The sequence below is a fragment of the Lynx canadensis genome, chromosome A3, assembly GCF_007474595.2.
Source record: "Lynx canadensis isolate LIC74 chromosome A3, mLynCan4.pri.v2, whole genome shotgun sequence".
NCBI classification, from domain to species: Eukaryota; Metazoa; Chordata; class Mammalia; order Carnivora; family Felidae; genus Lynx; species Lynx canadensis.
Window position 1 is genome coordinate 81,638,767 of NC_044305.1, and position 144,179 is coordinate 81,782,945.

Consider the following 144,179-nt stretch of genomic DNA (forward strand, 5'->3'; position numbering starts at 1 on the left):
AGAGACTTCATTATCTTTCTATCCTAGAGGGCCGAATGAATCTCCCCCTCCACTCTGAAGGAATTTTCTGAAAGAAATTACTCTCTGAAAAAAATCTCGAGCTCTGGGATACCGCTCCCACCCTCCAGTCTTCCCTTGACCTCTGTCTCCGTCGTTCCACCTGCCCCAGGACGTGACAGAAGGAAGGAGGTTGGCTGGAAGGGAGGGGCGAAAGTGTCACAAGCACCTGTCACCTGGCTGGCCCTGGTCCCCACCTCCCCAGCCCCCAGAACCTCCGCCCTCCCTCCCGCACGCCCCGACTGCGACTAGCCCGTCCCTCCCGCCCCAGCCTCCCGCCACCTTCCAATGGCCAAGGGGCAGGGCAAGCTGAACAAGCCGCGGCAGCCCAGCTGGGTCCCCGCCCTGTTCCCGGTTCCCGAGCCGGGCCCCTGCGACCTTTAAATGCCGCCCAGGGCCAGCGCGACGCGGCCTTCGCCACCCTTCTTCCTCGGGCGGCGACAGCAGCACCCCGAGGAAGAAAGCAGCCCCGACCGCGCAGCGGCAGTCCGGCAGCAGCGGCCACCTCCGACCTCCCGGCCCGAGCCGCCCCCCGCTCCCCTCCCCCTCCCCCTCCTCCCCGGCCCAGCCTGCCTGGTCGGCGCCTGGCCCCAGGCGTGCGCGCACGCGTGCCCGCCTGTGTGCGCGCGCCCGAGCCAGCCTCGGACCCGCGCCCCCGCCCGGCGCAGGACCGCCCCGGGATCCCCGCCCGCGCGCCGCGTCCCACGTTCCCCGCCGCCGCCGCCGCCGGGCCGCCAGCCCTGCACCCCGGCGCGCAGTGCAAGAAGATGGCGGGATCCGTGGCCGACAGCGATGCCGCGGTGGTGAGTGCGGAGGGGTGCACGCGAGGCGCCCCCTTCCCGCGGCCCCGCACGCCGCCGCCTGCTCAGCCTGGCTGCGGCGGAGAGGTGGCTGAGGCCCAGCCCGGCGCCCCCCGCGTGGGAAGGCGCCGGGTACCTGTTAGCGAGCGCCGGCTGTGAGAGGCAGGCCTGGGGGGCAGGCGGGGCGCCCCGGGTGCAGCCGAGGGAGCGTGCGTGGGGGCGGACGGCGGCATGGGGGTGACCGACAGCCCCCTCGATGCCGTGCAGCCGGCGGCCAGGTGTGTGCACGTTGCACGTGTGAGTGTGCGCGTGTGTGTGTCTGGGGTGCGCGCCCCGCCGCCGCCTCCGATGTCCCGGGGATTCCCCCTTGGAAATGGGTCTGGCCCGGGGGCTCCCGAGAGAAGTTGAGCGCGGCCCTGCACTCCAGCCACGTCCTTCGGGACAGGCCTGGGCGACAGCGGGTCCAGAGGCGTTTGCATTTAAAGAGGGGCCTGTCCTCCACCGACGCGGGGCTCTGGCTCCCCGGTGTGCCTCGACCTGGATTTTGATCCAGATCTGAAGGTCTGGGGATCTTCAGAAGCTTAGCTACCAGGTGGAAAGGACGGGTTTTGTTCCGGGGCTTTCTGCGGCTATTCAATGGGCTGTGAGGTGGCAGCATCTGCAGACGCTGCCTGTGTCCTGCCAAGGCTGCTGGATTCAGCCAGATCCCTGTAGGTTCTTCCCCACCCCTTCCCCTTCCCCTCTCCCGCCCCCACCCCCAAAACTAGAGCCTTTGGAAAGCCAATCTGTGTGCTTCTATTTTTAGAAACTAGATGATGGGCATTTAAACAACTCTTTGGGCTCTCCAGTTCAAGCCGACGTGTACTTCCCACGACTGGTAAGTGATTTAGTTCTGTGCTCTGTGTCTCCGCCTGTACCCATTTTCTTTCTAACTGCATTTTCTAATGAGTCAGGTCCCCAGGATCTGAGGGCTTGGCTCTTCCCCTACAGGCTGTAAACTTCCTGCTTCTCCTGTCATCCTTTGCAGATAGTTCCATTTTGTGGGCACATTAAAGGTGGCATGAGACCAGGCAAGAAGGTGTTGGTGATGGGCATCGTAGACCTCAACCCAGAGAGGTAAGACAGAGAGTCCTTGTCACGGGAAGGCTTATCAGGGAGTTACAAGGCAGCGCCCACTCTTGTTGTGGTTTATTGCCCCTCCTCCTCTCCCTGTGGCCACTGTTGCTAGTTAGAAGTGCCAAGAAAGTACCATGTTCCCATGAAAAGAATGTGTATGAATCCTAGCCATCATTTGTCCAGACAGCTATTTATATCAGAGATTATAAATATAGGCCCACATCATTTTCTCTTTGACCCTTAGGGAGGCCAAAGGATTTTTTTCTAAGGGTTTTTAAACATGGTGCTTAGAGCAAGATCTGTCAATGTAAATGGCAAGCAGACTTTACAAGATATTATTCCCCTGGTCAATTTCTGGGGCTGCTTCTGAGAATTCTGAAATGGATTAAGGTACAGATGTGTGGGTGGTTTGAAGTATCTGACATCCCTAATATCAGTCCTTTTGCAAAGCCTCCTTTAGGTATCAAAACGCCTGGCTTGATTGTAATCCTCCTTCTCCATACGTAGCCCAATTCCCTGTGTAAAAAGTGGCCCATTAAAAGCAAACACACCCTGAGAAGAAGGAGCAAGTACGGGGGCCTGGGTCATTGACAAGTGTTGTCATGGCCAACCCTGATTAATGAGGTAATTTTCTGTTCAGCTTTGCCATCAGCTTGACCTGTGGTGACTCTGAAGACCCTCCCGCCGATGTGGCAATTGAACTCAAAGCTGTGTTCACAGACCGGCAGCTACTCAGAAATTCTTGTATATCTGGGGAAAGAGGTGAAGAACAGTCAGCAATCCCTTACTTTCCATTCATCCCAGACCAGCCATTCAGGGTGAGTACCTCGAGTGCCTCAATTCTAACTGCTGGCAGGGTGATGATGCTGTTCTCCTGCAGTGTATGCCAAGAAGGCTTTAAGCAGCCAGAATTTTTGCATGTCCAGGAAATTTGTCACCTGACGGCGAAAAAAAGAAAAAAAGATCAAAAGAGCTCTGTTTGCTGATAGGAATTAATACCATACTAGCTTTTGGCTCTATTTAGCTGGTACATTTAGTAAATAAACCCATGTCTGGATTGCTAAGAATAAATACTTTTCTATGTAGTACTCAACCTAGTACTGGGAACGTAATCTATACTGGCCCCGAAACACCTGATTAATAAATAATAATAAGTGCTAGAATTTTCCTCAACCTGTAAGGAGCAGTAAGCCTTATTGGTTGTGACCTTTTAAAGAATATAGTGATGATCTTTTCATTGTTTCTTGTTGCTTTTGCCTGTACGGCCTGGTCCTGTTTCTGCCTCTGAGTTAAGTAGCCTCAGTGTGTTTTATTGCCACAGGCTGTGTGGCTGACAGACTCCTTCTCTTGGGCCTACATGAGTATAAATTGGCTCTCCACTATCTCGTGGGCAGGAAGCACAGCCCAAACTTCCCATCCAACCAAGCAATATGAGTAGCACCTTCCTCTATGAAGGCCAATGCCAAGAGATACAAGTAGTGTGGGTAATGTGTTAGGAAAGGATTTACTGAACTATCAGTCCTGGTGATGAAGTTGTCTGCATTATACCTTGTTAACATACATCACAATAATGACAACTCAGTTAAAAGCTCCCTGTTGCGTATAAGCCTACTAAAAGCACAGCTATCCTTAACCTGTTGCTCTTCATCTAGAAATTTACAAGGGCCTTATAAAGAAGTAATGGGAGGAATAAGAATCCACGACGTCTACATCAGTGATAGAATCGAGATTGTTGTTCTCATCGTAGCCTGGGGAAGGCAACCCTGTCCATGTCCCGTGCCCTCCCCCTTCTCTAGAATGGTAATGACCCCTTAGACTCCTCTTGACTGTGACAGGTTTTTTTTCTTCCTTTTTTTTGTTTTTTTTTGACTGTGACACTTTCTCAATGATGAATCTTAATGCGTAGCTCATGAGTATGAGTAACCAGAGCTTCTGACGGCCAAGAATATAATGCTCCCCAACAACCAAATTGAAATGAAATCAGCCCTTCTTGGTGATACAATTTTAGTAATAATATGTATTAAATGTGACTAATATCACATATAAAGTCTCTTCTTGCATGGGAGCCACCAGTGCTTTTAATGAATACATAGTACAGAACCAATGATTAAAATGTATGGTGAATTACTTGAGGAAAAGAGGAAGAAAAAGCTTTTGCCATATGGAATCAGCATTTCTGTTTAGCTTAACAAAGCCTTGTTAATTACACATGGTCCAGGGTTAATTACCTCCTCTCTGCTGTAGTGTTTACCATGTTTGAGTGTCTAGACTGTTATTACATGCTACTAAGGGGGTTCCGGCTCTACTTTGTTAGGGTCTTCTCTGAGGGTAGGACAGAATTGTGCAGGGGATGGAGGCACCTAGGTGGCTTCATCAGTTAAGCATCCGACTTCAGCTCAGGTCATGATCGCACAGTTCATGAGTTTGAGCCCCTCATTGAGCTCTCTGCTGTCAACAAAGAGCCTGCTTCAGATCCTCTGTCTCCCTCTCTCTCTGCCCCTCCCTCTCTTGCTCACGCTGTCTCAAAAATAAATATTTTTTTTTAAAAAGAAAAAAATTGTTCAGGGGATGACAGTGGAGACATTATGTGTCATATAAAGAAATATATGCTACTTTATGTCCCTTTCTGGAGTACGAGGAGAAGGGAGAAATTAAAGCATGAATAAATCTTTAAAGGATATTGAATAGTATAGAGCAATGGTTCACAAAGTGTGTTCCTCATTCCAGCCATGCCCGCATCGTGTTGGAACTTGATGGAAATGCAGATTCTTAGATCTTACCCTCGACCTACTAAATGGATAATTTGGGGGGTGGAGCCCAGCAATCTGTGTCGTAACAAGCCTTCTGTATGAGTCTAGTACACCCTGATGCTTGAGAACCACTGAAGATGGTGCCTTTCTCTAAAATGAAGTATTATTTATTTGTTTTCCCCAGCAGGGTTCAGTGAAATTGTGAATTGAGATAGATGATGATTTAAAAAAAAAGAGAGAGATAGATGATGATTTTGTTTCTTCCAGGTGGAAATTCTTTGTGAGCACCCACGTTTCAGAGTGTTTGTGGACGGACACCAACTTTTTGATTTTTACCACCGCATTCAAACGTTATCTGCAATCGACACCATAAAGATAAACGGGGACCTCCAGATCACTAAGCTTGGCTGACACTGTTGAAACCACCTCCGTTTCAAATAGGATCAGGTGCCACGACTATCTGACTGTTGGTCTGGAAGAAGTGTCCTAGCAAGATCTGGAGACTTAAAAAGAAAACAAAAACAAAAAAGCAAGCTTCCCTGTCTCTTCTTTCTGTGCAGTTTAGACCCAAAATGACAACTTCAGACTGTGGTTTGCCCTTAGGAAGCCGTCAGAACAAAGACACCGAGCCATTATTTCCAGAACCAAGTAATACATTTATGCTGGATTTTATTCAGACTAAACGGACATGGATTTGTGATAATTTGTGATTTGGTAGCAAGTTATTCATCTTTTCAAAACAAGGTGATACTTAGAAACAAAAGTGCTAAAGACCTAAAACAACACCACCACCAACAAAGACGGTACACCGAAATCAACTCATTTCTGCACTGAAGTGGGATCGTGTAGCACAACCAACATTTTAGTCAGGGTATTTACATAGAATGTAGGTTGTTCGAGGTTTGGTTGGTTTTGTTTTTTTGGTTTTTTCTTCTTTTTTTTTTTTTGTTTGTTTTTGCACAACATAATTGTTAATTCAGATTTTGAAAGCTTTCTCGGAGTTATTTATTTATACTCAGTGTATGTATTAGGGAATGATTAATGTCTCAAAAACAAGTTATGAACTTTTGAATGTACAAATATCTTAGGTCCAAAGGGGAAAATTACATATTACAATCATGAAAGAATTGTATCTTCCATACCCCTAAACTTAGGATCTCTTGATATAAATTGCTGTAAGTGCTTTTGGGAAAACTTGGCAACATTTCGATGAAACTGCTTTTCAAGTAATCGACGATTACATGAATTCTATTTACATGACTTTTTCTCCTTACTGTGAATTAGCACAGTATTGGCTTCCTTAAGACTAATTAACTACTTTTTCCTAGATCTTTATAACAGCTCATTAAGTTGTTATTAAACTGATTGAAAACATATAACAGATGATTGCATAGACAATTTTTAAAATAACTGTTATATAAACTTTTAAAAGTATACTATGAAAATGATTCTGGAATGCAATGTAAAGCAGAAGCAAGTGGCCCCAAATAACTTACTTGGAAGTAATTTATATCAACTTAAGCTGTTAGCTCATTGTATTACTTTTATCATGTGACCCTCGCCAATGTCCCTAAGCAATGCCTTTGGAGCTTCAGAGGAGAGGATGCTTCCCGCTGTGTTGGCTGTGCTGAGACATTAGGATAAGAGGGGATCCGGATTAGGAAATGATCCAGTTAGTTTATCTGGAAGGTTAACTCCCAGAACTCCAGGTCTCTTGAGCCCAGCCAATAGTATGAATGCTTCCACTTAAGCTGGAAGAGTTTCCGTGCACTTGTGGAACTGATCCATCCGACAGCAGAGCGTCATCAGGAGGAGCCTGCAGTACTGTAAATGTCACCACGCGGCAAGGGATGGTCGGAGTCCTGGGCACTGGACGTCACAAAGTGCATTGGCCCTGGAGAGAAGGACCCCTGGCATTGCTTTGGTCAGGTAGTGGGGAGGACTGAGGGATGCTGGGGTGGGGGTGTATTTATATATAATTTAGGTTTTGTTTGTACAGCATACTGCATCATGTTATGACACGTCCTTGCCCTGCTTTGCTTTGGAGTTTTTTTTACACAACATGCAGAGACACGGAAGTGGCCACGTCATTTTCACGTGTCGAGAATGTAGACAGTGTTTCAGTACCAAAGTCTTAAGAAAAAGCAACCTAAAATTGTGAATTTTTTATAGGTGATGTATTTGGGTTCTTCTCAACTTTGAAACTGTTTAGCACAGTTCCACTGTGTTATAGAAGAAGATACTTTATCCAATGAGACTGGCTGAGCATTGAAAAGCTTTATGTACCAGCTGACTTAATCAGCCATATTCAGCCAAGAGGGCTGTTCTGTGGCTCCAGGTATTTTCAAGCCTGTGATTAACTTCTCGTGGCTTCTCAAGCCACTAGATTTTGAGGAGTGTTTGTACAGGCATTTAGAGGGCACCCTGAACTGTATTTGTAGGGGTTTTGGTGGAAGACCCCCACAGGAGGTTTCCTTTGAGTGGCTGTCCATCCCCACGCACTGCATAATTCAGCAGAAACCAGAGGAGCTGGGTGTGTTGATTGGAAATGACACTGTTCTCTCTACCTATCGGCTAACTGCTTATCGGCCAAGCCCTTACGCGGCTTAGTGTGAAGATGCACTGTTAACCCTTCCTTTCTCTGGGAGGCCAGTGGGAACCTCTTGGTTAAGCCTGTTGGAATTAATCTAAATGATGTGATGGTTTGATTCAGGTATAACGAAATTAGCAGGGGGGCTGTGTTCATCATTAGCTGGAAACTGGAAACAGTGTTCTTGCCTCTCATTGGCATGTGAGGTATAAGGTGGGAATTCAGGGTGGAAAGTGCAATTTAAAGCTTCACAGGAGAGCATTTGGGTGTGTAAGGAGTTATTTCTGACCAGAGCCTAATTTTGCAATATGACCAAAACCAAGGAATATAAATAACAGTCAGGCTCTGGGGGAACGAAAGGCAGGCTTTAGACAATCTGTCCATTTCTGCATCAAAATTGAATTGAATGTGTATATCTACTTAAAAATTAATAGAAGTGACTTCTCCTTTTTGGGCTGTCCCAGAATTGTCTGAAAAATACTATTTTTTTAAAATTTGAAACCCCATTTCGAATCTTGCCAACCTCAGTTCAAAACCCCTAAGAGATCACTCTTGGAATTGATGGTGACTTGTTAAAATGGCAAATCCTTTCATTTGTACTAAAAAATATATATATCCAAAAAGAGGGAGGGAGCCCTGTGGCCTTGAGAGAAACAGCCTTGGCATTTTCCGGCATTAATGTAGAAATAATGTTCTTATGATCACATATTTTCAAGGAAACACTTTCTTATTTACTGCGTGGTGTAAAATGTTGCTAAATGTGTTCTTACATTATTATGTCACTGCTGAAAGTTATTTGCACTATAATAAAGGAATTTTCTACAAAGCGGTTTCTGGTTTGTAACATGCTAAATTTGGCACCAGATATGATGTACTTAGTATAAACCAAACGGTATTAACAGTGTTCCCTCACTTTAATATATGCTCCAAGACCACTTGTTCACATGTTTCCCACTTTGATAAACTGATCAAGGGAAGGAAAGTGCCTCGGAGACCTAATGAGTTTATGTTGTGTGTACAATGGGTTTTCTTTTTAAGTATAATTTATATACAGTAAATTCACTTTGATGTACAATTCCACGGGTTCTAACGCATGCATAGATTCCTGTTAACCACCACCTCAACCAGGATACAGAATTGTTCCATCACCCCCCAAAATTCCCTTGTGCTATCCTTTTATAGTTAAATTTGTCCCTCACTCCTAACCCCTAATCAGGCAACCACTGTTCCATGTCCCCTCTCTATAGTTTTGCCTTTTCCTGAGTGTCCTAGAAAGAAAATCATGCAGTACGTAATCTTTTGAGGTCGGTTTTTTCCCATTTGCGTAATGCATCTGAGATTCATGTGGTGTGTGTATCAATAGTTTTTATCGCTCAGTAGTGTTCTGTTGTATAGATGTACCAATTTCTTTATCCATCTACCTGTTAAGGATGCAGTGGGTTCTTAATAAATCATTACATATAATCTTAGCACAGTATATATACAAAAGCAAGACTGAATATCCAGGTCTTCTCTTTCCTGTGGTTTGAATGATTAGGAAGGAAACTTGATTCCTTGGCTATTCTGCCTACAAATAAAACTATAGCTTATAGAAGTTTGCCGAGCTTCAGTTCGGGAGGTGAGCAGACATATTTACTCACATGCTGGTTCTAGGGTCCTACTTACGCCTTAAATGTTTTTATTAATCCCTTTTTTCCATTTTTATTTTTCAAAGATGCAAAGTTATGAGGCATGATTCTGTCACAGCTTTTGCAGTTAAGTATAGGCAGGGAGGCACCTATATGCGCACCTGTTAAGGTGGGGACAGTTTGCTGACACTATTGGACAGAGATGGGGGAACTTCCGTGCCCCACAGCCTTGCTAGAAAGATCCCTTTTGAAATATGACATTATACTTGCTTTGTGACAGCATTGTGGATTAGATGGTGTGGAAGACAGCTATAATTGGAGCCTCCAAGTGCCTCAAACACTGAAGGTCTTCACTCATGCAACAGGTATTTATTGAGCTGTGCCAGTTGCTGTTCTAGGCACTCAGACAATACATCAGTGAGTAAAACTGACGAAGGTCTCTGGTGGGTTTAAACTTTAGTGTGCTTAAGAATCACCCAGAAAGCCCGCTTAAAGGCGCAAGCCCAGCCTCATTCCGGGAGATTGTTTCAAAAGATGTGGAGTTGGTCCCAAGAGTTTGTATTTTTGGGAAACATCCTGGATCCCAAATTAAGGAGCTCTGCCTTGGTGAATTCCATACACATTCACCTAATCAAACTGTTGGATTCTATGGGGCTGTGATACTCTGATCTGTGCATATCTTCCTGTGAAAATTGTATTTCCACGCAGGGACGTCCTTCCACTCCCCCCAAAAATCATGCAACTGTCATTACAGCTCTACAGCTGTGTGCCAACATCCCTGATTTAACCTCCTCCTCTCCTCACTCTATCCCTACCTCAAATATAAGACACTGAAGTAATAGAAAGTGCCTTTCAACCAAGTTTTATAGAAATCTTCCTTATTTGGATTGACTTTGGACCTCAGGAGGACCTGACACCTGTTTTAAACAGTGGATGCTCTGAGAAAGATTAAGGTTCTGGGGGAAGCCTGCCTTCCTCATTGGTAACTATTTCAATCAGTTACTCGTTGGAGAATTGTCAGGGTGGGACCCAATCGTTACTCTGAGACAAATAACACAGAGTGACGTATAACTTGTAAAGAGGTCAGAGGCAAGTAGTAATGGCCCAAATGAGCTGTTCCTGGCATTTTGGAAATGAATTTAGAGTCTTCCTTTCACAAGAAAACGCAGCAACACTGCGTGCATGCCTTGCTTACTAACTACCATGTTAATTTCACAATGATTCTTCCCTAAAAAAAAAAAGTCTGCACAAGGCCAAGAACCGCCTTGCAAGACAAACACTAAATAATTAATTAAAATGGGTGTATACAGATGCCAAAACAATACTCAACCAAGACAGAAGGGGAAGAAATAGCCACTGACGCTTTCTCTTGCTTTGATGCACCTTCCATCTCCCAGGGAAAGATGGTGACCAGGTGAGCAAAGTCTTACAGAAGTAAGGAGACATCGTTCTTTGAAAGGGCAACAGACTGTCCCTAAATAATAGGCCCTGGGAAGCAGCAAGCCAGCCATGAGCCTTGGGGACGATGTGAGGTTTGGGGGGCCTTCCAAGGTTTCATGAGTAAGGATGATAGCAAATGTTTGCTAATGACCCCAGCAACTCCCTCTCTGTCAGTATTCTGTCATTAATTCTAAAACGATAGATGAAAATAATCAAAGCTCACCTAAACAGCTGGTCTGGGAACAGGAGGGAGAAGCAGTGAGTCTGTGGTGAGAGGTGAGAATGGGGCACCCCTGCCTCAGGGATTCCTTGTGTAAGCTTAGGTAGGCACTTTATTTATTTACTTTTTTTGAAAGAGGGGGAAAAATGTTTTAATTGTTGAAATACATTAGTAAATTGAGTAATCTGCATTGCAGCACTAAGTGCTAGACGCAGTTACCATCACATTAAGAACTTTCCAAATATCACACTAACCATCAGTCACCAGTTCAAGTGGGCACTTTACACTTCCTGCTTCACTTTGCCTCCTGTGAGAAACGGAAATCATGACACTGTATCATCATTGTATCATCATGTTTGGAGAGCCAGAGGTAATAGCAGTTGGGGCAGGAGTAAAACATTTGTCACGATTGATAAAGCCAGAGTGAAAATAATCATGATACCAACTCCTGTAGCAGTTCTCCACAACGTTGTAAAACAGTAAGAAAACCTCCAGTGTTTGAGGCTGTGTCTAATCCCTTGGAATATGCTTTTAATATTGTCTCATTGAAGTCTATTTTATTTAAAATCTAGCCAAAGTTAGCAGTGTGTTAGGCAATATTTAAAACGATGTTTGTAAAATACAATTAGAGATTTTTTTATGCTGAATTATTACATTTGTTCCAATATGAGAAGCATGGGTTTCTCCTAATGCAGTAAAAATAATCTTTAGTTCAACATAAAATGATTTTTCATGTTACATTAAAAAGTGAATAAGGTAGGGGCGCCTGGGTGGCGCAGTCGGTTAAGCGTCCGACTTCAGCCAGGTCACGATCTCGCGGTCCGTGAGTTCGAGCCCCGCATCAGGCTCTGGGCTGATGGCTCAGAGCCTGGAGCCTGTTTCCGATTCTGTGTCTCCCTCTCTCTCTGCCCCTCCCCCATTCATGCTCTGTCTCTCTCTGTCCCAAAAATAAATAAACGTTGAAAAAAAAAAAAAAGTGAATAAGGAAGACATGCACAAAAAAGGTAAGGAACTACTGAAAACAGTTCTTTTAATGAGAATCTTCATGGAGTAGTGTGGTCTGTTACTCTAAGATGCTAATTCACCATTCATTTATCCTACATTTTTAAAAAAATTTTCTTATGTTTATTTATTTTTGAGAGGGAGAGACAGAGCGTGAGCAGAGGAGGGGCAGAGAGAGAGGGAGACACAGAATCTGAAGCAGGCTCCAGGCTCTGAGCTGTCAGCACACAGCCCGATGCGGGGCTTGAACCCACAAACCACGAGATCATGACCTGAGCCGCAGTCAGGCACTCAACCGACTGAGCCACCCAGGTGCCCCATCCTACATTTTTTTTTAACTTTAGAGAGAGAGAGAACATGCATACAAGTGGGGAGGAGGGGCAGAGGGGGAGAAAGAGAGAGAGAGAGAGAGAGAGAGACTGAGAGAGAGAGAGAGAGAGAGAGAATCCCAAGCAGGCTCCATGCTCAGCTTGGAGCCCCATGACCCTGGAATCATGACCTGAGCTGAAATCAAGAGTTGGATGCTCAGCCAACTGAGCCACCCTGGCACCCTTATCCTACATTTTTTTAAATCTTTAAATAAACAAAAAACCCACACATTATGGAGAAGTCCAGTGTCTTTATCTGAGGAGGTTGGAAAGAGACCTGTTCTCATAAGACTCTGATTAAAATCCAATATTGGGGTTACCTCACAGTTTGGGGTAGAAGGCAACTAACCTTCATTCTCTTTGCTTTTGTAAGCAGTGTAAATTCCTGACTTGGGATTCCCCCTGGCAATCCTCAATAACTTTGAAATTACGTAAATGCTTTTTAAAAATTCAGCTTGCTCAATTGAAAGGGCAAATACCTTTATACAGTTCACGCTCTTAAAGCACGTCTGTATAGTTACTCATGCCCATAGTTCTTCTCTCTCGTAAGGGAATCACTCATAACTGGATGCTAATGTAGTGAAGCTGGGATTAAATGGAGCACTTTTATATGAAGGCTCCGTGTTGGACACCGTGGGTTATAAAAAGAGATAAAGGACATATGTCGTCTACCTGGAAGAGTTTATGATCTAACTGGAAAGACAGGTCATGGACATATAAAATACACATAAAGATGCACGTCAACAAATAGAGCCAGTCTGAGTGGGCAGAACATTACATGCTCTGGGAGTTCCAGGGGACAGGGCTTGCTAGGGTGACCCAGGGGTGGCGTCTGGGTCCGGAAGACTTCAGCTGGGCTTCCAAGGGCCCGAATGCCCTTTGCACCTCCGTGCAAACCCCCCCCCCATACATAATAACTTTGGGTTTGAGCTGAGGGGCCAGTGTTATGTCTCCCAAAGTTCAGTGATGTAGTTGAAATTCTGGCCTCCCAAAGCAAGTTCAAGGAGGAATTTGCTATTTTTAAATTACAAAACACATGGGTCTCTGGTAGAGAGAAGACCTTCCTTTCAGAAGCCTCCAGCAAAGAAAGGGCTCCTTCCTAGAATATCTATGGAGAAATCATATCATAGATGCATTTCAAGTACTCAACTTCAGCCCCACCATTTGGCACCAAAATACAAAACAAAGCAAAAAGAAAAAACCACCTTGTATAGAAAAGAACCATTAAATATTCCACCTGTCATCCCACTGGAAGAGCAAAGGGCCTGAGAGTGGGGATGTGACTCAGATGTGCCTTCCGTGATTGAGCTTCCTGGAACTCACAGCTGAGCCCTCAAAGGTCCTCTAAGATCCCTGGGCCCATGTCTAAAGATACCATTGATCTTTCCTGTGCCTCGCTCCTAACCACCAACCAGATTCTCCTTCTGGTGCTCCACCAGAGGAACAAAGACCTTGTCCATCACTGAACGAAGAACTGCATTGTTGAATTTACTGAGAACTAGCCTCCAAAGTGACCCCTTCTTAAAGGATTTTTTTCAAGGGAAATTTTGTCCCTGAGCTTTCCATGCTGACTTTTGTACCTAACGACATGTGACAGATTTCCACCGTTTAGCCCAAGTAAACAGTTTTCTTGTTTATACATGATAGCCAGCTTCTTGATAGCAGAATCCATTTTCTGAGCTCTGGTTCTAGACAGGGATGTCCAGTAAACTTTCTGGGGCATTGGAGAGATTCTGCAATCTGCATTGTCCAATACAGTAGCCACCAGCCACACATGGCTGTTCAGCACTTAAAATGTGGCTAGTGCCTACCATACTGGATAGCGCACCTCTAGAACATCAGACTGTGCTGAGCTTTTGCTCGGTCTAGACCCTCAGGGAATTTTGTAGGCGGCAGAACTTCCTGTTTGAATCTAAGCCGCACTCACCCTCAGATTCAGGAAAGTCTAGGCACTTTCTGAAGGCATATTCATATGACAGACCAAGGTGCCTCTGGGGAAGAACACACCGCAGAGAAAGAGTCCACAAGGCAGTTTGTTCCAGGAAGGCAGGCAAGCTTCCAGAGAAAGTGATAACTTTGCAGTCACTTCTGTGTTGTCCCTCATGCTGTCCCAGGCCCAAGTCAGTGGAGCTATACTTGAATCCTAGAACAAGGGGCTGCAATAAACACCCTGCTTCCGTGTGAACCCCACCCCTCAGAGAGCTGAAGAGTGAGGTAGCGGCAGCACCGACGACATGCAGTCGTGTACCCACCGACATTTCCCACAACACCTCGTGCGTTCCAGGCATGGTGCTAGATGCTGGCAGCCATGTGGGCTGCCATGGCACCTGCCTGGGCCTGAGTCTTCAGCAGCCTCTGCACAGCTCTCAGCAGTACGACAGATGCCACCGAACAGCGACAGGAGCATAGCCATCCATCTCAGAATCGCAGTGGTGGTCAGAAGCCTTTATTTATTTTTATGCCTCACGCCATTGTGTTTAGGTGTTTGTCTAACCCATAAGTGGTTGGCCTCCTGTGAACAGTCTTGGGTTGACCTAAAGCCACGATTGGAGGGGGACCCAACATTTTTTCATATCCTCAAAAAGCCAACCTACTCCAGAAAGCGTTTGGGAACAAGAAATTTTATGGGTCATTTTGTGGGAAGGCGAGTCTTTTATCACACACCACTCAAAAAACAAGGGAATAGGGGCGCCTGGGTGGCTCAGTTGGTTAAACGTCCGACTTCGGCTCAGGTCATGATCTCACGGTCTGTGGGTTCGAGCCCCGCGTCGGGCTCTGGGCTGACAGCTCAGAGCCTGGAGCCTGTTTCAGATTCTGTGTCTCCCTCTCTCTGACCCTCCCCCATTCATACTCTGTCTCTCTCTGTCTCAAAAATAAATAAACATTAAAAAAAAAAAAACTAAAAAAAAAAAAAACAAGGGAATAAAAACCCTTAGTAGACATTTTTTTCTCCCCAAGTCCCTCTTTAACTTCTAGCCCTCTCCAACACTCTCCGAGGCAGTTTCTGTATCTCCCCAATTGCCTGCCTTATGCAGAGAGCTATTTGGCCTGTACCAGTTCTCCAAAGGGGCTTTTAAAAGGCAATTTTCTCCACAGGGGAGATTCAGGCCCCATGAAAACTGAGAATTCTCTATCATGTCATTTGCTAGTTTCTTTAACACTTTGCCTCATTTCCAAAACAACTCAAGGAAGCGAAGAGTGAGGACATCAAAACAGGTGGGGAGGAAAATGCCAGAACCTCCTGGTTCTTTCTGTCCTCAAGACTCAGGCTTAATGTCTCCTCTTCAACTTCCCTAATAATTGTAAAGAAGTTGCCTCTTGAGGCACCTGGGTGGCTCAGTTGGTTAAGCGACAGACTTCGGCTCAGGTCATGATCTCATGGTTCATGGGTTCCAGGCCCGCGTCGGGTTCTGTGCTGACAGCACAGAGCCTGGAGCCTGCTTCGGATTCTGTGTCTCCCTCCCTCTGCCCCTCCCCCATTTGCACTCTGTCTCTCTCTCTCTCTCTCTCTCTCTCTCAAAAATAAACAAACATTAAAAAAAAAGTTAAAAATGGAACTACCCTATGATCCAATAATCACACTGCTGGGTATTTACCCACAAAATACAAAAACACTAGGGGCACCTGGATGGCTCAGGCAGTTAAGCGTCTGACTTCAGCTCAGGTCATGATCTCAAAGTTTGTGAGTTCGAGCCCTGCGTCGGGCTCTGTGCTGATAGCTTGGAGCCTGGAGCCTGCTTCAGATTCTCTGTCTCCCTCTTTCTCTGCTCCCCCACTCACACTCTGTCTCTGTCTCAAAAATAAATAAGCATTAAAAAAAATTTTTTTAATACAAAAACACTAATTCAAAAGGATACATGCATTCCTATGTTTATTGCAGCATTATTTACAATAAGTCAAACTATGGATGCAGCCTAAGTGTCCATCAGCACACACACACACACACACACACACACACACGCATACACACACATAATGGAATCGTACTCAGCCATTAGAAAAAATGAAATCCTGCCATTTGCAACAACATGGATGGAGCGAGAGAGTATAATGCTGAGTGAAATAAGCCAGTCAGAGAAAGACAAATACCATATGATTTCACTCCTGTGTAGAATTTAAGAAACAAAACAAATGAGCAAAGGAATGAGAGAAACAGAGAGAGACCAAGAAACAGACTGGTGGTTACCAGAGGGGAGCTGGGCGGGGGGATGGGTGAAATAGGTAAAGGGGATTAAGAGTACATTTATGATGAGCACTGAAAAATGTATAGAATTGTTGAATCACTATGTTGTACATTTGAAACTATTATAACACCGTATGTTAACTATACGGGAATTTTTTTTAAGTTAATAAAAAAAAAGAGGGGCACCTGGTGGCTCAGTCAGTTGAGTGCCCGACCCTTGGTTTTGACTCAAGTCATGATCTCACTGTTCGTGAGTTCAAGCCCCACATCAAGCTCTGCGCTGACAGTGGGAAGCCTGCTTCAGATTCTCTGTCTCCCTCTCTCTCTGCCCCTCCCCTGTTCGTGCTCTCTAAATAAATAAACAAACAAACTTTAAAAAAGAAATACTGTGCAAAGGAAAAGAGCATTAGGACAGACAGATTGGGGTTCAAATCTTGCTGCTTGCCAGCTCTGTGATCTCCCTGTATAAGTTTTGACAAATCTGAGCCTCAGTTTTTTCTTCTGTAATATGGGACTGCAAAAATCTTTGCAAGATTATTATAAGGATTAAGCAAACGACTATCCCTGTGGCACTTAGCATAGTGCCTGGAATGTAACGAGAGCTCAACAAACAGTTTCTGTGAGAACTATGTCAGATGGGCGCCTGGGTGGCTCAATTGGTTAAGTGTCTGGCTTCGGCTCAGGTCATGATCTCACGGTCCATGAGTTCAAGCCCCACGTCCTGTGCTGACAACTCAGAGCCTGGACCCTGCTTCGGATTCTGTGTCTGCCTCTCTCTGCCCCTCCTCCACTCATTCTCTGTCTCTCTCAAAAATAAGCAACATTAAAAAAAAAAAAAAAAAAAAAAAAAGAACCACACGAGAAATCAGACTCTCTCATCTGATACTTTATATTCTGGACCGACCTCAACTTAGCAGTTCTGAGGCTACTGAGGCTACCTGAATAGCAGGGCTTGCTAGGTTCTCATATGGCAGAGGACAGAAACAAGTCCAGAGAGCTTAAGTGACTTGTCCGTGGTGTGACTTTGCGCCTCACTGCTTTTTGGGATCCTGGGCAGGGCTTTCTGTGGAGACACAGTGAAAACCAGCTGAGGAAGGGTGATGAGTGACCTGAGATAGAATGGCTCCCTGGGGCCATTCTGGGGTGAGCTGGGGCCCCGGTTGCTGTCTTGGTCGATTCTTCAGGGGAGGCTTATGTGCCTGACCCACCTCCCGGCGACAGTTTGAAGGGATTAATTAGCATCTGGTAAAACAGCAGTGACAGGGCATCCTTATTCTGGTAAGCCACCCGAGTGCATCCAGCAGCTATAGCCAGATGGAAAACAACCACTTAGGCCTTAACGAGCTTGCTCGGCTGTAATTCTGGGGAGTCCTAAGAGCCTTACTAATTATCCCATCTTTTTGTTGTTGTTTGGGGTTTTTTGGCCTTGTTTTGTTTTTTTGTTATAGGGGTTTTTTTTGTTTGTTTCTTGTTTAAAGTTTCCTCACTGGGAAGGCTCCTGCGTGGATTAGTCATCCACGCTTTCTGGGCAAATTTTTAGTCATTTGCAAATGTGAGGTCATGACACTGGGTTTGTATTTGCCTGGTCTCAAGCTCTCTTCAAGTCACCCAGATGGCTTCCATCTTCACCCCCAAAGGGCACATACTTCTTTTTTTAATCCATTCTAGAAAGCTGCCACAACTACCCAGGGCTCTAGAGGAGAAAAGGATAATATTTTCTCATTTCCACAAGAAGTAACTCCCTGGTGAAGCAATGAACAAAGCACCCAGCCCTTTTTAGGTCAGGAGGGTAGGATGTCATGCCCTGCACGGGCTTTTATGGAAAAAAAAACAAAAACAAAAAAAAACCACTCTGTCTGTGAGCATCACCATGAAAGTGAACCATGAAGTCAATCTGTGTTCACACTACAATAGTTAAAAGGAACACCCTCCCCCACCCACAGCCTATGAGAGAGAAAACTCCTACTTATGCCCAAAGTTTGGTGCAAATGAAGTGTCTGGGCGCAATCCAGAGTACCACTTAGACAACCAAGTTCTGCATGGCTGATTGTTTGCAACGGGTGGTAGAAACCACAAAATCATGTTCCAGAATTCCACTCACCCACCTGATGCAGGCTGTGGTGTTCCCACCAGCAGAGTCACACTCCACAGATGAGGCCCTGCCTCTAGAAGGCACCTGGGAAGAATTCAAAGAAAATACCTGGAAGCACAGATGTTGTCCTGCAGGACTGAGACTTGGAAGGCTAGGTCTAAAGTGAGAGAGGGGGACATCTGGGTGGCTCAGTTGGTTAAGCATCTGACTTCAGCTCAGATCACCATCTCATGGTTTGTGAGTTTGAGCCCCATGTCAGGCTCTCTGCTGTCAACGCAGAGCCCGGTTGGGATCCTCTGTCCCCATCTCTCTCTGCTCCTCCCCTGCTCATGCATGCACTCTCTCTTTCTCTCTCTCTCTCTCTCTCTCTCTCTCTCTCAAAAATAAACATTAAATAAATAAAGTGAGAGTGGGAATTGACAGAAGGCATAGAACTCATTCTTGAGGTGATCCAATATTGCCAGTTTCCAGATGAGAAAACGGAGGCTTAGGGAGATGAAGTCAACTGCTTAAAATTACAGTTTGCCAAAGGTAAATGTGGAGGGGAGTCTGGATGGCTCAGTCAGTTAAGCGTCTGACTTCGGCTCAGGTTAAATCTCATGGGTGTGGGTTCAAGCCCAATGTCGGGCTCTGTGCTCACAGTTCAGAGCCTGAAGCCTACTCTGGATTCTGCATCACCCCTCTCTCTCTGCCCCTCCCCTACTCGCACTGTCTTTCTCTCTGTCTCTCAAAAATGAATAAACGTTAAAAAAAAATTCAAAGGTAGATGTGGAGATGAAATACAGGTATCCTTCTGCCTAGGAGTCTTTGCAGGAGCAAAGTCAGGGGCAGGAGGAGGCAGTGTGTAAAGTAGAGGTGAGATGGGAGACCCAGGGCTGCCGGAGAGGCACTGGAAAGCAAGGAGTTGTGTACTCCAAATACTTCACGTGCTTTCCAAGGATTATCCCGGCTTAGGGAGTAATGAAGGTGGCCCTCCAAGAAAATGAATTTGGCTTCAAGGGTAAGGAAAGCAGATACAGAAAGAGAGAAGGGCCTAGTCAGTTTAGTGAGATGCCCTACCAAAGAGAAGGGCTGAGATGAAGCACTGCCCGGTGAACTTGGGAAGCTGTATGAAAGTACAGTAGTCTCCTGGAGGCATTGTAGATGGTTCAGCTCTATAGAGATACTTCTAGCACAAAGTCCGTTGAAAGAGAACACAGATACATTTATCATCTGTGGTACCTAAGAATGAAATAGTTATCCAAAGACGGGTGCCAAGGGCCACCTTTGCCAGGCATGCCCACTGCCCACACTCTGAACAGGCACTGGTTTGTAGAGATGGCTCACTCATGGGTCCTGGGATTCTCCACCTTGGGGAGGACTATTCATCCCTATGAAATGAGGGAGAGCAAGCGTTCCTGGGAGGATTTTCAACTGGGTCAGAAAATGGGGCTATGAATGCCAAAAGGACATAAGGTTGGGACAATGAGAAGGATGGCTAGACCTTAATAAGGGTATTGAAGCCCCACTCATACCCTGAAAGAGTCCGGAGTAGTCTATGTGCCTGAGGAGCAGTGCATGGCCCCCTGGTGGACAGGAGGCTGAATTGCAGTGCCCACTGCACCTGCATGTGTCGCTGAGGCTGAGAACAGAGAGGGCACTGAATTCTGCAGTTCCACACACCTTCCACTGGGCTATCTGTGGTTCTGGGAGGTAGACGTTTGTCCTCACAGCCAGACCCTCCAGGTTCTGGGCTTCTCTTCTCTACCCACGCTCCCCAAAAGATGAGCTTTTCACTTCTCCTTCCAATAACTGACCCATAACTTCATGCAGGAATTGCAGGTGGCAGTGACCAAGTGTAAGGTGGGTCTTGAGGGAGAAGGTGTTAAGAATGGCCAGCTCTGTTGCTGGGTAACTTTCTCTCCCTCATGCTCCACCAGCCTCCCTTTCTCCCTTCCCTTTAAGTAGTATGCTGCAGTCATAAACAGTCCTGGAATTTTAGTGACTGAAAACAACAAAGGTTTATTTCTTGCCTGATGCTATGTATCTAACTCAGGTCCGTGGATGGCATTGGCATCCACATCATCCTCGCTCAAAGATCCAGGCTGACGGAGCCTCCAGTCACCCAGGCAGGAAGCACTTAATAAACGGGCCCCGTGTTTTCACTCTAGAGTCTGTTTCCCCACCCCCCCCACCCCACCTCCCACCCCCACCGCTGGCCTCAGGATGGCTCTGTTGAAAATGATATAACCCGGGATGCACAGGATAAGAATATTCACCACAGGAGAGTGGAAAGGCCAAACCGTACAGGTTCAGGAAACTTGTTCTCAATTTTAAAACTGCCGGTTATTAGCTGTGTGACCTAGAGCAATTCATATGTGTTATGAACGGTTTCTGTGGCCTTGATTTTGGTCACCGAGATGATTAAATTATCCTCATGCGAATATGCTTTAAGATGTAGGTTTTACCGTCGTGGATAATACATTTCGGTTCTCAAGTCACTGATGGTCCTCAGGTCATTGACAACGAGCCTCATCATCTAGGGCTTTGGCGCAAGCAGGACTCAGACCCATCTCCACTCCCAGATGTGAAGGAACCAGGAGAGGCCTTGTGTGGTCCTCGGACTCACCCGGCACTTAGTAAATGTCGCCTCCCGGCAGCCAGACTTTCCTATGGCTCCTAGTCTCAAAAGGGCTCAGTTTCTGGTGAAAGCATTGTAAAAAGAAGTCTCTCTCCTCGTCTTTCAACACTTTATGAGCTTCAGAGTGTGTGAACACTGAGGCTCTTTTTTCTGCTCCTTTTTTGAACTGCAAAGAGCACCTTATGGGCCAAGAGGCTGCTCCAGGTCAAATCCCCGCTGCTGATGGCAGCCCAGGTACATGCCTGCACACCACCTCCTGAAGATGCCCAAGCCAATTTTTCCTGTCAGGAGCCTCACCTGGACATGAAGAACCAATAGGCTTTCTCAAAAAAATTTTTTTAATCTTTTTTATTTTTGAGAGAGGGAGAGCAAACGGGAGAGGAACAGACAGAGAGAGACACACAGAATCCGAAGCAGGCTCTAGGCTCTGAGCTGTCAGCACAGAGCCCCATGCAGGGCTCGAAGTCACAAACCATGAGATCGTGACATGAGCCGAAGTCGGACGTTTGACCGACCGAGCCACCCAGGCGCACCTCCAACAGGCTTTCTAAAAACATTTGATAAAGCAAAAGAGAACATTTTGTAAAGATCAGACCTTTGAAAATAGGCATTTTCAAACACACCCTGGAGCAGACTTGTTGGCAGGCCATTTAGCAAAAAGCATCCAAGGTGCATCTGCCCTTTGAGCCAGAAATACCACGTCTGGGAACTTACCCCAAGGAAACAGTCTAAGATATGCCTGAAGACTGAGACGCCAGGGGATTCGTTATAGCCTGTTTCGTGTAGGGAAATATCTGGAAACAACCTAAAGAGTGTCTTCAGTAAATAAATGTGATCATAGGATGAAATCCTACACGGCCGCTACAATGTCCGAAAATACCATAATGTGACAGGAAGAGAAACAAAAGGAAGGGAGGGAGGGAGGAAGAAGATAACACGGTATGTAGAATAAAATCCTATTTTTATAAAAATGCATGAAGGACACATTTCAAGAGGTAGTAGTGGGATTACGTGAAAATCTCATTTCTTCCTTATGCTGCTCAGTACTTCCCAGTTTTTCTGCAAGAAACAAGTTCGTTCGGTCTTTCAACAAATGTTTATTGAGTAACTCAGTATCAAGGGCAGTGCTAAGTTGAAACTCACAGGTAAGATCCCTGTCCGCCAGAATTTTTTGGTGTAATGCTACTTGTGCAATTAAAAAAATTATTATTATTGTTATCATTATCATTATTTTAGAGAGAGAGAGAGCCCAAGCAGGGAGAGAGGGAGAGAGAGAATCTTAAGCAGGCTCTACACTCAGAATGGAGCCCGACACAGGGCTTGATCCCACGATCCTGGGTACGTGACCTGAGCCAAAATCAAGAGAAAGATGCTCAACCAACTGAGCCACCCAGGTGCCCCTTAAATTATTTTTTAATCAGACTATTCAGAACTACAGTACTAATGGTAGTAATCATACTATTTAGTTATTTTTCAGGCTAGAGTCCAGGAGGTAAGTTATATCAAAGGCTGTCAAATAGTTCCAGTCTTCAAACCAGCTTAGGAGCGCTAAAAACCCATGGTTCTCCCGGCTCTTCCTTTCACACCCCACTCCTGCTTGCCATGGCAAAATCAGGCAAAATCTTTAGAAGGGTGGTAGGGAAAACCAGATCTGCTTTTAAGGAAGGCTATCCTTTTGCTAAATATCCAAAGACAGCTACTGATTTATGTGGGAAGCAGCCAGATACCTGTGGCAAGGAACAGAGCAGCTGCAGGGGAGCAAGGCTGGCTGTGGCAGAAGTCCTGCTCAAGGGTCTGGTTGGCTTTCAGAAATTCATTAACGTCTCCGTGCCACACTTTGTGGGGACAGTGGGCACAAGAACGTCTGCACCGCCTGTGTCACTCCCTGCATGAAATGAGGAGGAAAACATCTATGGGGGAGTCAGCTCAGCTCACACTGACCCTCTGAACAAACCGGTTTCTTGCAGAAAAACTGGGAAGTACTGAGCAGCATAAGAAATGAGATTCTCAGGTAATCCCACTACTACCTCTTGAAATGTGTCCTTCATGCATTTTTATAAAAATAGGATTTTATTCTACATACCGTGTTATCTGGCCAGGATGGGCCTCAGCAGCACGTCTGTACCCTGTGGCCACTGCTAACTGGACCAGGAGTGGAAACCAGCCTCACGCAGTATCAATCAGACTTCCCTTCCTGGGATCTTAGAATGGGTACCAAGAACCCCAGGTTCAGTCTGGGCTGGTTTTTTGAGAGGGAGAAATAAAAACCTCAGCTTCTGAGTTTGGCCATCTTTGACAGAGGAAGCTGGGTTACAGAACAACACGCAGCTTGCTGAGAGGCAGAGTGGAGAGACGGTCCTGATGGATTTCCAGTTCCAGAACCCTGACCTGACCTGACCTGAGGCTGGCCTGAGGCCTATCTTCAAATCTGTGGAAATGCCCCTACAGTTTGGTCATAAATTCCCCCAATTTTGATGAAACTAGCTTAAATGGTCTCTGTTTCTGGAAACTGACGGGTTCTAACCAATAACCTTGCTCACAAAGCTTCTGTGAGAATCAAATAGACTCATTTTATATGAAAGATTTGAAAACTCCTTTAGAGGGGCGCCTGGGTGGTTCAGTCAGTTAAGCATCATCAGACTTCAGCTCAGTTTGTAGGTTCACGAACCACCTTGGGCTCTATATGCTGACAGCTCATAGCCTGGAGCCTGCTTCGGATTCTGTGTCTCCTTCTCTCTCTGCCCCTCCCCCTGCTAACACTGTGTGTGTGTGTGTGTGTCTCTCTCGCTCTCAAAAATAAATAAACATAAAAAATTTTTTAAAAAATGAAAACTCCTTTAGAAAGGCCATCCCCTGACTTTGCAAAGTTAAGGTGGGATCTCAGCCTCTGACTGGTTTTTTAATCTGAAAATTCAAACAATTATACTGATTCCGACCCCACCCCCACCCCACATTCAAAAGTATATGTTGTATCCAATTCCTGGGCTTTCTGGGGGTCTGTGGCACAGAGTAACATGAGTCTTAGAATCTGTATTGGTTACAATAAGTAACCTGGCTGCTGTAACAGACAAACCCCCCAGTTCTCAGCCAGCTAGCAAAATAAAAAGTTAATGGCTACTTCATGTCAAAGTCTGATGGTGTTGGCAGGGAAGCTGTGCTCCACGCCGCCATCTGGGAACCCAAGTTCCGTTAACCCCGGGCCTGCAATTTCTGGGGCCTCAGGGTCCTCTACCTGCTCCTGCTGTACCAGCCAGCAGGTAGAGGAAGAGCCAGTGAGAACACCAGAAACACCAGGCCAGAAAGGGGCATAACTTATCTCTGCCTATATTTTGCTATTCAGCGTTCGGTCCCACAGTCCCACCTGACTCTGAGGGAGGCCGGAAAAACACAAGCTAACACATGTCTGTACAAAACTGGGGCTCGGTGAATGCATACCCGTCCTTGACTCCATTTTCCAGCCCTATTTCCCCCACTTTTGTTTCTAGCTGTCTCTGGCCTGTCGTCATGTAACCATCATTGTTGGCAAACAATGAATGGCCTGTGGACCATATCCAATCCATGGCTGTTTTTGTAAATAAAGTGTTGTTGGAACACGGCCATACCTGTTTGTTTACTTACTGTCTCTGGCCACTTTCATGCTCTAATGGCAGAGTTGTATCGTTTTGACACAGAACCAGGTAGCTCACAAAGCCTAAACTATTTGCAATCTGGACCTTTACAGAAAAAATTTGACAACATGTGCAAAAATGCATCGGCTTTCCAAATTCCAAGAGTGTGTTGATCTCTCTCAACTGCACCGTTTCTTCTATTTCTTTCCCCTTGGGGATCAGCACGGTACACTGGGCAAACCACAGAATGGGACCACCTCTAGGGAAGAGCTCCAATGTGCTGGAGAAGGACTGGGATGCTTGTTCGCTTTCAGGGCTCATTGGGGTGTTGTGGTTGTCTTGTAACATGGGTGAAGTTTTTCGTGTTAGACTTAAGGAAATTCTTCCTGAATTTAATTCCTTTCTCGTATGCACCCTCCAAAAGAAGTTCTCCTGTCACCTGGAAGTTTTGTATATATTTTCAACTAATCGAACAAAAGGTAAACAATCTGAGTGCAATCAACTCAAGGACAAAAAATGGGTTATAGGAAGGGGCGCCTGGGTGGCTCAGTCAGTTGAACATCTGACTTTGGCTCAGGTCATGGTCTCATGGCCCGTGAATTGGAGCCCCGTACCCGGCTCTGTGCTGACAGCTCAGTGCGTGGAGCCTGCTTCAGATTCTGTGTCTCCCTCTCTCTCTCTGCCCCTCCCCAACTTGTGCTCTCTCTCTCAAAAATAAACACTTTTTAAAAATTAAAAAATAAAATAAAATGGGTTACAGGAAGGGCAAAAAGTGGGTAGAGATCACAGACTGCAGCACCAATCTTCTAATTGTTGTTCGAAAAAGACCAACTGTAGAATACGATGCGCTGTCTTTGTAAACTCAGAGATTATATGTCACTGCAATCATTTTTAGTTAACAATGACTATATGTTGCTTCGTTGTCTTATATATATATATATATATATATATATATATATAATGTTATTAAACTGTGCTGTATGATCAAGGCTTCCTGGATCCTTTATTTAATAACGATTTGGAGACTTCAAAAGAAGTTGCATCCTGCTCAAATGGATGGCCTCTTCTCGCCCGGGGTTCCTGTGACTCACAGCAGCACCATCCCACTCCCAGGGGCTCTGCCAAGCCCTTCTGCGGTGTTTCTAAGGACATAGGTTTGATTTCAAAAAGCACCGACACCTCCCTGCCTCTCCCAGCACTCAGAAAATAAGTTTCCAACCTCCTGGCTTGCTGGCTTTGGCCAGAGCCCAAGCCCCGTTCCCTTGTTTGCAGGAGTGCCGGAAGGGAGGCTGGGCCCTCTGGCGGAGGCACTGTCCTCTCATCCTCTGGAGTTGCTGGTGGGGAGGTGGTGTGGACCCTGCCCTCCCAAGCTGGGTGGGGTTGGGGCTGGAAGATTTAAAGATTTAAAGGCCCCACCTGAAAGAGCTGCTATAGTCTGCAAAGTATCTAAGGACCTTTGGCTTTCTGCTTTCTAGGGCTTTTTCACTAATCTCCCCTTTTGTGGATCATCCGGCCATCTCAATAGCCTGAAATCTGCCCCACCTCCTGCTGACATCTCCCCTTCCTTCGCCCCCTAAAAGGTCCTGCTAGAATGGAAGCTCCATGAACACAGGGCCCTTCATGGATGGATCCTAGAACAGCCCGGTACACATTAGGTGCTCAATAAATATTTGTTGAATGAATGGCTCTTAGATAGATATTTACTCATAGGACACTTGGGATGACTCTGTGTCTACTTCCTAGTGTGTCTTTAGATCTATGCCTTTTTTATTTTTTTAGACAGAAAAAGATTTTATTTAGGCCAACTTTACACACAGCGAAATGTCAGGTCTTTGGTGCACAATTTGGTGAGGTTTGAAAAATATATTCCCTATGCAACCAAAACTCCAATCGAGAATTGTAACATTTCCATCACCCCCGAAAAGAAATAATGCTCTTTATTAGCCAACAATTAGTCCTCACTTTACATATTCCCGGTTAGAGTTCTTATTTCACTCTACCCTTTATATAGGGACTCCTGTCTGCCTTTACCTACTGAAGTATAAGCTCAGTGAGGCTGGGGACACCATGACTTGTCGTGCCCTCTCCAGAGCCCAGCAAACAAATGAATGTGTTGAAGTGCACTCCTGGATAATCAGGAGATAAAACTCACATCAACAATGCACTGAAGTGCGTACGACCTATTTCTGGGTGCAATGCTGGGTAGAGAGGCACAGAGCGCAGATCCTGGCAGAGGAGGAGGAGAAGCTTCCTAAAGGTGAAGAAAGAACAGAACAGGGTGCAAGAAGTGTCACCCAACGGGACACGGAAACCTCACAATTTTGCCTAAAGTTAGACCTGCTATTCTTTTTTTTTTTTTTTTTTAATTTTTTTTTTTCAACGTTTATTTATTTTTGGGACAGAGAGAGACAGAGCATGAACGGGCGAGGGGCAGAGAGAGAGGGAGACACAGAATCGGAAACAGGCTCCAGGCTCTGAGCCATCAGCCCAGAGCCCGACGCGGGGCTCGAACTCGTGGACCGCGAGATCGTGACCTGGCTGAAGTCGGACGCTTAACCGACTGCGCCACCCAGGCGCCCCTAGACCTGCTATTCTTACAAGCAAAAGGATTCTCTTCTCAATCATTCAGTGAAAGATGAGCGTGGTTCATCTCCACACCAAAAGTTACACCGAAGGTTTGCGACTTAGTAGTGCTTTGCACCCGATACATGATTTTTGAACAGAATTTATTGAATACCTGTCTTACTCTCATGATACAGCCGCACCTAGCCTGCCAATAACGAGGACCCTGCAGGAAATGGGCTAAGATCTGGAACGAGCCAATAATGGCATCATGGTGAAGAACACAAACTCTGGAGCCAAGGTCATGGAATTCAAATTCCAGGACCACTACTAGGTTTGTAATTCTGTGCATGTTATTCAGCCTCTCTGTCCATCAGCGTCCTCATTTGTAGAGCAGGTGACAAGGAGAGCAAGCTTCTTATGAGGATTAATGAGAACAAACACATAAAGAGCTTAGCACAAGCCTGGCATATACAGAGTGCTCAGGAAGGGTGCTCATTATTAACAATTCTCAGAGATCGTTTGAGCCTTCCAGAACAACCTCAGCTGCAGGAAGTAGGCAAAAAAGTAGCTAATCCATTCCAGGGCCAGCTACAGCATGGAGAGGGTGTGAACTCAGCAGATCAGAGTCCCAACAGAGAGGGAGCCTTGGAGAATCTGATAGGAGGGAGCAGAACAGCCCAAGGAGCAGGGAAACAAAGCTTGAATTCAGGGGCCATGGGGATTGAGGACTAGGCACAGAGAAATCCTTAACAGGGAGGCTAGAAATTGAAAATGAGTGGCTTGTCCCAGGCAGAAATGGGAAGTCAGTTCAGCCTTCAAACCTCATATGTCCAATTCCTTCCTCCACTTTTTTTTTTTTTTTAATTTGGCTACGAGTACACACCGGGTATGTGCTTAATATTGGCATGTGCACAAATACACCACACGTTCATCGTGAAGAAACAGTTACAGCAATTAACACAGAATATTGAAAATACAAATGGAGGAAAAGGAATTCTCGGTGCATTTGTGCAGTAGCAGCCTCTGCTGAACAGTAATTCCCGGCTCTATGAACTGGATGTGCAACACAATTGCAAGTCTGTTAGTGAGAGCCACAGTCTGGAAACCCCAGCCGAGAGAGAGCTTCGCTGCATCTCTAGGTCAGAGCAATGCAGGGAGGTGGGAGGAGCTGGTTCCAAGTAATTTTTTCCTTTTCCCGGTCACTCTCCCAACATCACAATTATTAATTATCCGTCTCTATAGTCCCTATTAGGAGCACCCCCTCCAGGGAAAAAGCAGTTGACTTTTCAAAAATGTAGTCCTTGAAAGGTTTAGACCTATGACTGTCCCCCTCTGTGGTGTTCTAAAAATGCTTCCCTTGGCAGTTCAGCCATGACTCATACAGCATAGAAAAGCATTTCAGAGGAATTATTTTTCTCTGCCTCTGAAACCAGGCTTATGGTCTAGTTGCTGTTGTGGGTTTCTCTTGCTCGGCTGCTGGGGCTTCCTGGTGCCGTCTCAGTGATGGAATCAGAGTTATGTCTGCAGACAGGACCGCTCGACTCTATCACCTGTCTCCATTTGGTGTGGAAGGAGAAGCCAAGGCTGAGGTTTCCCACTTCGTGGTGTGGAGACCTGGGACATCCTCTCCGGGCCCTGAAATTCCTGGTTCACCTTTCCTGCCAGGGTGGGCCTGTGTCCCCAGTAAACAAGGGCTGTCAGAGGCCCCTGTGGGAGCAGGTGGCACTGTGCCCTCCCTGGCATGCTCAGGCTTTGATTTAACACAGAAACAATTTGACTTGGAGAGGGAAGATGGGATTCCCTCCCAGGGGAATGTGTTCACCTGGCAGCAAGGCTGATTAGAAATTCACCTGTTGGCACAGAAAGAAAAGGACAGAGTAATTCTGTGAAAGCTGTCCAATTAAACTGGTCAGCCCTCTTGGAGCGAAGGCCGGATGTTGGAGTCAGCCCCGAGCCCCATCAGCAGGAACAAGTGGACCTGTCACTGGATAAAAACAATTCCATGCAGGGGCGCCTGGGTGGCTCAGTCGGTTAAGCGTCCGACTTCGGCTCAGGTCATGATCTCACTGTTTGTGAGTTCGAGACCCTCATTGGGCTCTGTGCTGACAGCTCAGAGCCTGGAGCCTGCTTCAGCTTCTGTGCCTCCCTCTCTCTCTGCCCCTTCCCTGCTCATTCTCTGTCTCTGTCTCAAAAATAAATAAACATTAAAAAAAAAATTCCATGCATGCCAGGAGGCAGCATGCTGCCTGGGGTGAACATGCTTTGCTCGTGTCCTAGCACTGCCGCTTACCCGCATAAGTGATCTGGAGTAAGTCCTGTTGGGTCTCCAGTCTTCAATTCCCTCATCTGTAGAAGAGAACCAACAATAACAGGGTTTGGGGGGGATGACTAAATCAGATCAATCATGGAAAAGGCCTGAAAAGTGCTTGACACATAGTAGGCCCTCATTATTGCTAGTTTCTTAACATATTTATCTTCCCTGTTCCTCTCTCTTTCCTGCTGGCTCTTATAAAAGCGTGGAGAATGGGAAAATAAGAAGAGGCCTGAAGAAAAAAAGGATACTCCAGGCAGGGAGGAAGACAGAACTGGAAGGGAAAGTCTCAGAAGGAAAGCTTAGGGCATTCAGAAACTGGAACAATGATGGTATTTCGTAGGTTCATTTCCCTGCTCACATATTTATCACTCCTGGCAGATGATATCTTAGCTATCTTTGGGTTCCTGAAGCCTAGATCGATGCCAAACACACAGTAGGAGCTCAACAAATCCAAATGGAGTGATAGACACAATGAGCCTCTCAAGAAGAGGGACAAACAGGCTGATTGGTTCATGGCCACACCTTCTGGTTTCACCGCCTCATTGGGCATGAAGGGTTTTTGTCAGGCGAAACTCTGATGCGTGTTTGTAAAAGTGCTTCTCAAATGAAACCACCAATTGCTTAAGTTAAAAGTCACAATTCCCTACAACTAAGAGGCCAGCCCATCGGTAACCAGTGTGGAGCCCAGCGTTAACGGGTGCGGTGCTGCTGGTTTGGAAGTGGACCAAAGAGACAGTGAGGAAACACGACGGTTGCCCGGATGCATAAACACAGAACCAGCGTCCCATCGCCTCATCCCTGAGACACTCCAGTCACAGCATCGGTGACACCCACAAGTGGTTACTTGTCAGCTCTTGTCAAGCGCAGCAACAAAGGCTAACTACCCCCAAAATGCAGATATTAAGGACAAAAACACAGAAATAGTTTTTATCAAAAAGCTAAATACTGTGTGTGTGTGTGATATTTTTCTAAGGTGAGTATAAGACAAGGGTCTGTGTTAAAAAAGCAAACATTTGTCTATTTTTTTTTAGTTTATTTTGAGAGAGAGCATACATGTGCTCTTGTGCACATGGGGGAGGAGCAGGTAGAGAGAGCAACAGAGAATCCCAAGCAGGCTCTGCACTGACAGTGTGCAGATCCTGCTGGGCTCGATCCCACAAACCCATGAGATCACGCCCTGAGCTGAAATCAAGAGTCAGGCACTCAACTGACTGAGCCACCCAGGTGTCCCCATTTCCCTACTTGTGAGACCATATTCTTTTCTCCAACTAGAGGCTGGAGAGGGCTAGGAGGGAAATTTTGTTCGAAGTACCCACCCAACTGCATACAGAAAGGCCCTCTGGATGACAGTCTGCTTATGCTACGTGGGTTTGACCAGGTGACACCTTATTTCTCACTAGTGCAAATCTTAGAAGTAGTAAAAAGTGCTTTTGGAATCTAAGGAGAGTAGGGGAGGAAATGAGAAGCATGTCTGGCTGGGGTGCCATAAATAATGGAGTAAAAGATATTTATTACAATTTTTATTCCCCTTCATTAATGGGAACTTAACTTTAGGACACGGTAGGGCTTACAGGATTGCAGTGGGTAGTCTCCTGTCCCACAACAGGAGTACAGTAAAAGTCTCTTACCCCCAATTCCTCTTCCCCATCTGTTTCTATTCATTCACTCATTCATTTGTTCATGCCCTGCCTGGTTCCTGAAAGCTATGCCACCTCATCCTCTGTAGGCACTGGGGAGCAAACAATGGTCTTTAAACAAGGGAACTCCATCATCAAATATGGCTTTTAGATCATCTGGAATCCATGTCGAGAATGGAATTAGAGAAGACAAACGCTAGTAGCCATCCACATGAGTCCTTACTGGTGGCTGTGGAGGGGAGAGGATAGAGATTATTTAAGAGGTAGAATAATCAGGATTTCTTTGCTGGATCAATGTGTGTGGGTAGCAGAGAGAGAGAACTAGACAGTTTCTTGTTTAGATGACTTTGTGAATGACGACAGCACTAAAGCAGTTTGACCACACAGGTGGAGGACCAGCTTTGGAGAAGGGGTGATGAAAAGCTCAAGGAACTGCTTTAGTGAAAAGTGCCACAAAATGACGTCTCCCTTACTGGTATAGGAGACAGATAATGTTGTTAATGAGGGTCAGGCATTGTTCCAGTGGTCTGTTGTGGGTTGATCTCCAGCTGCCTCACTGGAGCTACTCTGTCCTACATCTGCAGGCTTGTCTTACATACTGACTGTGTCCCACGGAGTGATCACTATGGTCACCAGAGGAACTTTGAGGGAGTGTGGGAATGGAATGGTAGTACAAGCCTAGGGCTGCCCTCACAGACCCAGCCAGAAATCCTCTCCTACTGAGTGGGCCCCACGTGGTACCACAGGTAAGTGTTTGGAGACTGGACAGAAATCTGCCTGTAGTGCAAGAACGAGTACAGGAGGGTAGATAATGTGACTGTTGTGATTTTTCTCAAGCCCTCCCTTGAGTCTCCACCCAAATATGACCTCCTAGCCTGAGGGATGGACAGGAGAGAGGAGTCTTTTCAAATTAGTCTAGTTTTCTCTCTTTTGCCCCAAACACCTTCTTTCCACCTCAGAACCTTGATTGCTCCTTCCATGTCCCCAGAATGCCTTCTGTTTCCACACTGGGCAAGTCTACTGGTCAGCAGCTTCCTGAGTGGGATTGTTATCTGTGTGAGCAGCCTACCTCTGGATTTGATAGGCTATTTGTTTGCAGTATGAACAGAATACTGTCGTTCAGCTTGGGAATTCTTTGTGGATTGCTTATTTATTCTCACCTGGTTTTAAATAAAGGTTTGAGGCATCTTGCAATAGATTTTTTTTTTTTTCCCAAATAAGAACAGAAGGACTGGGGGGATACCTTGCATGGGGCTAAGAGCTTAGGGAGCAAATATAGAGGTTCCCCCTGCTGGCTAGTTTTGCTCCTGCAGCCCTCTGCCTGAACGCGTTAGCCTTGGTGAAGTCCTGTGTCTCTCCTCACAGGGGAGGAGTCACCCAGCGACAGAAGACACTCTCGCTTTCACAAACAGCGGTTGGTGTCCCTGGTAGACGGACCATGTTTAAAACTCATCCCATCCCTTTCTGCCCTTCTCTTTCACTGGCTCTTGCACAAATATTCAGGGTCTTAATTTGTTCGTTTGTGGAACATTTATTAGGCCCTGACGCTGAGCCAGTACTTTGTTAGCAGCCCTCTTTCTGTACTAAAACCCTAGCCAGCCCACGTTGAGAACACTCAGACTGAAGGGGGTCCCCAGCCAAGGGCCCAGATAGATAGCATCTGTCTGGGACTTTTAGGAAATAGGAGTATTTTATCAACAGTTAACTTGGAGGTTATCCGGGTCCTTCCTGTAGGCTGAGGCAGAACCAGGCTGCCCCCTACAGGTGGGAGGGAAAGGCAAGCGTCCTCAAGGCTGAAACCCTGGAGGATGGGGGAAGGGGCGGGGGGGGGGGGGTGCTGTGCCTCGCCCGGTTGATCTTCATCTCAGAGGGTTTCCTGCCCTGGGTGGCCGGGGCGGGGGGGGGGGGGGTGTCTAGAGCAGTGCTTCTCAACTTGCCACCCCCAGCCTAGCGCCAGCAGCAGCATCTGAGACCTTGTTAGAAATGTAAATTCTGAGGCCCCACTCCAGTCTTACTGAAAGGCAACTTAGGGGCTGGGGCCAGCAGTCCGTCCAGGGGATTCTGATGAACTCTCAAATTCGAGGACCACTGGCATGGCCACCTCTAGGAGCCCTGCCTGGTAGCTTGGCTTCATGAGACTTGGCCCTGTCTGCCTCCAATCGGCCTCAGAACCACATTTCAGAGGTACCTACAACTACCCTTCCCTTAAGAAATAGGAACAGTGAGGTTGCAAGGACGTGTAGTTTGCCTGAGGCCATCGTGTACAGGGAATCTTCCCCCATGCCTCCCAAATTACAGGAGAGGAAAAGGGAGGCCAGTAAAAGTGACCATCCGGGGTTCCCCAGACCTAACTGCTCTGGTTTTCAGGGCTGCACACAGTACACAGCCTCTCACGGTGGTCTACCTCTCCCAGGCCTTGCTGGGTATCTGGGAGCCCTGGGCCCAAGCACAGGCTACGTGGCACCCCACCTTATCCACCTCTCCTCTCCTCTGGGGTGATGTTGCAGCCAGCTTTCTCCTCTCTGGTCACACTGGTCCTGCCTGCCACTCGCTCCAAGACAAACACAAGGGCCCAGCTGTGAAAAAATCACACCAGGACTTGGTCTCGTTTTTATCAATCTCCAGCAGCTAAAACTGGACTTCAGTCATCATTGGAAGTCACTAGAAAGACAGTGTGGGGAAATAGGTTCTGCTTGCATAAATGGGTTAAAAAAAAAACTTCGGGCAGAAAGCCGCCGCCATGGGGCAAAAGCGCCCGAGGTTAAGTAGCGAGATATTGTAATAGGATCACAAGTAACTTGTTATATCACCTGCAGGAAATTACTTTCCATCTGATGCCAATATCACAAGCTCCGCTTGCCCCTGCCCACCCCCCCGACACTTTGCTTACACACACAAGTTAATAATTACCGTCTGAGTGTTTTCTCCACATTCACGTGTGTAAGATCTTGTTTTCTTCACGTTCACCACGTGGGTAATATCTTGTGAGCTCAATAAATACGGAGACGAGAGCCCTGTTCGCTTTCCTTGTCTCCTCCAGGATGTTAGTCTCTCTCGTATCTACTTCTGCTGTCCGCTCTCTTGCTATCTAAGCGACACCTCCAGACTCCTAGTTTGTGGCAAGACGGGAAACGGCGTCTATATGGCATGGATGTCTTTTCAAATAAGTGCTAGCGTCTTTTTGGCAGGCTGACATGAGGAGAATGCTTTGGCCCCCTCTCCCTAAAGATTCACAAGTGTTGATTTTCTAGAAGGGCAGTGGGTGGGGGAGAAAAAGAGAAAATAATAGCATCTTTAGCATTAGTATCTTTGTTAGTATCATCAGAAGCATTGGATCATGGTTGTGCTTTTAAGACACAGCTCTTTCTCGGGGTGCCTGGATGGCTCAGTCGGTTGAGCGTCCAATTGTGGCTCGAGTCTCCATCTCATGGTTTGCAAGTTTGAGCCCTGCGTCGGGCTCTGTGCCAAAAGCACAGAGCCTGGAGCCTGCTTTCGATTCTGTGTCTCCCTCTCTTTCTGTTCTCCTGCTGGTGCTCTGTCTCTCAAAATAAGTCTTAAAAAATTTTTTGAAAGACTGCTTTCTCTCAAAAAGTGGAAAAAATCAGCCCCCTTTTCTAAGCACTGTCTGTATTGTGCTACGCTCAGTCACAGCCGGCCTTTCTGTACCTCTCCACCTGTTACAGCCTTTGCAACAGGTCCCGTGTTCCTTTATGCAGAACACAGACACGCTGCTGTCTCTTGCCCAGTGGGCAAGGCAGGGAGCAGAGGGGACTTTATACAAAAGGAAAGCTATCTTTCACCAAGCGTGGAGGAGTCGTTTTCCTGGGAAAACAGGAGGCTCTAATCAAATGGTGTAGCTTGAAGTCTCAGGGAAGCACTGGGGAAATCAGTAACAGGGACAGTCCTTTTTTCCCCCACTTGCAGTCATCTTGGGAGGTGGGCTTTGCACAAAACCTTGTTCCATTCAGAGGCGTTTCAGCAGGTACGGGTAGTCTGGTTGGACTTTGGGACTGGAATGAACAGAGGGAGAAGACCTTGCAGCTGGTGTGGGAGGGGGAACTCCAGGTATAAAAGCCTTGCTCGTCTCGTTCTTTCTCTCTCTCTCTCGCTCGCTCGCTCACACACACGCACACTTACCGCTGATTCGGCTTTGTTTTCTGGATAGCCCACCTCATTCCAAGAAAATGGTCAATCCTTAGATTTAAACTCAGGAGCACTTCCTAAGTGGAAAGCTGATGTTTCCAGAAGAATGACTCATTCCCTGACCTAAATGAAAGTTTAATCTTCTTGAGGATACTATATATTCTGGAAGTGGGCAGCATTTGGGGAATGGATGGGAGGTTAGCTGTGGAGGGGGGTGGTTATTAAGGATTGCGACCCACTCTCTCTGCTCTGTGTCCCAGGGATACAGCAGGGACGCTAGACCTAGGTCTGGGGAAATCCCCAGTTCACACAGAGATAGTGTAGTGGTTAAAAGAAATCAGGTGGCCTGGGTTTGAACCCAAGTTCTGCCGCTTGTAGGCTATGTGACCTGGGACTGCTACTTTCCTTTATGTGTCTGTCTTCTCACCTGTAAAATGAAAAGCATTCCACAAGTATTTCTTAAACTATATGCTAGGTGCTGTTCCAGGGGTTTGGGAGACCGAAGTAAAAAAAAAAAAAAAAATCCTACCTTGTGGAGCTTATGTTCTAGTAGGGGAGGCAGACAGAAAACACTAGTATGTAAGTCATACATGTATGTTAGAAGAAGGTTCTATGGGAACAAAAGTACAAGGAAAAGGGGAGGGGTAGCTGTGGGGTGAAGGAGGTGAGGCACAGGTGCAGGTAGTCACAATCAGCCTCATGGAAAGGTAATTGGGCAAAGACTGGGAGATAGAGAACTGGGAGTTGTTCGGGAAAAGTATGTTCTAGACCAAAGAGTAGTTGCCTCCTATGAAATTTATGTAAATCCCTGGCACTTTAACATTCTATGAACACTATTTTCATGCCCAAATATGGTCCAGAACCTCCCAGACACAAAGGGTACCATGGTGGGCAGAGAAAATGAGCCTATTTGCAGTGTCCTGAGGGACCCCTCCAAATGTTTTGTTCTGGCTAAGACTTCAGGACCTTCGTCCAACCCTGGGATGAGAGGAAGAATCCTTACTAATGACTAAGCCTGAATTCCCCACCAGCCCTGCCAAATGAGAACTCAGGGGGCAGACTCTATGATGACTGAAAGAAAATAAAGTAATAGCTTTCTAACCGGAGTTGATAAAGTCAGATTCCTGCCCATCCTGGAGAAAAAAAATGGAAGGAGGCAGGAAGGGAAGAGTCGTCTAAGTCCACGATAGGGTCCTAGGATGGAAGACCTGAAATCTCCTTTTATTTGCAGTTTAGCAAATGAATAGGACTTTAAGGAGGCATGGGACACAAGTAGGAGGGGAGGCGAGAGTGGGTACAAAAGAAAATGCCAACAAGGATCATGTTGAAAGACCTATCTGGTGATTCCCAGAAGTGGTGTACAAGTGGCTTTGCCAGCAGGGTGGATAGATAGCCTGAGTCAGAGGGGCTGGTGTGACAGACGTGTGGCTCTGAGGAAACAAATTCACCTCCGGTCAAAACTGTTTGGGCTCCTTAGATTGAGGGCTTAATTGTGCTAGAATGCTGAAATCCTGGAAAAAGCTATAGTGCTTATCCAACGTAGGTTAACCCACTCCTTTTTTATAAGTGAAGGAACGGAGACTCAAACACCAAACAACTTGCCCAAAGTCACATTCAACTTGTTAGGACTGTGATTCACAGTGACAGAAACACAACTCAAACCAAACGAATAAGCAAAAGGGCACCGACTGGCTTCGCAAAACTGAAGACCAGGACTGGTCCACATACCAGGTTCTAGAGCAGTTTAGGAATGAACAAACCCAAGATTTACAAGAGATGAGATGAAAAGTGGACTGTCACGGTATTCTGTGAAGACCAAGGCAGGCATGGGGCTCCCTGGAACTTACAAGACTTTTCTCCAAACGCATTGTGGTCTATTTCCTGGAACCAAATTAATCACTACTCTGAAGGAAGCTGAGAACTGTTAGCAACTCGAAATGGCACATTTTTCCAGGACTGCTCAATGAGGCTCTAAAACAAGCTGCAAACTGGCCTTGAATCAAATCAAATTTGAGTGTGCTGGGTCTGACTCACACAGGTGGGATGTTTGTTGTTTTTAAATCATTTAAATTCTGAGCACTGTCAGGCACTATTCCAGGCACTTGACTTACAAAACCTAACAAAACAAGACAATTTCTGCCTTCATATAGTTTGTCGTGGTAGGAAATGGGCAGGCTGATGAGGTTTAAGTTGTTTAGAAGGCAATAAATAGCATGGGGGAGGGGAAAACAGGGAAGGGGGAGAGAGTGTTGCAGTTTTAAAGAGGGTGGTCAGGAAAGGCTTGGCTGAGAAGCAGAGAGAGGACCCTGTGTTGCAGGTGTCTAAGAGGAAGGGCATTCCAGGCAGAAGGGACCAGCAAGTGCCAAAATCTTGAGGCAGAGGCGTTCCTATGATGTTTAGAAAATAGCAAGGATGTCTGGTCTTCGGTTTCAACTTCATTTTGTTTTGAATCCATGTGAGCTGCCAACATTAAAAAATGGGAGATTTCACAACACCCCAATTTCCAGCTTTTCTTGGGGGGGAAAAAATTCTTCAAACCCAACAATGCCGGCCCCAAATTATTTTATGAAAGAACAAGCTAGATCTGAGCCTTGCTTTTCTCCTATAATGGGACAAGTGCCTCCAATCCAACATAGTTCTCCTCCCACTCATTGATAGCTACTTTCTTCATTTTAATTGTCTGCTAGTCAAGCTCCTGCAGGCATTTAGGCCTTTGTAGTCAGCATATTAGACCAGGCTAAGCTATAGTCCTAAGTAAACCCTGACAGCTCAGTGGTTCAACTTAACAGATTTATTTCTTCACACAAAATCCAACAATGGTGGGGTAATTCTTGTAGGCTTCTGTCCTTCGTGCAGTGACTCCAGGGTCCAGATTATTTCCATCTTCTGGGCCCACCATTTCAACTTGGCTTCAGTCACCATGGACAGGAAAGAGTGTGGAAGGACTCACTTGCCCTTAAACACTTCACATTGGAAATACGCATCACCCCTCACACTTTATTGGCTAGGACTAGTCGCATGGCCTTGCCTAACTGCGGGAAAGCTGGGAAGTATAGTCTTTAGAATCTAGGGAACGAGAAAGAACGGAATAGAGGCAAAAAGTATTGGTCTCTTCCCTACTCCTGTTTAGAAACTCTGCATATAGTCCCAGCCACGGCCACCTGGTTACATCTACATGTGAGGTCATTGAGAATTTTCCAGAGAGCTGAGTTAGCCAGATGGCTGATTTATCTAAGCAATCTTTAGCAAATTATACATGACACAGGTGAAATGCATGAGCTCTGGAATCACACAGCCTCTGTAAATTATGGCTCGATCATTTCTAACAGTGTGACTTTGGCCAAGTTTTTTAACCTCCCTAAACCTACTTCTCTTTAACTTGCAGGTAGTAAGAGTACCTGCCAAATATGGTTAATGTGAAGATTAAAAGAGCCTACTCTTCAAAGCACCTTATATAGATGTTAAGTATCCAAGTCTTCAATAAATGCTACCTAGTATTGAGATTTTTAACTTTATATTAATTCGAGACTGATAAGTTACAAAAGTAGTACAAAAAATTTCCAGTTTTTTCAAGTCCCAAATGTTATCACACTTCTCAGCCTCTACACGTGTGTGATTTCTTTCTGAACTGAGGGGAAATTACAAATAGGATACCCCTATACCTCTAAATATTGTGTATTTTCTGAAAAGGCCATTTTCTTAAACATAGTATAATTGCCAAAATCAAGAAATTGGCATTGAAACAACATGTGATCTACAAACCTTATCCAGATTTTTCCAGGTGCCCTACTGATGTCCTTCTGGTCCAGGGTTAGATTCTGAACCATATGTAGTGTTTCCTTGTCATGTTTCTTAATCCATTTCAATTTGAAACTGTTCTTTCATGACCTTGATATATTTTAAAAATACGGGCTGCTGCTTTTGCACAATATTCCTCAGTTTGGGTTTGTCTTCTGTTTCTTTGTGATTAGATTGAGGTTATGCATTTTTGTCAGTAATATTCCAGAAACCATGTAGTAGCCTTTTCAGTGCTTCATGTTAAGCACATGATGCCTTTTTGTCCCATTAATGATGGTGTCCCCTTTGATCACTTGGATAAAACGGTATCTGCCAGGTTTTTCCATTGTATATTTACCAAATTTACCTTTTCAGTAAGCATTTTATTGGGAGATACTTTGAGATTGTATAAATATCCTGTTTCTCCTCCTTTTTGCCCATTAATTTTAGCTTTTCTTGATGAATCTTGCTTAAAGCAATTATTACTGTGATGGTGGCCAAATGGTAACTTTCTAATGCCATCATTCCTACGTTTCCTCACTAGTTATTACATATCGATGCATCTTGAGCCTCTCAAAAGAATGGGCCCGCTGGTATGGGACTAGGAGAGCTGCCATTAAACCTCATGAACAGTGAAAGAATGCGGCAACATCAATGGACTCGTGGAATGAGCACTATTGTTTCTATAGGAACTTAAAATTTCCAACACGAATGAATGTGGCCACAGCCTTCCAAACTGGTGAATCAGGGCAGGGGTGACCTGGTGCATGTTTGCCCATCTTTCAAATTATCCAAAATAAACTGCACTTCCTGGGACCTAATATACTCTTGGTCACATCAAAGCAGGAGGGAGTTTCACCAGGCTTTCGGAGAGCATGGTAATGAGAGAGAAATCCAGGGTGGACATATTGAGAGAAGAGGAATACAACTGAAGGGGAACCTTGAGGTGTTGTGACTTTTACAGCTCCTGCAACAGATGAGCCAGTGAGAGAGAAAGACCAGAGAGGGAGGAGTAACATGGTGTTATGGAAACCATGGCAAAAATCTGAAGAAAGAGAAAGCAAGAAAGGATATCTTGCACTCCTGAGTATAGTCTTGATTTGGAGTAACTTGTGTGCTTTATAGAACTTGGGTTGAACATCTTCAATATGCCAGACTCCATAAAGGGGAACCCCCCACCCCCGCCGTGGGCCCTGGGGTGTCTGTCCAACTCCTTTCCCTAAGAGAAGTCACACAGCCATTCCTCTGCCCAAGCAACGCTGTGCTCCAGTGCACAAGAATGTCCAGGGCCTGCAGTCCTGGCTCTGACAATAGAGCCTGGGGAAGGCTACTCTGCCCCCTCCAGCTTCCACAAGAAAGGAACCAAGCCCAAGGTCCTGGTGTGTCTGGCTCTGCTGTACCTCGTTAACGGCTGCTTGCGAAAAAACTGCACTTCCCTTCTGGGATCTCCTTTACCACCTTCTTACTCTCCAACCTTCACTGTCCCCTTTTCCTAAGCATAGCCCACAGTCAGTATCAAGGATTACAGAAATCAGCTGCATGAGGTCATTGGATATGGTGTTTAAGCAGTGCATTGATGATTTGTTTGAGAGGCCAGTATTAATAAAAACTATGATAGTTCCAGGGGTGCCTGAGTGGCTCAGTCGGTTAAGCATCCAACTTGGGCTCAGGTCATGATCTCACAGTTCGTCAGTTTGAGCCCCACGTCGGGCTCTGTGCTGACACCTCAGAACCTGGAGCCTGCTTTGGATTCTGTCGTCTCCTCTCTCTGCCCTTCCCATGCTCATGCTCTGTCTTGCTCTGTCAATAATAAACATTAAAAAAAATTTTTTTAAACTATGATAGTTCCAGATAAATGGGCCATAGCCTACATTTTCCAGAAAGACAGGGAAAAGCATAGTTGTGGTATAGGTTCTTGCAGTCAAGACATCAGGGCATGCTTTCAAGAAGCTAGAGGAGAACAAGAACTTGAAGATACCAGAAAGGAGATAATGGGGATGTGGAAGTAGAGAATCCCTGGTAAAAGAACCCCAGGAACTAATAGGATGTAGCTTCTCTAGAAATAGAATGAAGGGGGGGGAAGCAAAGGATGGATGATGATGCAGACAAACTGGAGGGAGTAGAGAGAAGAGCTGAGGCCTTGACCTTCTCAGTGAATCAGGTGTAGAGGTCACCTGTGGGAATGGGGGAACATCCCAAGTTCTTTAAGAAGAGTGAAATGAATCTGGAACAGCTGCCTCAAAGACTTTAATAGAAGGTTAGGAATAAAAAGGCTGCTCTGACGACAAAATGACTTCTGATTCTGAAAAATAAACATGCCTGGATAATGCATTGGGTACAGATTGATTTTCTCCAGGAAAGTCTTTACAGGTCTCTGCTGATTGTAGTGTTTGCTGGATCATCTATCTGAATGTCTAAGTCTGATAGGAATCTTTGGCAGACTAATGGCTGGAATAACTATTAGCATGCACTTCTCAATACTTAGAGAAATGAAATTTTCCACTCACAGTAAGCTGTTAAAATCCTAATTATCTCCTTGGAGTCTGGCCCTCTTGATTTCAGAAACTAGCTCCTTTACAAAGGAAGGAAATCACACACACACAAGTACCCATTCATACACACCATGAATAAAATCAATCTTCATTTCCTCATCCAGTAAGATACTCTAAGTCACTCCTTGACACATTGACTTTCTGGTAATCTCGTCATTGATCATTCCAAACACAGTAAGCTTTCTACTCACTCCAGTTAACAGCAGCAGCTGGTTTTTGTTGGAAGATGCATTTATGTCAACCACGGAGAACGTTTACTCCTCCTCTCACTGCACCCCATACCACACAGTGGCCAATTATGAACGAAAGGCCAGTTTCTTTCCTCCTGAGCTTTTGTGGAGACACTGAGAAAATCCTTTCCTGGGGAAATGAAGGCTGAAAGCCCTGGAAGGGAAGGAGACAGTTCTCCAGAGAGAGGGGTAGGAAAAGGTTGGAGAAAAAGATGTAAGGGGCTAATGCCAGAAGCAAAGTACTAAGTGTTGTGACAGCATCTTCCTCCAAGCCCTAAAGGGGTTCTTTGTGGGTTCTAGCTGTGAGCAAAAGGCAGCTTGCCCCAAGTGGTGAGGAGAGTTGTCCTCATTTTGTCCTGAGAAGTGGCACAGCCTCAGAAGCACCAGATCAAACAGAACCCCCAAGAACAGCATGGAGGTCTGAGGAGGTTTAGGAAGTAGAGCCATGCTTCAACCAAAAGGTGATCAACAATAGATGGAAAGAGTAGGATTCTCCTGTGCAGTTATGCCTGCATAGAAAATTGAATTAAGAGTTAAAAAAAAAAAAAGCATTAAGACTCAAATACAGTCAACAAAATAAACTGGCAGTATTTTATTGTTTGGGGGCTTGTGTTAGATTGCGGTTAGAGGTGTAGTTTAGCATATACAGATCATATATTACATATTGGTATAATAGTTACCTTGATCTCTGCAAAATATGCTTTATAAGAAATGACCATCTCCCCAAATAAGTGATGGCTGAAAATGTTCTGTGGGCGGGGTGCAGGGGAGTAACTGTAAAGTCAAATGCTTTAGAAAAGTCAAGCTTGGGGCCAAGTTGTATTTACCTTTAGAAGTTATGCTAGAAAATGCTGCAAATGTGCATTATAAATCTACCAATAGTCAAAAAGAGAACCAACAGGGCTATGAGAATGGGGGACACCATGGGAACATAGTTATGGACCGTAAAAGTACAAATAATGTGAAGTTAGATGGATAGAATGGGGCTACCCCTGGAGATAAAAGTTAAACAAGTTGAAACACAACCAGTTGATATATTGACACAGTTGGCTGTTCTTCCACGGTTGGCTATTCTTTAATTGTGCTGTTTATCTCCTAAGAACACTTGAGTGGTTGCAAAGCAAACTTCTGAGTTAAGATCTGAAGTCTCAACTCAAGTACAATCCATTAACAGCTTCCGATTGCTGTAACTCCTTGGTGCAGGATTTAAAACCCTCCACAAATTGGTCTCAGCCTGCCTTCCCAAAATAAGGCCTAGAAAAGACCGTTGTCAGAGCATTAGGTTGAGGAAAGATGAGTTAACATTGGGCTAACACCATGTTGGTAATTGATGGAATTCACTGGTCACCTAAAAAGGAATGGGATGCTGGGAAGAACATGACCTGGCCATCGGTCCAGGCATTGCCCCCTCTCCTCTGGTTACCCTTTCTACTTCCTCCACTCCACACCCCCATTTCCAAGGCATCCAGTTGCATTCTGGAGGTGACTTTGGACTTGCTGTAGTTACCGTCATACCCAAAACCCAGTCTTGCAGCCCTTTGACATGCTCCAAACTTCTCTCCTTTCCTTCCACTTTATACCCCACTCCCCAGATTAAGAAATCATGACCTTATTTGTCACTGCAAAATATAGTAGAGAATTAGGTTTTTGTGGAATTTTAAATATTTGGCCACATCATGGAGTACTATGCAGCTATAAAAATGCTGTATGAACTAATGGGGAAATGTCCACAATGTTAAAAAAAAAAAAAAAAAATTCCCAAACTACATCCAGAGTAAGATGATTCCATCTTTGTAAAATAAGTGAAACAAAACTAAACAGATATCTTGAGATCCCAAGGGTATGACTGAGGAACAGCCAACAGGTGATCTGCTTGGCTAAGGCCCACAACTCTCGCCTTGCTGGGTTGGGTTGAATGTGCACACCCTGAGTACATCTAGTAGCGAAGGTGCTAGAAAACCAAAGCCAGTTCTACAAGGAGGCTAGGAGGAGGCAGGTTTGGGAGAAGGATGGGCAGGAGAAAAGAGGGTGAGAGCACTCCCGTAGAAGAACTACTTTGCAGATGTCCTGGCTGCTACTCTGTAAGTCCTGTGGGGTTGTGGTGTGATAGCTACTTTCCAGAGCCAATTGCTCAGATCCCAAATTTTTTTTAAAGCACATTATGGAAGCAACAAAACTCCTTGAGTTTTAGGTTTATAAATTGTCAGAACTTTTATTTTTAAACCACTGCAGAGGGAAGATAATGGAATTGGTATTTGCTGCCCCAAACACCAGAAATCACACTGTATGTTCTTAAGGAAAAGTCAGAAAGGTGAGAAAGGAAAAGAAACACTTTGAATTTAATGGAATTTCATGTTATAGATCTCCATGTGACTAATACTAAGGTAATTTGTGACCCATCGTTCCCTATAATTTACTACCTTCCATGACTGTATGAGCCTTTATCACAAACCTTTCTGTCCACATAGATGTAATAGGTTTGTATTTGACATGGATAAGGCTCTGTAGAAAAACCATTTGACAGCAAGGGTGATTTTATCCCTTTATAATCAACAGAGAAAGCTGTAGTTTGATGGATATCCATGCACCAATCCATGCTAATTTGAGGCCCACCTCGTTACCCTAGTAGCCAGCTAACAAAGGCTTTTTGTGTAGTTCGTTAGGTCCTCATTTTAGCTTCCTCATCAGCCATGAACAGGGCATTTTCAACACAACATGGAATAAACAAAATATTTTAGATCCAAGTAACTTGTTGCCTAGATCCCATTGAATAAAACTGATTCTCCTAAGGGAAAATATACTTCTGGTTTTTTGTTTCAAATTAAATTTTAATGTTCATTTTAGAGACGGAGCACGAGTAGGTGAGGAGCAGAGAGGGAGGGAGAGAGAATCTGAAGCAGGCTCCAGGCTCCAAGCTGTCAGCACAGAGCCGGACTCGGGGCTGGAACTCCAGGATTGCGAGATCATGACCTGAGCTGAAGTCAGATGCTCAACTGAGTCACCCGGATGTCCCTTGTTTCAAACTTAGTCATGGGTGTTAACTAGACTTATTGTGATCATTTTACAAATATGTGATTGTGTGTCAATTATACCTCCATTAAAAGGAAATTCTTGGAGAAAATGCTTGGGATTTTGATTAGGATTATGTTAAATCTATAGGTTAAGTTGGAGGAAACTGCCACCTTAATGTCAAGTTTTCTACTGCATGAACATTATATATTTCCATTCACTTAGGTCTTTGTTAAAGTTTCTCAGTGATTTATTATTGACAGAATAAATGTCTTACAGATTTTTATCAAGTTTGATTCCCAAATATTTTGTTTTTGAATGCTATTGTCAGTGGTATTTTAAAGTTCATTTTTTCATTGTTCATAGCATATACAAAGTTTATTTTTGTATACTAACCTTGTAACATGCAATGTTAAGTTCACTTTTCAGTGTTAGTATTTTTTTTTTTTTTTCCATAGACTTCGAGTTTTCAGTGTAGGGATGCCTGGGTGGTTCGGTTGGTTAAGCACCTGAATTTGGCTCAGGTCATGATCTCACGGTTCGGTTCATAAGTTCGAGCCCCAGGTGGTCAAGCTCTGTGCCGGTAGCTCTGATTCTGTGTCTCCCTTCTGCCCCTCCCCTGCTTGCACTCTCTCATTCTGTGTCTCTTTCCTCAAAAATAAGTAAACATTAAAAAAAATTTAAAGTTTTCAATGTAAACAATCATGTCTGTAGTAAAGGGAGTCTTGAGAAATACCCCACCAGAAAGTGGTTGCCCTACATGCCAAGAGACTTATAATTTGTGTAACTGCAGATCTAGATTCCTGATCTGTGAAGCTGGCAGCAGTGAGCTTCAACATTTTCCCAGGTTGGGTGTTACAAGAGATGGATAATTTGGATTCTGTCAGCAGGAGCTGATCAGTGCTCCAGTATTCAGGATGGGCACGTTTCTGTAGAAGACTTAACACTCTGATGCATTCAAGACCTATGTGCTCATTCAGTAAACATCTGAGCATCATATGTGCATAATACTGATGGAAGGATAAAAGCACCACGGTGAGCTCATAAAAGCTCCCAAGGCTTGGGAAACACCAACACCATTTCCTTAGTGTATGTTACTTTACAGATTCTCTCTTATACCTGAGCACAACCCAAGATTCAACCCTGTTTCATCCCAGTCCAGGAAGTGCTTTGAAAACAAGGAAGGAGAAGGGTCTTGGGACACCTGGAACAGTGATGCATTCGAACCCATGCTCAGGAGTCCCCAGGAGTCCATCTTAAACTCCATACAGCTGATACAGTGGGAAGAGATCAGTTCTATCTCCTAGTCAGTAGGGATACAACACTCATGGAATAACCACATCAGTGACAACTAACAGTTGCTGGTACTTTGTCCCAAGCCCTGTGTTCAGTACCTTATTTATAGCACCTTATTTAGACCTCCTATGGGTCCATGAGGCAGAAACTATTAATTTTTATTGAAGCCTAAAACATACAGAAAAGTGCACAAAAGATGTAAAATCTTTGCATGCACCTGATACCAGGTTGCAAACTCCCAGGGGACAAGGAGTATCTTGCTCATGTTTATGTCTTCACAGCAGCACCTGGGACAGAGCCTTAACATATTGTTACGAGGTTAAATGTAAGCTAAAAGTAAATGTCCCTTGTCTTAATTGTTCTCAACTTCAGGTGCATGTCACTGTCACCTGTGGAACTTTCAAAGATACGGTTGCCCATGCCCCAAGACTGGTGATCTTGATGCAGTGAGAAAATACTGATTCCGTAGCTGGATTTGGGGCCGTACAAATATTTTCATTAACCTTTAACCCTATGCTGTTCTCAGAAGTCATGAGAACTTTTGCCATGGCTTCACTAAATGATATGGCTAAAAGCTTCATGATGTGTACCTGTCATCTCTTTACTTCTAAGATGATTTTTTTACACAACTCTTCCTTCAAATGCTTGAAGTACTCTAGGGAATATCACTAAAAGGATTCTTTTAACCTACACTTTCAACATTTTTACATCAAATGAATAAAAATAATCATTGGAATAACGATGAAAATGTCTCTGGCAGTGCATTAAAGGGAAATAGTTACTAGGTTAAGAAGGAATCCATTAATATTATGGATATCGGTAGTATCCAAAGAATTTACAGTGGTATTTTGTAAAAGCAATACTCTAAAATTTGCTCTATTTTTCTTGTCAGGAGAACCTTGTCAATGTTCTATTATGACAAGAATGTGAATGGTAAACACACACACACACACACCCCTAGAAATAACTATGGATGTCCAGAGTTATAAACATACTAAATTTCATACCATCAATTTCATTCGTTCAATTACTCATTCATCCAACAAACGTTAGATAAACACCATATTAGGCACTAGAGATAGAGGTAAACAGTTTTTTTTTTCCTTTAGAGTTATGAGTTTAGTGGGGGAGACAGTTTAGGAAATTGCAAGTTTCAGGGCACCTGGGGGTGGCTCAGTTGGTTAAGTGTCCGACGTTGGCTTGGGTTATGATCTCATGGTTCCTGGATTCGAGCCCCATATCAGGCTCTGTGCTGACAGCTCAGAGCCTGGAGCCTGCTTTGGATTCTGTGTCTCCCTCTCTCTCTGCCCCTCCCCCACTCATGCTCTGTCTCTCAAAAATAGATGTTCAAAATTTTTTGAAAAGGAATTGGCAGCTACCATGGATGTGATAAGAGCAATACTATAGATACACGAGGCACTGCAGGGACTTAGCAGAAACAAATTTGAGGGGGCAGGGAGTACAGAGAAGATGTCGTGAAGCTTTCCAGGAGGAGTAATTCTTATGGTTTGAATTGTATCTTAAGGAACAAATAGAAGCCAAACAGTTTAAGGCAGTATCAGAGTGCTCAGTCACCAGCAACAGAAATTGATATTGGCTGATAAAGTGAAAATTTATTAAAATGTTACATAGCTCACAGAATTTTCTCTAGGACTCGAGAACCAGGCTTAGAGTCCAAACAGTCAGAAGCATCTCCCAAAATCCTGCCAGAGATCTGGTCCAGTGAGGATGCTGCTGGAACCGGTATGGTCAGTGCCACTGTCCCTGGACATTAAACAACAACCAGCCCCAACAGAGCTCAGTCTTGCTAGAACTGCTACCATCACCATCAGAAAAAATTTCTCTGGTTCTTCTAATTACCTCCTCATTCAAAGTCTGGGGAGGGGCCTCTGTTCAGAAAAGCCTGGGTGGCATGTGTGGCACCTAGCAGCAAAGGAAGTGGAGAAAGTCTCCTGTTTTCATTGCCCACTCCAGAACTTAGTGGCTTAAAACATCAACGGCCATTATTAGATCTCCAGATTGTGTGGAATGACTGGGATCAGCTGATTAGTTCTTGTGCTCTAAGTGCTACCTGCTGGGTCTAAAAATCATGGGAAGGCTGCTCTGCCTGGAATGTCCAAGATGGGTCACGTCCATGGCTGGCTGTTGGCTGAGAGCGCAGTCAGAGCAGGTCACTCCTACACGTAGGTTGGGCTTCCCTCAGCATACTTCACTCAGGGAAGTTGTACATTTTACACAGGGTCTCTCTTCCAGGAGGAGCACACCAAGCAGCAAAGTCAGAACCTTCAGATCTCTTAGTGCTCAGCCTGAAAAGTTACACAGCCCCACTTCCACCCATGTTGTTGGTCAAATTAAGCCACAGGCTAGCACACACTGAAGACGAGAGAAACTCCATCTCAAAACTGCAGCATGGTAAGAATCTGCAGCTGTCTTTAATTCCCTACACTGACCCTCTCAGCCTTTATACTAGGCGGAGGGGTTTGTCTCCCACCCGAGACTCACAAGTTGGTGATTTCCCCATGCATAGGAGAGGGGTTCCAATACTGAGCTCTTAAAAAAAACAAAACAAAACAAAAAAGCAATTATCCACTGTAAGAAGCAGGGAGAAGGGCATGTCAAGCAGAAGGAAACAGTATTAGAGAGTCACGGAGGGCTTCAGCTACTACTGCCGCTTAAATAGTGCACTACTCTTGATAATATAATTCCCGCTGTTCTCTTGCTAACACTGTATTAGAACTCCTTGCTGAGCAGAGCTGTAATTCTACTGAATTTGTACATATTAGAGGATTTAAACTAATTACAATTGATTTGGAAGTTTCAGTCCTTGGTTTTTTTTCCTCCTTTCCACATCTTTAAAACCCTTCACAAGATCACTGTTTGTGCGATTTGCTCCAGAATCAGAAATGTGTATTTGACAATGATTGCCTAGGGAATGCAGTACTTTAGGAAAAATAAAAATCCAGACCTCCTCTTTTTGAGAGAGAGAGTGCACACATGCACGCAGGAGGGGCAGAGAGGTAGAATCCCAAGTAGGCTGGGAGCTGTCAGCACAGAGCCTGATGCAGGGCTCAAACTCAGGAACCCGAGAGATTATGACCTGAGCTGAAATCAAGAGTTGGACAGTTAATCGACTGAGCCACCCAGGCGCCCTGCCTCGGGTATTTTTTTTAATAGTCTCTTCTTTTGCTTCTCATTATGAAATACTCAATAGCAGATAAGTTAAAAAAACACACACACACACACATTCACCACCTAGTTTCAACTTAATGATTTCTAGCATTTTGTCATACTTTATATGCATGAGTTTTTTCTGAACCATTTTTTAAAAAAAAAAATTACACATCATTACATTTCGGGCATCCCCAGAAAGTAAGGATGTTCTCCTACATATCCGTAATTCCATCACTATATCTAAAAAAGTTCAAGAACATTTAATGCCAGGACACAGATTTTCTCAAGTATCCCAAAAAGGCTTTTATGAATGGTTTATTCAAATGATTCTATTGAAAACCACAAATTGCATTTGGTTATTTCTCCTATGTCCCTTTTAACCTAGATTATCCCTTTTGAAGAGAAATTATTTGTAGAATAATCCACATGAGGGATTGGTGCCATTGTTTCTTAGTAGCCCTGTTTAACTCGTTCCTCCAGTATTTCCTGTGAACTGGAAGGTAGTTTAAGGTTTAATAAGATTCAGATTAAATATATTTGGCAGGAATACTGTGTACTTCCATCTCCATACTTCTGTGATCCGTGAATTTCACACTGCATCACATCAGGGGGCTCACTGTGTCCAATTGACTTTGTCTTTCAGTTTGGGGAGGGAGGAACAAAGATAATGTACACAGTTTGGGTGAGACAGAATAGTCTAAGGATTAAAAAAGGGCCAAAGGTGTGGAGAGAAGGGCTAGCCGGCCCCCTGGGGATGCTGTCTACTTCTTAGCCCTTAGCTTTGGCTGACTCAGTTACCTGAGAAGAGAGAGGCTCATCATGATGGCACTAATGAAGGAAGGCAAACATCCTGCATGGAGTCTGAGAACAAGTCCTCTACCTCACGGAAGAGTAAGGTCCTAGCATAGCCCCTGTTCAAGTCTCTCCCGTCCTGTTCTGGGAGATGTCTGGCCTGATTTCCTCTTCGCAAAAGCACCACAGCAACATTTACTTCATGGGGTCTACAGAGCTGTAAGAATTTAGGGTGCAGGGGCGCCTGGGTGGCTCTGTTGAGTGTCTGACTCTTGATTTAGGCTCAGGCCCCATCAGGCTCTGAGCTGACCGCTGCAAGCCTGTTTGGGATTCTCTTTCCCTCTCCGCCCCTCCCCCACGCATGCACATATGCATGCATGTACGCTCTCTCTCAAAATAAATTAATAAAACTTAAAAGTAGGAAGTTCTCCAGAAAACCAGTGGGGCAGTGTGGCCCCTGGAGTGATTTTAAGTTTGGGGAAACAGTGGCAGACAACTGAGAGACCCTACACGCTCTACAAGGACTGTGTGAGAATCAGAGATAATATACTTAAAATAATACTTCGGGTGCTCGCTTCAGCAGCACATATACTAAAATAAATACTTCGGAAAGTTGTACAAATCTAAAATATTAGCATTAGTGCAATACGTCAGGAACTCTCTAGGATGCTGTTCACAATTCATGGTTTTAAACAACTGATTCTGGAAAAGCTGCTTTTTAACCATGAAAAAATGAATACAAAACATGTCAGAATTATGACAAATATCCATGTACCCTCTATTTAGAATTAATGTAAATGGATTGATCAAAACATCTAGCTGTACATCCTAAATATAATTTCTATTTGTCATTTATCTCAAAGCTGGGAAAGAAAAAATGTAAATAGCTTGCCACATTTGCTTCAGATTTTCTTATATATAACACATTGCAATTACTGATAAGTCCACTTTAGTGTTTTCTGACCCATACTAGCCCCTAATAGAATTTTGCATATGTCATGCCAGTCCATATTTTTATACTTTAGGATATACATTTTTTATAATAAAGTATTGGTTTTAAAAACTCACATTATAAAATTCATATTTTACCCATTCTTAAACTTCATTCACTTGTTTTTATAATCTAACCATATTGATACCTATAGCTCTAATTTAAGTGCTGAAAAGTCATACATATATGAATATATCACTATCCACTAAAAAGTATAACTTAGTCTTAGTGTTTAATGGATTATAAAATGAAATCCTAGGAAAATGTGTAGATGAAAAGAACCTTGGAAATCCATCTGGTACAGGGTGTCTTAAGCTGCAATTCATAGACCCTCTTCCATGAAGGAGCTCTAAGAAATCTGAAATTTGGGATGAGCATTTTCTGCAGAAAGCACCAAAGACTTGTCATATCCTCAAAAAGACACATGTGCTACTTAAGAGTTAAGAACCTGTGGTCTAGTTTCACTCTCATTTGACAGATAAGACTGAAGTCTGGAGAGATTAATTTATATAAAATCATAATGATAATAGACCCTGTTCACAGACCTAGATCTATGTTATTGCTTTTCCAGAACATCACATTGCTGGGGTTTTGTGTTTATTTCTTACACAATTATCAGTTAAGGTCCTTTCAACCACATTGCTGGGGTTTTGTGTTTGTTGATTTCTTATACAATTATACAGTTAAGGTCCTTTCAAGTTTTAGTCCACAAAGTATAATTTAATCTTTTTTCTTTTAATATCTGTTGGTAAGGAGGGTAAAATTGATACATTTCTGTATTAGTGGTGGCATTGTGAATTGGTATAGTCTTTTGGAAAACAATATAAGATGACAAAGTGCCAATAAAATATTGGGCCAAAAGGCTATTAATCATTTTTATATTGGGGAAAAAAAATCCTAAAATTGGACAAAGTCACATGCACACAATGTTCATCAGAGTATTTGCAATAGTGGAAAATACTAATAGGATAATGGACAATTCAGTGTGTCCACTCCGTTGAATACTATGTAGATGATTAAACTTTAGTTTCTATAAAATGTGAAACGATAGAAAATGCTTACAACATGATATTAAGTGGAAATGGGGATACAAAATTGATTTACATTATGATTACAACTTTGTAAAAAAAAAAAATGCACAGGAAGAAAAACTAGAAGTAAAGACACATGATGAATGGTCACTTACTTGATGCAAAGTCTTAGGTAATGAATTAATGGTCATAGTGTTTTTGTTTGATTCAAATGCACTGAATTTTCTTCCAAATGCAATGCGTTTTAATAATTGTTTCCTACAGATTCATCAACTTAACATTCAGAATCAGACTGCTTTGGTACATTTTCACAGGCTTTGGAATACTGTCTTCAGAATCCTGTGTGAGACTACAAATTGGTTGATTGCACTCACAAGTCAGCTGACCAAGTAGCTACTCAATTTCCATATTCAAAGTTGGACACTGATTTCTAAATTGTACTTAAGTGAACAGAACTGGCTTCTGCGTTTACCTGACAAAAATCATCACTTTGTAATCATATGTTATGTATGGAGCAGGGAGATATTTTTCCGAAGCAGGGTTTTCTTAACGTTTTGATGTTTAAATTGAAATGAATTTAAACATTTTATTGGTGTAGGGTCTGCTTTAGGATTTTGTCATATGCTCTTCTTATTCCAATATTCATTTAGTAGAGCTATCAAACTAAAACGTGTTCATCTAAAATCAATTTCCAATCTCTATACACACACACACATTTTTCTTTCTTGGTCAATAAACATTTATAGTGACCTATACATTTTTTTCAAGCTTGCACGCAAGCTACACCAGCAGGGGGCGAAATACAATAGGAATTTGACAAGCCATATAGATTTTTCTTTAGTGACTGAGCAATAACAAAAAAAATCCAGTACCACCACAAAACAATTGGTACTCCAATTTAAAGTGATGCAGTCTCCGTATTTTTTACGGCAATTGAGCTGTAAAAAGACAAATGCGGGTCTATTTTAGCGCTTCAAGTTAATTTGTCTAGAATATTGCAGAGGCGGGATAAACCGTGATGAACTGCTTTTGTCCTTATCTTCCCCCCGATTTGTATAATTTCTCCACTCAAGGGGGTGGACACTTCTCTGTGGCTGAGGGAGTGTTTTCCATCCTGTTTCTTTGCGTAGCTGCTGAGCTTTACTGTTTTTGGACTATTTTAAATTACTCAAATTACCGGTGCAGGTTTGGCAAAAGTGAGTAGAACGGGCACTCAGCAGGGCTCATGATTTGCAGGGTAGCTTCCCTGGGATCATCATCTCGAACGATAACAATAATCCTTGAAGCCACAGTGGTCGGTGTTCTAAGAGAGATTTATGATGAGAGGAAAAGGTTATAAAAATGCAAATAATCAACTGCTCAACACTGATGATAGAAAAAGAATCCATTATGACCCCTGCTAGAGAAATGCATAAATTGATTTTATTTCTTTTGCTTCATTGGATATTCTCCCGCAGCAGGTATGAAAAATTACCACCGTCTCCATTTGTTACCAAAATTCCCACTTTTTTTGTTATTGGTCTCAAAGCCGATTTGTCAGTCTTCAGCGGGTGCTTTCCCTGTTTCCATCCTGTTAAGGTTGATTTTTATATACAACAATCTCTTCTTTGTTGTTAACTACCAGCTTCCTCTTGTCAGTTTAAATTAAAAAGAGGAAGGGACTTAGACTGAATGAAAAAGTCGTTTTCCGGGGCGAAAAGGGCAAGCTGATAAGGGCTCTCCGAATAGGCTTCTGGTAGAGAAGATAATGGTTCTGTATTGCAGTTTTATTTAGAGAGCAAGAGACTTAACTCGGTCCTGACTGAACGTTATAGTTAACCGGCTGAGGAGCACCTGTCCCTCGCCGGGAGCGCTGTTTCAGAGGGAGGCGGAACGCAGGAGGACGTCTTTCCCCGCGACAGCTCGATGACTCGCAAGGAAGTAAAGGAAAAGGGCAGCTTGCCCTCACCCAAAATGGCGGCCGGCGCTTAGCGTGACCGCGCCTGCGCAGGGGTAAGCGTTCTGTGACACTAATTCCCCTGGAGTGTCCTCCTCCCCCCCCCTTCCCCCTACCTCCCTGCACCCAACAGCGCCCGGCCCCGACCTAGCCACCTGCGCCCGGAAGTGACGTGTCGGCAGCGGCGGTTCCCCGCTGCATGATGGGAGAGTGTGTGGAGTGGGCGGGGGGTCTCGGCGGAGGAGGAGGTGGAGGCGGCGGCGGCGGCGGAAGAGGGCGGAGGGTAATGGGATGGGGGTCCCGCGACAGTGCTGAAACTCCGGGTGGGCGTCCATGGCGCTGCTTCGCTGACAGGGCTGTGAGCAGTCTGCCTTCCGCTCTCACCAGCTCCGTGTCGGACTAGCCGGTCCTTCCCCGGGGAGCCAGTTCCTCCCCGGGCCCCTGAGCCATGCCCATCGCGGCCGCCCCGAACGAGCCAGGTAAGCGCCACCGCTTCGCTTCTCCAGCCGTGCGGGGGGAAGAGGGTGCGGGGACCTGGCCCAGCCCACCGGCCGGACCCTTGCCCGGGCCGGGAGCACCTGTCTGCCGCGGGGCCGGGAACTGCGGGTACGGGGACGGTGCCGGCTCTGCGGGCCTGCGGGCTCCGGACTTGGGCTTTGCCCTCTTCCGCGGCGGGTGCGGGGACGCCGGCGGCGGCGGCGGCGGCGGCGCCCAAAGCTCAAGGATCCCTCCCCGCCAACCCGGGCACCGGCCGGGGAAGTGTGAGCTGTTCCCACCTCTCCGGCCGCTGCCGGGTCGCTCTGCGCCTCCGCTTCCACCTGCCCACAGCTCCGGCCGGCCGCTCCCTCTCTGGAGCTGTCGAGAAGTTTGGGGCTTTGCTGGGGCTTCCTCTTTTTCCCTCCCCCTTCCTCGTGACAGGTGTAAACACTGCCTGCTTCTCCCAGGCCCGAGGCCGGCTGCGACCGGAGTGTGGCTGCTTCCGAAGGTCTCTGAAGCAAGCGGATTTTGAATCCTCCAACTGGCAGAGGAAAGCCCCAAAGCCCATGAATCCTTTCCTGAAAGGATCTTTTTTGCTCCTTTCTTGCACTGCTCAAATCTGCGTTTCCTCCCCAGATCGCGTTCGCAAAGTTAGACCATTATTCTTTAAACTCCCGATTTGGCAGGTGCAGTGTCTTGCTTGGGCAGAGGACAAGACTATAGGGTGAACGGTAGTAGGGTCTTTTCTCCATTAGGAAGTTACTGAGAATGGCTAGATTTTTCTTACTGGTTAATGCGAGTTATAGCTTTGTTTCTCACTGAAGCTTCTGGGGTTGAGGAAAGGACTCATACTTGTAAATATTTTAGTGGGGGTATGAGAAGGGGGACAAATAAAAGCACTGGTTCCGTTTCAAAGTTCTCACTAGGAGAAAAGTAAAACTTTTGAACTTTAGTCTTTCCTCTTCACTAGCTTCCAGGGAGTATTTCTCCCACTCCAAATTGGGTTTTTGATTTCGGGTTTTTTTTCTTTGGGGATAGGAGGGGGAGACGTTTCATCCTTAATGTTTACATTTAATTGTTACTCTCAGTGAACCTTTTAAACATTGAAACATATGCCAAACTAGGGGAAACAAATATGTCAACACTGTTCCGTTGATATAATTTGCAGTTTATCTACATTTTATATGCTTTGCCAGCTTAATTGTTGGCTTTTGTAGTAGTCATTTTTAACTTCGCAGAGTATGTGTTTATGCAGAGTATGTGGTCTTGTAAATTTTGTGCATGAAGATGTTGCACATGGATTAAAAGATCTTGTATAAAACCTTTAGCCCAGTAAATGATACCTAGTAAATGCTCATTAGATTGAATTCCACTATATACTAATTAGATAGATCTACACTTGATCAATTAATATATTTCACAACCTTTAGAAAGCTCTTGTAAGAAATTAACTAGAATTCACATAAGATGTGGGGCATTTGTTTTTCTGTTTTCTGATTTTGACCTAGAGATTATTATAAAAATAACCCTATATCAAATGTGTCCATAATTGGATACAGTGTCCTTAATTGCATCGATAAATTTTGCAGAATCCAGCTGTCCTTATGAAAATTTTGTCATCTAGATAAATCCTATCATAAAGTATCATTTAAATTTTTAACTTATTTTACTTACAATTAAAAGTTCAGAAAGCAAGTGAAATTTGAGTACCAAATGTTTTATTTTTGTGTGAAATCTAAAGTGCTTCCATTAAGAGTCTAAAGTCTTGGAATAGCATCTCATTGAGGAATTACCCCTTCTCTCCTGACCCTGTCCCCCAAAACTCATAAAAGGAGGCCATTAAGTAGGTATTTTTAAACCGTCATAAATTACTTAAATGTTTATACTGTTAATGTTATCTACAATTTGTAAGTTAAAAAATAAGGACTTTTTTTTCTTAGTGGTTAGGCTACTGAACCTTTCCAGCCTGAGCTTCATAAGTATTTATAGTTTTTACACAATTTGTAAAAATATCTGGCATTACATGGGTGATTATATATATAATCAATTTGATAGTCTTTTCACAGAGTGTGTCTATAATACAATCACAGGTCATTTTGCAACTTTATATAACTGCTAACTCTGATATACACTATTTGCTATGAGTGAGATACTTGTCTTAGTGATTTATATAGAATATATTAACTCATTTGATCCTCCTAACAACCCTACAAACTCAGGTGGTATTATCTCCATTTTTCAGAGAAGAAACAGGCACAAATGTTAAGCAGCTTACCTAAGGTCAGACAGCTGGTAACAGAGCCAGGATATGATAGTTTTGCTTATCATACTCCTATAGTCTTAATATAGTTTTTAAAATATGTAAAAGTATACAACATATTTTTTGGGAATCATGAGATATATAACAAAAGTATAAAAACATTCATCGGAATGATAAATACCAAATGAGAATTAAAGTTACCTCTGAAGAACTGAAGAGGGATAAAGATCTAGGAAGGGCCTGTGGTTTTTCAACCGTAGCTTTACTGTCTTTAAAATAAATCTGAAGCAGATTTGGTAAAAGATTTAACACAGCTAGGTAATGGGTACTTAATCATTCATTATATTTTTTTCTAAACTATGTATGCTTGAAATCATAATAAAAGGTCAGGTTTTTCATTTTAAAAGTATCACTCTTCCAGCATTGTATATTTAAAACGAAGGTAGGGAATTAGGTTGAATGTTATTTTGTTTTGACTTCCTTTTAAAATATAAGGAAGTTCTAACTTGAAAATATTTAAGTCAAGAAATTGTTCCCCTCCCGAGTTTCTTCTGCAGTAACCTCCCTTGCCTGGGCTCTCCTCTTTTTGCTGCCAACCAGCTGCACAGCCCTGTATCACACTCCTAGTTTTATTGCTGACCTTACCCTGGGGTGGGGGCTCATAGGTCTGGATTTAGACCCCTTCCCTAGGAAAAGGAAAAAGTCAGAAACTATACACTGGGGAGGAAGCAGAGGTGGGGAGCCATTGCTCATTAGTTCGGGAGAAATGAAAAAAGGAACATAGGTTTATACTCTTTCTTCTTCAACCACCACCATCCTTATTTCAAAAAATACTTCAATAAACCTTGCAGAGATAAATTGCTAATAAATTAAAGCTCAGCTGTATGCTCAAAACTTATAAGCACTGTTTTGGTGAATAGTTCCCAGGGGAAAATAAACTGGTAAACTAGAATACAGTGTAGGTTCCATTTATGCAAATACTTAAAATATGCCATAAACCATTTCAACTAAATACCTAACACCATGATATTCTCTTCATTTCATTCTTATGGCAACATGTGAAGCCCTGTTCTAGGTGCTAAGGATACTAAAATCAACTAAGAAAAACAACCCTCATTGAACTTTGTGTGTGTGTGTACACACGTTTGTGTAGATGTAGGGGGATAAAAAAAAAAATGGCAGATAAGTATCCTAGAGAAAAACGTCCATTTGGAGGGATACGGGAGTTCAGGCTTTTTGACTTAGAGCTAGGAGGGAGAGGTTGTTGGAGCTTGCTGTTTTATATAGGATAGGGTCAGAGAAAGCTTAAGACCTGAAGGAGGTGAGGAGAATAAGGGGAAGAGTGGTAGAAGCAGAAGTATGCCTGGAATATTCAAAGAATTGCAAGGGGAATAGTATATGTGATCAGAGAGTTAGAGGGTGAGAGAGCGTGTTGCAGGGCTTTGTAGAAATTCTAATGACTTTGGCTTTTTACTGTGTGAGATGGGAAGCCACTGCAGGGCTTATGAGTAGAGATGTGACATAATCTATGTTTTAAAAGGATCTGGCTGGGGTTGGGGGGGAGGATCTGGCTGGCTGCTGTACAGAAAATAGACTATAGGAGTTCAGGAGTGGAAGCAGGAAGATTCCATTAGGAGGTGGTTACCGTGATACAGTCAGTCTCTGGAATTGGAACCTATAGTAATTTCACCATTGCTAAATTCAAAAATACTTCTAGAGATACTCCCTTCTGAAAATTCAAGGCCCTCCACAGCCTACTTTTCCAGCATACTGCCTACTTCCTTCATATATCCTACATTCTAACCAAACTCTATTATGTGACTTCCTGTTCTTTGATACTTGCCCCATACTTTATTTTTAGTGCCCACTGTTACTTGGATCAGTTAAAACCCTTTCATTTCAAATTCTGTCTCCATGAAGCTTTTTCGTGTTTTCACCATTCTTTCTTCCTCTTCCCAATCAGGTAAGATCTTTTCTTAGATTCCTCATAACTACATTTTACTTTGCTGTTTATATTCTGGCTTGCATTTTGTTTCTTATGTTCCCCCTAATTAACTGTAATTTTCTTTACGATTGCGACTCCTTTTACTCACTTCTACCCCTTATAGAATCTAGCACAGTTTTGTATGTCGTAAATGCTCAGTAAGTAGTGGGTATGTATCTATTTAATTTTTTAAAGTAGTCGTTTGTTACAGGGGCATTGTAGAAAATTGGCAAGCAAAAAAAAAAAAAAAAAAAACCACTCCTACTACTCAGAAATCCCCACTGTTAACAATTTAATGCATATCTTTCCACCTATTTTTTACATATATAAACATGCACTTTATACCAAAACAGTCTTATTGCACAGACTACTTTGTAGGTTGTTTTGCATTAATTAAACTTCCCTTACCATTTCAGAAAATTTTCATCTAAGCTACTATATGAGGCTATATTCAAATTCTTCTCCAGGTGGCTCAATGTCCCTTTACAGCTGATTTGCCCAAATCAGCATCCACTCCATATTATATTTTTCTGGTTATTAAAGTTATGAAAGGAAAATGTTTATTATAGAATATTGTAGAATATTTGGAAACTGTAGAAAAGTGTAAAGAAAACTGGTATGCCCCTCGATGGCAGGGACCCATCTGTTATTAATGCCTGGCACAGAGCAGCACTCAGTAAACATGTTAAAAGGAATAATATGTATTAAAATATTAGTCATCACACGACAAAGAGATAACTAAACATTTTGGATTACATTCATTTTTTTCCCCCTGTGAGTTCGAGTGTCCTACACACATGTATGTATGAATCCTATTGTATCTTGGTGAACAGGTTTGTAATCTTGGACTTTGTTTTGGGTTATTTCCATAGGATTGAGTCCTAGAAGTGTAGTTACTAAATCAAAGGGAAACCAATTGCTTTTCAAGAGGTTGTAATAAAATCAGTCCTTCAAGCAGTGGCTGAGAGTACCCGTCTTCCTTTAATCTCCTCAAATGATCAGTAAATATGCAGTTTTTAAAGTGTTTACCTAGATTTTTATTTTGGATTTAGGCTTTTCAGCAGTATGGAATATTTGCATAATTTAAACATTTTTTGAAGGGTTTAAATGGGAGATGTGTCCTTGTTTGATAGGAGATTAAAATTGCTTAATAATGTGCTCTTCTTAAAATAACTGATTCTGTTAGCTATTTAAGTGAAAGAAATACAATATTCTGGAACTATGTTCAGTATAGTAACCACTGGCCACATGTGGCACTTTTAATAAAACTAGTCCAAAGTACATGTACTCTAAGTGTAAAAAAAAAAAAAAAAAAAAACACCAAAAAACAGATCTCAAAACTAATGTTAAGATACATAGTTTAGACTGATTACATGTTAAAATAATATTTTGGGCGCTTTGGGTTAAGCAAAGTATATTATAATTTCATATGCTTTTTTTAATAGGCTACTGGAAAAATATATGGCTCATACTATATTTTAGTTGGACAGTGCTGCTCAGGAGCATGACACTGACTTATTTTTATCTATGGAAAAGAACTATAAGATTAACTTCACTATTCTGGAAAGCAGCAAATGGGTTTTTAAAAATCATACATTTCAGGTTGTCAGTGTGTTTTTCATGGGGTACAGTTTGCACAGTCATCTTTAAAATTGTAAGTGTTTTATTACAAACTATACTGCAGTTCTTATGCTCTGAAAGAAATACATGTAGGAGGACTTGGGGAAAGGTGTTAGATGAGGGATCAATGCCTCAGGTAAATTTTCTAAGAATTGAAGGATGTGTGGGAATGTTTTAGGCGATGGTACCACAGGTGCAAAGGCCCTGTGGCATAAAAGAATGTTATCTGCCTTTCGAAAACTGAAAGAAGGCCTGGTGTGGAGCATTAGAAACGATACGGGAAGGGAGGAGAAGGTGGTGACTGGAAAGATGGGAATGGCTTATATAGACTTTATTAAAGATTTTTTTTTTTTAATCTTTATCACAGGGTGCTTGGGTGGCTCAGAAGGTTAAACAACTAACTCTTGATTTTGCCCAGGTCATGATACAGTTTATGAGTTCGAGCCTTGTTTCAGACTCCATGCTGGGGGTGCAGAGCCTGCTTGGGATTCTCTCCCCCACCCTCCCCCTACTCAGGCTCTCATGTGCATGCTTGTGCTCCTTCCCAAAATAAATATACTTTTTAAAGTTTATTTGAGAGACCTAAGCAGTCTCCAAGCTGCCAGCGCAGCCCAATGTGGGGCTTGAACCCATGAAACTGTGAGATCATAACCTGAGCTGAAACCGAGAGTCTGATACTTAACCTACTGAGCCACCCAGGCACTCCAAAATAAATAATATATACTTTTAAAAAATCTTTATCACAAGTAGGAGATCCATGTAATCAGATTGACTTTTAAAGAGATTTCTTGGGTTGGGCATGATTGAATACCGGTCAGGGAGAGACCATTTAAATGATGATGGCAGCTTTTAGACCAGAACCAGAAGGGTGTCTGGGGAGCTGAAAGGAGGTACAGATAGATATTCTAGAATTGAGGGATTTATGAGATAAAGGTCCTTCTTTAGAAGGTAGAGGAGGGTGAGGAGCTTTGTCAAGGGTGGCTCTTACGTTTCCTACTTAGGGGATGGCCCCTCCACCCACTTAGTTACTAAGTTACAGAGCCCTGGAAGAGGACCAGGTTTGAGAAAGAAAAGCTTGAGTTCTCTTGTTAAGCTTAGTTTGAGTTGAGGAATTCAAGAGGAGAGAACTTGTAGAGAGTTGGCCTGGCTGGTCTGGAGCTCAAGTTTGAGGGCTGGGCTGTAGGAATAAAGTAGGAGTCCTAGGATATGGAAATTAAAGCCTTAGGTGGATGAGATTGCTTGAGGAGGAGTTGAATAAGAAAAGAGCCTAGATGAAACCTGAAAGGACTTATACTACTAATTTGAATGTTTCATACTTACGAGAAAATTTCAGTTTGTTTTGAGGCCTACTTGTAAAAGTGAAAGTAAGGAGTAAATTGGATTAAATAAGTTGAATATTTGTTTGACATGTGTGTAATCGAGCACATAATCTAACAATGCTTATTTGATTACTTTGAAACATACCTTTTCCTGTAGCAGAAAACAAACTGGGCTTCCCTGACTATTGAACAGCCTAAAACAATTATGAATAAATACTGGTATTTTTGTTACCTTAATAGATCTAAGGAAAAATTATGTACTTCTCTCCATAAATACTGAAAAGGCATTTGGAAACTCCTTTTTAAAAAATTTTTTAACAAAGCAACTTAAGAATTGGATAATTCTGTAATACGACAAAATGTATGTAACCTCAAACCAAAGATCAGTATCTTAATTTAGGGGGAATACTAATGCCTGCTATCACCACTACTATTGGATTTGGTATTAGAGGTATTAAGCAAGCACAGTCAATAAGGAAAAATAGAGACCTAAGAATTGGAAAGGAAATGGTCGGTCAGATGCTCCGGTTTGGCTATGATATGATGATTTACAAGTAGCAAGAGCTTCCAATTTCCTAAATAGAAAATAGGATAGAAGTGGAGACCCCATTTTACATGAGAAGCAAAAACATGAGAAGTAAATACCTGACAAGTTTAACAACATGTGAAAATCCTATGTTGCTAACATTGAATTTTTATGTTAAATTTAACAATTGCATGTTTAGGTAATAGAGGACGTCATTCCCAATTCACATCTTATTCTTTCAATACTAACTTTAAATGATACTTTTTTTTTTTAATGTTTGTTTTTGAGAGAACACAAGTGGGAGGGGGACAGAGGATCTGAAGCAGGCTCTGCGCTGACAGGCTGACAGCACAGCGAGCCCATTGTGGGACTCAAACTCCTGAACCTTGAGTAGGTTATGACCTGAGCTGAAGGCAGTCGCTCATAAGACTGAGCCACCCAGGTGCCCCTAAATGATACTTTTCAAAGCAAGACTTCTAGGAATAAGATCTTTAATATTTACATATATCTTAACGAGATCAGTTGTTTAAAGAGGCAAAATGAAGAATTGTTTGGATGCAGAAATGTTGACCTCAAGAATTTGTAGGTAAAACAAACACTTCTGCTACAGTGACACTCAAAATCTGAAGCGTTCATTTCTTAAGGCCTTTGTTTTTAGTAGCCATTTATAGAGTAATAAACCTACATTAAGTTAACTTTTTATGCCAAATATTTTTAATGGCATATTTATTTCTTAAAAATCGTACCAAGAGTTTCAAGTATCAAATTCAAATCTTCTATTAGGAGCCCAAATGAATGAATATTCATTACTTTTTGCCTGTGGTTATTTCTTCTTTCATATTTCAGACTCCTTCCTCTATATCCTAATGAGCCAGCAGGTGCTAGGTTTCTGTCTCCTTAGGGTTCAGAAGTTTACTTGAAACAAGTGCCAAGTGTTACACCTAAATAAAAGGTACAGATTTTAATCAGATTGCCAGTGACCTTGGTTTCTGGAAGTAGAGAAAAGGTTATTGTTGCTGTTTACATATTAATTTCTTAACATTCAACTGCAACTGAAACTGATTATTCAGACAGGATTTTATTTTTTCCAAGAATTCTATAACATTTGTTATATGTTAATATCTGTTTCAAGGATTATTGCAGTAACTTAAATTTGATCCTTTAAGGAAATTTTCCAAGTGTCATTTTTAAGTATTGAAAATTTTATGTTGAGAACGTTTTTTTGTTTAACTCTTTGTTTTTTAAATCTTGAGGGTGACATTTCTTTGTGATACTCTCAGGTAAATGTGTATGGCAGAACTTTAAGAAATGTTTGTACACTCAAACCATTGTAAGTTAGGGAAGGCTTTTTATAAGAAAAAGTACAAATTTCATTGCTTTACCTGTATCAGTTCAGTGAAGTTTGCTGACGTTTATATCACCCCAAAAGTTATAAAGTCCGGCAACATTCTTACCCTTTGGTAATTTAATTCACTGGTTCTCAACCTTTGCTAACAATCAGCATCATTTTTGAAACTTCTAAAAATACAGGTCTTTAGATCCACCTGTTCTATTAAAAAAAGGAAAACTTAATACAAAGCTAAGATTGAGAAACATTGGTTAATAGGCTGCTAGAGGAGAAAAACATGGGGAAAAATTTTTGATTTACTTTGTTGAATGTAATAAAAGAGATATAAAGAGGGATTAATTGATTCAGAGTCCTACTTTGCATACTTTGAAACCTTGAGCAGATTATTTGACCTCTCTGAGCCTGTTTTCTCCTGTGTAAAATGGAAGGTTGAGGTTAAATTAGATAGTGTATGAATAGCACCTCTCATAGTACCTATGACATCATAACTTGATAAGTATTGATGATCTCACTTCACAGGAAACTTCATGCCTGAATGGGTTTTGAAGGTGTAGTAAATGAGTTCTCTAAACAGGTAAGAATAGGAAATTAGAAGAAATGACTTGTGACATAGTGTCAGTGGAGGAACCAGGGGGGTAGTTTTGTCTAGATGGAGTAAAGAGATAGTATCTTAGCCACGGATAAGATAGGAATATCAAGTGGACTGTAGTAATCTTGGCTAAAAATAATGAGAACCTGAAATGAGACCCCATAGGTCACGGGATGTTAAAACAAATATATTGAAGATTTAATTTGTGGGAGGGGGAATGGCAAAGTAGGGAGCAGTCAGGGCTATCACTCAGATTTCTGGACTTAGAATTCAGAACGTTGTATAGGAACAAGTAGTTTCTGCTCTTTAAGTACAGGTTGATTTCAGTTTTGGAATTGGAGAATATGAGATATCTTTGGGACAGTCAAATAAAGATATTCAGAAAGGTATTTGGGTACATAGATCCAGAGGTTGCGCAGCCTATAGATAGGGGTTTCAGCGTTATGAACATATATTAAAAAAAAAAACTGGATGAGATCTCTCTGGGATAAGGAAATATGGGAAACACTGAAATTTAAGAGGCAAGCAGAAGGCAGATCTGTTGGAGGAGAAAGGGTATCATAGGCAAGAGGGAAATCCAGAGAAAATGCCTTTCAGAAACTCTTTTCACTTAAAAATGTGTTTTAGACACCTTTTCCTATTAGTAATGTAGCCTTATCTTTTTTTTTATGGCTATACTTTTTATTTACCCTATTCCTCATTGATAAATATTTAAGTTATTTTCAGTTGCTTTTTAAAACAATGCAGGAATTAACATTTGTATGGAATGATCTTTGTGTACTTACATGAATGCTTCTGTAGGATGCATTCTCGTGGATGAAATTATTTAGTCCAAAAAATGTGCATTAAAATTTGTGGTGTATTGTAGAGTTGCCTGGAGTATAAACCAACATGTACTCTGACCAATAGTATCTTTAATTTTATCCTTAAAGTGGCTTGCTTCCTAGATTGAGGGTATTATGAATTTGAAAAATAGTATTTTTTTTTATTTAATGCAAAATTCTGCGAATAGGAAAGGAACACTTTCATTTTATCAAATTATGTGTTTCATTCAAATAATGTAAAATGGGTTATTTCTATCAAACTCATCAGAGGAGAATTGATGTCTTAAATATGCAGAATAGAAATACTGCAGAAGTTTTAAGTCACCTAATGCTTACATGTTCCAACGATAAAAAAAAAAAATTCAGATTTCAAATTTTTTTTTATTACTTGACATCGTTCATAACGTCTGTATGGAAGGACTTAGTTTTTCCTAACCCCAGTGGTACTAATAGTATTTAGGGGAAATTGTTGGTTTTGGTCATTCTCTCTAAACTCTTCAGTGTCCGTTTTGGGTGTTTTTGGGTTTTTTTGTTTTTACTTAAAGTTATGACCTATTTCTGGTTTATAAATTTAGGTTTGTAAAATCAAGTTAGGGAATCATGACCAGCTTTTACGATAAAATGGAATAGAACTAAAAATATCAAGAGTACCCAGAGAGTAAGGGGGAAGTACTGTTTGGTGAAGTTTGTTTTTGGTTTCGGTTTTTTTTCCCCTTAATGTGTATGTGTTGGGTCATCATGCAAAATGTATTGCTTTTGTGGGTTATGTGAGGGAAAGTTTAAAATTCTGCTTTATAGGATAGGCTTATTCTCAAATCATTTCTAACCAAAATGTTACCTTTTTTTTTAAATTTTTACCCTTTAGCCTTTCTACCTTTAATGAGAAAGTAAAACTTTAAACCAAGAAACAACACCATTAAAAGGTCAACTACCTAGAATTTGTTTGCTATGGGAATTCCTTCCATAGTTTCCATGAAGGTTATCAGTACAGGTAGACCTACTTGTGGCATTACCTGTGTATATTACACACATGTACGCTCTTGAGCACTGTTTTGGAATGTGTTTATATTTGGTTTTTCACATATATAAAGCTTCTGTTTTATAATAATTCCCCCCAAGAATGTCATTATGTTATCTGTGGATGATATGACTATTTTTAAGCCTGGTTCATTGTCTGGTTTCCTTCTGTTGCCTCACACATTTCTAGGTTATCTTAATTGATAGGTGGTCAGAGGAAAATTTAAAGGAACAAATAGCACTTAGCAAAGACAATTTGTAAGGTAAATGTGCTGTTACATAGGTCATATTTTAAGGCCAAATTTGTGAGTTATAGATTATCTAGGATGCTGTCTGCATCCTGTCTCATTAGCTCAGATAACTGAATTCTAACTGCATTTGGTTGCAGCTTTAGACCTTTTACTAGATGCTTTTTCTAAAAGGTGAGTTCTCATGGTAGGCATTTATAACATAGTAACACTGTCAGGAAGGGCAGCTGCCAAAAGCCTGCCATATACATATTTTAGTTACAGACTAGGGGTCTTTCGTTTTGGAAATCCACAAAGTAGGTTTCATGGGGCTCTTTTGTTTTCAGAATACCATGGGATCTTGGTTTAATTCATCGGTCTTGACCGGAATTTAAATCTAAAGCTTTATAGCAAGAAATTTCTTTCAAAACATGTCAGCTATTCATGTCAGCTGATTGCAAATCTGCGGGAAATTTTACATGAAGTACTAAAGAAAGTTGCTAGGAGTGGAGAACAAGAGCAGGGGAAGTTGGGCCATCCAGAGTCACATCACACTCTGGAGATCCTGGCTGATGCCTCCACTTATGGTGAGAAACTCTTCAAATCAAAGCAGATAGTCATACTAGCTGGTCTGTTAAAAACCGTGAACAAATTTTTGTACTTTAGCTGTTTTGTTTCGCTTAGCTTGTGTAAGTGCTCCCCCTTTCAACTTTTTTTTCAGACAGGTTCAGCACAAAGGATTGGATTTGTTTTCTTTTGCATGTGCTACGTTTCAGGCCCGCCTTTCTCCGATCACGCTTACTTACCTTGACTGAACTTAGATGTTTCCTAACTGACTTGGTGGAACATCACAGCTAGGGTTATAGAAATCCAGTGGGAGGTGGAGGGGCAAACAGTTCGAGAGTGGTCAGTGGAATACATGCCCCAGCAAGAACAATAACCATGTATTCAGTTCCTCCCATGTGGCAGGCCCTGAGGATGCAGTGGTCAACAACAGAGGCCTGTGCCTGCACAACATTTCCAGTCTTTTGAGCTCAAGTAAAGTACCTCTTGCAAGAGCAGTTTCAGTGGAGTGGTAGGATGGAAGCCAGATTGTGCTGGCTTGAGGAGTGAGTGGGAGGTTAGGAAGTAGAGATAGCAAATAGATATGGCCCTTTGAAGAAGTTTGGTGAGGAGGAGGAAAGCTAGGAGGATACAGAAGGGAAGAGTTTTGTTTTGCTCCTATTTGAGGGTTGGAAGACTCTTGAACACTTACAGTCTGATGAGAAAGCATCAGTAGTAGTGGAGAAATTCAAAGGGTCCCCTGAGCGAGCAATTCAGAAAGAGAACAGAAGGTCCAGGGGTTATCTGTAGACACTATTGTAAGTGTAAGCAAGATTTTAGTGAAAGGAAATGAAACTGAAGTAGTTCCTGCTTTTAGATTCTGTTTTCATTGTAAAGTTTCTGGGATATTAGGGTGGCTCATTTATTCTGCAACTGTGTAATAAGAGCAAAGAGTACTAGGGAAAAAACTGTTTCCAAGGGCTAATTCATCTATCCTCATTGCTGCTTCTGTTTTGTTGTCTTTGTTACCAACAGTTATCCAATATCATTTATTCTGTTTCAAGTTGAAGTACCTTTTTGGGAATAACAGTAATCTCTCAAATATGGCCAGTTGATGTGAGTTAAAGGTAAAACAATTTCAAATGTTTTTATCTATCTTGTTTAATTTTTTACTATACGGCTATATAAACACAAGTGCCTTATGGGTTTACATAGAAATTTAAAACACAGTGAAGGGAAAGCTCTTAGGAACTTTTGAAAACTACCTTCTGTAAAATAACTCTTACTGCTATTTAGCAACATTCATTGAAGAATGAATGCATCGCTGCTCATGTTGTCATTTACATCGTGTATATTTGTACTCTTGTGAATCATCCTTACTGACGTCAAAATCAGGAAGACAGAAAATTTGGTTATCACTTTTGGCAGTCTGGCCTTATGAGGGTGATCAACCTACCTATAAAGATATTTTGCTGCTTGTTTCATTCTTTATCACATTTTTACCACTTAATTTGTGTACATTAAGATTAAAAGAGGGGCGCCTGGGTGGCGCAGTCGGTTAAGCGTCCGACTTCAGCCAGGTCACGATCTCGCGGTCCATGAGTTCGAGCCCCACGTCAGGCTCTGGGCTGATGGCTCAGAGCCTGGAGCCTGTTTGCGATTCTGTGTCTCCCTCTCTCTCTGCCCCTCCCCCGTTCATGCTCTGTCTCTCTCTCTGTCCCAAAAATAAATAAACGTTGAAAAAAAAAGATTAAAAGAAGACATTCACCTCTTGGTGTTTTCGTTGGTTATTAGTTTGTAAGCATCTTATTTTCTCCTTCCAAATTATTGTAGAAGTTTCAGGAACCTTTTTCTGAACAACTCAGAAAACTTTAAGGGATGATTCCTGTAATTCTAATATTTGCTGTCAGTTGTTTCTGCAGTAAGACATTTTTCAAGTATTTTATTAGCTTGTGACTGATTGACCACTTACAAGTTACACTACTGTGAGGGATTATTTAACTTCTAAGCTTTTATTTATTCATCTGTAAAATGAAGACCGTAATTCCTACCTCATTGCATAGTATAAGGACTAAATGAGATAATTCATGAATACTTTTCACATAGTATCAACACATAGTGTTGAATAAATATTAACTTGACATTGGTGTAAGCAGAAGATGAAAGCACATGGAATATACTATTCAACAAGTGTTTTAAATAATACTGCGTGTTGTGTAGTTGATAACATTGACCTGTTGATACAGTTGATGTCTATGATGTCTTGGGTATTTTTTTTTTTTTAATTTGAGAGACAACACCTGGGAGGGGCAGAGAGGGAGGGGGGGAGAGAATCCCAAGTAGCCTCTGCAGTATCAGCATGGAGCCTGATATGGGACTCTAACCCACAAACCGTGGGATCATGACTTGAGCCAAAATCAAGAGTTGGATGCCCAACTGACTGAGCCACCCAGGTGCCCCTTGGATTTTTGTTTTTAAATCAGCAAGTTTGAAGGAATTATAAGATCTCTTAACAATGTTCAGCTTTGGAATTATGGAAGTTTGATTAAATAGCCTTGAAGTTTGCAGCCTGTGTTAAAAAGGGAGTCCTAGAAACATAAAACTTTTCTCAGTTTTTTACTAAAAAGCATCTATTTTTAGGGACTGTCCTTGTTTTGTTAGCTGCCATTGAGCAATATAATATGCTGAGGACAAGCCACTCAAAAAGAAAATGAAAATTATTGATTTTGTAGATTTTAAATTTTAGCATGAAAACTTTTGTGACATCATACATGGTCCAGTCATCTCTAGATGTATCAAAAACCAGAAAGTTAACTAAAATCCCTATCTTCATATGGCTCAGAGGAAGGGCTCTTTCTTTGGTTTCTTTATGATACTATGACTCTTAAGCAGAAATGTAGGCTGGACAGATTCATTGACACTACATTTTGATAGTATCTTAAAACTCCAGCAAGGATATTACAGTGCAGATTTGAATAATTTGAACTATTGCAATAGCAGGTAACGTTTGTAATGCAAATCAATGTTGTTGCTTATATAATATTCATTTTTCTAAAGAAAATAGTTTTTTCCCCATCACTCACCCAAATGATTTAACAAGTGACTCATTAAAAATCTCAGGCATCATGGTAAAAAGGTAACAGTTTTGTGTATGTGTGATCCATCAACTAAACCTTGCTAGTGTAGTTTGTACTATGTAAAGTCCGTAGCACAACTTCAGATACAGTGTTTGTCTTTTCTTACCACCATCCTTCCGGCTTGTGTTCTCCTTCACCCTCACCCCTGTTCCAGTCCCTATAACAATAAGTTTGGAGTGAAAGGTCCTCAGTAAAGCTGAGGATTGTATAATCTAGATGCGCTTATCTGGCCTTGAAAGTTGATATACGCATTGATGCAGTTTGGTGCCCTATAAAACGTGGGAGTCTCTCTCTCCGGTGAGTTTTTAGCTTGTCTGGAAAGTTATCTCAGTGTTTGAATCTGGGAAATTCCTGAAAGACCTCTTAGACCTCACCACTACCACCCAATGTGAGCCCAAGGACCTGTAGGGTGTTAATAATACACTGGGTGGATGATGGAGGATAGAGGAGTGGTCAAGGATTAACTCTTTCTTAGAGGAACATGTAGAATCCTTTCCATTCCAACGAGACACCTTCTTAGAAGCCTTTATTCTTGTGGTCTTTCTCTAAATGGATAGTATCTACAGCCAGTTTATTTCAAATTAACTGGGTTGTATTGTGCTGTTGCTCATCAAAAACATCTTTTTCCCCCCCAAGTTTTTACTTAAATACTAGGTAGCTAATACATATGACACCTGAAACGGTGTCGAATTTAGTGATTCATCACTTACGCATAACACCAAGTGCTCATCACAACAAGCGCCTTCCCTAATACCCATCACCCGGGGTACCTGGGTGGTTTAGTCAAGCATCAGACTCTTGATTTTGGCTCAGGTCATGATCTCATGGTTCATGAGTTCGAGCCCCACTTTGGGCTCTGTGCTGACAGTGCAGAGCCTGCTTGGGATTTTCTCTCTCCCTCTGCCCCTCCCTCGCACGCGCGCGCGCGCGTGCTCTCTCTCTCTCTCTCTCTCTCTCTCTCTCAATAAACTTAACGAAAAAATACTCCTCACCCATTTAGCCCATCCCCCCCACCTCCTTCCATCATCCTTCAGTTTGTTCTCTGTAGTTAAGTCTCTTATGATTTGCTTCCCTCTCTTTTTCCCCCCTCCTTTCCCCTGTGTTCATCTGGTTTTTAAATTCCGCATATGAGTGAAATCATATGGTATTTGACTTTCTCTGACTTATAAAACCTCCATCTTTTAATCGAGTCTGTTGAGTTGGTTGGGTCCCTTTAGAGTCTATGTTCTCAGTCCTTCAACCTTGGATATTGTTTTATATTTTCCAGGGATGGGTTATAGAAATTGGCAATAAAGTCAGTGTCATGGATCTTTAGTGTGGTTAGTAAATTTTTCTTCCATGATTTACTCTCTCAGTGACCTAAACTATATGCAGAGTCATGTGAATGTTTGTGCCGACTAAGCAAACATTGACTTAGATTTTTGTTAAGGGTAGATTATGATTTGAACCACAGACTCAGTGAAGTTAAAATGTGATGATAGTTGATAACTGGCTGAGGCACAGAATGTGCCACATACTGAAGGTCTGTTATCTGTAATCCTCACAACAGCATTGAAAGGGAGGAGCTGCTAGCCCCTTTTTCTGGATAGGAAACTGAAGCTCAGGGCAAACTCACATAATTCGTAAGTGAGGAAGCTGGAATCTGAACCTAGGATCTCATTCCAAGTCCAAGATATTTCTCCTGTACCATACTACCTCTTGAGACATACATATATTACCTTAAATGCCAGAGACAGGCAAAGTATAAGTAAGCAAAACTTTTTTTTTAATGGAATGATATGTTTATTATGGTCACATACATTCACTTGTAATGGAGTCACTTAATTGAAGTATGTTGATTTTCTGAGAAGCATTTTTTTTGTTTTTGATGCGTATAGAGAGAGCAGAGTACACAAGTCTTAAGTGTACAACGGGATGAACTTTTACAAATACATATACGTGCGTAACTAATATTTTGATCAAGAGATAATAGCAATTTTAGCATTTACCAGGCTCTTTTATGTTCTCTTCCAGTCAATACTATACCTGCTGTAGTAACTCCTATTCTGAATTATCACCGTACATTAGTTTTGCCTGTTTTGAACTGCCCAGAAATTGAATCACATAATATATATTTTGTGTGTGTGTATCTGGTTTCTTTCACACATCTGTGATAGTCATCCATGTTGCATGTAGTAAGTAATTCATTTCATTGCCATGTACCCCACTGTATGTATATACCATGGTTTATTTTAAGCATCTGTTATTTGGGTTATTTTCAGTTAAGAATAAAGTTGTCCTGAGCAGTCTTGTACATGTCTTTCAGTGCATGTATGTACTCACCTTTGTGGTGTACGTACCAGGTATGGTTTTAGTAAATACTGCCAAACAGTTCTCCAAATGGGTATACCAACTTACATTCCAGCCATTGAAGTATGAGAATACCACTTGTTTCATGCTGTTGCCATCAGTAGCTGTGGTTAATGTTATTTTGTTTTAATTTTAGCTATTCTACTGGGTGCATATTAGTGTTGATACCATGGTTTTAATGTGCATTTCTCTGATGACTTTTCACATGCTTATTGGCCATTTGGATATCCTCTTTTGTGATTTACCTGTTCATATATTTTGGCCATTTTTCTGTTGGGTTGTCTCACATTGATTTGTAGGAATTCCTTATATATTTTGGGTATGAGTTCTTTGACAGTTACATGTAACCACAAATATCTTCTGGGCAATGGCTTGCCTTTCCACTCTCTTAATGCTGTTCTTTAGGTGGACATAGGTTTTAAACCTTCATGAAGTCCAGTGTATCATATTCTCTTTTATGATTACTGCTTTCTATGTCTTATTTAAAACACCTTGCCTTCCCTAAGGTCATGAAAATAATCTCTTAAGTTACCTTCTTAGAAGGTTGATTGTTTTTTTACCTTTCACATTTAGGTCTATAACCTGTCTGGAGCTGATTTTTGTGTGAGATATTAGGTAGAATCAAAGATTGATTCCCCTTGTGTGGATATTCACTTGATCTAAGCACCACTTGTAAAACAAGGCTGTCCTTTCCCCACCACACTGCAGTGCTGTCTTTATTATTACATGATGATGTAGCTTTAAACTGAGTCTTGGTATCTGGTGGTTGAAGTCCTCCAACTTTGTTCCTCTTGGGAAACTTTTTTAATTGCCTGATAATCTTAGGGGCGCCTGGGTGGCTCAGTCGGTTAAGCGGCTGACTTCGGCTCAGGTCATGATCTCGCGGTCCGTGAGTTCAGGTCCCGTGTCGGGCTCTGTGCTGACAGCTCAGAGCCTGGAGCCTGTTTCAGGTTCTGTGTCTCCCTCTCTCTGACCCTCCCCCGTTCATGCTCTGTCTCTCTCTGTCTCAAAAGTAAATAAACATTAAAAAAAATTTTTTTTTTAATCTTAGGTGATAGTTAGCCCTATTCATCCTTTGAGTCCTCTGCCTTCCCAGGCCCACCTTTCCACTTGACCCCACAGCTTTCCACTTATAGACTCCCCATCTCTTCTTTTCCATGACCATTTCAGATATGAGGCTAGAACTCCTTGAGCAGGTGCAGCTTCTTTTCTTATGAGAGATTAATATTGAATCACTCTCACCTATTGTACACCTTGCCACCCTGGCTGCTAATCTGGCTCAGGACTCAGTATTCCACTGCCGATTGCTACTAAACTTCTGGATTGTTCCCCTGACTCCTCTCATTGGACCTTTTATATTAGAATTCCCAAAGCTAAGATCCTTTGATTTTCGTGGTGTGTAGCCCTGAAGGTCTTTTTTTTGGCTTGCATTTGTGTTTACTGTTTTTCACTTATGTTGTCTCCTAGTCTCTGTATAAGGATGTGATTTCCCATAGATCTCTACAAAGTGCAGGAGGTCTGCCCAAATTCTCTGCCTTATGCTCTAACTTTAGGATCCCCCATGTACCCAGACATGAAAGCTCCATGTCTACTTTTTGTGTATACTATGGCGTGAATCTTTCCTAGATACCCCCATTACTTGTTTATTTCACTGTAAGAGGTCTTGAAATAAGCAGGCATAAAAATGGGGAGTTGAACACATCCTTCTACACATACACACACGTGTGAATATGCTTGTTCGGATTATAAAGAAATTAGACAAGTGTTTTGAAATCCTTGTGTGGAGTAAGGAGTAAGTTGTCTATTATGAAGGATGAAGAAACATTTAAGGTTGCTATGTGCCAGGCACAGTATTAAAGTAGCTCATCTATCTCTCTTTCTTTTTCCTGTTAGGAATAGCTAAAATCCATATTTTCTGTGTAAAAGAAAAGGGGGGGGGCGCCTGGGTGGCTCAGGCGGTTAAGTGTCCGACTCTTGATTTCATCTCAGGTCATGCTCTCATGGTTGTGGGATAGAGTCCCTGCGTCAGACTCTGTGCTGATAGCATGGAGCCTGCTTGAGATTCTCTCTGCCCCTCCTTCTGCTTGCATGTGTGTGCACGCGTGCTCTCTCAGAATAGACACACTTTTAATTATCTAAGTCGAACTTCATATGCTAATTCATCATACAAATAATACTTCAATTAACAACAAATAATACTTCATCTAACAAATTTTACTGAGTTGGCCTGGACACGGAAGAATTTTTTTTTGGAAAATTTCACTCCTCCTCCACACTGGCTGGTTGGCGTTCTTGATTGAAACTTGAGAGTGGCATTCTCTTAGATTTTTGAAGGATGAGGTGGGCCAGAACCAAGACCTACTGAAGGGGAATATGCAGCCCAAGTTCTTCCCATCAGTAGGTGACATGGTTTTGAGAAATATGGAAATATTCATAGTGTGGGAGACTGACAGCCTGTTGCATGTAGGAGAGAGTACTTTTAGGACAGGAAGAAAAACTATTTTCTATGTTGGTTTGTTTGGTTACAAACTCTTATTCAGATCTTGGTATTTCCTTAACACCTGAGTTTGAAAGGGGCCTAAACCAATCAAATGTTTCAAACAATGAAAAGTTTTAGGAAGAGCAGTAGGTTAACTGTGAACAGATTCTAATAAGAAACATCACAGGTGGTTCTTTAAAAAAAAAAAAAAAAATACTGTGGGAAGGTGAAGTGGTACAGCACTCTGAAAAAGAGTTTGGCAACCTTTTTCAAAACTAAACATGCACTTACCGCAGAACCCAGTAATCACACTCTTGGGCATTTATCCCAGAAAATAAGAACTTCTATTCACAACAAAACCTGTACATAAAAGTTGTTAGCATCTTTATTATGTATACTACTTAAAGATGCTGTTACATATATTACTAATGTATTGTGTATACTATTTACAATAAAATATAGGAAATAACTCCTCGCATTCAGTTGTTGAGTGGTTGAACAAAGTGGTATATCTGTACCATAGAATACTACCTAGCAAAAACTGATTGACCTATTGATACACACAGTAACCAGGACAGACCTTAAGGGCATTATACTTAGTGGGGAAAAAGTCAACTTCAAAAGGTTATGTAGTGTATAATTTCATTTACGTAACACTTTTGAAATGACAAAACCATGGAGACAGAAAGCAGATCAGTGGTTGACAGGGATGGGGGTGGGGGGGAGAGGGAGTAGTTCTGTATCTTGATAGTTGTGGTAGTTACACAGATCTATACATGGGATAGAATTGAACAGAATTACACACGAACACAAGTGGATGCAAGTTTTTGGTTTCTTTTTTAATGGTCAAGACTGAATAACGTCCGTAGTCTAATTAATAGTAATGGACCAACAGGGTCAGTTTTCAGTTTTCTCCTCTACTGGAGCTATGTAAGATTCACCATTGGGGGGGCTAGGTGAAGAGTGTGCAGGTGTCTACTGTGTTTGCAACTTTGTTAGTCTATTTCAAAATTAAAAATTAAAATAAGATGTACAGCTGTGTTCATAGCGGCATTATTCACAGTGGCCAGAAGGTGGAAGCAACCCAAGTGTCTACCAACAGATGATAGTAGATGCATACAGTGGAATGATATTCAGCCTTTAAAAGGATGAACTTCTGACACTGGCCCTACAACAGGTACCTTGAGGACTTGATGCTAAGTGCAATAAGCCAGTCACAAAAGGACAAATAGTGTGCAATTTCACTTACATGAGATACCTAGACTGACCAAATTCGTGGAGACAAAATAGAATGGTGGTCGCAGGAGCTGGGAGGAGGGAGAATGGGGAGCTGTTGTTTAATGAGTACAGGAAACACTTTAATATTTTGGAAGATACAGTTGTAAAGATGAGTGGTGGTGATGGTTGCACAACAATGTGAATGTACTTAATGTCACTGAAATCTACACTTAAAAATTGTTAAAATAGTCCATTTAAAAAATTTAATAGTAAATTTTATGTATTGTCACAATTTCTTAAATGCTATGTAAGTAACACGTTTATTATACAGTGTACACATTTAAATGCAAACATAGATCTTGAATTCTTTTAACTTTTTTCATTTTCATCTTGAGGTGATTGGTGATCACAATCCTATAAAAAGTTGGAAGTGCAGTACAAATAAGTCTTTATCTGGAATAATTTGGGACTGTTGCCAACCTGATGTACCGTCTCTCCCAAGTATTTTAGCGTGCATTTCCTACAGCCAAGGACATTCTCTTACATAAGCACAATACCACTCTCAAAACCAAGAAATGAGCATCAATACATTTCTGCTATCTAGTCCTTGGACACTATTCAAGTTTCACAGTGGTCCCAATAATGACCTGTATAGAAAGGGAAGCTAGTTAAAAATCAGGTGTTAAATTTACTTGTCTCTTTAGTTGTCTTCAATCTGGAACAGTTCTTAAGTTTTTCCTTAATTTTCATGATAGTGATACTTTTGAAGATTACAGACCAGCTGTTTTGCAGACTCTCAGTTTGAATTTGTCTGACGTTACCTCATGAATCGATTCAGGTTGTATATTCTGGGCAGGAATATTCCAGAAGTGATCCTGTGTTCTTGTTGTGCCTTGTCAGGTGGTGTGGAATTTTGATATTCCCGTTGCTAATGATGTTCACTTTGATCATTTGATGAAGTGTCAGCTTTCACCGCTGTAAAGTTACACTGCTTTCTTTTATAATTGAGTATGTTGTGGGGAGCTATTTTGAAACTGCAGTATCTTAACATGTTTATATTTGAGGACTGATAGTTGGTTATTCAGTGGATTATAATCCATTACTGTCTTTATTTTGATGCTTATCACTGATTTTTACCAGTAAGAATCACTTCAGGCTGCCTTTTGTGTCCTTTTGACATGCTGCCACCATTGTGAATGCTTTTATTTTTATTTTTTAATTTTTTTTTTTAACATTTATTTATTTTTGAGACAGAGACAGAGCATGAACGGGGAAGGGTCAGAGAGAGAGGGAGACACAGAATCTGAAACAGGCTCCAGGCTTTGAGCGGTCAGCACAGAGCCCGACGCAGGGCTTGAACTCACGGACCGCGAGATCATGACCTGAGCCGAAGTCGGCCGCTTAACCGACTGAGCCACCCAGGCGCCCCAAGTGAATGCTTTTAAATTAAAAAAAAAAAAAAAAAGTAATCATGATACGAATGGCTACATAGTATGTTATTGGAAGGACAAAGCATAATTTGCTTAAATAATCCCTTTTGGAGCATTTTGTTTTATTTTTAAGGAAAAGAAAGTTTGTGTGGTATAGCCATATTGCCTTCTATAAGCCTTCTAACAATTTACACACCCACCTGCAGTATGTGTGTGCAAATGTCCTTTTCTCCACACACTCGTTAACAGAGTATTTTTGAATAATAGGAACTTCATAATCACAGAGAAACTGTTAGAGGTCAAATAACCCTGTATACTTAAGCATTGAAATGGGTTATTAGGGTTATTAGGACTCTAGACAAAGGAGAAAATTAAGGGTTTATATGTATCTTTTACTGTTTTTTTTTTCTTATTTAAAGAGCAAAAAAGAAGGTATCTCAGGAAGTAAAGCCATCATTCCCTTCTTTATGATGCTGATTTTGTAAGGAAGACAGTTTAAAATAGATCTGTTACAATGGAGTCTTTTACTTTTATGATTTGCTCCATTTCTTTCAAATAACTCTCAGTGACCATTGACCTCAAAGATCATTTTCAAAATTCTGAAACCATTCTCTAACCAGCTGTATGACCTTTGAGAAACTTGCTCATCAGTAGGCCTCATTTTCCTCATATCTAATTAAATTAAGTGGTTTGTATGGTACCTTCTCCCTAAAGTTGGAAGACTTTATGAAACTTTATTCTGAGAATTAGAAGGAAGTGGTTGTTTTGTTTTGAGCTTACGAAGTTTTGTGGTAAAGTATTCACGTATCTAACGTGGCAACCGTGAGTGGCAGAAAATACCAATTCATTGGGCTTCAGTTTAGTTCACTGGAAGTATCAATTTATAGGCTGGTTTTGTTCTAGGACTTTTGTTAATTTTCCCTTTGCTTTTAATGTAAATCTGTCTTATGGCATTTTTGACATAGTATAGAGGAACAGGGTAACTCAGACGTAGATTCCATTTAAGAGTTAAATATATAGAGAGGGGCACCTGGCTGGTTCAGTCCAAAAAGCATGTGACTCTTGATCTCGAATCCATGAGTTTGAGCCCCGTGTTGGGTGTAGAGATTAAATAAATATTTAAAAGAGAAGTTAGGTGAAGAAGATATCATAAACTAATAGATATGGGAAAGATTATTCAATAAATGGGATTAGGATAATTGCTTGGCTATTTAGGAAAAAAAAAATTAGACCTTTGCTTTAGATCGTATACCAAAATTCTGGATGTATTAAAAACGGAAAGAAAACCGTGTAAAATTAGAAAAAAAAAATTAAATCTCAAGCTTATATGAAAGCAAATTAATGAAAATTACTAGTGAACAGTTGAATTGATTTGGTCCCATAAAAATTAACTTTGGAAAACAGTTTTACAGTTTCTTGTAAAGTAAACTTAATGTGACCAAGCATTTGCACTCTTGGGAATTCATATTAGAGAAATAAAAACAGGTGGTCAGACAACAATCTGTACACAAATATTCATAGCAGCTTTATTTGTAATTGTAAAATACAAGAAACAGCCAACAAGTCCTAAATTGAATGAACTGGCACACAATCTGGTGCAGCTATATAATGGAATACAACTTGGCAATAAAAAAGAATGAATTCTTGACATGCAACAACATGGATGGATTTCAAGGGCATTAAGCTGAGTGGGGGGGAAAAAACACCTCCAAAGAATTACATATTGTGTAATTCCATTTACATAATAAGTACTTATGAAGTAGCAAAATTATGGGGAACAGATCAGTGGCTGACAGGAGTTAGGGTTTAGGGGAGGGTGTATTGAGAGGTAACACGAATGAGGTTTTTGGTTTTTTTTTAAGTTTATTCTGAGAATTAGAGCATGGAGGAGGGGCAGAGAGATGGGGGGGGGGGGTGGAATCCCGAGCAGGCTCTGCACTGTCAGCTCTGAGCCCCATATGGGGCTTAAACCCACAAGCCTCGAGATCAGGACCTGAGCTAAAATCAAGAGTCAGATGGTTAGCTGACTGAGCTACCCAGGCACCTCAAGGGAGTTTCTTTATATTGATGAATATTACTGAACTATTTTTGCAACAGTTCTTATCCTAGTTGTAGTGTTGGTTACTTGAATCTAATCTGCATATGTGATAAAATTTCATAGAATTACACACACACAGAAAAATGGTCAAATCTAAACAAAGTGTGTAACTGAGTTAATGGTGTACTGATGTCAGTTTTCTGGTTTGAACAGGTACTAGAGTTATTTACCGCATTATCAGTGTGGGAAACTGGTTGGAGTATACATGAGAGCTCTGTACTGTTTTTGCAACTTAAATGACTTCAGTAGTGAAAAGTTATAAAACTAAATTAAAATGCGGTACATCCAGACAATGGAATATTATTCAGTGCTGAAAAGAAATGAGCCATCAACCATGAAAAGACCTGGAGGAAGCTTAGATGCATGTTATTAAATGAAAGAAGCTAATCATACAGTATGTACAGGCTACATATCGTGTGACATATGTATGTCTACGTACTGTATGATTCCAACTCTGTGACATCCCAAAAAGCAAAACTGTGGAGACAGTAAAAAGATCAGTGGTTGCCAGGCACAGGGGAGAGAGGGATGTATAATGGAACTGAGGGTTTTTAGAGCATTGAAATTACTCTGTGATACTGTAATTAACGCATTTGTCCTAACACATAGAATGTACAACACAGAGCAAACCCTAATATAAATCATGGACTTTGGGTAATAACGATGTATGTCAATGTAGGTTCATCAGTTGTAACAGATATACTACTCTGCTGGAGGATGTCTGTAATAAATGAGGCTGTGGATGAATGGGGGTGGGGAAGATCTAGGAATTCACTTACCATCTCAATGAACCTAAAATTGCTCTAAAAGTAAAGTCTGTTAAAATTTAACTTGGGTCAGAAATAAACGTTGAATTGAATAGCAATTATTAAAGAAAAATTTTCATGTCTTATTTATAAAGAACTCACAAATCCATAAGGCAGGCTCTGAATCTCCAGTGGACTAGAAAGCAAGCTTAAGAGAATAAGCAAGTGCTCCAAGAGAGAATTTTGTAGATCTACTTTTGTGTTTATTCAAAATTTCCTGGAATCCCCAAATTCAGTAGTGTAACACCAATGTTCTTAGAAACATACACTAGGAAAGAGAAAATTTTTTTTGCCATTATAGCTGTGTAAAGTCATCTTACCTAAGAGAAAAAGAATTTAAAAGGTCCAAAACAAAGCACTGTAAATTTTCATGGGTTTGAAATAGCTTTGAGAGAGTTTTGAAAGACGTTGTATACGTAATCTGTCCCCTCCAAGAAAAAAAAAAAAAAAACCTGTTGTTTTGTTTTTTCAGGTGTAAATTAATTATTTGAAAGCAATTGAACAATGGAGCCAGACATCATTCGAATGTACTCTTCATCCCCACCACCACTAGACAATGGAGCCGAGGATGATGATGATGATGAATTTGGGGAATTTGGTGGGTTTTCAGAAGTTAGCCCTTCTGGTGTAGGATTTGTTGACTTTGATACACCAGATTATACTCGTCCCAAGGAAGAGTTTGTACCTTCAAACCATTTTATGCCAATTCATGATTTCTCAGAAAATGTAGATAGCCTTACTAGCTTTAAATCCATTAAGAATGGTAATGATAAAGACATCACTGCTGAACTTTCTTCTCCTGTGAAAGGACAGTCTGACGTTTTACTTTCTACCACCAGCAAAGAAATAATTTCATCTAAAACTTTAGATACTTCCATTGATGGCATAGAAAGTCCAGGAGATTTAAATACTATAGTGAAGCAGAGACAGAATGTTGGAACACCTGAAAGTTTCTCTCCAGGAGATTTTAGAACTGATACGAATGTTGTTCACCAAAACAAGCAGTTAGAGAGCTGCAATGGTGAAAAGCCTCCTTGTCTGGAGATTCTAACAAACGGGTTTGCAGTATTGGAAACTGTGAATCCTCAGGGAACAGATGATCTGGACACCGAAGCCGATTCAAAAGGACGAAAGCCTCTTAGCACTCATAGTACTGACTATAACTTAGACTGTGCACCTAGTCCTGCTGAGGAATTTGCAGATTTTGCCACATTTTCCAAAAAGGAAAGGATACAACTAGAAGATATAGGATGTGCAGTTTTAAATGATAGAGAAGCATTAACCATTCAGGAAAATAATAAAATTAATAGAGTCAGTGAACTGAGTTCTGTAAAAGCACTGTCTTTGGGTAGAAGCTTTGACGATAAAGGAGACATTGATGGAGAGGATCAGGTTTGTGTTTCAGAAATAAGCATAATGAGTACCAGAGGTTTCAGTACTGAAAAACAAGGCCTTCCAACATTGCAACAGGATGAATTTTTAAAATCAGTTCACTCAAAGCCTTGGAGTTTGGCAGACTCAGCTGATAATTCAGAAGCCAGTATGAGAGAATGTAAAACTGAGGAAAAACTTGATTTGTTTACTTCTAAGTGTGCTGACCTATGCATGGATTCTATTAAAACTTCTGATGCTGATGATGAAGTTGGTTCTTCCAAAGAAGAAAGTAAAAAGTTTACTGACTCCCAAAGCCCCAGCATTGATCCTACAGAAGAAAACGTTCTGGATGATTCTTTAAGTGTAAAAAATGGTGACAGTAGTAATGACTTTGTGACTTGCAATGATACTAACGAGGATGATTTTGGTGACTTCGGCACAGCCAGTGGCACGACTCCACCTTTTGTTACTGGTACCCAAGATTCAATGAGCGATATCACTTTCGAAGAGTCCTCAGAGCACTTTCCACATTTTAGTGAACCAGGTGATGACTTTGGAGAATTTGGGGATACAAATGCTGTTTCTTGCCAAGATGAAATTCTATTTACTGAGTCCGACCTAAAACAGACTTCTGATAGTTTATCAGAGGAATGTAAGTTGGTGGGAAAGTCTTCTGGGACAGGCACTGATCCTGTTTCAAAACTGGAAATTGAGCAAGAAGGTGAATTTGGAGATTTTGATTCTGTGCCAAATATTCGAGAGGACCTCAGTGCTTTTCAAGACTCTGATGATTTTGCGGACTTCAGTTCAGCTGGGCCTAGCCAAGTTGTAGATTGGAATGCCTTTGAGGATGGACAGAAAGATAGTTGTTCTTGGGCTACTTTTGGAGACCAGCAGGCTGCTGAATCTCACCATCGAAAGGAAGCCTGGCAGTCACATAGGACAGATGAAAAGATTGATACTCCAGGAACCCCCAAAATGCACAGTGTCCCTTTAGCAACTTCCAAAGGAGCAGTTGCTGGTGGCCATTTACAGGAAACAGCCACTTCAGTTCAGGTATTTACTGGTTTTCTTTATTTTGTATAATAATTGCCGTGGAGGCAATTCAGCTTTTCAGAAAGTATTTTTAAATTGGGTACCTGTTGAAGGAGTCTCTTATGATACATAATGCTTGCTTGATTTGTGGATTACATTTTTCACAACGCTTTGGTAAACTTTAAATGGACAGTCCTACGATAAGTAATGTTTGGTGAGGTTTTTCTTTATTTCAATGGGTTTAATATTTACAGAAACTCAGCAGCTTGATTTTTTGATTAACATAAATATCACTTACGTAAAAATTCATTAATTAGCTAACTAGTCCAGTGAATCCTTCAGTTTCTGCCTTTACAGTGATTTTAGAAGAAAGTTAAACTCAGATTTAGTAGATGTTTTTTTAAGTTTCAGAAAATAATGTCTCTTAATTTTGTCCATCAAAGACCTAGGAAATTGAAGTACAGTTTTGAGTGTGGCAGAGAGCAAGCAGAATTTGAAACCTCAACCTGAGCTGAAGGCTATAGGGAATTGAAGGATAGAAAAAGAATTTGAGCAAAGCAGATTTGGACTTCATAATTTGACAGCCACTAAAGACCTGGGATGAGGGTACGAGAAGACTAGAACTGTATTTATTTGCTTATAATTTCTTGCAAATGTACATTTATGTTTACACTTATTGTGGAATAAGTGTGTCAGGGAGAATATTTTTACCTGCCAGGGCCTGTACTTTATCCTTTTCTGTCCCAGACTTTTTCAGAGAAGATTCACTGAGATTTATCTTGACCTAAAGTAGCCCCTAGAGACGCAGCTTAATATCCAGGTTATTCCCCGGTCCTGAGTTGTACCCTGTGCTAAACCTAACCTTTCCTCAATCCCGGAGGTATCGGAAAGAAAACTCCCCAGAAAATCACTGCTTTATATTGACAACTGTTTCAGGGAACACTTGTCCTACCAGCTTCTTTTAGAGATACTGAGAATAAAATTCCCCAAACTCTCCCAGTTATCTTTTGCCAAGCAAACCATTTTCAATTGGACATATTTCCAAAGTCTGAGTGTCAGTTGAAATGGTTATACATCATTGCTTTGATAGGTGAAAATACTGTTATGGTATTACCAGGCGGTGTGCATAGCTAATTACTTTTCATTTGACTTTGAGTGTCTGAATAGCTTAATTTGCTAATTCGGTTTTTATATGGTTTGGCTAATGTATATTTTTCCTGTTGATTAATTTATTATGGAAGTAGAAGCTTGCAAGGAGTGAACTAATTATATAATGCAAAGGCAAGACTGTTGATTTTGACCTAATCCTTTCCCTGTTGAGTCTCATCTTACTGTAAGGTGACACTGGTATTGAATGATCTTTAATTTATAGCCTTAGAACTTTTAGCATCATCAGATAATGAATTTTAAAGTATGACCAGTTCAAAAAGGACCTTTTTGTTACACAAGTTGATTGAAGTTATTTGTAATTTGACAACTGGACAGAAGAGGTAGTAAAGTATATGAGCTTTATATAATCTTACAAATCTGAGTTTGAATCTTGACTCGGCCTCTTACAAGCTTTATGATTTTGGACAAGTTTCTTCTGAGTTCAGTTGTTTATAAAAAGATCATACCTCTACTTCATTGGACTTTTGTGAAGATAAAATGACAGTAAATTTTAAAGTGAGTGCAAAAGTCCACTGAAAAATAAGAATTTTATAGTATGATCTATTTTGTGAAAATAGAGCAAAAACCATATGGATGTGGCAAGATACATTAAGACTTCCTGAGATTTGTTTGGCTTGGTCCTCAGACTTTTATTTTTGCTGAATGGGTTTGGAAAATGAGCAGAACTTGGAGATGGATTTTGGAAAGAAGAAATTGTTGAAAGGGGCTAAAAGATAAGTTTTAGAAGGAAGTTGAGGTAAGGAAATGGTTAAGGCATGCTGAGTAAGTGACTGAGTTGGAAATGATTTTTATTCTTATCCTGCTGTTGTGATCCAGGCTTGTGGCCCGCAGTTTCTTCCTTTTGCAGAATCTGCTGGAAAAGTACATTAAGCCCCCTAGGAGAGGATTCGATTTACTGATATTTTTCTTAAAATGTTTCTCCTACTTGTTAAGTGTTGGGGACAGCACAGAAATCTTCACATATTAATGACAGTGAACATTGGGGTTTTAGTGGTAAAACTTAAAATGATTTATTCCTGTTCAGTCTTAACATGGATGCAACAATTCTGCCTTAAACAGAGTGCCTTCGAGTGGTTTTGTCCAAATTCTGCTTTGACAGAATGTTGTGAGTCTTTTAAGATTCATAGCTTGGTTAATTCAATTAAAGAAACATGGGGAACAATTCTTGGTTTTGAGAAATGAGACGAATGGTGTAGTTGTCATTTCAGATTTCTTCTTTTCACTGTGACATTGTCTGGGTCTCTATTTTTTAATACTTTCCTTTTTTGGGGTGCTACCAAAAGGATGTCTTCATATTCTGATAAAATATATCTTCCTTGAGTCAAGAGACCATCAGTTGTTACAGCTTTATTGTAATAATTTGCTACTTAGGGAAAAGTCAACCAAGAAGAAATCTTTCAAACTTATAAAATGTTCTTAGTCAAACTAATTCTCAAATGTGGATCTGGTCGCCTCAGAGGATTTCAATCCTTACATGACTTGATGTAAAGTCATGCATGACTATTTATTGAGAATTATTCTTCCCTTTCAGTGACTATTTTTTTCTGAGAACCCAGAGCTCAGTATATTTCATTTTCTTGTTAACATTCTTACACATCGTAGAGGAAAACAAGTAGTGGTATCTCTGTTGTACAAATTGGAAAGAGGTCCAAACTATTATTTGCTTTCTGGGCTAAAATTCAAAACAAAACAAAATGATGATTTAAAAAAAAAAAAAAAAAAAAGTCCTCCTTACTTTCAAAGCAGTCCTTTTTTCCAAAAGACCATTTCATATATTGTTTTAACAGTTTTCTTTTTTTTTTAACCTGTTAATGTTCCAGAAAGGAAAGTTGATTGAAATAGCCAAGATTACTTTATCTTAGATGTATGGTAAAGGCGGTAATATTATAAGTACAACATTTAACTCTGAGGTTTTGGTAAAATTTTTAAAATATTGCTGTGGATGTTATTTGAGAATTTAGGTAATTGATAATTTCTATATTAAGTAGCTATAGAAAAGGAAATTATGAGTAATTGTTTCTTATTAGCCATCTACTTGATTATGCTACTGGGAAAATGTTACTAGATGATTTCTTCTGAGAGGCTTAAAAATTAAGTGTCACAAAAAGAAGAAGGAAGAGAATTATGAATACTTTTAAAGTAAAATAAGCCAAATTGTTGGTGGGGTGCCTGGGTGGCACAGTTGGTTGAGCACCCGACTCTTGATTTTGGCTCAGGTAATGATCCTAGTAGGGTCGTGGGATTGAGCTCCACGTCAGGTTCCATGCTGAGTGTGGAGCCTGCTTGGGATTCTCTCCTTCTCTCTCTGTCCCTGTCCCTGTCCCCTGCTTACTCGCTTGCTCTTTAAAAATTAAAAAAAAAGAAAAAAGAAAAAAACCTGCTAAATAATAAATAAATCGTTTGTTTGCTGGGAAGTCAGCATTCTCAAACTGACTCTAATTCTACATTTTCACCTTTGTTTATTTAATCATCTGCCTAAGATTTGTGCAGGTTTTCCTTTCTGTAGATGAACACCTGAACTTATTACTGAAAACAGAAGTAAGCAACCAAATAAATTAAGTGGTCAAAAGGTATAAACTTCCAGTTACAAAATAAGTCCTGTGGATGTAATGTACAGCAGGGTGACTATAGTTAATAATACTGTATTGTATATTTGAAAATCTCTAAGAAAATGGATTGTAACAGTTCTCACAAGAAAAGAAAAATTTGTAACTGTATGGGATGGCTATTAACTAGACTTACTGTGGTGATCATTTTGCAATATAGACATTTCGTATCATTATGTCATACACCTGAAACTAATATTTCTTGTGTTATTTTTCCCTCAGAAAAATTGACATTCTGGTGTTTAATTCCAAAATAGGTGGAAATACTTGGTTAGATTTATGCACAAATTGTGCAGAAAGGCCAAACCATCTTTTTAGAGCATGGTGAATATTACAGTTGTTCACTCTTCTTATATAGCTTGAAATTGGGAATTGATAAAGTGTACAAGTGTCGATTATACTTGATATCTTACTTAATATTTAATAATGGCAAGGCATAAGGTGACCTCTTAAATGGAAGATTAAATTACCCAGTGGATTTTATGTTTCTTCCAAACTTCCACTTCAGGCGCCTGGGTGGCTCAGTCGGTTGAGCGTCCAACTTCGGCTCAGGTCATGATCTCACAGCTCGTGAGTTCGAGCCTCGCGTCAGGCTGTCCGCAGACAGCTCGGAGCCTGAAGCCTGCTTCAGATTCTGTGCCTCCCTCTCTCTCTGCCCCAACCCACTCACATTCTATCTCTGTCTCTCTCAAAAACAAACATGTAAAAAAAAAAAAAAAAATTAAACTTCAACCTCAGAGCAAGATCTAATGCTTATCAACGTTAAAACTATTAATATTAATCAACTTTTGTTCCTAAGGAAGAAAACTAACTAGAAATATGTTGAAGGAACTTTAGGAATTAACCTTAAATACAAGATGCTTTTAAGAAGGTCTGCATGTGAATGGCATAAGACCCAGAGTCTAGGATCCTAGGTGCTGGTCTTACCCTTTGGAAAACTGAATATTTTCAATATACTTCTTATACTCCAGTAGAGTCGTTTACAAAATAGGGGTGTATTTGGGGTTCTCCAGAAAAACAGAACCAGGATGGATAGATGGATGGACTTGGGGGAGGGAGAGAGAAAGAGACTAATAAGGGATTGGCTCTTGTGTTTATGGAGGCAGAGAAGTACCAACTACAGTCCTCAAGCTGTCTTCAATTGATTGCATGAGGCCCATTCATATTAGAGAAGACAATCTGCCTTACCCAGGTTACCAATTCAGATGTTAATCTCATCCAGAAACACCTGCACACACATACCCAGAACAGTGTTTGACCAGTTGTCTGGGCACATGGCCCAGTCAAGTTGACACATAACATTAATTTAATAAGAGGGAGTGCCATTTTTCCCTGTGTAGCATTCAGGATTTAGGGGAGATTTATAACGTATTTGTGACTGGGACCTACCAGTTGGTAAACTCTGCATTTAATAATGACTTGTTTGCATCAGTGAATAAAATGAAACGGCTGCTTATATACCTTTACCCTAAACATGGAGATATGACAGACCTGAGAATGAGTATAAGTGAATTCATACATAATGCTTTGCCCCCATTGATGAATTAAACCATTGGATAGCTGAGCATTTGTGCTTTCCCAGAAATCATACCTGGTTTGAAAAAGTAATAATTGTTGTTATAGAGACATTGAAGGTAATAAAGGACCCTGATAGGAAAACAAATATATGAAAAGGAGAAAATTGGGAAAGGTAAAAGCCAGTGTACCTTTTGAGAGCAATATAGCCAGGGCCACATATGACTTTTATATGACTTACCCATAAAAGATATTTAAAATTCTATTTTATTACTTGGTGTAAAGATGAATATATTAATATTAGCTATTAAAACATTTTCATGAATCCCTAAAGTTATTGTGGGCCTTAGGCCTTGGCCCTGGGTACATACAGTGAGTGCTTGAAAGCGATGCTCTGGTGTTATACTGCCAGATTCAGATCTAGGTTTCAACACTAATTTGTATTAGTCACTTTCTTGAACCTTAGATTTAGAGAATAATAATAGTACTTATTTAAAATGCCTTACTCTGAAAGTAAAATAAAATTGTACGTGTCCGTGTGTTTACCACGTTCTCTTGCACATAAGTGTTCAATAAATATTAGTTGCTACTGAAAAATCTCAGAAATGAACTTCTTGGAAAATGGTCTGTAAAGGTGCAAGAGATAGTGATGCCAACTGCATTTTTTGGTGAATGGCAGAAAGTATTGGAGGCAAATGAGAATTTGTGTGAGAGCATCTCGAGTTCTGGCTACTGCTTGGGGCTAGTTTCTGTTCTCAGAATAGTTTTGACAGGTTAGGAACTCTTCTGAGCACCATGCTCTTCTTTGTCTTAGCGCTGGACATGAATAGAGAAAAAATGGCACCTGCCTTGAATAGCATTTGACTTTCAACCGTACGTTGATCAGAGCCCCCAGTTCTTAAAACGTGTAATGGCCAGACGTGAGGCTGTTCACCAGGCTGAGAATTTGCTACATGTGTGAATTGAAAGGCATGCGTATTCAGCTAACCAACCACCAGTTTTCTAATTCCACATTCAAGAGAGAACTGATGACTTTTTCCTCTTTGGCTTTGAAGTTAAAAGCATTTAAAAGGCAATAATTGAGGGTCGCTTGTGTGGCTCAGTCTGTTAAGTGTCCATCTCTTGATTTCGGCTCAGGTCATGATCTCACAGTCGTAATGTGGAGCCTGACGTGGGGCTTGAACTTAAGTGTGGAGCTTGCTTGGGATTCTCTCTCCCTTTTTCTGTCGGCTCCTCCCCCACTCGCTCGATCACTCAAATAAAAATTGAAAAAAAAAGGTGTTTATTTTTAAGAGAGACATAGCATGAGCGGGAGAGGGGGAGAAAGGGAGACACAGAATCTGAAGCAGGCTCCAGGCTCTGAGCTGTCAGCACAGAGCCCAACATGGGGCTCAAACTCATGAACCAGGAGATCGTGACTTAAGCCAAAGTTGGACGCTTAATTGAGCCACCCAGGTGCCCCAATGAACATTTTTTTTAATCCCAACTTCTTAAAAAGATAAAAGTCAGGTAATTGATGTGAATGTTATTTTATTTAGTTTGCTATGCAGTTACTATTGTAACCTCAGCTAACTAGTATGCTAAATGTGTGGGTACTTGTTACCTTCTCATTAATTTACAGTGCATCACTCTTTAGTAAAAATTTATAATTTGCTTTGTTAAAAACTATGAATTATATAGATGAAATAATTGCTTTAAGTGTGGTCATCACCTCAGCAGTTAACAGTTGAATCTCTTACCTAATGGCTACAAATGTTTGAAAGACCACAAAAAGTGGGTAAAAGCATGATTTGGTGAAAAGAGACTTTGGAGTCAGACTTGGGATCAAATCCTTGCTGTGTACCATACCAACATGAGACTGTGGTTAATTAATCTCCATGAGCTTTAGTTTCATCTATAATGAAACAGTAATACTTACCTTTCAGGATTTGTTTTTGTTTTGTTTTTAAAGATTAGTAAAGTAACATATGTAAGTATCAAACATAGTACCTAGAACATAAAGGCATTTGGTTATTTATACTTGTTACAATTATATAAATATATCCAATCTATGTACAAAAATGATTTAGATGGCTTATAATAAGATCTACTTTCATAAGTAGAACAAACATGCCCCCTGCAGTCTTAAATAAGGGTGAAGTGTTTTTTTTTTGTTGTTTTTTTTTTTTAAGTGCACACTGACTTAACATTAACTTAGCTAACATTTTTATATCCACTATATGCACGAACCTAAGTACCGGAGATTCGAAATGAGACATAGTCCCCACCCTCAACGCTCCTATAATTTTTAGAAATTGAACTTCGAACTGCTTTGATGGCAACATAATCTAGTGTTTAAGAGCACAGACTCTGAAACTGTACCTCCTAGATTAGGATTCAGCATGTAATATTCATCTGACTGTGGGCAAATTAACCTCTTAGTGCTCCGTTTTTCTCATCTAGACAATGGGGATAAGATTACTGTTACTTCCCTCTGATGGTTCATCTGTGTTCTTCTGTGAGCTAATATTCATAAAGCATTTAGAATAACGCCTGGCATGTGATAAGCACTGCATAAGCATTAAATGAAAAACATAACACACTGTATCAAGCTTTTGCTGTTTGTGACGGTTTCAGAGGGCATCTTTTGATCTTTCACTTTCTTGAACTAGGCTGTACTGATATTGTTTTCCATATGCTGCCTTATCTGCTGAGGGAAACCAGAGCGTAGCCAGTCTGACTTTACCACTAATTCCAAATAATAAAATATAATATTTTAGAATTTTACATCTAATACAAGTCCACATGTACTGTAATGTGTTAATAAACATTACTGTTAAATTCACATCTTTTTTTGAGTCAGTCTGCTCCAAGGAGTTCAAAACTGTGTAGTATCCCCATTTAATCAAAACTGGGAGTAGCTTGCCTCTTATGGCTGGATGCAATCTATGTAGAAACAAGAATTCTTATTAGGTAGAGTAATATAAAGTTATTTTTTACTCTTACACAGAATAAATCCAAGTTAAATAATAATTCATTTCAGTAACCCTAGTGTTGATGTGATATTAATTTTATTACTGATTTGGTTTAAGGCTATTGTATGTATTAAACTATCCATGGCTAATAGTATTGAGGAAAAAATTTATATAGATATTACAACAGTTAAAATTAATAATTAAAACAAAAACTTTTACCAATATCACAGTTTTCATATATAACTTTTATCTTGTGCTCATATGTCTCAAATATCTCAATTTTTTTTTTAATTTACTGTGTGATTACAGTCTTTTAGAAAATCGGTTTCTTGAAAGAAACCTTTCTGTTTGGTCACAAGAGAGACTGTTGTGGTGGGTTGTTTGATTTCTCTTTCGAGCATTATGTTAGCTATGTTCTTAAACCTGTTCTACTTACCAAGTTCCTTGGACTATGTTCCATTACATTTTGAACTTGTAACTTTATTGTGCTTCTTGGGAAGTAAAACACTCAAACACCCCCAACGTGTGATTTGCACACTTTGCATTTTATAGTGTGATCAAGATTTGAGTCACAAATGCCAAAATGTCAAGCAAAATGTTTACCAATTTCCAAAGTTTAAAATCCACAAGGAGTAGCAGTAACACGTTCTATTTATAAAAGTGGTTCTTAATGATAGACGTTTTTAAATTGGTACTTATTTTCCAATTAAGTTGGAGGGTCTTGGAGAAGGTGCAAAAATTTGTATTCTTTTCTTGTTATAATGTAGAAATTGATAGTCTGAGACAAATATTTTCTTAATGATTTAGAATGCCAAGTAGTGGTAGAGCAACATCCCTAGTGAGCTTTGAATCTAGTTTTGACATTTACTTTATTCCTTGGTAGGCCACTCTGTTTCTGCATATCATCTGTACAATAACAATAGTAGTAAGAAAAAGTTACCACTTCTTGAGCACACACTGGGTGCCAAGTATTTAATCCTGTAACTCGTCACCCACCCTGTGAGGTTGCCCCTGATATCTCCAGTTTATAAATCCAGAAGCGGAGTCTCAGCCCCTTGCGTCCACAGTCCTCCACTGAAGTATTATAGTTACATCAGCCATTTACTTACTGGAATTGACTAGTAGCAAATGAAATTTGGCATTTATTACCGTGAACAAAATATTAGTATGGAACTCTTTCTAGAGGATTCCCTTCTACCAGACTAGTCTCATAGTTGGAAATAGTCTGATAGTTGGAAATCGATGTACTTTTAAAGCAAAATGTCAGAGGAAATACAATTTTCGTCAAAATCTTTAATTCTGTTAGCTGCTTTCTTGTTAAATTGTTAGAGTTCCTCCTTGTGGTGGGTGGTGCTTTTCAGTTAGTGGGTTCTGATTATTTGAATCTTTGTTATTTACTGCCATACCACAGGTATCTGCAAACTATGGCCTGTTCTATCTGGCCGCCTGTTCTGGTAAATAAAGTTTCATTGGAACACACCACACTTACTTGTTTATGGCTGGTGCAAAGCTGAAAATATTTACTATCTGGCCCTGTATAGAAAAAAATTCTGACCCTTGCTCTACTTCATCCAAGAAAATATTTGAAGCAATCGAATGTAATATCTAACCTTAAAGACAAATGGAACTGTCTTTTAAATTTCCCACGTAATTTATACTCTGTATGAGAGGGGGAAGATGTAAAAACTTGAAGTGAATGTAATGTTCACATACATTCCACTCATTTTAAGAATTTGCTCACTGTCGTACCTAAGACTTGGTAGTTAAATGTAATATTGCCCAAATGACTGAATGTATTTTGGGGTCATTGCTTCTTTTGACAAATATTTTTTCTTTCCCACGGAAAGGATAACAGAGGATACGAGAGAGATTCAATTGTAATTTACAGAGAAGTAAAATATGGTCATATGTGAGTTTTTGTTTACCTTGTCTGCCCAGAAGGAGCCTGTGCTCATCATGTTTCCAATTAGATGGTTATCTGATCCCTTTAAAAGTAATGTCTGTCCATTCCCTCTGTTGAAGCAAGTAAGTGCCGGTCCCCTTGACACACTCAAGTTTCACGAGCCTTGGGATCTTGAGTCTACTCTTTCCTGTAGGTTTCATAATTGATACTGAGAACCTTTTCCCATATCACACACATGAATATAATGAAGGTGTTAGAATAACTTTTGTAGAGATAGCAGAAGAGTACCCTGAGACTAATTACGCATTGTTAAGTTTTTGCTCTGATACTGCTTCCAAAAGAGATTTTTGGATTGGAAAATCTGGAAGATATTTTCCTTTTGCTTTTCATTTTCCTGTTTGCTGACTGTGCTGAACAACAGAAATCAAGCGTTAACTTGTCTTTGTTACTTGGCAGGAAATACCACCATGATGTGGCGTTTTCTTGTGTACTCGATAGCATTTCAGTAGTACACTTCTGACAGTCTTTAACAGTTTGTATTCCTATTTGATGTTTAAGCGGTAAATTGAGTTAAGTTGAAAATATTTTACATGTGTCTGAGATACACTTAGGAAAGTGGGGATAAATGTTAGTTACTGTGGGCTGCACATGTAGAATAACCTAGTAGTACCCCAAAAAGTGTAAGTGAATATAAATTCAGCAAATTTTAATTAAAGAAAATACTTCAAAATGCCAGTGTTCTCAGTAAAAATACTCTAGGGAATATCCATTCTTGGAAGAAAGGCAGTGTTCTATTCAAAAATACACCTGTATACACCACAGAAGAGTAAAGAAGTGGGATTTTTAAAAGATAACACAGATCATCAAAATGAAAAATGAGCTATTGCTTTTCTTAGTAAAAATAAGACATTCTTTCCTACTTTGTTCTTTTAGCAGAGATATTTCTAAAAGTGTTTTAAAATTCAAATGTTTTTATGCTCAAGAAAAAAGTTCTCTTCAACTATGATAGCATAATACTTTTCACAAACCTTCAATTTAATTGTTCCTAAATCTAGAGTACATGGGTGGTAGTAGGGAACATCCCGTGATAGAATATGAATGCCGCCTGCTTTTATGAATGTTGCTGTTTGGTTTTGGTTTTGCTTTGGGTAGATAATTCACACTTTGCGATTGCTTTCTCATTATACAATTGAGTAGTTAATTTCTTCTTTGAATTTTTTAATAGACTAATAAATAAGGTAATGTTTGCAAAGTACCAGCTATGTTGCTTGGCATATAACTACATTTACTTGTCGCCACTGTATCACCATGAGTATTTAAAGTGATCATTTAGAGCATCTGTTCTGCAAGTAGTTATGCTCCTTTGACTTAGTGCTTCCTGTACCTGACTGATAGTGAACCTCCCTCTCCTGTAGTAGTGGACAGGGTGTGGGGTCAGAGGTGTGTGTGTGTATGTGTGTTGATGATGATAAAACTAAAATCATTAAAATTAGAGAAATTAAACTTTTGGGGGGTTGTTTTGATGCAGACAGCTTTACTAAACCGCCTGGAGCGAATTTTCGAAGCATGTTTTCCTTCAATATTTATCCCTGATACTGAAGAAGAAGTTACTTCCCTGAAGCACTTGCTGGAAACAAGCACCTTCCCAATAAAAACAAGAGAGGCCTTAGCTGAAAGTGGGTAAGTAGTCGACAGTTTTTAGATAGCATGTATGTTCTTTAGTTTTAACCTTATAAATTAGAACAACAGTTACCTTAAAACATCAGCGTTCTAAAATGTTCTTGTAACATTGTGTTGAAGTTTAAAAAATCGTATTGTGCTGAAACAAAACAAAAAAAACCTCCCTATTCCATTTTTGAACGCTTTTTCAAATATTTCTAAATCCTTACTCTCCTCAGTCGATTTTATATATTATCTTTTGACTTGAGTATGATAAGTGTGAATTTAGACTTTACATGTGCTCTTCTCCTCCCTTCATCTTCCCTGTATGACTTACATCATAGTTTTTTGTTAAGTTGATATTTGGTATTTCCATTATTTTAATCATGTGAATAGTGTTCATTGCTAAGCCACTATTTCCATTATAGTAAGCTTCTTCTTGGACTTGATAGTTGCCTCTCTTTTTCATTTACTCAGTCTTTTCCTACCCTCCAGGTTATGATCAAACCTGTCAGGCTAGCCATTCCATTTTTTTTTCCCTGAGCCTTCCACCATTCTATCCCAATTTGGGATGGATTCAATCTAGGCTTCTTAAACATGGTATCTTGGGATTGCCATTCACTTAGAGCCCATATTGGTGGGGCACATCCTCTGATAGCCTCCTGAGAAATAAAGGTACATGGGTAGTAAAATTTTTATTCTACCCTTATGTTAAATTTATAATTTAGGATTTTTTTGTTGTGGGTATTCTGGAATTTCACAATGAAGTATCTTGATATGAGTCTTTATTAATTGGACTGAACACTAGGTATATGACCTTTCAATCTGGAGGCTTCTGTCCTTCAGTATTGGGCAGTTCTCTTGAATTGACAATTACCAATATAATACCAATACAGTTACTTTCCCTCCATTGTTTTCTTTCTGGAACTCCTATTAATTATTAGATGTTAGAGGAGCTAGATTGATTATCTAATTTTAATTTCAAAGTTATTATTCCTGGACTTTTGCATCTCATTACTCCACCTCTGAACATATTCTCTCCCTCTACAAGTCCCTCCTTCATCCCTCTTTGTGACCTCAAAGTTTGTGGTGCAAAGTTTTAGTTATCTCTTAATTTTTTTTAAATATGGAGATTATGATTTGCTTCTTGGTTTTTTGGGGGTGATTTCTGAGAACGGGACAAAAAGGTTTATGCTTTACCATCTTAAAACTGTTTAGATGTGTTATTTAAAAATATGCTAGTTGTGCAGTAGTTCATACTCTTAGACCCAGAAATCTCTCCAAGAGATTCATTTTGGGAAATAACACAACTCTACAACAAAATACCGTGTAAAATACAGGAAGATAATTTGCCTAACTAACAATAGGAGATGAACAGTGAAAATAACTTATTTAAACTATAAGGTTGTGGTCAAATAATGATGCATGTGTCTAAGAATGTTACATGACCATTGGAAAATGTATACATGTAGATGAGGAAATGCTTAAAATCTGAGAAAAGAATACAAAGTTATGTATTTGCTGTAATTGCAGTTGTGTGTTTGTGGATCAAGACTCAAAGAGAAAGCATATTAAATAGCTATAGTAATATGGTGGAATGCTGAATGATTTCTTTCCTTCTCTTAAATATTAAATATTTTTGTTTTAAGGGGTGCCCAGTTGGCTCAGTCAGTTAAGCGTCTGACTTCTGCTCATGATGTCATAGTTTGTGAGTTTGAGCCCCATGTCAGGCACTGTGCTGACAGCTCAGAGCCTGGAGCCGGCTTTAGATTCTGTGTCTCCCTCTCCCTCTGCCCCTCTCCTGCTCGTGCTCTCTCAAAAATAAATAAACGTTAAAAAAAAAAAAGTTTGGTGCTCCTGGGTGGCTCAGTCGGTTAAGCATCAGACTTCAGCTCAAGTCATGATCTCACAGTTTGTGAGTTAAAGCCCCATGTCGGGCTCTGTGCTGACAGCTCAGAGCCTGGAGCTGGCTTCGGATTCTGTGTCTCCCTTTCTCTCTGCTCCTCCCCCACTTGTGGTCTCTGTCTTTCAAAAATAAATAAATGTTAAAAAAATATAAAATTAAAAAAATTTTTTACAATTGAAAAAACATACAGGCTAAATTTTGGTTGATTACTGACATACTGTTTCAAATGAGTTTAGCTTAGCTACTAGCTACTTTAATGACTATAAGTGGTGGCAGTTGATTTTATTCAGAAAATAGCTGTATACTCATGTTAAACACAAGATTAACTGGAATGTATAATATTTCACAGTCACATTAAAACTAGGATTCATGGTGAAAGCTATTGAGTAACCCATTGTTGATGGCTTCATCATGACCTTTGCAGGGAACTGCTGGATGTGTGGACCGAGCTACAGGACATCCACGATGCACATGGCTTGAGATATCAGTGGGGTGGCTCCCATAGCAACAAGAAGCTTTTGTGCTCCTTGGGAATAGACACCCGAAACATTGTGAGTTTTGTTAGTACCTTGGAAAATCCTTTAGTGGACCTATGGGTGTTTTTAAATTCTGTTACACTTTTGTTCAAGCTGTGATAAGCTAGTTCCTCAGAAAAATAAATGTTAGTTGGCTTAAATGCTCATGTATTTTGAATATGCCAGCTCTTAAACATAAATGCATCTAAATTTTTCTCCAGTCAATATTTTTTACTTTTAGAAAAGGTTGTTTGTAATGTTTTTCATTAACTATAAAATAGAGGAATTGTAGTAACAGATCCAAAATACAAGCCCATATGGGCAACTTAACAATTTCTTCTATTTATATTTCACAATGTATGCAATAACATGTTAACTGTTTCAGTGTATGACATCTCATTCTCTGAATATACATTCTTTTTCTCTAACACACATGTGTAGCTCTTCACGGGTAACAAGAAGCAGCCTGTTATAGTGCCCATGTATGCAGCAGGATTGGTAAGTACAAAATGTCCCTGTACCTATTTATCATTGCTGCATTCATTCTATAAAATTATCTTACGTGGCATGATGTGGAAAGTATATTTTAAGGGGTGTCTAGTGTGGGAACATTAAGGGAATAAGTATTAATATCCTTTTTCATCTCATCCCTTCAAGTCTTGATTTAAGGACATGTTGCCGTATTAATTAAAGACACTGTTTTGTTTTAGATCGAAGATTATCCTAGTAATATAGTGCTCATAACTCTTTGTAAAATGTACCTTTAGAGGTCTTGCTTTTTCTTCTTTCCTTCTTGTTTTTCTTCCTAAATTTGCCTTTAAAAAGTGGAAGCTGAAGTATTTGAAGGCTTAGATAGCATTTGTTGTAACCCAGTTGTGATCAGTTTTAAATCATGCACTGTTGAAGCTATGGATGGATGTGTCTAAAACCTTGGGAATACCAAATGATAGTAATTAAAAATGGGCCAGGACCCATAATCGGTCCTCAGTTTTTTTCCATTAATTTTTTAAATATGTTGAATTTTGTTTTTTCAGATATGCCAGGTAGTCCAGGATAACTGAGGAATTTTCTTTGTGTACCTTCTCAAGACTCAGTCACACTTTGAAGTTTGATGTGTTTGTGTTTTTTGGTGTGTCTTTGAGTTATTGGTGAATTAAATTCTTTCACCAATAACTTTTGAAAACAAGGAAAAATGTTTAAGAAAGAAAAATATAGCTTGGTATGGAATTTATACAACCTTATGTGCATGCAAAAATGAATTTGCTGTGAAATTTGACCTTTTTTAATCTACAAAACTTTTCCATGAATAAGGCCTAATTATTGATTTGAATTGGAATGTTTTACTTTTTGTTTTTGTAGTTTTGTGGAATTAGACAAAAACCTGTGCTTGAATCTTTTTATCAGTTTCTCTCCTTTACAAATGTAATTTACCTTGTATTTTCAAAACACCTTGATTATCCCTATACTGTTTGCTGTTGTGGGTAAATATAATCCAGGACATACTCTAACCTTTGGTTATTTGCATTTCTTTTTTCCTCAAGGAGTAGCATTCTAGAGGTGGTTGGTGTTACTGTCACATACTGAGGTAGAAAGTATGAATTTAATTTGTAGGAGTTTTCATTCAGCACACTGGGGGCGGTAACCTACTTAATCCTTATGTGTAGGCTCAGGCATGAGCCAGTTCTTTAAATTTTGTGAGGAATTAGAGAGGGATATTCTTGCTTTATTTTTCTGCCTTAATTACAATCTTTATCAGCAATAACTCTACCATTTTTATAAGCTTTTAATACCAAAGTTGATTTAGTGAATACATCTCTCCTCCTCCATCTTTATGATGCCTTATGTTTAGAAACATTCTTTTTCATATCTGGTTTCAGATTTTAATTATACCTGAATTTTTCCCATGGTGCTTTACACAGATAAGGTGTTCAGTATCTTTTGGTCTCATCGGAAGCAGTAGTACCTGAAGTGGTCAGTTAAGTCACTGGTTCTCAGACCTTAATATGAATCAGAATTGGGGCACCTGGGTGGCTCTGTCGGTTGAGCATCCAACTTCAGGTTGGGTATAATCTCAGTTTGTGAGTTTGAGCTGTGCATCGGGCTCACTGCTGTCAGTGCAGAGCCTGAGCCCACTTTGGATCCTCAGCCCAAGGATGTGTTTGTGTTTTTGGATTCCTTCAGATCCTCTGCCCCCCCTCTCTTTCTGCCCCTCCTCTGCTCTCACTCTTTCAAAAATAAAACATTAAAAAAATACTTTATAAAAAAACATGCATCAGAATTGCTTGGAAGATGTATTAAAACAGAATGCTGGGCACCATTGAGTTTCTTATTCAGTAGGGGTGGGGTTACGTATCTGACGAGTTCCCAGGTGATTCAAAAACTACTGATTGGGGACCACTTTGAGGACCACTGATTTAAGTGATAGTTGACATTAGAAAAGTTGGCTAAGGTTGGTAATTGTTTGCTGAATGCATGGTCTCTTTACATAAGGGCACACTAGAAAGTGTGCAGAATGTATATGCTGATGAGTCAGACCACGAATTTATTTTCATTCAAGCTTTGGAGGAAAGCCTTTTATAAAATATCATCGTTAAGAATGGAATTTGTGTGGGGCACTTGGGTGGTTAGCGTCTGACTCTTAATTTCGGCTCAGGTCATGAATTCATGGTTCTCAGGATTGAGCCCTGCGTGGGGCTCTGCTCTGACAGCATGGAACCTGCTTGGGATATTCTCTCTCTCTCTTTCTCTCTCTTTCTCTCTCTTTTCTCTCTTATCGCGAGATGGCTATCGCTGGGATAGCGGTTCGCTCTTCGTGCGCCTCGCTTTCTCTCTCTTTCTCTCTCTTTCTCTCTCTTTCTCTCTCTTTCTCTCTCTTTCTCTCTCTTTCTCTCTCTTTCTCACAAAATAAACTTAAAAAGAAAAAGATTGCATCTATAAATTGCTTTAGTTAGCATGTACCCTATCTTTTTTTAAGTTTATTTTGAGAGAGCGTGAGAGAGAACGAGCAGGAGAGTGTCAGAGAAGAGAGGTGGGGAGAGAGAATCCCAAGCAGGCTCTGCACTGTTAGCTCGGAGCGCAGGACAGGGCTCAAACTCAGGAACCGTGAGATCATGATCTGAGCCCAAACCAAGAGTCAGACGCTTAACCAGCTAAGCCACCCAGGTGCCCCAGCATATACCCTATTACACGAAAAGAGGAGAGATAGTCCTGAAAACTTGTTTTTAGAAATTCACAGATTCTTAGAAAAAAAGGGGGGGTGGTGGATTTTACAGATTCTAGCCTTACAAAGCTGTCTTAGCAGTTTTGATATTTTTCCCCCCAGTAAAGGGAGACTTTTGTGTAGTCTGGTTGATAAATATTCAAGAGTTTATCAAGTGTTATTTTAAAATGTGTTAAAACTTTTTTTGGCAGGCCATTAACCTGGATGATTACCCATTATTAGTAGTGTTTGGTAGAGTATTGATGCAGACTGCTGATTTTTTTTTTCCTTCTTTATTTCTACCTCCATCCTCAGTGCCTTCCTTTCTTACTCAAAAAGTGTGTTAGATTTTTAACACACGTAGTGGAACATGTAAGATGTTTTCCCCTCTGGAATGGCTGTTTCTCTACTATGCCAGTTCAAGGAACTAAGTATGAAAGCTCCCATCCTCTAGTGGTGATAGGCTCAAATACTAAACATACACTGAAGCATGTAGACCCCATCACATTAGATGATGTGTTTTAGGTGTGCAAAATGGTTCGATGCTAATCTAGCTGCATTTCAGGGACGAGAGAAGCAGAGAACTTCTATGCTGCTCCATCATCTTGGCCCCTCCAAGAGTGCCACTCTCTAGATGATGTGTTTTAGAATTCTCACTTCTCCAAGCACCACCATGGTGTAATGGGTACAAAGGATGTCCTTTTCTGTTTCAGTGTCTGAAATGTCACAAAAGTGTTGGATTCTTAGGGCCTGCATACTATATACTGTTGTGCTTGCCTCTTCCCCACCCCTGGCATTCCAAATTGCTTATGCTTTTGTATAACAGTGATAACTAGGCACTTTAAAACAAATCTGATTTAAAATACAAGGTCTTGCTTCAAAAGTTTGGATTCCAAAGGTACTATTGTAAAACATTTTCCACTACAGTGCTATAAAATTTTCTCTAAACAAAATTTAACAGTAGTTCCTTTTTGTCTTTAGCACTTTCCAAATGACTTGGGTTTTTACTTTGTGCTACATTGATTTTTCTCATGAAGTTTGAGTTGACTTCTCCCCCTCCCCATTAATGGCTAATATGCCTTTTTCAGGGTATGTTAGAACCCACCAAGGAACCATTGAAACCACTATCTGCTGCAGAAAAAATCGCTTCCATTGGTCAGACAAACACCATGTCACCAGAAATGAACACATGTACATCTGACCAATTTCAGGTAAAAATATCTGTGTATTGATACATTTATGCATGTATACACACATACGTCCAGAGTGTTTCCCTTAAGTATAAATTTTAGTTTAAAATATGTAAAAATTTTGACTTCATGATGGACATGATTTTGATTACTTATTAACATCCCTTGGAATACAATTAACAAACTATCTTTAATTTTTAAAAAAGGCACACTTGAGCACTAGCTGGTTATGTGTAAGTCCTTTAAACCTATCTAGGCCCTAGTTTCTTTACCTATAAAATGAAGACTTTGTGAAGCAGGCATCTCTAAAAACCCCTTACAGCTTGAACATTGTATGATCATAATTACTGACATACCAATCTGGTAAGTGCTGATTTTCAAAAAAATTGGGAAATGGTACATTGACACCGACTCTTCAAATCTGCTATTGTGTGTTTTCCCCGAAACCTGCAAATTTTATTAAGTAATAAAATTGTTGATTGCATCAAAAACTGTTGTTTTGAGAGCTTGAATAAAAGTTATTTAAGTTGAAAATAATGTGGCCTTTTACAAAACATTCCGGATTCAGAAGAAAAGAAAGCAGTCTTTCTTATCCTTTACCTCCTTGGCATCATTAAGCACAAATTTTTTTCAGTCTAATATAGTTAATAGCAGAGCCTTCCCCCTCACTTTTTTATCTGTGGAAAAATTTGCTTACTCCTCCCACATCATTAGAAACTGACTGAGTGCTGGTTAAACATTTTTTTTTTTAGAAGATTAATATTTTTAAGTGAACATTACCATTTGTAAAACATTCTTGCCGTGTTATTTTTTTTTTTTTACCTTAAATATCATCTTTAGTTATATCTAACACAAAAGTGTGTATTTGAACAGCTTTTCCCAAAGTGTGTGTTCTTTGAACACTAACCCCCAGAGATGCTCTACTAAAGAAGGGTTCCAGGGGGAAGTAAGTTTGGAAAATTTTTCATATATACCCAATAACCACCCTTGAAGATTCTCAACACACATATTAAGGTCTCTGGAGTATCCTGCAGTAAATAACCCTATTTAATTTTAATTATTTCTTAAATTTACTTGGCCACAGGGACAAAGGGAAAAGGAGTCATAACACCCATTGAACTAGAATTTTGAAGAATATACTTTAGAAAACAGTAACATAAAGCAAAGTCCTACCCTTTCAGCTGTGTTTCAAGGAACATCTGATATTATGGCTGTGTACCACTGTGGTTTATACTTAGCATAGCTTAAACATCCCTTTGAAGCCACTTCATTACTAGCACTGAAATAGTGGGCAAGGAGGTCTGAAACATAAAATGCCTGGCCTTATTGATGGTTGGCAACAGGCAAAGTGGTTCGGGCAAATTTGTCTCCGTAGGTAGAATCTGTCCTTAGTTCTCCTCCTTTAATTGTCCTTACATTGTTCTCTGGCTCTTAGCTTCCTTCTCAGGCCTGCCCTACATAAGCAGATCCCAAAATTACTTCTCCCATAGCACATTCCCACTTCTGCCTTAAGGCAACATTTTTATTCCTACAGTGTGAGGTATTAGGAAACTAACTTGAACTACCTGGTTCAGACTACCTGGCACATTTACTGAAAATGAAGCCATTCTTGCTTGAGGCCACTTGTTGCTCGTTTTGCCTGCTGCCTCCTCCTCCTCTTCTCCATCCAACCACTTCTCTCTGTTGCACCCCATAAACTATTGCTTATTTTATCAGAGTTAGCTGTCACTTGTCATTTTTGCCCCTAGTTGGTTTAGTTGATCTTACATATTATATTCTAGTCACCCCTCATACTTACCATCTTTCTTGTAGAATTCAATTATAAATGACTATAAGTCTTAGATGACCTAATAAAAAACATGTATGTTAATTTAATGGAACTTTTAATGGAAACTAAAGTGTATTAATTTAATGGAGGTTAATCAGGTCTCCATGATAGGTGTTTAGCTGCTGCTGTGTCTATACATATGCATACACCCATATATATACTTATAATCCAAGGACTACTGTCCCCCTTTCTAGTCAAGTATAGAAGTTCTCAGCAGCATTTAAGCACATCTAACTTCTTTGCTAGAAGATGGAACTTGGTCTCTTGCTAATTATGTAAAAAAAACTCTCTTTAATCACATGCTTTTATTCAGTTTAGTGCATACATCTCTTTAAAAAATACACAAATATTAAGTACCTTTTTTGGGGTTTGTGATCCTCATTAGCTTAAGTTTTTAGGCTTTTTGGGAGCCAGTGAAAATATCTCCCAATCGAAGTTGTTCACATTTCTTTTTTTTTTTTTTAATGCTTATTTTTGAGAGAGAGAGTGAACGGGTGAGGGGCAGAGAGAGATGGAGACACAATCTGAAGCAGGCTGTAGGCTCTGAGCTGTCAGCATAGAGCCCAATGTGGGGCTCAGACCCACGAACCACGAGATCATGACCTGAGCTGAAGTCAGATGCTTAACCGACTGAGCCACCCAGTTGCCCCTCAAATTTATTTCTGGATCAACTTAAGCCTTTGTAGGCCTTCATTCTACATGAAGCATGTCAGCATACAGACACTCAAACTGAAGACTTCATACACGTATCAGAAGGCACCTCAGCACACCTTCTTCACTAAATTGTATGATCTTTGCTTGGCTCCATACTCCTGAATATTTTAAATATTTTAGAAACATCTAAAGTACATTGTAAGATTCTCTTTATGTAAAGCAATATTTCTTACCACTATTCTCTGGCAGGCAGTGTGTGTATTATTTTTACTTTACGTTTTGGCCATGCTGTAATACTGTTACATCTTTCCACTAGTCATGATATCCGGAGGAAACAGCCATAGCCTTTAGTACTAGAAGTTCAACAAAATGTGTCAGGAAAGATCTGTTTAATACCTTTTTTTTTTTTTTGGTCAACTATACACCATACCTTCCTTTTATGTTTTTTTATTGGCATCACTAACAGTGACTTCCAAACTTACCATCATTGTATAATTCTCATTACGACTGCCTGCTTTCTGATCTGGCTCAATCTGGGTACCCATTGGATTTTTATTGTTTCTTCAAATTAGTTTATACCATTGCATCTCTTGTTTAGGAGGTTAATGACTTATTTAACAACTGTTCCTGGTGTTTTTTTCTAGGATACTTTCACCTGAAAAAAACAGCTTGTGGGCAAAAGGCAATAATGATACTTCTGTTGTTTTGGTTTTTTTTTAAATCTTTATTCAGTGAATGTCCAGGTCACATCATTCATGGTGCCATTACTGATTCCCCTATTACTTAGCAAGATCAGTACATTAACCACACTTTATCCACTGCTGAATTGAGTCAGCTCTCTGGCTAGCAGTTATCTAGCTAGTCACTACTAGAAAATTTCCTCTTAGGCTTCTGGATGTGGCTATTTCATTTGTGAATCAGAATTTTATTTTTTTAATTTTTTTTAAGTTTATTTTTTGAGAGAGAGCACAAACAGGGGAGGGGCAGAGAGAGAAGGAAAGAGAATCCCAAGCAGGCTGTGCACTGTCAGCATAGAGCCCAATATGGGGCTTGAACTCATGAACTGCGAGATCAAGAGTCAGACGCTTAACTGACTGAGCCATCCAGGTGCACTGTGAATCAGAATTTTAAAGTTAGAAGAAAGAAAAAAAAAATTGTGTAGCACTGTGCTCTTTTTACATTAAGAGAATATATTTGGAAAGGCTAAATGATGTACCCAAAATCATACATCAGTGGTACAGCTGGGACTAGAACCCAAGTCTCTGGTTTCTAGTTCCCATTGTTTTTTGGGGGGGGGGGGGGGGCGGGGGGTTGCTCTTTTTTTCTTAATCGGTATTCTTTGTCTTTATTAACAAATGACATCCATCTACATAGAAAATCCCAATGAATTTACAAAAACAGTAATACCAATAAGTGAATTTAGCAAAATTTCAGGCTGTAAGATCAATATATAGAAATGAACTATATTTCTATATATACTAAAAACAAGTGATTAGGAACAGAAATAAAAAAACATACTATTACCAAAGCAACAAAACCATGAAATAAGGATAAATCTAAAGGTACTTAATTTTTTTTGTTTAATTTGAAGTTTTTACTTCCATTTAGTTAACATATAATGTTTTTGCTCTTTTTACTATTACCTTTTCTTCCTTAGTGCTTAGTCTCTACAGTAATCATACCTCATTGCTTAAGTTTGTTTTAAAATGCTTCATTCAGTGCTTTCTCTTTAAGAAGTCTTCCTTGGCAATGCCATTAGTTAGCTTATAATTGCCAACGTGTCCTGTTTTACTTCTGTCTTATTTCCACTAAATGTTGAGCCATGTTTTAGCACCTCATTGTTATAATATTGGCTGTGTCTTCAAAATGACCTATATCTGGATGAGAATCTAAAATGCCTAGCAAATCATTGAAATATTTCTAAGCAGCCGGTTACTTGACATCATTTAGATAAAACATGTTAATGAAAGAGCTTTGTTCCATTTAACCAGAAATTTTGTTATTGCATAAACTTGAGTATTGTCCATCCAGTCACTATTCAGTAGGACTAAAGGTTTCAATGATCTCTAAGTAAAATAATAGTTGAATCTGTTGAAATACTTACAGCTTTTTGATGGTTTCTGAGATCAGCTAAAGATCTTTTCTAAGTGTTTATCACTCTTGCAGGTAGGTTATAAACTAGATTTTCACCAGCATTATTAATTTTATTTGAAAGAATTAAAGATTCACAAGAAGTTGCAAAGATAGTATAGAGGAGATGCTTTGTACCCTTCACCAGTTTCTCTCCCTAATTACAGCTTACTAATTATAGTATAATATCAAAACCAGGAATATGACTTGATTTCAATGTGTGTGTATAGTTCTATGCCATTTTATCACATGGATAGATACGTGTAACCACCACTGCAATCAAGATATAGAACTCTTCTATCACCATAAAGAATTCTTTTAATAGCCCTCCCCACCCCCAACTATCCCTAACCCCTGGCAACTACTAATATTAGCATTTTGCTTTGTTTATACCTCCCTCCTAAATCTCCAGACCTGCTTTAGGGAAGACTAAATGCTTATAGTAACATGCTTATCATTGGTATCCCAATTATCAAGGCAATTGTATTATAATATCATGGAATTAGACTTTCAAAAATAACCAATTCATGCTCCTTTCCTACAGGGAACAAGTCTTTACACAGAAAAAAAAAAAATGAGTATAAAGTTGTAATAATATCTACCTTACAATAAAGCATAGTGGTAAGCACTACCAAAAAAAGAGACAGCAACATGTTGGTATTAAGAGTCTTCTAGAACACAGGTTATTTCAGTAACTGTTGTCAATACCACCCCAAAAATAAAAGAAGAAAGAAAACTAAGAATCCCAATTTTTTCTTGACTATTCTTAAAGCAATGATCATTTTTAAAATATTTTGTACCACCTTCCATCTCACATGTACTATTTGCTCAATTTATGTGTTTGACAATTAACAAAATCTCAAAACCTAGAATATGCAAACGAGCTCTGAGTATACTTTTAAGTACATTATTTTTAAAATTAAATTCTGATACTGATTATAAGTGATTTCTAAGAGAAGTTGATTTAATTTTTTTTATTTTAAATGTATTTCCTATTTACTGGCCCATAATTTTCTTTGTAGTTTGGGCAATTGTAAAGAACCAGAGCTCTTGGACTCTAAACTTTCTCATTTTATATATAAAGAGACCAGTTAAATTAAACCACACGTGATCATACAACTAGTTAATTAGCAGTTACTCGGTCTTGGATAACGCAGATCTCCTCCTTTTCAGTATGGTACCTTCTCTATTGCTTTAGACCATCTACTGAGAAATTTTAAGTGGCCAGTCATTTAATATTAAGTAGATCACTCCAGTGAAAAAAGTCAGTGATTTTTTTTTAATATTTGTATTATAATCTAGCCAGTAGTTTTCAACCGTAACTTGAGAATAGATTGAAATCTTGACATAGAATCAGTCCATAAGTATGTTTGAAAATATAAAAGTAATTCCATTTCTCAGTTTTTCTTAATATCAATAAGCTGTACTGTTTGTCAGTTTTTCAATTTCAGTTTGTGTTCATATTTTTAGATAATCTTCCGAAACTGTAAATTATCCCAGTTTTGTCTTTAGGTACTTCATTGCCTAATGATCTTGCTATAATAGTTTTTTGTTTTGTTTTAAGGATTCTTTACGTTGCTACAGCCTGTACTGATTAATTTTGATTTTTTGGTTTTCAACTCTAGGAGTCTCTACCACCCGTCCAGTTTGACTGGAGTAGCAGTGGCCTTACTAACCCTTTAGATGGTACGTCTCTCCGTAGAGCCTCTAGCACCAGAGCTAGAGTTAAGAAAGCTACAAAGTTCAGACAAACTTCTCTCTGCTGATTTCCTTTTTTGTTTGAACATAACTTCTTATTCTTATCTTTGGAAATTCAGGCTTTCTTTCTGAATAGTAATTGCTCAAAAAAAAAAAACAAAACAGCTATTACTATTATTAACAGTATTAATGTCCAAATTCAGGTAGCAGTAGAGGTAAAATTTTGATTTCTTTATCTTACGTAAAAAGCTTCTTTATTTTTTACAATATCTAAGTAGTTTAAATGATATTTTAGGTAGGACCAGTTCCCTTGAAATCTGTTTCTGTAGTTTTAATTTGTGGAATTTTCTTGGATGCAAAGTCTTGTGGCTAGAGGCTGCTTAAAAAAAGCACAAAGCACAATTATATAACCAAAAACAATGTGCAAATAGATCCATATTTATTGACTCAAAGTAGTTTTCAGATTTAATAATATTTTATAGAGCACTTATTATGCAAATGGAAAATGAATGATTTTCATGATCTTTTTCTAAAATTTATCTCAATGTACTAGTAGGTAGTTGTAGAAATAATTGGTTTCTCTCATGGCTTTAAGAGAAAATCCTAAAAAAGGAATAACTTATTCTAGTAATGTGGGTCTTTCAAATGTTACTTTTCCAGTGTGTTGACACCACAAATTTTAATTGGATCTTAAGATACAATTACCCTTATTCCTTACACTTCATAAGTTATTTGAGCCATTGTCTAATACACCTGTCGCTGTATCAGCTTTACCTTAGACTGGGGGTCCTAGGACATGGAAAGCATCCAATTGAATACAGTGCTGAAGGAAAGCCTGGATGCACCTTTTGCTGTTGTCTGGTGTCTTATTCAGTCAAATCATCATGCTTTTTATTAACAAACAACTTCTTTAAAAATGTATACTATTTCTGATTACTGTTTCAGAGTTAAAGGGGAACAGTACAGCTTGAGGTTGCACATCAGGGTAGGGCAGTTATGACATTCCTTCTTAATTTTAATTTAGACCAAGTTAATGTATTGGTGTGTGTCCTGAAACTGACAACTTTGTCACTTTTTAAAAATCATTAATTAGAAACCAACATTACTAACAAGGAAGATTGATTTGGGCATGTACAGTGACTTAATGTTGGGTTGAGATTAAAGTATTGTTTCCCTTTAACGGGTACACTTTCCCCTTGGTCTTTCTGGTATGGCTTCGAGTTTTGATTGAAAGAACTGAACTCCTAACTAAAACCTGACTAAGTGTTAAATTATTTACTTTGTACATGAGAAAATGTACATTGGATTAAACTGTTACTTTAGAAATGTCCTTAGTAATGAAAAACTAATACTGTACACATTGTTTTAATGTTGATTTTAAAATGTGTAATGACTACTAATTATAACCTGCATGTTCAAGTGTGTGTCTTACCCCTTTTTACACATAACCCCTCCTCCCTTGGCTTACCTTCTGTGTGGCTGCCCACCAACACGGTCACTGAATTTCAAGCTAGTGGAGGTTCCACTCTTCTGAACCTTGATTTCTTTGGGCCCGTGGATGACAGTAGCTCTAGCAGCAGCACCACAATCCCAGGTCAGCAGAGTGTTCAAACCACAATTCTAGTTTAATTACTAAAAAGCATGACCACACCACGTGACTTTCCTATAAACAAGGAAACGAGTAGATTGTATTCTAATATCTTTCTGATACTTTTCTTTTATCTGTCTATTGTTATTTCCTAGTATCTGATTATAACAACTGACTTCTGTGAAATGTGTCTTAAAGAAAGCTTTCTAAGTGTAATATTCAGAGCTGAAAGTAATTTCTAGGAGTAAAATGGCCCTAATGTCCTTAGTTAAGAGCGGGGTTTGTGGGTTTTTTTTTTTTCCTGTAAATGGAAAATGTGATATTTTATATGCTTATTTTTACAAGCATATTCTATAAAGCCATTTGAGAAAATACAGGTTTAGAGATATAAGAATATTTTAGTATACAAAGATGACTTTACGTTGTAGTGCCTGTGATAATAGAACCTTTACAAGTTCTAGCATTCAGTTAGTTGTTTATTACTGCTAAGTGTATAATTAGATTCCAAAATGTTAGTCTAGCACTTAGTTATATATAGGTCCCACATAGAACTATTCTGTAGTTTTCATGTAGCTCTTACATAGAAAGTATTCTGTTAGTTTTCCATGAAGAAAAAAATGTTACAGAAGCTAATAGTAGAAAAAAAATTGCTATGAGATATTAAAAGCTAGAAATTAAAACTTACTGGAGTGCCTGTTAAATTAATGTTCAGCCCTGCGAAGTTCAGTTTATTGACCAAAGGACTAATGTACTTTGTCATTTTCTAACTGAATAAAAGATTAAAATATAATGGCATTTTTATGTTTACATTTTATTCAATATAATTTTAATGAGTCCCTGTCATCCCGCCTTGTGATCCTGGTAATCATGCCCATTGATCACCAGACAGCTGTTGGGGTGCTATATAGATGCTGATGCCCAGAATGCATAGCGAGGATCCCTCTCCATCCCCACTAGCAGTCAGTTACACAGCCAGCCTGTTTCCTGAGAATTTGCTGGTTTTGTTCTATTCCACTTGAATATAGCACCCTCTTCCAGCAGTTTAGGAGCCATGATGGGAAATGGGGGAGACCATACAAGTCAGATAAGGGTGAGCCTGGAAGCCAGAACATCCTTCTCCAAAATCTGGTTATGGAAAACTGATCATACTGTAAGGAAGTTCTAAGGCCATTTGGTAGAATGACTGGATTTCTCAAACCTAAGCCCCTGGTTATCATTTTCGTTATTTCTGAGATTTTGTAAGCATATGAAAAACCAATCTGTGTCTGGTTTTGACTTCCAAATGATATTTTACTGTTTACTCAAGTTACTTCTAAATACATTTGAGCTATCAAATGACCTGGGTGAGCCTAATTAGCTGTTTTTAATACTTAATTGGGGGAAGAAAAGACAACCAAAAACTTGTGTATCAGTTTCCTCATTACTGTGTTCCTAAGAATGAAATACCAAGCTCCCATTTTTAATTTGCTCTCAGATTTGTTTTGTCATGAACCATACTGTAATTTACATGAGGTCGCTATTTTTGGACACCTAAAACCTGGTTTAAACTTAATTCTTCATTACATTTCAAACTCAGTTGAAAACCATCCATAACACAAATAATCTCACCATATAAAGAAGTACAGAAATCACCTGATAACCAGGCTCAGTATACACAACTTTGAGAAGAGCAAGTGGTTTCAGAAGCTTAGAGTTGTAATAGAAGTGAAATTAGCATGCTCAAATGCGGTCCTCGTTACTTTGGAACCTTTTAAATAATTTTGTTCCATATTTTCATTAGTATGCTCTAGCTGCTGTGTAAACTTGATTACTATAAATTTGCTTTGGCTTCTTTTTATTGCTATTGGGTTTTGTTAAAACTTACCATCAAGCTACAGGTATCAGCACCTTTCTCAGTATTCCATTTCACCACTTGCTTGCACTTTTTCTGACTTGTTTCTGGGAAAGTCATTTTGTCTTACTTAGCTTGCGATTATTTAATTATTTTGTGTGTGAGAATTAGGAGGTTGGCATAGAACTTGGTTGGCTAGCTTTATAGTTATTTATACTATGCCTCATTAAGGTTCTGTAAAGTAAAAAAAGAAAACAAAAAAAACAAGCAAACTCTTCCATTAAAAAAATTACTCCAATTTTTAGTGTAGAATAGTTATCTTGTTTTTGAAAAATACATAGTCCTGGTACTTTTCCCTTTTTTTTTTTTTTTTTGTGATGGTCATTGTTTTGGGCTGGGGCGGTGGGTGTTGTCTCTCTCTCTCTCTCTCTCTCTCTCTCTCTCATTTCCCACTTTATTCTTTGACAGCCAAATGTCCAGTATTTTATAAACCCAACCAAATTTTTACTACCACTTTCCTGTTGCCAGTCGAAATGCAGTTGTTTACTCTGCATTATATATTAGACATCAGCTTAAATTTTTGGTTACTTGGAATCCAACCTTTCACAGTGGAGGAAGGAGGTACTTTGGGTTCATTTGGTCCCTTACAGGCATCTACAATTATTTAGATTTTAATTGAAACCTACATACTTCTAGAAATACTAATAAAAGGCCTTGTTAAGTATATTTTGAAACTGTACCTTAATGAAATATTAAGAACTTGGGAGAGTCAACAAACATTTTCTATAGCCTTCCTCCCTTGTTGGACATGATAACTGTGGAAGCTGCTTTTGCTTGTTTGATTTCTGTAAACATCTGAGATCTGTTTTTACATCTGCTACTCATCTGCAAAGGTGGTTAATAGAAGGCAGTTCCTGATTTTTTTTTCTTACCCTTAAAATATCTTAAAAGGAGGAAACTTATAACATCAGTATTTATATTTATATGTAACTTTATCTGCTGATCTTCAGAACTTTTTAGGAATAATAAGTAAAAATTGATGAAACTGTAAGATATTCTTCCTTACAATCTGCTTTTCTCTTACTCTGAAACTACTAAACTTTTTATCTCCAGTAACTTGCTGGTACCAAAGAGAGTATAGGATTAATAGGTTTTTTATTTGAGTCTTTATTATCCAACATTCAGCCTGAATCAAAAATATCTAATTGTTCTTTTCAGTGTTTTTATAGTCATTGTTATTTAATATAAATCTGTATTCAAGGGAAATATAAAAATATATGTGCATATTTTAGTGAAGTCAGATGGAGAATTTTTATAGACTTTTATAATCTCTCTGACCTCATCTTTATTTTGAATTATTTAAACAAGATCAGATATGAGACCATAGAAATATAATTAACCCTTGAGACAGTTTTCATTTTGTTTAAAAGTTGTGCTTTTATTATATTTTTCTGGGAATATTTAACCCTCCTTCTTACCTGAAGAAAAAACAATGTGGTATATAATTTATCATTAGTAATAATTTGATGCTTTGAGTAATGCTTCATGTCCTCATGGTCAGAATATATTTAACTGAGTCATTTAGCATGTTTGAGACTTCCTGTTAGCTTCCAAATCTTTTGGTGAGGAGTAAAGTTATGGAGAAAAGATGGTTGGAGAGGGAGAGGGAAGTTCCAAAATGAGGTTAATCAGTACATTTGAACATTGAAATGTCATGTAACAAACGTGAACTCTATGAAACATGGATAACTTTTATCGCTAACTAATCTAAAATTGAGGGAGTTTTCCATAGCAGACAGAAATTTTAGAAATAATTGCGTGATAGCCACTACCTAAATGTTAGATTAAGGCTAAAGTACTTTCCTACTTCATAAAAACTCTGAAACATGGAATCTCTAATGTAAAAAATAAATTCAGTACTACAGTAGTCTAAAGATGTGCTATGCTTGGAAAAGACTCAGATGTTTACAGAATAATTGCCTTTTGCATCTTGGACTGTAGCTAATTGAGTAACCTATTGCAGCTTGCCATCACTGACTATCATTTTATACTATAAGGTGTGGATCCAGAGTTGTATGAGTTAACAACTTCTAAGCTGGAAATCTCCACCTCAAGCCTCAAAGTGACTGATGCATTTGCAAGACTCATGTCCACAGTAGAGAAGACAAGCACATCTACCAGGTAAACAGCTAGGGTTCATTACACCCTATTTTGAATTCCGTGTTTAACAAAACTGCCTAAATGGGAAAGCGAATAAGTTGACAGTATTTCAATATTAAATGTGTATTAAAATTCGTGTTGTATTTATAAAAATCAATAGATGCCTAATTCCAGAAAACAGTTATCAAACTATGTTTAATATGAACTTTATTAGAGCAGAGCTATTTCATAAGAGGCTGGAAAGGGCTGACAGATATGTTTTTCTCTTTTTTACTCCACCCTCCAAACTTCAGAGAGGAGAATTCTGATTAAGTATTGAGACCATAAGCCATTGTAGAAACAGTCCCTCTTTCTCTTCATAACCATTGAGATGATCGTCTGTGGGAACCCACTTTCACACTCCCAGAGTCATGTAGGTTCATCTTTTGAGTCCTGGCTTAAGATGGAGTAGGCGATGCTACTATTTTATTTTCTTCGTTTTTGCTGATATGCAGCACCTCTGATTTGGGATGTGAAGGCTTGCTTTGCCAGGCTTTCTGGGAGGCCAGGGGTGTGGCCTTTAGAAAAGCAGTTCTCTCTCCGTGTCGGAACCAGATAGAAGGATTGTCACTTGGGCCTTGTGTTTAGGATTCAGGAAACCTTTAGGTTTACACAATTTAGCGCTGGAATAATAAGCCATTGCTTTGACATGTGAGCCATAAGAATAGGCCAGTTCCTAATAAGAAGTAGTCATTGCAAACCAGGAAATCACTACTGCAAGAGCAAATTCTGGTTGATAGGCCTACTGACTCTGCTGTCCCAAATCCATTCTTCATCAGCATCTTCAAGTGGAAATCTTTATCTGTTAGCTGCCCACTTTGGCAGAAGTATTATAGCCCTTAGTCCTAAATAAAAACATTCCTCTTGTCAGGTTCAGATTTATCTTTTGAATCAGTTCTTCTATAGAAAAGCATCCATTTAAAAAAGCCTTTTTGGGGGGTTCTTGGGTGGCTCAGTCTGTTAAGCATCTGACTCTTGATTTCAGCTCAGGTCATGATCTAAAGGTCATGAGATTGAGCCTTGCATCAGGCTCCCCACCCAGCATGGAGATTCTGTCTGTCTCCTCTCTACTGCTTACTCTAAAAAAAAAAAAAAAATATATATATATATACACACACACACACACACACACACACATATGTATATACACCCATATATATATGTGTGTGTGTGTGTGTATATATCTTTTTTTCTTGTGAATAATAAATGCTTACCTGTCTTAAAACTTTGGCTTGAGTTTATCACATTGCCTTTCAAACTGTATTTTGTGCTTAAATATCCATTCATTCAATAGATATTTTATATTACTGATATTTATAATTATATAAGAGCGTTAGTATAATTGCGGATACCCTTAGCTTTTCCCTAAAATAAACTTAACAGCATGCACGCACATTTCCTTTCATCCACAGATTTTCTCTATTCTCATTGTTCCTATTTCTTTGTAGTAATGCCCCCTGACACTGTTAAAGCCTCCTGTTAAGTAAACCTACTTGTAAATGAAGCCTCTCTGGATTCTTTTTGCTTACTTTCTAATTTTTTCTTTTCTCAAAGCATATTTACAAGTCAAAATTCTTCTCATACAAATCTCGTCCATTATTTCTTCTATATATGTTAGCCAAATGCTACCTTTGACTTAAAAAAAAAAACTACTGATGCTTTTATTGTTTGGGCTTTCCCCTGCTTATTTTTAGGACAGTCTTTTCTAAGGACAGTCCTGTTTCCTTACCTTTTTTTCCTCTGCAATCTCACTGAATGAACTATAGTAGAGTCCCAGTGATCAGAATTCTGTCTTCGTGCCATTAGGAGGAGCTCTAAACCACATTTTTAACTTGCTTGCTCTTCTTTTTAACTCACCCTTGAAACATCCCTTGTACACCAGGGAACTTTTTTAACTCTTATTACTTTTAAGAAGTTATTTTCATTATTTCCCTTATTCTGTACCATTATGGAATGAACTAAAACTATTGTGTGTATCCTAAGGTTAGTGTTGTAACATTGAGAGCATTGAATTGCTCTCTAGTATCTATCCAGCTTCATGTTTAATACACAACAAATTGAGAGGTGCCTGGGTGGCTCAGTCAGTTAAGCATCCAATTTTGGCTCAGGTCATGATTTTGTGGTTCATAGGTTCGAGTCCCGTCCCCCCCCCCGCCCCCCGCCCCGTCTGTGCTAACAGCTCAGAGCCTGGAGCCTGCTTCAGATTCTATGTCTCCCTCTCTCTCTGCCCCTTCCCCGCTTGCTGTCTGTCTGTCAGTCAAAAATAAATAAACATTAAAAAAAAATTTCAACAACAAATTGAGAAAAAAATGAGTTGCCAGCTTTGTATTCCTCAACTTTGAGGATTTAGTTATTTGAAAATGGTAGGAAATGCAAATATTGACAAGTCTTACAATTAGAAGGTAATCCTGTAAGCTGTCCTTATGAATGATTCCCAGTTGTACAGGGAAAAGAAAAGGGGATGGCAGGTATCATTTCAGAAAATTTCGGAGTCTTTGTTGTTTTACGTTTTGTTTTTCTTTTTGTTTTTGAATAAAATAAACTACAGGAAGTAAAGCTCAGCAAAACCTTCTTGGCTATTGACAGTACACAGAAGATAGAGTGACTATAAGGCACGAGAGGGTTAAGAGACTGTGGTACATGTAGAGGAATTTGATGTGTAACAAACAGCATTCTCTTTTTTAAGTGGTTTTGCATATGTAAGAAAAAAATGACTTTTCACTTTTTAAAGAAATACGAGTTCTTAGTTTTAAAACAGTTCCATCTTCTTGTTCACCTTTTCTAGTATAGAGAAGAATTTCTTCCTTATCTGAATCAGTGGGTGGCCACCTAGTTAGTAGCCACAGACCTCTAACTCAGGTTTATAGAAGCCAAACTAGTTGCCAAAAGGGGTACATACATCTTTTTTCTTTTTAATCTTTTAATTGAGATAGCCACATACCATAAAATCCATTGGTTTTTAGTGTGTTCACAGCATTGCACAACCGTTGCCACTAATTCCAGAACATATTTTTCACCCCAGAGAGAAACTCCATGCTCATTAGCAGTTACTCCCTATCTGCCACTTTTCCCAGCCCCTGACATCCACTAATCTGCCTTCTGTCTCCAGGAATTTGCCTATTCTGATTCTTTCGTATAAATGGACTCCTATAGTATGTGACATTTTGTATCTGGTTGCTTTCATTGAACATGTTTTCAAGTTCAGCCATGCTGTTGTGTGTATCAGTACTTTTCATTCCTTTTTATAGCTGCATAATATTCCTTTGATTACACCACATTTTCTTTATCCATTAATCAATTGATAGATACTTGGGCTGTTTCACTTTTCAACTATTCTGAGTAATGCTGCTGTGAGCATTCATGTCCAAGTTCTAGTGTGGACAGATGTTTTCAATTTTCTTGGGAGTGGAACTGCCAAGTCATATGTTTAACTTTTTGAGGAACTGCCGAACTATCTTCCGTAGTAGTGGCACCATCTTACATTCCTTCCGGTAATATACAAGAATTCTAGTTTTGCTGCATTCTCACTGACTTTGTGATGATAGCTATCCCAGAAACCATTGCCTACTTCAAGGTCCAAAAGATTTATACCTAGGGTTTTTTCTGAGTTTTGTACCTTCAACTCTTAACATTTGGGCCTTCGATTCATTTTGATTTAATATTTGAATGTGGTGTGAGATAGGAGTCCAGCTTCATTCTTTTAGATGTGGATAGCCCATATTGATGAAAAGACTGTTTTTCACCCTATTGATGGTCTTGGCACCCTTGTTGAGTTTGTTTCTAGACTCTCAGTTGCATTCCACTGACAAAAGGATAAATCTTAGCTAAAGAATATAAATCAAAATTAGGTCACTGCTTTTGGACTTGAAAAATGTTCGTGATACAACTTTTATTTTCAAATTCTCAAGCATTTTCTTCCTATATGCTAAAAAAAAAAAACTAGATCACATCAATGCACATTGAGTACAGATGAATACACAGACTATGAACTCTGTAAACTTTGTTCAATTTCCTGTTGCCTCCGAGGAGTGCCTCTGAAGTAAGGCTATTGGTAAAAAGCCTGGAGTCATCTTTACCAAGCATTTCTTGTGTGGAAGCTTCTACTTTGCTTTCCTTTCCCACTCCCCAACTGCACTCCACAAAGGAGAAAGTCCGTTTAGGTATAATTTTATCTGTTCCTGTTTTTGACAACCATTTATCGTTACAGCAGCAGTAAGGTAGATTATATAGAAAGTTAGAAAATGCATACAAAAAGTTAAAACTTAGTTTCACATTCTTACCACTCAGGTCGGTATAACTCCTTCTTTCAGATAGTGTATTCTTTCAGATAATTTTCTATGGAAACATATACGTATGTGTGGTGTTTTAACCAAAAGTAAGTTTTGTAGTCCATACTGAATTGAACTTACCCTTGCAGTCTGTGGTCTCCATCTGTCCACTTCATATTTTTATTCCATATGATACCAAGGCTATATTCAGATATCCCCTCAATTGAATATTGGTTTTAACAAAGCAGAGAATGATTGTACCTGGCCATTATGGCTCCCAAATCTCCTTTAATATGGTTTATCTGGGGTGCCTGGGTGGCGCAGTCGGTTAAGCGTCCGACTTCAGCCAGGTCACGATCTCGCGGTCCGGGAGTTCGAGCCCCGCGTCAGGCTCTGGGCTGATGGCTCAGAGCCTGGAGCCTATTTCCGATTCTGTGTCTCCCTCTCTCTCTGCCCCTCCCCCGTTCATGCTCTGTCTCTCTCTGTCCCAAAAATAAATAAACGTTGAAAAAAAAAAATTAAAAAAAAAAATATATGGTTTATCTACCACCATGCCTTTTGTTTTCAGTTTTAACACTAGCTTATTAAAAAGATCAGTCTAGGTGTCCTGTAGAATGTCTCAACTTCTGGATTTTATCTGTTGGCTTCCTTCGAGTAGTATTTAATATCTTTCTCTATTCCCCTTATTTCCTGTAAGCTTTAGAAATTATATCCACAAATTATTATATTATACTATATAAACTCAGGTAAAGCGTTTGACTGGTAAACGGCACAGGTGTTGAACCACATCAGAAGATGCGTAATATCTAGTTGACTCCATCATTAGTGATGCTAAGATTGAGTGTTGGTGAGAGGCTGGCCTTTTCCATTATGCACTTCCAGTCTTTCACTTTGAGACTAAAAATAACTATCCGGGGGGTGGGGTGCACCTGGGTGCTCAGTCAGTTGAGCGTCCAACTCTTGATTTCAGTTCAGATCATGATCTCGCAGTTGTGGGATCGAGCCCCATGTCAGGCTCTGCACTGGGTGTAGAGCCTGCTTGGGATTCTCTCTCTCCCTCTCTCTGCCACTCCCACTCACACACACACTCTCAAAATAAATTAACATTTAAAAAAAATGAACTATCTGGTTTTTCTTCACCAGATACCCACCTAAGAATTTTGCTGTCGTTTAAATGCAATTAAAAATGTAGATTTGGGGGCACCTGGGTGGTTCAGTCAGTTAAGCATCAGATTTTGGCTCATGTCATGATCTCACCATCGGTGAGTTCAAGCCCCACATTGGGCTCTGTGCTGACAGCTCAGAGCCTGGAACCCACTTCGTGCTGTGTCTCCCTCCCTCTCAGCACCTCTCCCGCTCATACTCTTTCTCTCCTTCAAAAATAGACATTTTTTAAAAGTGTAGATTTTAATCAGAAAATACCAGATTGCTATTCCATTCTTCTGAGAAACCCTAGAACTGAGTATTGGTTGATTTGATGGTTTCAGTGTGCCTGAAGCTCGACCCCCTATTGAAGAACTTTGGTCCTAAAATTCTGATGTTTGATTTTTCAGTCATTCTATTAAGTCTTTTAATTTCAGCCTGATTTCAAAAGTGATTAACAGAAAAGTCTAGGTATGAAATAAAGGCCTATGTCTATCTTTCTGGTCTTGCTTCATCTCCTGACTTCTGTTCCCCATCCCAAAGAACATATTTAGGTGGAAGAAATAACTTGTGTCACACCTAATATGGTACCAACTATCCTTTACCATAAAAGAAAATTGGGCTTTTTAGAGTCAACAATTTAAAAATAAACTTTGGCCTAAAATTAATATCTGTATGACTACAACTATTCTTTCAATATATTTAATGTCCTGGAAAAAATAAAGGTTGGCTTACAATCATGTGCTCAATTTGAGCCACGTTTGAGGCTCACTTGATATTTCTGCACCTCACCAGCTGGGAGGCCCCGGGTCAAAAAGAGTTCTTCCTGTGTTAGGCACTAACCCTCTCACCTCTAGTAGCAGGGGTCAGTGTAATAAAATGTCCTCCATCTACAGAACCCATAGGATTTGGGGATTCCCCCTCTCCCCAAGTATGTCCTGCCATTCTCCACGTCTGTGGAGTATGTCCATTGTCCACGTCCACAACTGGCTCCCGTGCTGCTTTGGGACCTGCTCTGTCTGTCCCGGTGGGGCCGAAACTGGGTGTTTTTGAGGTGAAGGCTTTCTCTCCTGGAATTCCCCATGGGGGATTAAGAAAGCCTGAGGTTAAAATGACTTACAAGGTCTTGTGCCAGACATACTTTGTTTTATGTTTGAAGTAATTTTGGTAGTTTCGCAGGGGGTCAGGGGGAAATCCAGTTGGGTGAAGTTTTATTAGGGCTCTGGCATTATATTTCAGCTTAGTAACATTTTAAAAGGGTGCCTGGGCAGTAGATGCTTCCAGCCTTAAGCAAATCTGTGGGCCGTGCGTAGGTCCGTGTGAATATCTACAGGGACGTGCCTGGCTGCAATGGGCATACATAAGAAGGACGTACGTCTTTGTGAGCGACTCAGCAGCTGGCGGAGGAAGCACACAGCACAAAGCTGTTAGGAAGTTCGGGACCTGATAGAGGAAGTCCCCACAGATCGCTGTCTGCCTTGGGAGTGGATTTTCTCCCATTTGACCTACAGCAAAGTCACATCAACACACTTCTCTGTTTTCATTTGTCAATAGGAAACCGAAAAGAGAAGAGCACCTAAGTGAAGAAGCCATCAAGGTGATCGCTAGCCTTCCTGACTTAACATTCATGCATGCCAAGGTGTTGATGTTCCCAGCCACGTTAACACCTTCCACAAGGTCCCAAGAGAAAGCAGACTGATAACCGATGTGAATTGGACACTTTCAATTGCTTTTCCTTTCCTCCAGCCCTTCCCTACCATCAAAAGCATACCTGCTCTAATTAAAAAAAAAAAAAAAAAAAAAAAGTTCAGCTGATTTGTTGGTAAGCCGCACTAGAAAGGTATACATAGTAATGTATATTTATTTACATACTGAAGTCCTAAATTTATATTAGAAAAAATGTAAATAATCGGGGGTGAACATTTTTGAAGATTTATTCTTTTTGTGTTGCTGGGGTGTATACATTTATGTCTTTGTGAAATACACTGGTGGTGTCCTTCTTACAAAACTTTTGAAATAAAAAAAAATTAAAAACTCAAATCTCCACTGTCTGTGAAATCCCCTTCAGTCTTTTCAGATTGCATTGAATGTTCTATTAATTTTTCATATCATACGTTGAATTACTTTTGCTATCATAAATAAGCTCCAAAGTCTCCATTTAATTTTTTTTTTTTTTTTTTTTTTTCAATTTTACGTGTGGTGGGTTTGTTTCAGATCTGGCTTTTGTTAACATTTTTGCGCTTTTTTTTTTTTTTTTAATCTTTTCAGTCTGGCATATTGCTATTTGACCTTTTGCGAGGTACTTAATTGATTGCTGTTTTGTTGTAGGGTATGGATCATTGTCAGAACTTGATTGGAGGGGTTTAAAGAGATTGTGTCTGTTTTAAATCAGTTTGGTTTGGAGAAGGACCAAATTATATGAATGTCTTAAAATGAAATTTACTTGTTTTAATGATTTTTTTTTTGTTTTATCGTACCACTATTTTTTGAGGATTTTGCACAGTGTAAAATGACATAATCATAGATTGCTATGGTTTAGGCTGTATATACAGTAAAAACTATGGGTTTTAAATGTTTGGGGAAATTCCTATGGAAAAAAGAAAGACATGTAGAGGAACCTCTGACAAGGTGAATGTGCATGCCCAGGTCTTTTGAGATTTCAGTGTGTAAATTTCCTTTTAGCTTACACAAAAATAAAATAATTTAAAAGAAATTTAGCATTGTGTTTTTGTACTTTGGTATCTGAGGGAAAATGTAATGAGTTTGGATATGAAATTTTATTCCATCTTAATGTATTTCAATCCAGAGGAAATCATTTGGTAGGGCTTCCGCTTTTTGAAACCAGAAGGAATTAGAATCTGGCCCACAGGAACTGGGTCATACTAAGCTGAGCTGTTTTTATGTAGAACATGAGATCATAAAAGAAATTCCCATGATTCACTATAATATATCTTCAACAGAATTGGCAAGGTTAAATAAGGATTTATAGGGAATTTTTTTCTTTTCTAGGAAATACACGCTTGATGATGATGTGAGCAGAAAATTCCTAAAACGTTATTTTTAAATACTGTTATTAGATATTGCTCCCACAGAGTCACATGACATATTTCATTAGAAACAGGCAGGCAGCCCGACCCCAATTGTACCTCGTGTGCTGTAGGAATGTTCCGTGGGACCCTGTGCCCCTCCCTCGATGACAGACTTGGGTGCTGCCAGTTTATCACAAAGGCTGTCGGAACCGTCGGTGAGTATGACGGAAGTGTGGCCTGGGGTAGCTGTGCCTATCCAGTCCATCTCCCACCATGCATCCAACCTTGGGGTTTCTTTGTGTTTTGTTTTTTGTCTGTCTTTTCAGAGAAGGCTTTGTTTCAGAATAGGCACAAGTCTTTTGCCCGGTGGCCCTTCTGAATGGAAGGGTAACAATATTCCTCAGCAGAACTTCGTATGTGTCAGTGATTGAAGCCTAAAAGCCCTAAAGGGCCGCTTCTACAGTACATTGCAACTACCCTGTACTGGCAACCTTCACCAACATTAAGTTCACGGCCCGTTTATTAGCTGCGCCACTGTGAGAGTCAATCGACTTGTCTTAGCCTTCATTTAAAAATGGGAATGATAGGGGCGCCTGGGTGCCTCAGTCGGTCGAGTGTTCAAGTTCAGCTCAGGTCATGATCTCACCGTTTGTGGGTTCGAGCCCTATGTCGGGCTTTGGCTGACAGCCTAGAGCCTGCTTGGGATTCTCTGTCTCCCTCTCTTTCTGCCCTTCTCCTCCTCATGCTGTCTCTCAAAAATGAAAAAAATTTTTTAAAAATGTGTTTTTTTTAATAGGAATTATACTACCTTCCTGTGGGGTTGTTGTATTAAATAGTAAAATGTGTCACATGAGGATAGAATCAGTAAGTGAATGTAGAGTTAGCAAAACCCGTGATGGCTGGAGTCCCCATAGATTCAAGAAGCAATCACAGGAGAAAGGATCATGGAAAATAACAAGTTATTGCATTATTTAGAAAAAAGGGGCAGGGGCCCCTGGGTGGCCCAGTCGGTTGGGCGTCTGACTTCAGCTCAGGTCATGATCTCGCAGTTAGGTTCGTGAGTTCGAGCCCTGCATTGGGCTCTGTGCTGACAGCTCAGAGCCTGGAGCTTGCTTCGGATTCTGTGTCTTCTCTCTCTGCCCCTCCTCGGCTCATCCTCTGTCTCTCCCAAAAATAAATCTTAAAAAAAAAAGAGTCAAGGGTCGCCTGGGTGGCTCAGTCAGTTAGGCATCCTTTTTCAGCTCAGGTTATGATCTCAGTTTGTGAGTTCAAGCCCTGCTTCGGGCTGTCTGCTGTCAGCGTGAAGCCCGCTTTGGATCTTCTATCCCCCCCCTGTCTCTTTCCCTCCCCTGCTTGTGCACAGCATGCTCTTTCTCTCAAAAATAAACACTTAAGGGGCAGTCGGTTAAGCGTCCGACTTCAGCCAGGTCACGATCTCGCGGTCCGTGAGTTCGAGCCCCGCGACAGGCTCTGGGCTGATGGCTCAGAGCCTGGAGCCTGTTTCCGATTCTGTGTCTCCCTCTCTCTCTGCCCCTCCCCCGTTCATGCTCTGTCTCTCTCTGTCCCAAAAATAAATAAACGTTGAAAAAAAAAAATTAAAAAAAAAATAAACACTTAAAACAGAAATAGAAATGGTCAAGTGAACCTTCCTCATGAAAGTGACTCTGCTTTTTTTTTTTTTTTTTTTAAATTTTTTTTTTTTCAACGTTTATTTATTTTTGGGACAGAGAGAGACAGAGCATGAACGGGGGAGGGGCAGAGAGAGAGGGAGACACAGAATCGGAAACAGGCTCCAGGCTCTGAGCAGTCAGCACAGAGCCCGACGCGGGGCTCGAACTCACGGACCGCGAGATCGTGACCTGGCTGAAGTCGGACGCTTAACCGACTGCGCCACCCAGGCGCCCCGAAAGTGACTCTGCTTTAATGACACAGAATGGATATTTCATCTTAGAACCACTTGTTGGTAAACCAGTTTTCCCTTTTGTTTGTCCCATTGGCCTTCGATGCTTAAATCACAACAGGCACATCCGTACTGGATTATCATAGGTTAAAGTCTCGCCTTGAGGACCAGAAGTACTTGCACCAAACCAGGACTTAAGTTGCGCCAGAAGGCAGCAGCGGTGGCCGGTGCGGGAAGAGCCCAAAGCGTCTCTACGGGTCTCAGCTAAGGGAGGGCTCGTTGGCTGCAAACAGCAGCTGACCATCAGTCTTTCTCAAAGTTAAGCAGGAGAACCCTGCAGAGTTGGGGAGAAGAAACCAAGGAGGCAGACCCCCTAAAAGCCAAATCACACAGAGTGGAGACTGATTTAACAATCAGCTTTGCGTTCTCAACACCTTAAAGCCAGCTCAACTCCTCCCCTAGCATCTCGTTTCACTTGATGACCAAATGCAAGTAGCCATACATAAGCTCCCATTTAATCCGAGCCAGAGTGGGAAGTATAGGAGGAATGTCCCTAAACTGAGTCATGTCACTACTATTTTTGTGAGTCATTCTTTTATATAGAAACTTGTTCTTCCCTCCACATGATTATCGTGTTCTTTATTTAGATCTTGTCATCTTTTCCTTCCCTCATGTTTCTTGAATCAGGATTAGGCTTGGCTGTGAGTAGCAAAAACCCAAAATACTGCATTTCATGTAATAAGATTCATACTTCTGTCACATCTGAACTTATCTGAAATTGGAACGTGTCATACCGTTGGAAGGGGTGTCCATTTCTTTGGCTGTGGTTTCTTTTCATGATCTACAAAATAATGCTGTCTTACAATCAATGACAAGAGTTGATGAAAAATGGTAATGGTGGCTTAAACAATAGAAGTTTCTTTCTCTTGCCTGTAAAACACAAGGAAAGCTGTCGGGGGCTGGTGAAGAGACTTCATAAGATCATCAGAGACTTAAGCTCTCAACTGTGTTGTTGTTTCACCATTTCCGACACCATTCCAATGGTGTCTACCTTATGGTCCAAGGTGACTATTGATGGTACGGGCACTATGCCTACGTTCCAGCCATCGATAAAGGAAGAGTGAAGAAGGGCATCCTCCCTCTCGTTAAGAACCCTTTCCGTGATGTACACAAGATAGTTCTAATTACAGTACTATCTTTAGGGCAGAACCTAGTTGCTGCACCATATCTAGCTACAAAAGAGAGTGGGAAATACCTTTATTTTGGGCAGCCATCTAAATGGGGTTCTGGACGTAAGAAGGAGAGAACAGATACTGTGGGACAACTGGAAGCCTGGGCCTTATTTTTCACTTCCCATTTCATTGAGCTAAAGCACTACCTAGAGAAACGAATCCTAGGGTATTGTCTCGGGCTGCAGCAATGTGTCGGACTGGATCTGTTTTTCTAAGAGGCAAGGAAATCTACAGAGGGCAGCACAGGTGTACTGGGACCTTGGGAGGAACAAATGCTAAGACAAATCATGGATGGCAGTAGGGAGCCGCCTGCAGAGGTAGAAGGGATTAGGCCAGGAGTTGTGTGTTCTAAATACAGTTCTCCACTAATCAGCTGTAAGATCTTGGATAAATCCCTTTTCTAAGACTCAGGTACTTCTTGCATAAAATGAGGGATTGGAGTCTACAGACGTGAAAAGTAAGGTAGGAAGAAACCGTAGAGAATGATAGAATTTTAGGGCTGGAAGATCAGCCAGTCTAGCCCCTGTAAACCACTCCCAGGAGCCCCGCAGCGCCCCAGGAGGGCTAGCCTCTGTGGTGACAGGGATGTCCATTAGTAGCTCATCGGACCTATGTACTGAGGGCAGGGGGGAGGTGTTGCAGAAGATTTCACAAGTTGAAAAAGCCAAGGATGATTCAATTCTCTGAGCTGGGGGTGGCCAGTCTGGCCTTTGCCGGAAGATGTGCAAGGACCTCAAGTGAGCTCAATCTCACAGGACAGCCCTCGAACACGCTTGCTTTGACGGCCAGCACTGACTGTTAAGACTTCTACTGAGCGAAAACCTAAGTCCCCATAGCCTCCCGTGGTTGTGTTCCTGACTGTAAGTCAGAGTCAGCCTGACCTCCAGGGCGTTATGTTTCAGTATCCACTGTTTCAGTCTAACCCTTTGGCCTGGCCCACCGCTGAGGAGAGTATTGCAAATCTTCACATAGTATGTGTGAATGTGGCACAGCACCTGGACCCCAGGAATGCTCTTTCTCACTAGCCGGCCAGCACCCCTTCCTCCGGGAGCTCTTCTGGATGCCCCCAGGCCCCGCCTGCCCAGACACTGCCGCTCTCCAGCCTTGCAGGGTGTTTGGCAAGCCTCTCTGATAATACCACACTCGTAATAAAGCTAGTTTACATTGATTAAGAGCATTCCTGAGTGCCAGACATGGGGCTTCGCACACATTCCCTCCCTGAATCCTCCCGGTAACCCTAAGAAGTACCTGAACTATAGTCTGCTCCAATTTACTGGTGAGGAAACCAAGACTTGGAACATGAGGTGGCTTCCCCGAGGCCACTCAGCCAGGAAGCAGAAGAGTCTAGAACCCAAGTCTATCTGATCCCAGAGTCCGAATGCTCACCCGGAGAGTATCAGTTTCTTGGCACGATGAGGGTTGTTACAGCACCTGTCGCCTTGCTTTATGACGACAGATTTGCTCCTCTTTCTCCCTCAGGCTGCAAGCATCTTGAGGGCAGGGACAGGGTCTGGCCCAGATTTGTCCCCCTGTTCCCTGTCACAGCGCCTGACACATAGGCAAACTGTCACCTTGTTTGCTTCCTAAACCAGTTTATGCATAAGCCTCCCAGTGAAATGGATAGGGATCCTTCCAGAATCTGTGTTTTGCCTTTGCCTGCAAAAACAGTGAACCCCACCTCTAGCCCCATCTGAATTTTTCCAAAACAAACCCTATTCTATTGATCACTGACTCAATCCTCCAGGCTCTGAAACAACCCCCAAACATCAGCACAACCCCCACAGGGCTTCCATTTTGCCAAAAGCTATTTGTTTTGGTTTGTTTTTGCCTCAGTCCCTGCCTTGGGCAAGCAGCAAGTAGGGGCTGGACATACGGGGAACTCGGCCACTCCTGGGGCACAACTCTGTAGCCTACACCACCAGCAGCCCCTGGCTGAAAAGTACACGGCTCTATAGGAGACTTCTAAGCCTAGAATCACCCTGACCGTTTCCCAGAGGGTGCCCTGTGCAGATGGTTATGGGGAATCAGTAAAATGCCTCTCGGTCCCTGAGCAAGGCTCGACGTGGCTCAGAGGCACTCAGATGACCAGACTGTTGGATCCTCAGATAAAGCTGGATATCCGGAAAGGGGGTGTCACCCTGACAGTCATTACACTCCAGTGACAAGGCGAGGATGCCTGAAGGCATGCTCCAGGTTGAAACCTGCCCAGCCTCCATCAGCTTTCCACACCCCCTTTACCCCACCCCTTTTCTTCTTTCCGGTTATCCGAGGCAGGACTTCCGTGCTAGAGCTGGCGGCCGTTCGGGCATGGTGGGGAGACTGGCTCCTGACTCTGTGGTTCTGGGCCCAGGCTCGCATCTGGCCCCAGGACCCCACATCCAGCAAGACTGCTGCCAGATCAAGCTATCCCAGGGGCTCTCCTGTCATTATAGATTCAAGCCTCCACTGAATGCAGACATTTTCCCAAAATCAGTATTTTTACTCTGTGGGAGGAGAGAAGTGTGGCCCAAAGACCGTGTAACTCCTCCCTTCGTGCTCTGGTCCAGGGAAGCATCATCTTGATGGGGTTACAATTTGTTTCACTTTATTTTTGCTGAGTTGCCTCGGGAGTCTGAACTCTGATCTGGGTGGGAGTCACTAATTCATTGGCTCCAGAGAACGACCCAGACCAGTGTTCCTTCCACCTCTCGTCAGAATAAACTGCTCTCCCTTGGCTCAGAGAAGAGGCCAGAACTCTTTGGGCAGCCACCTCTTACTCGTGGCGGGCCCTCCGGCGCTCAGACCCTCTGCCCTGTGTAACCACCTTTCTCAGCTGCCCAGGTCCGGGCTCGGCTCTGTAGCAGCAGCTACAACCCAGAAAACAGGGACGAGCTTCCCTGCAGCTACTATCTTGTAACTCCCTCTTAATTTACAAGCTGTTTGCTGTTTCAGATGTTTGGAAAGAGAAGTCCTTAGTCAGCAACTCTGGAAAGCTTCATTTTCAGTGAAAGCTGGACTCTTCTTTCCCACCCCAGATTTTTTTTGGTTTTGTGGCTGGAACCTAACATCTGTGAGGCAGGCAGGACCTCATGGGCCCTGTGTCACCGAACACCTATTGAAAGGATGCATTCAGGGGTGGAAAATCTGGGCAGAGCCCACTGGTGACAACCGGTATTTATCTAATATCAGCTGCAGCCAACCAGGAGATGGATGGGCCATCGGTCCCGGGCGAGGAGCAAAGGTGAAAACCGGTGGTCGGTCCCAGCTCAGACGCTAGTGGGGACCCGCCAGGAATGCCTTTCCCTAATGACTGACAAGAAAGCCCAAGGTGCTTGAAAACAGGGTTGTTTTCCCAGCTGAAGGGGAGCGGCTGCCTCTGGTGGCACAAATCTTCACGGGCAAACTTCTGGGGAGAGGGTCCTCCCTGGCACTTCCGTAAAAGGTGACACTTGTCGGTCTGCCTGACTTTTTGACTTTTCATTGCCCTGTGGTGTGCTACTTACTGCAGGGCTGTGAAAGAAGGGGCACGAGCTATTGTTTTAGCTAATTGCTTCAATACGGAGCTCAGTAGGGGACGAAGAATGTAACTAGAGTCCCTGGGGCCCTGGTGGCTCACGGCTTTCCTAGGAAGCTTCTTCAGGCATTCAGCAGCCCCACGACAAAGGAATCCTGAGTCAGTCTTCCAGGGCCACGTCTTCAGGGCCCTCCTGGGAGAGAAGTGGGAACGAGGCAACCAGAGTTTGAATCCTGGAACTGCCTAACTGTGAGACCATGAACCAGTCTGCAAAATGGGGGTAGGAATTAGCGTGAAAAAGACCCAAACAGGCTTCTGAGTAGAATTAAAGACATAACTCATGTTAGACACTTAGCGTGACACTCGGAAATAGTAAGTGCTCAATAAATGTTCGGTACTATGATTGTTGTTGTTGTTACTTAGGATAACAGCATCAAGTTCTACTGGGTGCCCACAATGTGCCTTGCCTGACTTGGGAGTCTTTTGAGACACAGGCTGTTAGGATGCAGCCCCTGATTCGATGAAATAATTAGGGCCCAGCAGGCCAGCTGTTCATGACCTGGTGATTATGAGCAGCGTACTCTCCACCTGAAGGGTGAGGCTCCAAAAATAACTGAGCGCCCCGCCCGGGGTCGCCAGGAGATGCTGGAGGGGCTCCGGGAGCGGGGAGGGGGCAGGCAGATGGCAGTGACGTCTGCAATCATCCAGAGAGACCTCACAAGGCATTTCCATAAAACGTGACCCTTGACAGTCTGCTCATGTTGTTAATTGTTTCGCGGTGAGCGTCAAGGGTAGGTGGGGTGTCAGTGTTAAGGGTCGAGTACTCAGTCCCACAGAGACCATCCACTCATTTACCTCCGATTAAGCAACTGAACGCCAGGTGCTGTGCACATTCCCTTCCGGGACACAGAAAGTGCACCCATTGGGGTCTGTCAAGTATTTAGGGCCCAGCCAACTCCAGGAAGGTGGACCATGTCCCTTGGGGCATCTCATTCCCTTCCCTTGAGCCATTCTAGACCTTAGGTATCTTAGATTTTATTTACTTATTTACTTGGGTGAATAATTTCAGAATAAATTATGGATATCATCACATGTCCCTGCCACACACATCAACATCGTATCAAAATACAGAGATATTCTCATCTGACCTTAATACTATTATCACACTTAAGAAAACGAACAATAATATACAAATACCATTTGAAAACCAGTCCATTTGAATTCCCCAGAGTGTCCCTAAAATGTCTTTTATAGCTTGGCTGCTCAAACCAGGGACTGCTCAAGGAGTATGCATACCATTTGACTATATGTTCCTTTTAATCTAGAACAGTCCTCCCATCCTTTTATTTTTTATTACAGTGTGGTTGTTTTCTTTAAGAGGCCAGGCCAGTTGTGTTACAGAATGCCCCACATTCTGGACGTACCTGACTGTTTCCTGCCGGTGTCATGTGACTTGTTTCTCTATCCCCTCTGTTTCCTCTAACAGGGTCTTAGGCCCTTCAGGCTGCTTAAACAAAAATACTTCTCACAGTCCCGGAGGCTGGGAAGTCCAAGGTCAGGACACCAGCCTGGCTAGGTTCTGGTGAGAGCCTGTGTCCTGATTCATAGACAGCTCTCTTTCACAGCATCCTTACATGGCAGAAGGGGCGGAGGGGCTGTCTGGGGTGCCTGATAGGGGCACGAATCCCATCCCAAAGGTTTAATCACCTCCCAAAGGCCCCACCTCCAAATACCATTGCACTGGGGGTAAGGATTTCAACATACGAATTCCGAGAAGGCACAAATCACACACATTCAGTCTACAGCAAACAGGATAGCCTTTCTTAAGGTCAACATCTTGAAATATCGCCAACTCCATCCAGCTTTCGGCAAAAGTCTTGGGCTCTGCAAAATGTAGGTGCAACAGGGAGGGGTAAGGCTGAGGAAGAAACAGCCCTTGGGGTGCTCTCAGCATGGAAGAGAGGTCCAAGCACGCAGCCAGGAAGGACCTATGTAGCCCTGGGAAAGGTTCCACCAAAGGGCTGGGGACATCCCAGCCTTGCCATCCAGAAACCCCCAGCTGTGGGAACTGACCCTGTGGGTCCTCAGTCATGCTGGGCTGTCCCAACCCAACCTGGTGGATGGCCTTCCTTCCGCCCTGGGACCCCCCTCCCAAGCCTCTGCGTGGCTCTGTCCCTCGTCCCCTAGGCCTCTGCTCAAAGAAGCCTTTCCTAAGCACTAGCTAGAATAGCACCCTGCCACCCTGTCTAGCCCCTGCCTGCTGTGTCTTTCTTCTCAGTACACATTACCATCCAACATGTATCTGTTGTTTATGTTGTGTTAGCTGTCTTTCCTGCCAAAACTGTAAACTTCATTAGGACAGGGACCTTTGTTGCTGTGTTCACTGCTGTATCTCTAGTGCCTAGGACAGCTTCTCATGTGTAAGGAAGGCACCTAATAAATCTTGGATGAATGAATGAATGAATGAATGGGCCCTACAGCATGGAGCCCAATTCCAAGCCCATAATTAACCTTAAAGGGAACGGACACTGTTTGAGGTCATCTTCCCAGAAACGTGTACTAAAATTCGGAAACTACACTTAACGTTAAGTAGATAAAGAATCACACGAGTCGTGAACAATAAAATCTCCCCCTCCAAGCTGTCTGATCTCCCCAGCCCCGTGCCTCTCTTCCCTGCTGCCGGAGTTTGGGCAACTGAATGAATTGCTCAACTTGGGGTGAGCCCAGGGCCTCTTGGTCATAAATACCATTTAGTCCCACTCAGCGAATAAGAGCCCTGTGAATTACGGCGTTTGGCTTGGAGGATGATTCCTTCTGTCTGATTTTTTTTTTTTACGTTGAGTCTGCTTCTTCTGTTTCTTTTCTTCCCCCCTCCCCCTGCCCACCCCCACTTCTCCCCCACACCCCGTTTTCAACCCTCAAACGCTGAACAGGTGCTGTTTTTAACTCCTAGCCAAGGGTCGTGGCTTGATGTAGGCTCTGAGCGAGGGGCCCTGGGGAGAGAGGTAACCGGGGGACTGGAGCCAGGGTGGAAGCCAAGGTGCCGGGCACTGATGAGTGGAGGAGAAACAGCTTTTGTTTTGTTGGAGTAAGACCAACAAACAAGACGTGGAGGGTGTATCATCTAAAGAGGGGCTTCTCACCCTCACCCTCGGGGGGTCTAGGAGTCCCCTGAAATTCTGTGCAACATATTGTGAATATTTGCTTCTTGAGCACCTGTCTGGGGATCCATGACTTTCATCGGTTTCCCAGCAGAGTTGGTGATCCCGCCCCCCCACCCCCCACCATAAAGGGGAAAAATGGGTAAGAAAAACACAGAGACCGGCATCTGGCAGCTTTTTGGATAGTGAATCAACAAAGCTGTGTCAAACTCCCGCCACATGCAGCGCTAGCTAACTGCGGAGATAAGGCCCGATGAGAGGAGGCAGGTTGGGGTGTTTGGGTTTGTTTTCAAGTTATTTCATGGGGGTTTCCTATCCACACAGCTCAATGCTCAGCTCTGTAGCAACAAAGCTGGCACGATAAGTGCCAGGCACAGCTCAAAGCGCTCTCTCGTTCATTCTCCCAACAGTCCTAGGAAATAGGTGCCATTCTTCTCATCTCCCCTCACAGATAATAAAACTGAGACCCAGAAAGCTTAAGTTAACTTGCCCCAAACCCCCAGCAGACAGGCTGGATTTAAAGCTGGAGTTTAAAGTCCAGGCGCCATTGTACCTCTCGAGCTCTGTAATCTCATTTGAGACTCACACCCACCCCCTGAAGTATCTACGGTGATTATCTCCATTCCACAGGTAATAACACTGAGGTTGGGCAACAGGCCCCACGTCACCCGGGGCTTTACAGACCTCCTGCTGTGAGGGCTGAGAGCCAAAACAAAAGTCAGAGGAATCCAGAGAGGTGAGAGGTCACTCTGGGCAGGGGTGACCAGGGGAATAGCTGAGCACGGAGCAATGGGACACTGGAAGGCCATCAAGCTCAGAGGTGTGTGCCTCAAGGACAGCTCCTGGGGGCTGACAAGCAGGGATCCTAGTCCAGAGTCCCCAGCCTGGAAGAGATGGCTCGCAGAGGTGGGGCCCACACTCAAGGTTAACAACCCCCCTCGCTCCCTCTTCTGCATCAAAGTCATGGGGTCTTTCTTCCAAGGATTGCCTTCTCTGGGTAGAGAGCGATTCGCGAGGCAGCCTCCCCAGTCTGTCCCCTCTCAGCCCTCCTCAGCCCCCAACCCAAGGGCCTGCCGTCCCACTTTCACCCACAAGGCACCTATTGGCACTTCTTCCAAAGAGGCCCGGGTGAAGCGGTCTGGGCCTCAGCAGACCTTCCTCCAATGCTCTGTGTGGTTTGCTAAGGATTCCCTTGCTCTAGATGTTTGGAGAAGAGCTGCTGTGGTACTTCAAGTCCCTGATCTTGGGACAGCCGGCAGAGTCCCGCTGCGCCCGAGCCCGTCACGCCCCTGCCCTTCCTGCTGCCTAGCATTCAACCTTTACGGTGAATCCGTGAGGCAGATGCACGTGTCACATGGCACACGTATTTATATATTCTATAGGTGCGCTGATCCTTAAGCCACTTGCAGGGGCATTTGTGCCACTTGCAACAGGACCATCTTCTGTACTTCTCTGAGCCATCTGGACATCCTGTGGGAGCCTCCCTTCTTGCAGAGGGGGACAGGCGTGGGCTGGGGAGGACCTGAAGGCCTCCGGGTTAATGTGTTGGAAGCTGCCGCCAAGCTCATAAATTAAGAACTAGTGTCTTTAAACTCATTCGGTAAATCTATAGGAAAAACGGATTTAAGTTGAAGATAAGGTCATTTCCACACGATCTTGGGAGCACATGTGAAGCCTCAAAGCTTACTAGACACTGTGTTCAGGGGCTCCCATCAGGGTGGCAGCTGCAGCCCTGGATGGGGCGACCGGACAGCAGGGCATGTGATGCCGGGCCAGGGCCAAGCCGGCCTCCAGCCCCGGTGGGAGGCGCAGCCAGGAGCTGTCTCCTGTCCAGCTGGATTTTCCAGTCAAGTCTGCACGTTCCTTCCTGTTCCTTCCCTCATCCTCTAGCAAACACGTGACCCTAAACTAGGCCCTCAGATAGTGAGGGGATTCCCACAGGGACCTTCCCTTTTGGAGGCCAGGCTGCCTGCCTCCCAACTCATCCTCCTTCCTCCTCCAGGGCGTACGTAGCTCCCTGCCTATCTTAGTCCCACTCACACCGTCAAGATGGACAATCCCAGCCCTCCAGAGCTGGAAGGGACCTCAGAAACCATGCCTCTCCAATCCGGTTGCTTTACACAAGGAGAAACTGAGGCCAGAGAGGTGAAGTGAGGTGCTGAAGGCCACATGGCCGCGAGATGGGTTCCAGGTCGCTAGACCGGTGGTCTGGGGGCGGGAGTGCCCTTGAAGCCTCCTGTCTCCTCCCGTGGGCAAGGAGGCGAGCCCTGTGCCCTCGCCACAGGCAGCTGGGGAAGAGGGAGGGCTCGAGAGGCCCGGGCCCGGTGGGCCGGGAGGCAGAGCAGAGAAGCCTGAGTTGCCGCCCTCGCCCCCCCCCACCCCCCCTGCTACCCTGCGCGAGCCCCTGTGGGCTCTGGCTCTCCCCCAGCGGCGGCGCCCGAGTACGGGTCAGCGGGCCGGGCGTCCCGGAGCCGCCCGCCCGCCTGCCGCGGCCGCTCCCCTCCGAGGGCCCCGGGTCCCTGGCGCCGCTGCCCCTCCGCCCGCTCGCGCGCTCCCGCTCGCCCGCGGCCTGAGCCCGTCCCGCCGCCCGGAGGCGCCCCTGCCCTCCCCCCCCCCCCCCCCCCCCCGGGACTTGTTAGACCCGCAGACTCTCGGGCCAGCCCAGACCCTCGGCATCAGAGTCTCAGCACCCCGCAAGCTCCGAGACCCGCAGGCCCTCCGAGACCGCCGCGTCCGCGGAAGTTTGAGGGCAGCGGCTCTGGGGCGCCCGGCTCTGTCCCGCAGGCCACCGGGCCCCGGGAGGACTCCCATCCCGTCTTTGTTCGCTCAGTTAGCGGCCGCTCCGCGCAGCCATTCATGTCTGCTGCTGAGTGCCTGGGGACACGGGGAGAAGTGTTCCTACAGGCGTCCCTGGCGTTCTTTAATGAAAACTGTATTTCCTGGATGATGACCAGGAGTGACTTGGAAACTGACACACATTTTCTCAAAGAACTGATCCACTTAGCATCTCTTTAGATTAACTCCAAATTGTTAACAGCAGAGCTGGAAAAGCACTCTGTCTTGTCCGTGGCCTCTGAGGAGCTCACAGCACCTAGGGTGGCTCCTGTGCCCAGCCTCCTGCTAAAGAACTGTGGGCCACTGCTTTATGGAGGTCATTTACAGGCAGAATGAAAATCCATCCAAGCAGGGTTTGGGGATACATTCCAAGATTCTGATCTGAAAGCTCCCTCGGGGCGCCTGGGTGGCTCAGTTGGTTGAGCATCCGACTTCGGCTCAGGTCATGATCTCAGGGTTCGTGGGTTCTAGCCCTGTTAACCTAGTGACAAAGAAGGATAGCCTAGTACTCATGGTTTAGTAGTCATGGTCTCCAGCCAGAGACGTTTTACAAGCATCTGAGCCACACTGCCCTCAACCCAAGGAATAATTCTGTTGATGGAGTCCAAGTCAGAGAGCGGGAGATTTGGGCGTAGGTTGGCCAGGTCCCTCCAGTGTCACGTACCAGGTGACCCTCCCACCTGCTTCTGAGCAGGTGGGTTAGGAATGAGAGGGGGCCCTAGAGAGTTGGGGCCTCTGGCTGGTCAGTGGGCATACCTGAGTAGGTGAGACAAGAGAGGGTTTGAGAGAGCAGGGGTTTGTTCAGAGCCAGCTGTGATATGTCAAGAGCCTTGCAAATATCTCTTCTCTTTGTCCCAACAATTCCATTTCAGATATTTCTCTTATGGGAATAATCAGAGAAACTGTAAACGAACCACAACACTATGGGAGTGTTTTAGACAGGAAGGGGACCTGTCACATGAGAGAACAAACTACAGCCATCAAAAATCCCATTTTCAAAGAATTTCTAATGATCTGGGATTTGCTCATGATATAAGGTTGAAAAGCAGCATAAAAATAATATTGTAGGGGCGCCTGGGTGGCGCAGTCGGTTAAGCGTCCGACTTCAGTCAGGTCACGATCTCGCGGTCCGTGAGTTCGAGCCCCGCGTCGGGCTCTGGGCTGATGGCTCAGAGCCTGGAGCCTGTTTCCGATGCTGTGTCTCCCTCTCTCTCTGCCCCTCCCCCGTTCATGCTCTGTATCTCTCTGTCCCAAAAATAAATAAAAACGTTGAAAATAATATTGTAGGGGCACCTGGCTGTCTTAGTCAGTGGAGCTTTTGACTCTAGGATCTCAGGGTTGTGGGTTTGAGCCCCATGTTGGGTATAGAGATTACTTGGGAATAAAATCTTTCTTAAAAATGGTCTTGGAGGTGCCTGGATGGCTCAGTCGGCTAAGTGTCCTTCAGCTCAGGTCATGATCTCATGGTTCATGGGTTCAAGCCCCGTGTCAGGCTCTGTGCTGACAGCTCAGAACCTGGAGCCTGCTTTGGAGTCTGTGTCTCCCTCTCTCTCTGTTCCTCCCCCGCTCATGCTCTGTCTCTGTCTCCCAAAAATAAATAAAAATGTTCAAAAAAATGGTCTTGTATGTTGTTCCACTTTGTGCAAAATACGTATTTGTCTAAATTACATATATATTTTATATATATACATGTGATTAGAAGGAAATTCACCAAAATATTTGCAAAGATTTTCTCTGGGTGGTGGATTCACAGGTGATACTTGTTTTCTATTTCACTTTTTTTGTTTTCTTTTTTTTTTCTAGAATGAGCACTTTTTACTCTAGAATTAGAAAAATAACTTAAGAACCTACAACGTTCTAAGCATTGCCAGACTCGAAGATGAATAAGATAACAAAAGCATATTTTCTGCCCTGGGGGAACTCATGGTCCAAGGAGATAAGAGAAAATACCAATTCAAGGCAGAGTAGGCTAAATCCTAAAGAGATGAGCAGGGTGCAGGGTGCGTGGGGGAGTGGGGGGGTGGAGAACACCTACTGGAGTTCAAGCTTCTTGGGGCCAGGCACACAGGAGAAGGTCAGTGTATATAATACAGAGCACAGAGCATGGTGACGTGAGAATTCAGCTCTGTTCCCTAATGCCCTGTAATTTTAGGCAAGCTATGCAGAACTAGTCTAACTTTCCTCCTCTGTCAAATGGGATGACAAAAGGTTCCTGTGAATAGTTACCCAGATAATGCAGATGAAGCATGGTCCCAGGCACAAAATAAACTCAACAAAAATTAGTATTTACCGTAAATACTTTAGTCAGACCTGGGTGGGAAAGCGCCAGGGCTTTGGGGAGTGTGGGGTTCTCAGGGAGAGGGGAGAAGATGAGGCAGGGGGGTCATTGCAGGTGGAGGGGTACAGCTTCTGGTGTAGGCGGGGATCGGTGCTGCCTCCTTTGCCTCGCAACAAAGGAATAAGTGGGGGACACGGGGATAAGAAAGAGGGTGGGAATTCAAGCTGGACTCGAAGCCTTCAGGTTTGACTGGTGAAGGTAGAGAAAGGATGTGGAGGGATGTACATGGAGCACCCCTGGCATTTACTCGGGATCCACAGTGCGCTACACACTGCTTTTTTGGTCCTCTTGGCAACTCTACTTCCATTTCACAGATGAAGAAACTGAGGTTCAGGGTCACGTACCAGCACAAGGTGGAGTAGGATTCATGCATGGCTTCCACCTTCCTCTGGGGCAGTAACACCGAGAAGACCCAAGTTTGCTGTCCACTGCAAGGCTTCAGCCACACGACCTGGATTGGCACCCCGCCAGCCTGGGGGTTTCCAGGGAACTTCCTGAGTGAATCACCAGAAAGACCCTTTCATCCCATCCTATGCACCAGGTGGGACCTGTACAGCCTGCACCAGGGTGGAGCAGTGGGCGTGGGGCGGATCCTTCGGGTTTTAACAGAATTCTAGTAAGTTTGCTCTGACAATGTCATAAACCCCTTGAAAGGACGAGAGGCAGTGGAGGTGGCCCTCGAACCCCCCGGGAGACCCCCTCCCATATTCAAGGCAGACCTGTGAGCCAGGGGGATAGTTCTCTCCTAGAGGACCCGATTCCTTAGACCTACAGTCTTTTCTCATGCTGGCAACTGAAAGGGGAGCAAATGCCTCAGAGAAGACTTTAATTCTAAACCTCGAAGCCCCAGAGAGGGCAAGATTGCTGTGCGCCTGAAGGTGGATGCAACAGAGAAGCAAACATGTTACGCAGAAACTTAATTTCATCCTCCTCCACTCAGAGCTCAGGCTGTCTTCAGGGAAAGCCTTATGGCCTGAGCGAGCATTTTTAATTTCTTCCAATCCACCTGGCACAGAGCCTGACCACAGCATCTGCCTCACCCTTTTTCCTGAAGCCCTGGCCTCCTTGATGGGATTTATAGAATTTAGGAGGGCGTGCTGTGTTGCTTCCCAGTTCTGCTGCCCATTTTTCACAAGAGAAAACTGGTGTCAAAGAAAGGAGAATAGATTCTGCAATAAAAGCATTCGGAGCCAGACAGGGAGAAATGTAATTTATAACGAGGGTTCTCAGCCATAGCTGCAAATTAGAAGCACGAGGGCACTTTAAAAAATACTGATGGCTGGGCTTCACCAAATATTTACTCTGGGATGAGGCTTTGTCCCTTCCTCCCTCCCTCCCTCCCTCCCTCCCTCCCTTCCTTCCTCCCTTCCTCTCTTTCTTTCTTTCTTTCTTTCTTTAAAAAGTCTTCCAGGTGATTCTAATATGCCAAGGTTGAGAACTATTCACTTAAATAAGACAACTATGTTAAAAAGATTATGCAATAGAAAAATGGACGCAGGATGTGAATGGGTAATTCAGAGAAGAAATAAAAATGGCTAATAGGCACATGAAAAACTGTTGACCTCAATTAATAATTAAAGAAACGCTAAATAAAACAATAATGAGATAGCATTTCATGTATCAAATTGTCAACCTTTTTTTTTTTAAATGAAAGAATATTCGTAGGAATGGCAACAGGGTATTGCGAGTGTGTTTGGGGGGTGGGAGGACCCCCAAACATTGTTTTATGAGAATAAATGGCTACAGTCTTGCCTGAGGGCTCTTGGGCACACCTTTTGCCCCATCAATTTCACTTTGAGATTCTAGATAAGGATGTACTGAGATTTTAACTAGAGTTGTTAATCATAGCAAGAACAAAAAATGGGAAATTCCTAAATATTTAACATTAGGAAATTAGTTCAATGAATTATGGTGTAGTCATAGAACCGAAATGCCACACAGCCAATGAATATGATATAGTAGATGAATAAATATGTCCCTGCTTGGGAAAATGTTCAGATAAATTATTGAGTGAAAAAAAGATTCCAAATAATAATGGCAACAGTTTGCTTTGTTAGAAAAATAAAGAGTCTGACAATGTGTATGTGTGAGTATGTGTCTGCACTTAGAAAGGAACTTATAAAAATATACATAAGGTTTTAGAAGTCATCACCTCTAATACAAAAGTGACATTTTTATTTTTTCTGTTCTGTATTTTCTAGCTCTGCCCTACAAAGGACATACTTGTTTTCGTCTAAAGGAAAAAATTATTTTTAATTTAAAAATTTACTTTCCAGAGCAAAATTTGCTACTCCGTTTTCTTCTGCGGGGGGGGGGGGTGGGGGGGGTGGGGTCGACATCTTGAAGAAATGAACTCTCCAGATAACCCCCTGACCACTCATGTCCCTCTCTGCATCTTATCTTTGACCAAGAAGCCAAAAGAGAGGCTCAAATTGGATTTCGCCCCCTCCTTCCAGGCCTTTCCCACATTGTTGAACTCTGAAACTCTGAAATGGCTGAGGGAGGTGGAATTGGGGAAGAGAGGATCCAGAGGTCTGAGGAATCCCCATCAGGGTGGAGGAGAACCCAGGGACTGAAGTCCTGGATGCACCGCTATTTAGCTATGTGACCTTGGGTCAAGCCCTTAACCTCTCTGAGTCTCAGTGTGCGCTCACTCAGCTATAAAATGGGAATAATAGCCCTGACCACATACCTGGCACAAAGCACTCAATAAATGGCACTTCAGATCATTTCTGATTTGGGAAGCCCGACCTTTCCCTGCCCAAGCAGCTGCACAGGGAGCCTCTGACGGTCCTGACACTCACAGAGGCCCTTCTGACCATCTCGGGAAGGAAACTGGAGACAGAAGCCAAAGCCCTGACCCACAGACTCCAGAAGGGCCTTCTAGACTCTGTGCCGGACCTAGGAGGCCACCCATGGTAAGGGCTCTAAACCACAGTCCCTTCTCCACATGCCCAGTGCCTTCTTTCTACAAATGCCCCCAGAGCCCGGTGCCTCGTCTTGACCATTCCTCCGCAGTAGCTCCGTTCATCACCGCCTACTCGGGGACGCCTCAGGGCCACCCAAGGCCTGCAAACTTATCTTGCCACCGTTCGCCGCCCCCCACCCTTGCAATGTGGAACTAAGGGATTAGTCTCACGTTCACCTCCACTCACCCATCCTCTCAACCCCCACGACCATATCCATGCTGCCAAGCCCCTCACTAGCAACCCAGAAGAAAGCTGCCACCAAGGTGGCCCAGCTCTTCAGTACAGAGTGACATGTCCGCCGGCCCAGAGTTCCCCAGTGAGTGCAGCGGCGGGGACCTTCACCCAGGCTCATGGAGTTTCCCCAATGACAGCACAGATGCCCTCTGGCAAAACTGGGAAGAGTGGTTCTCTGGTCTTCTAGAAGGCTCCATCTGGGAGCTAGAGAAGCTGTGCCTGCTCCCTGACCCAGAGGAGGCCATCGTCCCTGGAGGCAGCAACCGGCCTACCTATTCTGCACCCCCCTCCAGAGCAGGGCTGCCTGCGACCAGGTCTTCAGAAACGGTGTTGGGGGGAGAGAGCCTTTACAGCAGCACAGTGAGCACCTGTGAGGCCCTCTTCCCTGAAGACCAGGAAGGGTTGGGGGAACAACCGAGATTTTTTAGTATAAAAAGGACCTACCTGGTGGGCCAGCCTGATTTCACCTGTGCTGAATGAGTGAGGGGATGAATAAATGAATGATTTGAGTTTATTTCCAGAGTTGGTTAAGATAGAAGAAAACATTCATGTAAAGAAGATGTGACACACACACGTGCGCGCTGAATATTATTCAGCCCTAAAAAAGCATGCCATCTTGCCACTTACAACAACATGGATGGACCCGAAGAGTATTATGTTAAGTGAAATAACTCAGGCTGAGAAAGACAAATACCATATGTGGAATCTAAAAAAAAAACAATACAAATTAATAAACAAACAAAAAGCAGAATCAGACCTATAAATACAGAGAACAAACTGACAGTTGCCAGAGGGGTGGGGGTGGGGGGTCGGGATGAGCAAAACTGGGGAAGGGGAGTGGGAGATATAGGCTTCCAGTTATGAAATAAACAAGTCATGGGAGTAAAAGATACAACATAGGGAATACAGTCAATGGTATTGTAATAGCCTCGTGTGGTGACAGATGGCAGCTACACTTGTGGGGAGCACAGCATAAGGTATAGAGAAGCTGAATCACTATGTTGTACACCTGAAACCAATGTAGCACCGTCAAATAATAATGCTTGGGTTTTTTTTTTAATGTTTATTTTTGAGAGAGAGAGAGACAGAGCACTAGTGGGGAAGGGGCAGAGAGAGAGAGAGAGAGAGGGAGACACAGAATCTGAAGCAGGCTCTGGGCTGTCAGCACAGAGCCCGACGCGGGGCTCGAACTCACAAACTGCGAAATCATGACCTGAGCTGACGTTGCACGCTTAATAGACTGAGCCACCCAGGTGCCCCCAAACACTCGGGTTTGGGTTTTTTTTTTTCTTTTTCTTTTTTTTTTTTTTTTGAGAGCAAGAAAGAGAGGGTGAGCAGGGGAGGGGCAGAGAGAGGAGCAGAGAGACAGGGAGAGAGAGAATCCCAAGCAGACTCCATGCTGTCAGTGCAGAGCCCAACTCAGGGCTCGATCTCACAAATCATGAGCTCATGACCTGAGCCAAAACCAACAGTCAGACACTTAACCGACCGAGCCACCCAGGCACCCCAAAAATGTTTTTAAAAATATGTTAAGTGTGCACAAGCGTTAGAAAATAGTCAAGTAAACCCAGAGGCTTAGCTGAGCACACAAGTGTCAGTCAGGAGTCACATTTTGCATCTGCTGCTCAGCAGCTAAACCAGAACTTGGCCTGCAGACCAATAGTTCAGTCAGCTACCGAATGGATGAATGAATGATTTTAGCAGACATCTCACAGAAGGTCGGGAAAAGGGGAGGAAGCTCTAAGTGTGTCTCCACACCACATAGAGTTAAAACCACTTGGGGCGCCTGGGTGGCTCAGTCGGTTAAGCGTCCGACCTCAGCTCAGGTCACGATCTCGTGGTCTGTGAGTTCGAGCCCCGAGTCGGGCTCTGGGCTGACGGCTCAGAGCCTGGAGCCTGTTTCCGATTCTGTGTCTCCCTCTCTCTCTGCCCCTCCCCCATTCATGCTCTGTCTCTCTCTGTCTCAAAATTAAATAAACGTTAAAAAAAAAATTTAAAAAAAAAAACCACTTGTACTTGGTTGGGATCTGAAAACTCGGTGAACATTTGGAGTCAAGCACCCACAGATGGGAAGCTCATTTCAAAAAGTGAAATGAACAAAGCAAGGAGGGGCAGGGGCAGATCAGGGGGTTTCCATTCACACTCCAGGCTGCTCTCCCAGCAAAGTAGTAACTAGACCAGAGCTTTGGCGAAGTAAAAAAATCACATACCCGCCCGCCTGTAGGTCTTCCCCCTCAGAATTGCCTGACACACCCCCGCCCCTCTCCCCACACACACTCAGACCCTGTCCTGGGCTATTCTGAGTGTTTGATGCTTGAGCCAGAGTTAGGGTTTGTGTGGACTGGATTCCCTGGAGGTTGAGCTTCTGGCTGGGACCAGGTGCCCGAGAACTTCTAGGGAGAATCCAACCCAGACCACTAGGCAACCTATTGCCGCAGGCCCTCTGGCCTTATTGCTGTGTTGTTGACTCCCTAGGGTGGCTTTGAGGCTCTCCCTGATCTGGACCCACCCCCACCCCTCCCGGGGCTCCAGCCTTCTGCCTGGTCCCTATCTCCAGTCTCCCAACCCTTGGACTCCCCTAGGCGATGGGCTGCCCCATTCTGAAAGGGGCAGTGCCCAGGCCCTGTCAAGCTGGAGCCTCAGCCCCAGGCAGCATCTGGAGTGCAAGGCAGACCCACGAAGCTGGTGTTTTTCTCTTGGGGAGTGGCCCCTTTTTGTGACTCAGACCCTGGGAATTTGGGAGCCTTGCTAGACTCTCACTGAAGCTGGGCTCCCGGGAGCCCCCACCAGGCTCAGAGTGAATGCACTTGGGTTTCTTGGCTCCCCTGGCCCCTCCCATTCCCCTCAGTGGGTTCCTTTTGTTGTCACTAAATCCCCTCCAATCTCCCTTTCCAAAAGCCGGCAGATCCAAGTGGAATTCAACACCCAAACACTCACACAAAAGCTAGGATTAATAGCTGGCTTTGTCTGGGCACAGATGTGCAGCAGCTTGGAGGGGGGGGGGGGGCGTTTTTCCTGCCACTTGAGTCAGCCCGGCTCCACACTGGGGGAGGGAGGGGCTGCTGCGTGGCCTCTCTGGGGAGCGGGGAGACCGTGCCCCACCTCTCCGAGCTGGTGTGTTCTTGGGGGTCTGGCCCCACCAAGGAGGAGGCAAAGGTCCCCCCTCAATGGGAGGCCCCTCAGTCTCTCCTCCTTCCCCTTCCAGCAAGTCACACTTGGAGGCAGCAGGCTGGTGCTCAGTCTCTGGACTGGGTCCCTATTCTTCTGGAGCCTGAGCTCTGAAACAGGGCCCAGCAATCCTCAAAGAAACCCTGTGAGCTGAGCAAGATAACAGGTCACTGATGGAAGACCTGCACTGTCAGGCAGACAGGAAGGGCTCTCGGAAGAGGTGGGGCTTAACTCTTAGCTCCAAAGGACAGGCAAGGTCTGGTTAGGTACCAGGGGAGGAAGGACTCCAGGAAGAATCCACGGGGCAGGAGAGAGCAGGGTCCGGCAATAGGAACCACCAAAAGTTATAGATCTGGAGGAACACTGGCCAGGGATGGGGGTGAGGGGGTCGGGGGGTAGGTGGGTGGAGGAGGGTGGTGGTGTAAGGAAAGCCCTTCTGTTGTGGAGTAGAGGATAGGCTGGTAGGGGTGGTGGCCAAGGAAACAAATGGGTGTTGCTGGGACAGAGTTGGTTCTTACCTGGTGCTCTCTGCCTCCAATAGAATTTCTTTTCTAAACAAGCCATGCTACTGTTCAACCACATGATTTTGAATTTGGTCCTCAACACTTACGGGGAAAATATCATGTTTCCCTATTGTTCTATGTCAGATAAATCAGGGTCTGTTCCCAACAAGAAAACTGGTTGGAAATATGACGTTAGTCAAGTTTTTGGAGTGGGGGAGGCTTCCCCTTCCCTAGAATGGTATAAATATCTGGGGTCCCCAGCCCATCTGGTCTCTGAAGAATTTATTGGCCAGGAGAAGTTCCCTACTGTTAGGAGGTTTATATACTACAGGAAATAAATGGGTAATAAACAAGGAAGCAAATAAATGAAGGAGATGACCTCACATGGTGATAAATGTTATGAAGAAAATAAAACAGAGTGATGTGTCTGGCTGGCTGGAGGTGGGGTTGGGTGGTCAGGGATGGCTATTCTCTGAGGAGGCAGCATTTGAGCTGAGTCTTGAAGGATGAGAAACAGTGGGATATATTAGGTAGAACCCCATGTAATCACACATATTTACTTTTTTGTGGTCTACAAAAATACTTATTTCATAGGGTTCAACAAAATACAAAGCTAGAGGGGAAAAGAACAGCAAATGCAAAGGTCCTGAGGCAGACCCAAGCTTAGAGTGGTGGTCCAACTTCAGAAAGTCTAATGGAGTGGCAGGGCACTAAGCAAGGTCAAAACACTTAGGAAAAATGAGGTTGGATGGGGGGACTGGTCAGGGAAGGACTTGGGAGTTT

General features: G+C 41.9%; 3 protein-coding genes across 7 annotated transcripts; 2 read left to right on the top strand and 1 right to left on the bottom strand.

Moving 5' to 3' along the window:
- Positions 1–746: 746 nt before the first annotated feature.
- On the top strand, positions 747–8,139 carry LGALSL (galectin like). Its single transcript, XM_030310700.1, has 5 exons — positions 747–860; positions 1,663–1,734; positions 1,885–1,973; positions 2,614–2,791; positions 4,991–8,139. Exons 1-5 carry the CDS (start codon positions 825–827, stop codon positions 5,132–5,134), a joined length of 519 nt encoding a protein of 172 aa, XP_030166560.1. The 5' UTR covers positions 747–824; the 3' UTR covers positions 5,135–8,139.
- Positions 8,140–52,707: 44,568 nt separating this feature from the next.
- On the bottom strand, positions 52,708–70,785 carry LOC115511243 (transcription initiation factor TFIID subunit 4-like). Its single transcript, XM_030311793.1, has 5 exons — positions 70,782–70,785; positions 69,896–69,946; positions 54,745–54,936; positions 54,074–54,635; positions 52,708–53,285 (listed from the first exon to the last, which is right to left on the bottom strand). The coding sequence occupies exons 1-5, from the start codon at positions 70,783–70,785 to the stop codon at positions 53,156–53,158; spliced, it is 939 nt and encodes a 312-aa protein (XP_030167653.1). The 3' UTR covers positions 52,708–53,155.
- Positions 54,104–121,247, top strand: AFTPH (aftiphilin). 5 transcript variants are annotated; one of them, XM_032592653.1, is made up of 10 exons: positions 54,104–54,397; positions 67,688–67,779; positions 80,642–82,599; positions 94,255–94,406; positions 96,716–96,842; positions 97,248–97,304; positions 101,094–101,216; positions 107,433–107,493; positions 112,982–113,105; positions 120,089–121,247. In XM_032592653.1, exons 3-10 carry the CDS (start codon positions 80,674–80,676, stop codon positions 120,231–120,233), a joined length of 2,715 nt encoding a protein of 904 aa, XP_032448544.1. In that variant the 5' UTR covers positions 54,104–54,397; positions 67,688–67,779; positions 80,642–80,673; the 3' UTR covers positions 120,234–121,247. The 5 variants fall into 5 exon arrangements, with proteins under 5 accessions (XP_032448544.1, XP_030166563.1, XP_030166561.1 ...); XM_030310701.1 differs by lacking the exon at positions 67,688–67,779 and adding an exon at positions 109,016–109,099 and having other exon boundaries at positions 54,316–54,397; XM_030310702.1 differs by lacking the exon at positions 54,104–54,397 and adding an exon at positions 109,016–109,099.
- Positions 121,248–144,179: the final 22,932 nt, after the last annotated feature.

Bases quoted from the DNA above. Each gene is read 5' to 3' on its own strand.
- LOC115511243 (XM_030311793.1), bottom strand. The intron at 54,937-69,895 runs GTAAGAAAAGAC...TTCCTCTGCCAG, and splicing joins CACAAGCCGGAAGGATGGTG to TTGGAGGATTCAAAATCCGC. The intron at 53,286-54,073 runs GTGGCTAGGTCG...AATCTCTCTTAG, and splicing joins CACGTCACTTCCGGGCGCAG to AACACCGACCACTGTGGCTT.
- LGALSL (XM_030310700.1), top strand. From the start codon at position 825: ATGGCGGGATCCGTGGCCGACAGCGATGCCGCGGTG. The intron at 1,974-2,613 runs GTAAGACAGAGA...TTTTCTGTTCAG, and splicing joins GTAGACCTCAACCCAGAGAG to CTTTGCCATCAGCTTGACCT. The intron at 2,792-4,990 runs GTGAGTACCTCG...TGTTTCTTCCAG, and splicing joins TCCCAGACCAGCCATTCAGG to GTGGAAATTCTTTGTGAGCA.
- AFTPH (XM_030310701.1), top strand. From the start codon at position 80,674: ATGGAGCCAGACATCATTCGAATGTACTCTTCATCCCCACCACCACTA. The intron at 94,407-96,715 runs GTAAGTAGTCGA...TGACCTTTGCAG, and splicing joins GAGGCCTTAGCTGAAAGTGG to GGAACTGCTGGATGTGTGGA. The intron at 107,494-109,015 runs GTACGTCTCTCC...CTGAATTTCAAG, and splicing joins CCTTACTAACCCTTTAGATG to CTAGTGGAGGTTCCACTCTT.